The sequence below is a fragment of the Aulostomus chinensis genome, chromosome 8, assembly GCF_037954235.1.
Source record: "Aulostomus chinensis isolate RoL2024-O1b breed Wild chromosome 8, RoL_Achi_v1.0, whole genome shotgun sequence".
In the NCBI taxonomy this organism is placed as follows: Eukaryota; Metazoa; Chordata; class Actinopteri; order Syngnathiformes; family Aulostomidae; genus Aulostomus; species Aulostomus chinensis.
In genome coordinates this window covers 1,750,022-1,854,885 of record NC_141327.1, presented here as the reverse complement: position 1 = coordinate 1,854,885, position 104,864 = coordinate 1,750,022, and the positions used below count along the sequence as shown (strand labels likewise).

Here is a 104,864-nt window from a genome sequence, read left to right as displayed (position 1 = left end):
CTCCGGTATAATCCACGTCGTCTTCATCCGGCCGTATGATCGTGATGATTTGAGATAAGAACGGATTAGATCCTTTCCAGCTCAGTGCTACAAGGAACCACAAGATAGGGTCGTGAAAAGGGAGGGATACATTACTTCTCATCACTCCTGTTGTGTCTACAACTGGACACCCGATGAACCCCCCAACCTGGAGGACCAAGAGGCGAGCATCACCAGCCTGGTGACAGAATCCAACGCTCTCCATCCCAGGAGCTGAGCTCTGCAGCTGCACCTGGAGCACCTACGACACTCAAGAAGGTAATCAGAGCTGGTTTTCTGCCTCCCAACACGAATGTAGCTCCTGCTCTTCCCCCCAACCGGTCAAAGCAGAAGGCCGTCCCCACTGATCCTGGGTCTGCTCGATGTTCCTGCCTGTTAAAAGGAAGGTTTTCATCACTGCTGCTGCAGGATGTGCTTGCTCATGGAGAATTGTTGGGTGTAAATTCATTGAAGGAGTGTGGTTCTAGACCTGCTCTACCTGTAAAGTGTCATGAGAGAACTTTTGTTGTGATTTGGCACCATACAAAAAAAATTGACTTGACGTGACTTGACTTGGTTGATGATGCCGCTGTCAAAATAGAGGATTAGAAAAAGCCTTTTCTGAAAGCATCAAGTGGTAACGTTAGTAGAATAAACTCGGCTGTAAGTGTAGATAATGCAAAAATAAACTAAATGACGGTAAGTTATGGTGGTTCTAGGTAGAAGGGGTCCAGATGTGCTCTCATAGACAGAGACAAGATGACAAAAATGCTTTGTGACATATTCAGCAAAGAAGCAGGAGAAGACAGAGAGCTGTAAGTAGATTAAAAGTAAATTCAATTAAATAAAAAATGCATTTGATATAAATCAGAAAATATGCTTGGTTCTTATTGAGGGTTTCCGCTCACAGTCTTGGGTTTGGGTCAGCAAATTGCACTGAAATGCAGAGAAACTTTGACTGAGTTAAAATGAAACCTAAATCTAGTTGTATTATGTCATTTATTCTCAACGGTGCATTTGTATCTGTTCTCTTTCTCAGCCAGGGCGGAGCACAACACAACACACGATACACCAATCTAATCTCACTTGTTTCCCTATGGAATCAAATACGTGCGGTTCACGTGTGTGGAGGGTTGTGTACTGGGGGTCCTGGATCAACATCCCCATTCCAAATAGGCCAAGAAGAGGCATGTCAATTTTGGAAACGAAGCGTGCGCAAGACCGTCAGGCTGAAGAATGACAAGAATGTTTCGGGCGTGACTGTCATATTACTGAAGTCAGACGGTTAGGAAAAAATTGTCAGCAGCAACTTCAGAAAACTACGGAGGAGTCAGCAAGGATTGAGTTTGAAGCCTGCTGGGCCAACAGTGAAGGCCTTCTTTTCTCTCAACAAACTCCACAACCTACACGACTATGACCTCGGTGATCAACTCAGTGTGTTAATTGCGCAGTTGTAAAACTCATGTCCTTGCAGTTGCAGGGTGTCAGTTCAACGATCAGCGCTGTCTTTGACCATGACATACGAGCCACAGTATGCTAACATCAAACCATTACATCATTTATCAGCTTCTTGCTGCATGCCAATTCGCCTATCTTGATATCTAGGTCACTCAGCCCCAGTTTAAGGAAGCAGATCTATATTTTATCACGGACGTCAGGCTGCTCTGAGATCTGTGAGCTGTACTTCAAGAGCATAACATGCTGTCAGAGTTGAAGTGCTCCGACTGTAGCCGGCCAGCAGTGGACTTGGCTCCGCAGCTGGGGAGGATTAAAGTCAGCCCCGGCTCCCTTCGTCTATGACTGCTTGGCAGGCAGCACTGATTTGTAATTTGACCAACAATTCAGCACAGCCTGGTAGTTTTTATTGGATTGTGCTCCCAAAGCAGGCACAGACTCCACTAAAGAGACCCAGAGATAATTAAGGAGGCACAATTTGCATCAATGTGAACAACAAGACCATTGGCCAATGGCAGTCCAGCTACTGTAATTATATGGCACAGCAGCTGAAGCTCTGGTGCACTGGACTACTTTCACAAACCCAACCATTTCTGAGAAGACTGGGAATACGTGCTAAATGCCTGGCTTCAGCAGACGACAGCAGATCACACGCTGAACCACTGGGCCAGATCAGGCATTGCAGACGACGTGACTTGTCTTCAGCTGAAGCCAATTGAACACACCAGCCACCACACGCTCATGAAACTCTGTCAAGACTGAGAGTCACCAGAGAAACAAACAAGAGAGCTAGGAGCTGTTTTTAAATGTCTGTACAATCTGCACCAAAATAGTAAGAAAAGAAAAACATGCATTTAGCTGGAAGTGTAGACGTTTCTTTGTTTTTTTGTTTGTTTTAGTGTGTGTGTGTGTGTGTGTGGTTACTGGTGTGGACAAGGAAGAACTAAGACAGACTCGGCTGAATAAAATCCTGTAAGGAAATCATCCTGTGAATTTCCAGCTTAATCCAGTTGATGAGCAAAAAAGACACTGATGATTTGGCTGTGAAAAGTTTAAAAAAAAGGAATCGATGTATTTCAAGGAGACAAACTACGCTGATCAGCCTTTGAAAAACAGGAAACGTGTCTGGTCAGTCTTGTGTATCAAATCCCATGATTGCATGGATGAGTCACTGTTTGAATTCTATTCGCCTCATCTCTCAGTAGTTTTCCACTTCACCTCACCTGTCTGCCTGCCACTCCTTCCTCATCAACGACTCCACTCTATATATCGCTATATATCCCTAACCACGAGCTTCATTCTAGCGTTCCTGGTTCCTCTTTGCCTTTCCTCTGGGCTCCTTGATGCACTCCTGCAATGGTGTGGTTCCGTAGGTTTAGCCCTCGTCTCTTTGGCGACTCATCCTCAATCTCCGTACACACCATTGTGTGTTTCCCGTTTCCTGCTGGCTTCCCGACGTCTTGCTTATCTTCGACCTCACACCTGCCTGCTCCCGCTTGGTTTGTCTCCTTCAGTCTTTGGCTCTTCTGGTTCTGGACTCAAGCTCCATTTGACTACATCTCTGCTTAGATTCTTAACAATCTAAGACTTAAGACTCGCTGCATGGAGCTCTTGGTGAACTGTTTCCTTTGTCGCCTCTTGGTTCTGTGTTCTTATCATCAGTAAAAGTCATTACCAAGTACATCTGCCTGGTGCTGAGCTGCATTTGGGTATTCTCACCGACTGCTACAGTGGAATCATGCCAAAGACTGACCCAGCATGCCCAATCTTGCCTGAAGGACTGAGCAGATGCTCTGACAACATGAGGCTCTGCTCATAGTTTGTAAAGCTGAGGTTCGTCGGGCTGTGACTAAGCAGGAACAAGCTTTGGCTGCACTGGTCACCCAGGTTCTGCATTTGGTCATCACTCTAGCTCAACTTCCAACTGCTGTCCCACTCCAAGCTTTGGCACCTCCAATCTGGTGAACCTAAAGGTTGTTCTGTTGCTCTCTTTGCTCTGCAGCCCTACACCCTCGCCTAAGAGGATGCAAAAGTGGGGTTCACCATTAATCATCTGACAGGAAGAGCTCATCTATGGGGAATGACTCAATGGGAACAACGCCCCCTGCTCCTCCTTACAAGCCTTCAAGCTGGAGCTCTGTAAGGTGTTTGGGAAAGCTTCCCAAGGTCCTGATTCTGCTGATGGACTGCTGGGGCTGAGTCAGGGAGTGAGAACCATCACCGACTACGCTATCGACTTCTGCATTCAGGCATGAGTGGAATTTGGTGGCTCAGTGTGATCCCTTTGTGATCTGCTGGGTCTGAGGGACAACACTAAGGATGGGTTGGTGTGCTATGGTCTCTTCTTTCTATGCTGGATGCTCTCAGTGAACTAGCCTCCTAGCTAGATCGATGCACGCAAGCTAGATGAAGAGAGTGAAAGTGGGGACAACTGGAATGACACTCGGCGCCTGCAGCCAGTCAACAGACCCATGCAGATTGGGCGAACCAGGCACACTGCAGGAATGCTGCCAGGGGAACCTCTGCCTTTACTGGGGCCAGGCTGGCCACTTTGCCTCTTTGCCTATGTCCTGTAAAAGGCTGGACTCACCAGTAGAAGGGGCAGTGCTGGTGAGTTCCGCATACCACATCCCTTTCTACACACATACTTTGAGCCAGCCCACCTGCTCCTGCCCCAGGACTCACACACTCTCAGCATTCTAATTGACTCTGGTATCAATGCCAGTCTCAATAATGAGGAGGTGGCTCTCTAGCTTGGTTCTGCTAACCGTTCAGTTTTGTGCCAGTGCCCTCAACGGACAATTCCCGGGGGGGGTGTTACTCACCAGACCAGTAAAAGCAGAAGGCCATCCCTACTGATCCTGGATCTGCTCCACCTTCCTGCCTGGTAAAGGAAAGTTTTCGTCGCCGCTGTTGCAGGATGTGCTTGCTGATGGGGAATTAGATTCATTGAAGGTGTGAGGTGCTGGACCTGCTCTACTTGGAAAGTATCAGGAGAGAACTTTTGTTGTGTTTTTGCGCCACACAAATAAAAGTGACTTGACTTGACTTGACCAGACATAACCAGTCAAGATGCTCCTGTCTGGTTGCCATCCTGAAATGACCCAGTTTCACATCCTAAGGTGTCCTCATCCTGGGCTAGCCCTAGCTCTGCCACCACAAGCCCAACATTGACTGGACAACAGGGTTCATCCAGGGGGTGGGGTCCTCCTTGTCACCAAGTTTGTTTGAAGCAAACATCTGCTTCTCAGCCACCCACCATTACCAGCTCAGCGCCAGATTACAGGGGATATAATCAAGTGCCATGATTTCAGGAAGGTCTTCAGCAATGCCATAGCCACCTCTCTGCCACCTCACCACGCTTCTGATTGTACTATTGTCCTCCTGCCCCCAAAAGACAGGCTACGGACACTTTCATTGATGACTCTCTGGCAGCAGGCATCATCCGGCTCTCTTCTTCTCCTGCAGCGTTTTTTCTTTGTGGAGAAGAAAGACAATATCCCTCCATTGATTACCAGGGCATGAACGACATCATGATCAAAAAGTGCTACCCTCTTCCTCTCATCTCTTCAGCCTTCAAGATTCTTGATGGGGGTCATCATCGTCAGCAGGTTGAATCTGAGTGATGCTTATAATCGGGTACATGAAGGAGATGAATGGAAGACGGCAATCAACACACCAACTGGACATTACGAATACCTTGCGGTGTCAATTATCAATGATCAATGATGTGCACAAAGACATGTTTAATTAATACGTTTTGTCTAAGTGGATGACATTCTGATCTTTTCCAAAGACAAGAAAGAGCATGACCATCATGATCAGGCGGTCTTTCAACGGCCCTTTTTTTTAAAGTTGAGTAATGTGAGTTCCACTCACCTTCCGTCTTCTTCCTGGGGTACGTCGTAGGGAGGGGCCAGATGAATCCTGCCACAGTATCTGCTGTCACTGCTTGGCCTGTCCCTGATTCCCACAAGGAGCCCCAATGTTTCCTTGGGTTTGCCAGTTCTTACCAGAAGTTCATTCGAGGTTATCCCATCGCTGCAATGCCTCTCGCTGCCCTACCGTTCTTCAAGGTTCTTTTTTGGTGGTCACTGCTCTCTGATGCAGCTTTCCAGTCTTTTAAGACAGGTTCATGTTCGCCACATCCTCTAGCTTTCCTTAGTCCACAACTCTTCACTCACCTGTCACCCTGGGGTGCAACATGCCAAGGAGGTGGTCCAGTGAAGATTCTGGTGAGCTACAGAGGAAGAAGACATCCTTTAGTTGGTGGAGGCTCATTCTACAGCCCCTACCGCTGCATACTCGCCACTGGTCCCACATCTCTCTAGACTTTGTTACCAGTCTGTCACTGTCCAACGGTCACAAGACCATCCTGATGATGGTAGAAATGTTAAGTAAACTGACTCACTTCATGCCCTTGCCCAAGCTCCTCTCAGCCAAGGAAACAGCAGAACTGTGTTTGTGACATGTCTTATGGCTACGTGGTTTCCCCATTCATGTAGTTTTGGTGCAGGGCCCCCAGTTCTCCTCCTCCTTCTAAGAGAGTTCTGCACCCTGGTCCTACCACAGTTAGCCTGTCATCCAGGTTCCATTCTCAGGCCAATGGCCAGACAGAGAGGAAGAACCAGGAGATGGCAGTAAATCTGCTCTGCATGGTCTCAAGCAACTCCTATGAGTGGAATACATTGACAACACCTTGACCAGTTTTGCCATCCCACTTCTGGTATTCCTACAGGTATGTTCAGGCCTTCATCCACTGTTGCCACAGGCCCTGGTCACAAGCCAGACCCACCTTCCTCAGGAATGCCGATTGTTACTCTGCTGCTGCAACCAGGCCCCCCCCCCCCCACACCAAGTGGTTCAGATGGTGTGTCTCTCCAACTGAGATGTACGTCTGTGGGTGGAATCCAGGACATTGGCACCCAGTTTCCTCAGCCCCTCCAAGATACAGAAAGTCATCAACCCTGTGGCTGTCAGGTGAAAAGGTCCGTGCTATTCCACCCTACCCTCCATGTGTCAAAGATGAAGCTAGTCCAGGAGGTCCCTGCAGCTCCGCCACCACCAGTGTCATGTATGCTTGATGAGGGTCTGACCTACACTGTGCACCGCATCTTCATTATCATTGTCATGAGAGGGGGCTCCAATGCCTGGTGGACTTGGAGGGATAGAGTCCTGAAGAGAGGTCTTGGGTCTCTGCATGGCATATTCTTGACATCACCCTTACCAACTGTCCCAGCGGTCCATGTCCACCAGAGGCCCCAGAAAGAGAGATCCCTCTCCTCAGCCACCCAGACCACCTGATGTTAATAACTATGACAACAGTGATGACTCCCCCTCCAACGAAGAAGAAATGTCTGAAGACACTTGGATAGAAGCTGAAGGGGTCATCTCAGATTGTTCTTAGATGAGACTGCAGCGCTCTTAGTACTGATCTCCTGGTTACGACTCATACCACACACACACACACACACACACACACACACACACACTCACTCTCTGTCTCAATTTATGTTGTATATATTTTCTGTTATATAAACATATAATCAGGACTTGTGACACCAAACCAGCAGTCAGGGTCAGGATTTGCTGCTTTTTACAAATCCTTCAGCATCAAGTCAGCGGCAGCAGAAGCTCAATCTCAGTCTGGCCTGTAAATAGTTAATTTAGTCTTCTCATCAGAAAAAATCTGAGGCTTCTAAAAATAGTATTCAAATGAATGATAATTGTAGCAACTTCTGAACAATCCCTAATCATTTCCTGAAACCCACTCGACCAATAACACACTTCCCTGTGAAGCGGCACCAACTCCTGGTTTGAGTCCTGCCCATTTCTAGGCCAAGCCTTGCCCCCTCCAAGTATGGCAGGGGATAGAGATAACTTTGGTGGTTTTACAGTTACAGATAATGGTACGCTTGCTCATACCTACTCTTGTTTTGCTGCGTGCAGCTCTCAGTCAACTATTTCCTGTGTTGCATCTGCTGTGCTCATCATCTACATATTAAAAGGCTTTACCAACTACTGTATATCTGCCTGGCACAGAGCTGCTCTTGGGTCTTCGCACCACCCGTTATAAGTTGAAAACAATTCATTGTAATCTTTATATAAGCTGCCTATAGATAAGTGCCCAACTAGATTGGCTGCAGAGTCCATGTCATAATGCCAAGAGATCATCTGACAGTGTCATTTATCTGGATTACTTGTGTGGATTCACTGCAGTCTGCCTCAGTGAGCTTTGAAAGTTCAGCAGTTAACAGGGTTTAAGGTCAAGCTTCAGGAAGGTGTTAAATCCAAGCTGAGCACACATGTAGGGCTGCGTGGAGTCACGTCTCCTTTCTGAGGGAAACATTGGCTCAAGCCGGCCCAGAGTAAATCTCTCAGTGACTGTTTACTGTGAATGTTTGGTCTTGGTTATATTCACATGGTGACACTGGTGGTTTAGCTCATTGAATGAGCACATGACATTATTAGCTCATGCTGTGTATTTCTGTCACTGAATCCCCCCCCCCCCCCCCCCAGGAACTTGAACGGATAAGAGATATAGAAAATGATGGATGGATTGATGGATGTCCTTGATTGATTGGGGATGAATTTAAGATTCACGTTGGCTCACTTGCAAAATCTAGTTTCGTGCTTCTCTTCCAATTACCTTGAGACAATCTTCTGCGACCTGCTCGTGGTTTCTTGATTGACTCTGTCAAGAAAGTCTCTTCACTTAACAAATTCTTAGAAAGGAGAATTGTAAGAAGTACATATGCTTCCATTCCTCCCAACAACAAAGTTGAGTCAAATCAGCAAACAAACAGGACTATAACAGATCCAGTCAAATCCAGACAGATGTTGTCACACCCGAGACAAGCTCAGGCAGATATTAATTACTATTCTTCACAGAATTTGACTCGAGGATCATTTTTGCTGGAACAGGATACCATATTTGGTCCAACTCATGCTGCACATCACTTGACTCAAGTGTAAATGTCTAAATATCTGATCCAGCTCGTCAGTGGACGGTATGAAATGAGGGGATGACGCCAGCGTTATCTCACTCTTCGCTTTTGGAGGCCTCAAGCTCAGCGGTTTGTATGTGGCCAACTGGATTTTTTTGCAACCACAATCATAAGATGACAGTCAGTATGGGTGATGGGAAGTACAGGACTGCATGGGTCCAAAGATTCCATGCCTGCAACCAAAGACACCTGCCCAAAACCAAACTGCACCATTTATGACTGGAAAACTGAGACCCCGGTGACACAGACCTGAGCAGCAGCAAAATCAAACGTGGCTCCTATTATTAACTTTACAAGCTGTCTAAGCTGATGTAGAAGCCTGCTCCTCCTGGTGCTGCCTGACGGCGCGCTGACTCATATAATCCACCAATGATGCGATTCCTTGCCAAGAAAATTGTTAATAAAAATAAGCCACCCCCTTGTTATTTCAGCATTAATCCCCTTGTCACAGACAACAGTCACTCAAGAAGTGAAACGTCTCATTTCCTGCAGCTCACTTTACCTCTCGTTGTATGAGGCGTAGCAAAGATTAACAGGTAACTTCCACCGTTTGTCAGTTTGAACATTTTTAAATTCTACTCATACTCTAATTTATTGTTTATTTTACTGGAAGTTGGACAATAATTAACAAAATCGTAGAGTTGTCCATCAGAGCAGTCGGCCAACACTCATCGAGCTGACATCACCATCTTCCGCTGACAGCGTTCAGATCCTTGACAATCACCGACCAGATCATCTGATGACCCGCTTCCCAAAAACCAGCACTGACCGATCAGGACAATGACACCAGCTGTATGTTGGCCCTGATACTGGTTCGAACTGAAGTAAAGTCACTCTGCAGGGGTGGGATGGCAACACCATGGCAACATGTTAGAGGTAAGAAAAAATACTGTCTTCAACACCAGATGGAGGCTGAAAATCATGCAAAGGAGCACCAGAAAGCATAACTGAAGCGACAAACCCTGTGAAACAAATCATCTGCCCACACTCAGACACTTATTTTGAAATTGCCCTATCCTGTCCTGTCCCCAAGACCTGAAACCTGGAAAATCTCAGGAAAAACCTGTAGCTGTTCTGGTCCGACGGACAGTGAGGACGAGGGGTTCCCACAGACAGGCGACCCTACTGGCTGGAGCTGTTCCCCGTGTTCTGGGGTTTTCTGGGTGCCTTGGTGGCCTGGTCCTGACCTGCCTGCTATCCTGGACCGGGGGCATGTTGTCCTGGTCCCCCACAGCAGCTACAGTCAGCTACCCACAGCATCCAAGACAAACCGTAGGACACACATACACACACATATACACACATACACACACGCGGTGCACAACTGATACATAATCACACACTCAGACACTTATTTTGAAATTGCCCTATCCTGTCCCTCTCTTCCTGTCCTCAGTCCAATGAACCAATACCATTCCATCGTCATCTTCCGCTTATTCCTACACATTAAGGGTCACGGGGGGGGGTGGAGCCTATCCCAGTGTCAACGGGCGAGAGGCGGGGTTCACCCTGGACAGGTCACCAGTCCATCGCAGGGCCAACACACAGAGACGAACAACCATTCACACTCACATTCACACCTACGGTCAATTTAGAGTATCAATCAGCCTTGTCCCCAATTGCATGTTTTTGGACTGTGGAGGAAGCTGGAGTACCAGAGAGAACCCACACAGGAACACGGAGAACATGGAGACTCACACAGAAAGATCCCGTGCCCGAGCCGGGACTCGAACCCGGAACCTTCTAGCTGTGAGGCCACAGTACTAACCACTGCACCACCATGCAGCCCCAACACCATTCCTAATAAAGTAAAACACAAATGGCCACAGGAGGAGTTTATCAGGTTCCTCCTTTGCAGAGTAAAACTGCTTCAGTACAACGAGGCACCAGGAACATGGATGCTGCTGCTGAATGGGACAGGGGGAAAGAAAAAAGAAAAAAAAGAAACTGAAACAAAACACACCGGTTGGAATTTGCTTCTTTAAATTCCAGGATTGAGAGTTTGGTTTTGGTCCACTAAACAGGACCGCGCCACAGAGACGTGAGCGTGACACCATGAGACGAGTGTTTGTTGAAAACTGAACTTTACAAATAGCGTGATGGTGTTCCTCCACAATGGAAGAGTTTACATGGTTCCATCACCAGAAGAAGAGGAGGACTTCCGTCCTACTGAAGCCGGAGGGTCTGACGTGAGTCGAGCAGCAAATCCCCAGGTTCTGGCTTCATTACAGGGACTAAACTACATGAACTGAATACCTGGAAACCTTTTTTTCCTCCTGAGTTTCTTTCAATTTGTTTTTTTTTTTTTTTTGGATACCTCTTTAGCCTCTCTCCTTTATTTCTTTACAAGGCCAATATCAGTGCACATAAAAACTACCACTGAGCATGAAATGCCTCATGAGCTAAAACTCACTTGACGAGAGTGGAGCGGTTGAAGGGAGAGTCCAGCTCGTTCTAGCATGTCCACATTACAAATTATACCTTTGCATAATTTGATTTTCTTGGAGTATTATTGAGTTGCACTTCAATTACACTAAAATATGTCTTTAACATGTCTGCACATGTTTTTGCATGTGCTGCTGCAGCCTCACAGTAATCTAATAGTATTCAATTCAGAGCGTCACCTTGCTGGTTGATTTATGGGATCATTACTTGATCTAACCTCATAACGCTGCTCTGCCCTCAGAGTCGGGCTTGAATGAATCGGCCCTGTGAGAGGAGTTAAACAGCTGGACAACAATGATATAAAGCAGGCAAAACAAGTTATAAAACTCCTGTTGTTGTTTGGGGAACAATGTCCTGTTGTGTACCACATTTTATGGGATGCAGGGTGTTTGTTTAGTAGGCGTCTGACTTGGGTTTACATGACACACCTCTGCAGCTCAACGTTGCTTCATTCAACACTGCTGCTTTCAGGCATTCGTAGCCTGAGAATTCCAATGCAACAAGTAAAAGGGGAATACACACAGGTGGCTGCCATTTGTACGCTGATACACCCTCAGTTACTATCGCTTGAAACCATCCTCGTCTCTGTGTGCAGGTCAATTACAGTCCTGCTGTAACAGGAAGTGTTACTTATCTTCAGTAATGTGATGAGTTACAGACACAGGAAGTGAGTCTGAAGGCAGCTACACCAGTAACACCAGTGACACAAAGGTGGTGGTGGTGGTGGTGGGGCAGTATGTGTACTCTTCACACTGACAAATGCTGATGAGATTAAGAGGTGCTGATAAGCCGATGGCGTCGGAACGCCGAGTGTAAACACTCCCGGGGTGTGATGTCAGTGGAGGTGGTGGTTCTGGCCGATGCAGCAGGAGACAGCGCTCAACCGCCAGCAAAACCCGAAACAAACACCACCACTTTCTCATTTACAACCAGTTGACAATACAACAGCGACCATGAACGCTTTCCAATTCTTTCCAGGACCATAAGCTCTGCCTCTGCCAAAGAGGTCACATGATCAGTGGGGTGCGTCTGTGTATTTTTTGTATTTTGCAGAATATCTTTAAAAAACGATGGATTTAAATGAGATATGCTAAAAAGACAGGTGTCGTTAAGGCCAACATGTTTCTAACTTTTGGAGGCGATGAGGATCAAACCGATGATTTTGATACAATCTTCACTCTTAGAGCAACGCAGGGTTGGGTCCTAAAACCTGTAAACACATTCTCATTTTTAAACATCTGGTTCCCTGGACTCCAGTCCACCAGTAAACACCAGACCGGTGGATGGTGGAGGTTCAGTTCTACATCAGATCCACCAGTAAACACCAGACCGGTGGATGGTGGAGGTTCAGTTCTACATCAGATCCACCAGTAAACACCAGACCGGTGGATGGTGGAGGTTCAGTTCTACATCAGATCCACCAGTAAACACCAGACCGGTGGATGGTGGAGGTTCAGGTCTACATCAGATCCACCAGTAAACACCAGACCGGTGGATGGTGGAGGTTCAGTTCTACATCAGATCCACCAGTAAACACCAGACTGGTGGATGGTGGAGGTTCAGTTCTACATCAGATCCACCAGTAAACACCAGACCAGTGGATGGTGGAGGTTCAGTTCTACATCAGATCCACCAGTAAACACCAGACTGGTGGATGTTGGAGTGGTGGAATCTTAAAAACCTGGGTTGCTAAAAAGAGTCTAAAGGAGCCTACAGAGGTCATGGAGGTCATTAAAGGTCATCTGGGGAAACACAATAAGCCTAAAGCTCAGTGGTGGTGACCTTGAAGTCATGTGACCCTGGAGCAGTTCCTCCATAGGCTAACATTAGCTTAGCACTGCTACTCGTTGCATTCAGGCTTCCAGCACCTTCAGAGTGGAATTCATTAATTGATAAGAGTCAAGATTACAAAGAAAACATGTTGTTAGACCCGGAGCTGATGTCCAGAGGAACAGCCTTACTGGCCTTTTGTCAGGGGAAGCCACGGAGATGCCCACTCCCAGGTTCATCACCCATGGCCTGTATGGTGGACTTATTGGCTCTGGGGGCTCTCTCGTGTTTTTCAAAACAAATAGTTGCGGTCATAAGGTCCAGGAAAGACCCTGGTTGAGGGTGAAGTACACACTCTTGTCCCAGCAGCAGTTGCTCTGAGTGTCTCAAAGTGACCTGAGAGGCTTTACAGTCAATTGGAGTTAATTGACAGCCTGCTGCTTCTCATGGTGTTGTGAAAGGGCAACTGACACGACTCAGTTGGCTGTGACTCCCTGTTTAACAACCTGGAACACATTCCATGATTAGTTTATCCTGTTACAGGTAGATATGAATCTCTGGATAAACAGAAGTGTGAGCAAAAGATGTGTATTCTCATCAAAGAATGAAGTACAGAGCGTCTGCCTGCAGGTCTGCAGTCAGTATCCCAGCACAAGCTGTGTCAAAACAATTCACGGGTTCGTCAGACTTCCAGGTATCTTGATGACAGCAAAGAAGCTCCCTGTTCCAGTTCAGCCCCACTCAAGTAATCAACAACAGGTTTGAGATTGCTTCTCATGAATGACTGTGATGAATGATTTGTTGAGTCACACTGCATAAAATGTATTATTTCTTTGTTGGTGATGTTTCCCAGAGGGTTACTCACAAGATGCTGCAGGCGAACGAGATGCTCTGTGACAGCGGCCTGAAAGCTACAAATTATGTACTTGAAAATAAGACATCAGAATGAGTCACAGAGGCCACAGCAACCTTCTCCTGACAGCAGCGCCATCTCTGTCAGTGGTGCACACACACAGAACCACCTGTTTCACTCTGCCAAAGCCACGAGAGAGAGAGAGAGAGAGGGAGAGAGGGAGGGAGAGAGAGAGAGAGCGAGCGAGCTCAATGCCGAGTGTTTTTCCATGACGTCTCTGGTATGAGAGCGCGTCGCATGTGTATTTCCTCTTGGACATCAGAGAGAGTTTGTGCTTGCTGCATGATACCAACATCAGGAAGTCAGAGAGAGACAATTACTGATGCAAAGATCTAATAGTTTGGAGGGGAAGCACAACGTCTCAACTCTTACCAGAGGAAGAGAGGCCAATGTGTCTAACAACCCAGAGAAAAAGTCGCAGTTGCTGCAACCTCAACCCAAACTAAGCAGAACTGACGGTGAACCTCACGAAGAGCAGCTTCGCCCGTGGCATCAACTGTGTCTGCGTGCCGTGACAACGTGGACTTTTGCAACACGAAATGCTCCTGTGACATGAACATACGTGCAAAGGGTGGCGATAAAGAGGAAACACGTAACTTGATGCCACGCAATGTCGCACTTTGGCCCAGTTTCACACACAATGTGGCTTTCTGAGTAAAGTGACCAGTGTTTATTGCAATTTCCAAGATTGTTTCTTCAAAAAGTCAATGAATTTGCAAAAAAACCCAAACTTTCATCGACTACTTATTTGAATTAATAATAATAATAAAAATCCATAATTAGAACAATTAAACCATTTGAATATGACTATTATTTTGATGACAGGTTCAGCAAACCCCAACATGACCAGGTCAGGTGGGTAATGACAGCTTTGGTCTGACGCGGAGCCAAACGCCGCTGGTCCATCGGAGTCATGGACGTGTTGAAGGACGATTTTGTCCGTAACGACTGAGGCCTCGTCTGACATTCGTTTGATTTTCTCAGTGAGTTTCTACGATGTCCAGCTGAAACCTTCGGCTGACGGAACTCAAGATTCCTGCAGTGCCAAAGACAAAGTCATTTTTTTACTACGATTAAAAACAGATACAGTGGTTAAAATCAAGCGCGAACAGTTGAAACTCGCAGACTTTTGACATTCAACTGAACAGTTTAACACCCAAGACTAATTTCTCCCTCTGATTTCACTGAGAACAGAACGAGGACAAAGAAGTTCAAGCAAACAAGCCCTGCAACAGGCTGGTGAGCAGCCTTGGTCTCTGGAGGCCCCGCTGTCTGGGCTCTGCTCGGTGACGTCTGTCTTTTCTGTTTTGGAGGCCGTTCTTGTCATCGTATTTATCAAAGTCAGACTCATTCTTGAATCGTGTAATTATGATCATGGCGGGTTCCTTCAGGTCAGGAGGTCCAGGAGGGAATCCAGAACTCTACGACTCATTAAAGTGGTCACGGAACAAGCAGCTGACATAGGAAAGACCGGTGCCAGCACACAGAGGTAAGAGTCAACGGCTGTTTTCAAAGACAGCAGCTGTCAAGGAGGCGGCCGGTCAGAACAGATTGACGCACATCAGAGAAGACGGGCAGAATGTTGGCAACGGGTCCAGCGTTTAGGGGCCGACCCGGTCGGACCAGGAATAAAAAGTAGAGCAGAGCTGATGGATGCTGAGTGGTACGGAGCATCTGCTGAAATAACAGCAGCAAACAATGAAAACTGAGGAAGAGGAAGATGTTCCACGACAGAAACAGGAAGCAGGTTTGCTCTGGTAGGAAACAGGTTCTGACTCAGGCCCCGGATGAAAAACGGTTCAGCAGTTCAGGAACAAAGGATGTCCGATGAATACTGCGATGCTGCGAGCAGGAAGCAGAAGAACAGCTTTTATTAAAAGAAGTAATGATGCATGCGTGGGTGGGGCTTGACAGCGTTGGCGTGACCTGTTCTAGGCAGGTGAGTTACTGGGGCGGAAGGACAAAACCAGTCAGAGGACACAGCACACTTCCTCCTCCTAAAGTTCTGGTAGCTGAAGTGTTGTACAGCCAGACTGACAGTAAACTGGACAAACAGCGCCCCACACTGGACGAGTCTAGAATAGCATGATACCTAACTGTACTCACAGAGTTCTACTGATCTGAGCCGAAACCCAGTTCCATCTGGGTTAACAAGTTCTAGAATTTCCTTTCTATCCCCGAATCATATTTTGAAGTGATAGATATTTCTGACTGGCTGCTTGTTAGCAATTATTCCCACTTAATCCTCAAAAAACCAGAAATCATCTGGACAGATATTTGTATGTTTGCATTCATCAGTCACCATCAAGTCTTGCACCCAGACGTTCCTCAGTTGCCGTGCCAAAGCACCATCCTTCACTGCCTTTGTGTGTGCAAACCGGCTTTGAAAGGAAAAACCCTCGAAATAAGTCACAGGGGCCAACACGTCAGCCGTGTAGCTTGCAGCTCCCGGCGCCGCAACCACGTGGCTGAGCAGATTCCTGCCTTCAGATCCACTTCCTTGACTTTGACGTGAGATCCAGCGTTGATCATCACAGATGTTCTCCTGCTGACTCTGCGTCTGAGTCAGTATCTCCCATGTGCTCCGAAGTCCTGCACATGACCAAACTCCACGGATCATCGTCGCCTGGGAAGGTGTCACATGGAGGTTGTAAGTCTCAGAAAACAGGCAGAAACTTGCAAAAGGCTATATTGAATTTGGAGTTATCCAGTAGAACAAGGTTTTTTTTAGGGCCTGAGCCAGAAGGTACTTCAGGCGAAGACCCTATCATGTTTGCTGGGCAGAGCAACACATTAGCAGCACTAAAAACACTAAAAACAGACACTAAACAGTGTCCCAGGCCCCCCCTAAACCCATGAGGCAGCTGGGCCAGACGGCCTGGAGCCGGTTTTCACATACACACCATTCAAAACCTGGTACTAGACTGTTCTTGTTTTGTTTTTGTTTTTACGGGTCAAATCAGGCATGATGGTGATTTTCCACTGCACATGAAATAAAGACCAAGTTCCCCCGAACCGCGAGTCAACTCAGAATGAATGAAAGTCCCAAAAGTGAGTCCCAGCAGTCCTGCTTTATGTCGAGTTTAGGGGAAATAACAGAGAAATGTCAAGCTGATTTGAGAGAAGAACTTCCCTCGGCTTAATAACAACAACAACAACAATAATGATAATAATAAATATACAGTAATTGCAATAGTTATTTTTGGTTGTTTTTTCTTTTTATCAGGTTGTAGCGTTTGTTCATTAATTGGAAAAATTGTTAAGGTTGTTCCAGCTGTCCCTGGTCTCCCCTATTATGTTGTGAAGGTGCTTTATACTGAACTCTCCTTTGGTTTGCAGCCAAGTTTCACGTTTTCTCATATTTGTATTACATAAGTCTCTATTAAAGTCCCAGTAGGAAAACACTTGAACTATTTCTGAGGGATGAACCGAAGCCCCGCTTTCATGGCTGCACTGGAATCTTGACAGACCACTCACATCACAAAGAAACATGTGTGTCAGGGTTTCATGTCTAAATTTATGACGCAGGCCTCTCAAGTCTTGCTGCTCTGAAATAGACCGACCCATATCTTAGCACAGCAGCCTTTTTAGGCCCTATACAACCTCACCCATTTGTGTCAGTGACATACGATGGCAGAAGGTCGCGTCTAGACAAATCATTATATCAGGTCAGGGAACAGATTCGGCCTCCTCAGCTGGAAGCTGATGTAAGACGCCCCGGTGAGTGAGAAAGCGCCACTATTCGTTGAGCTGGAGTGACAACGTGTTGACACTACTGCAAGTAAAAAATTGTTTTGCAGGCCCTCTTTAAAAATCCGGGCCAGCGCGAGCTCAGGACCAGCTGCTTTTAATGCTGAAGATTATCTGCCCTTCAAGGCTTGTGTTACACTCATGGAGCAAAATTAACTCCCTGCTGTGAGGACAACAACGGATCACCTGATATCAGTCGATTACCCAGGGGACAAAATGAAGACAATCTATTATTGATGTGGGAGTCGAAATGCGCAGTATTTATTCATGAAAGAAACTAATATTAGACTTCATACAGAACGTGGTGGCATAGACGAAACATTCAACGAGCTAAACGTGCTGATAATAACATGTTAATTACAAATAAACCACAATACAAACACATACAGACCCGACCCCCAACCGTACAGTTCCCCTTGTCGTCACCAGGCTGCTGAGTCTGGCGCAGCTGCAGCGTCTCCACGCTGTCCGACCTCACTGTGTCAGTTCCTTTGAGTTGGTCCATGTAAATGTGTCAGACCACTTCAGATTTTGTACTTCTCAATACTAGTTGTGCTGCATTGCTCTTGTATGCCTCCATGATGTGGGCCTGTCACACTGACCTTTGACCTTTGAACACCAAACTCTTTTCAGTTCCTCCTTCAGTGCCATTCCAGAGGTACCGGGTTAGAGAGAAGGACGGAGGGATGCTGGCCCACGCCTGTCACAGGCACTGCAGTTAAAGGGATCGTTCTACCTATCAAAGTGCTCCCTGGTGGTGGTGCAACCACCCTTGAGGGGATTGCTGACAGGTAACCAGCTGATGAGGAAGTCAGGAGGTTTTCTTCTTCTTTTCTTACAGCACTAGACAGGGAGCAGAAGACTGGATGGAGAGAGAAAGACTGGATGGGGAGAGGAAGACTGGATGGAGAGAGGAAGACTGGATGGAGAGAGGAAGACTGGATGGAGAGAAGAAGACTGGATGGGGAGAAGAAGACTGGATGGAGAGAGGAAGATTGGATGGAGAGAAGAAGACTTGATGGAGAGAGGAAGACTGGATGGAGAGAAGAAGACTGGATGGAGAGAGGAAGACTGGATGGAGAGAGGAAGACTGGATGGAGAGAAGAAGACTTGATGGAGAGAGGAAGACTGGATGGAGAGAAGAAGACTTGATGGGGAGAAGAAGATTGGATGGAGAGAGGAAGACTGGATGGAGAGAGGAAGACTGGATGGAGAGAGGAAGACTGGATGGAGAGAAGAAGACTGAATGGAGAGAAGAAGACTGGATGGAGAGAAGAAGACTGGATGGAGAGAGGAAGACTGGATGGAGAGAAGAAGACTGAATGGAGAGAAGAAGACTGGATGGAGAGAAGAAGACTGAATGGACAGAAGAAGACTGAATGGACAGAAGAAGACTGGATGGAGAGAAGAAGACGATGGAGAGAAGAGGACTGGATGGAGAGAAGAAGACTGAATGGAGAGAGGAAGACTGGATGGAGAGAGGAAGACTGGATGGAGAGAAGAAGACTGAATGGAGAGAGGAAGACTGAATGGGGAGAAGAAGACGATGGAGAGAAGAAGACTGGATGGAGAGAAGAGGACTGGATGGAGAGAGGAAGACTGGATGGAGAGAAGAAGACTGAATGGAGAGAAGAAGACGATGGAGAGAAGAAGACTGAATGGAGAGAAGAAGACTGGATGGAGAGAAGAAGACTGGATGGAGAGAGGAAGACTGGATGGAGAGAAGAAGACTGGATGCAGAGAGGAAGACTGGATGGAGAGAAGAAGACTGGATGCAGAGAGGAAGACTGGATGGAGAGAAGAAGACTGGATGCAGAGAGGAAGACTGGATGGAGAGAAGAAGACTGGATGGAGAGAGGAAGACTGGATGCAGAGAGGAAGACTGGATGGAGAGAAGAAGACTGGATGCAGAGAGGAAGACTGGAGGGAGAGAGGAAGACTGGATGGAGAGAAGAAGACTGAATGGAGAGAAGAAGACTGGATGGAGAGAGGAAGACTGAATGGAGAGAAGAAGACTGGATGGAGAGAAGAAGACTGGATGGAGAGAGGAAGAGTGGATGGAGAGAAGAGGACTGGATGGAGAGAGGAAGACTGGATGGAGAGAAGAAGACTGAATGGAGAGAGGAAGACTGGATGGAGAGAAGAAGACTGGATGGAAAGAAGAAGACTGGATGGAGAGAGGAAGACTGGATGGAGAGAAGAAGACGATGGAGAGAAGAAGACGGAATGGAGAGAAGAAGACTGGATGGAGAGAGGAAGACTGGATGGAGAGAGGAAGACTGGATGGAGAGAGGAAGACGATGGAGAGAAGAAGACTGGATGGAGAGAGGAAGACTGGATGGAGAGAAGAAGACTGGATGGGGAGAAGAAGACTGGATGGAGAGAGGAAGACTGGATGGAGAGAAGAAGACTGGATGGAGAGAGGAAGACTGAATGGAGAGAGGAAGACTGAATGGAGAGAAGAAGACTGGATGGGGAGAAGAAGACTGGATGGGGAGAAGAAGACTGGATGGAGAGAGAGAGGAAGACTGGATGGAGAGAGGAAGACGATGGAGAGAAGAAGACTGGATGGAGAGAGGAAGACTGGATGGAGAGAAGAAGACTGAATGGAGAGAAGAAGACTGGATGGAGAGAGGAAGACTGGATGCAGAGAGGAAGACTAGATGGAGAGAAGAAGACGATGGAGAGAAGAAGACTGAATGGAGAGAAGAAGACTGGATGGAGAGAAGAAGACTGGATGGAGAGAGGAAGACTGGATGGAGAGAAGAAGACTGGATGCAGAGAGGAAGACTGGATGGAGAGAAGAAGACTGGATGCAGAGAGGAAGACTGGATGGAGAGAAGAAGACTGGATGCAGAGAGGAAGACTGGATGGAGAGAAGAAGACTGGATGGAGAGAGGAAGACTGGATGCAGAGAGGAAGACTGGATGGAGAGAAGAAGACTGGATGCAGAGAGGAAGACTGGATGCAGAGAGGAAGACTGGATGGAGAGAAGAAGACTGAATGGAGAGAAGAAGACTGGATGGAGAGAGGAAGACTGAATGGAGAGAAGAAGACTGGATGGAGAGAAGAAGACTGGATGGAGAGAGGAAGAGTGGATGGAGAGAAGAGGACTGGATGGAGAGAGGAAGACTGGATGGAGAGAAGAAGACTGAATGGAGAGAGGAAGACTGGATGGAGAGAAGAAGACTGGATGGAAAGAAGAAGACTGGATGGAGAGAGGAAGACTGGATGGAGAGAAGAAGACGATGGAGAGAAGAAGACGGAATGGAGAGAAGAAGACTGGATGGAGAGAGGAAGACTGGATGGAGAGAGGAAGACGATGGAGAGAAGAAGACTGGATGGAGAGAGGAAGACTGGATGGAGAGAAGAAGACTGGATGGGGAGAAGAAGACTGGATGGAGAGAGGAAGACTGGATGGAGAGAAGAAGACTGGATGGAGAGAGGAAGACTGAATGGAGAGAGGAAGACTGAATGGAGAGAAGAAGACTGGATGGGGAGAAGAAGACTGGATGGGGAGAAGAAGACTGGATGGAGAGAGAGAGGAAGACTGGATGGAGAGAGGAAGACGATGGAGAGAAGAAGACTGGATGGAGAGAGGAAGACTGGATGGAGAGAAGAAGACTGAATGGAGAGAAGAAGACTGGATGGGGAGAAGAAGACTGGATGGAGAGAGGAAGACTGGATGGAGAGAAGAAGACTGGATGGAGAGAGGAAGACTGAATGGAGAGAGGAAGACTGAATGGAGAGAAGAAGACTGGATGGGGAGAAGAAGACTGGATGGGGAGAAGAAGACTGGATGGAGAGAGGAAGACTGGATGGAGAGAAGAAGACTGAATGGAGAGAAGAAGACTGGATGGAGAGAGGAAGACTGGATGGAGAGAAGAAGACTGAATGGAGAGAAGAAGACTGGATGGAGAGAAGAAGACTGGATGGAGAGAAGAGGACTGGATGGAGAGAAGAAGACTGGATGCAGAGAGGAAGAGTGGATGGAGAGAGAGAGGAAGACTGGATGCAGTCGAGCAGGTGTACCTGTGAAATCAATCAACACCTTGCTGTGAATTTCACGTTTACATCCTTCTGGAAAGTACCTGATGAATCCAGGTACTCGCGTACACGCTGAGCAGGTTAACTGGGCAGACAACGCCCTCTGGTGGCCTCTCTGATATGAACCAGTAAAAAAAACCCTTGGGAAAGAGCAGACCAGGTAACAACACTTAGTTTTTGTATTTCAGATTAAAGGAATTCATGCAACGGTTTGTAATAAAGTAAGAGAGAAGCTCACACCACTTAAAATGTCTGTTCTCATAGTGGATTAGGATGAAGAACCAGAACCCTAACCCCCTACCAACCTTTACTCTATCATGTGCACTAACGAAGTGTCATCGTTGTCTCTAACTGGGTCAAACGGCAGCTGACTCACCGGGAGTAAATGCTAAAAAGGGAAGTTTTCACTTTGCACAGCCAACACGCACAAGAAGAAATGTTGATGTTTTTCTGCCACAACACTGGAAACGCTTGTATTTGTTAAGAATGATTTTTCATCAGGAGGCGGCCCGGTGGAGCAGTGGTCCTCACTGTGGCCCCCAGCAAGAGGGTTGTGGGTGGAGCAGTGGTCCTCACTGTGGCCCCCAGCAAGAGGGTTGTGGGTGGAGCAGTGGTCCTCACTGTGGCCCCCAGCAAGAGGGTTGTGGGTGGAGCAGTGGTCCTCACTGTGGCCCCAGCAAGAGGGTTGTGGGTGGAGCAGTGGTCCTCACTGTGGCCCCCAGCAAGAGGGTTGTGGGTGGAGCCCCGGCTGCAGCACGGGGTCTTTCTGTGTGAGTCTCCATGTTCTCCCTGTTCCTGCTGGGTTCTCTCTGGTACTCCAGCTTCCTCCACAGTCCAAAGACATCAAGAGGGGACCAGGTTAATCCAGACTCTAAATTGACCGTAGGCGTGGCTGGGAGAGCCAATGGTTGTCTGTCTCTATGTGTTGGCCCTGCCATGGACTGGTGACCTGTCCAGGGGGAAGGCTGCTGGGATAGGCTCCACCCCCACCACCCTCAACAGGAGAAGAGGGGGAACATGGAGGGATGGATGGATGGCGTTTTCATTCAAGTTCTGAATAACTGCACAAGCGCTAACTGAACTCTGCGTACATTCCTCCAGTCCTGTATCATAGACGTAAAACACCACATCCCAAGCAGTATTTTGTGTTCATACAAGTACTGCTGTATTAGTACACACATACACCAACCACAGCTTTGTCATTTAACTATTTATTTATATTTAGAAAATATGCAGCATTATGCATCATGCTCACATAACATCTTTGGTATTTGGCAGTCCAACAGCATATTGTGTTCCAAACGCTAACAGAGGCATTAAAATATTGAGGTGTACTCTTAAACTTCTACAAATTTAGAAAATACAAAACATCTAAAAAACAGTTTACAAAAAATAGAATTTTCTGTCTAACTCTACCTGAGCTGAGCTATTAGCAGGTTTATACACACAGCTGTTTCCTCTCACCTGGCCGAAGCGTGCTGACGTCACTCATGTTGAATCAACAAGTTTCAGCTTCTCCAACATGAAATCACAGTAAAGGTCATCGGGTTTATTATGGCGGCTGGTTTATTTACGCTGGTTTGGCCAGTAACAATCACCTGGTCTCTCTGGTTCCCACTCCTACCTGTGGCTTTCGCAGCTTCCTTCACTTGGCTGACCATCAAAGGTACAATTTGTCCCTCATAAGAACAAGCTCGGGCTTTGTATCCTACACCACTAAGGCCAACTGAGGCTAAATTCCTTAGCATGAGCCGGCATCCATTTAACACTTGAAAAAGGTGATAATCTTCGTGAGGGGACATCCAAGATGGCTGCTGCTACGGCGAAGAGCTCCAGAGGCTCCTGGTCACGCCGTGTAACTCTGGGTTTAGGATACAGCTGCAGCTCTGACCAAATACCTCTGACAGTAACTCACTATCGCCCCCTAGGGAGCAAAGAGCTATTATGTCCCAACACTGACCAGCGCTATCTTGTTCAGGTGCTTACAAATTGTCACTTTTAATGAACTTCAGCCCGGCGCCACCTCCCTGCTACAGAGTGTCACAGCTGACTCTGTGTGTGAGTGGAGCAGGTCAACGTTTCTATCAGGCACTGACATAAATCTACAAGAATAAAAGCATCACGATAAACATGAGCGTGGGAACCTCTGATGGTAAAAGACGATGCTAAAATGGTCCGAAAAATTCAAGGAATGACAGGAGACTTTGACGGGAATCAAAGTATGAACCCGCCATGTGGCCACAGGACTTTTTACGCCATGTGGTTCCTCCGAGGCGCCGCGCTGCACCTAAACCAGACTCAGGTGAGAGGGTTGGGGGTTAAAAGCTGAACACCTTCACACGACCAGGTGACGACTCAGTGTTGATAAGAGAACTTCGAACTATAAAACCGACAGCTTGCAGTTGCAGGTAAAGCACTAACGCATCAATCCAACAGTGTCATGAGGAAGTGATTAGCCAGGATTCCGGCCACCAGCACCACCACCATGGCAACCAAGGTCAGCCCACGCCGTAGAACCAGCTGGGTCACTGAGAGGACATCTCCCACTGTGGTCGTAGCAGAGGTAGCCTGATCTGGGACCTCCTGGTCCTTCTCGGCGCTCTCACAGCTGGACCCAGTAGCGGTGACCTGGTCCTGGTTATGGTTCGAGTCTAGAGATTTAAAAGCAAACATTTCCTTTAAACCTTGAGAGACGAGCAGCTGCGACCAGCGAATGTGCCAGCACGCACCTGTGTTCTCCTTCTCTTGGTCTGCTTTGGTCTGGACTCCGGCTCTCACAAGGGCCTGGACAGAGACAAGGAAGTTGTTAGTCTGAGTTGGTTCCAGCTGCGGCTGTGGGAGCAGTGCAGCTACACACCTCATCCGCAGCCTTTTTCCAGTCCAGTTTGCAGAGAAATGTGATGAAGAAAATGGACTGCATGACCACGCAAACGGTAAGTCCTGTCCAAAGTCCTGTTTGAGAGGAGAAAGACGCTTTCCTGAATCTCCCTTCACGAGCAGGACATGTGATGACGAATCTTCATGGCTGCATCTTACCAACAATGCCCATTTTGGCTGCGAACATCAAGGACACGCCGATGGGGAAGCCGATGAAGTAGTAACCCACCAGGTTGCACAGCGCACCAATCAGCTGCTTCCCTGCTCCTCTGAGCACGCCTCCAGCCACGCCCTGTCCATGTCAAACACACATGTTCTCAAACCAGCTTCCCCGCACATTCATGGGCCTAAAAACTCTTATTTCTGTCAGGAAGCTGCTGTAGAAACGGATTCTCACCGCGACGGCGTCGGCAAGGTGCACGAAGAAGAATACGACCATGACATCTGACACCCTCTGAAGAATGTCTCTGAAAGATGGAGAAGACAGAATACTGGTGAGCAACTCAACTACTACAACTAATTCATGTACTACTACTAAATGTAGCTGCTATGACGTCCACGTGTCCCGATGTGTCATGCATGACGTAGTAGAGGCTGGAACATCGCTGTCCTGTCACTGAAAATTATATTGGGAGTTTTATCACTCATTGCACAGCCCTCATGACCATGGACACATGTAACATGACGTAACACACCACAGAAACATTCTCCTCCTACAGAGATTAAAGTTTGTTTCTCAACTAATAAGTTAAGCTGTAACTGGGGAGGCTATGTGTAACCAGTAAGCCCAGTTAGCGGTGCCTGATGGGACAGACTGAGCTCAGTCAGCAGGGACACGACCACCTCCACGTGGAACTGTCTGGTTGGGCGTTGACTCACTCCTCCGAGGTGAAAATGTATCCGATGACATTCCTGGAGATGCTGAGACTCGCTCCAACGAAACACGCAGTTATGACTGCGACAGGAACAGAGAACAAGAGGTTAACAGAAATAAAACGGATGAGGTCAGTATGAGGGGGGTCATCGTATCGCTGAAGATAAACTTCACACCAAGCATGTTTACGCCTGAGAGATTCATGTCAGATGTCCACTGTGATTCTTGACTTATCAGACGCTGACATCACTTCCTCCTTCGGGACACACACACACGATGAAGTGTCCTCATGAGGTTTTAGCATTCACCGGTCTAAGAGTTCTCTTCATCATACGAATGTTTCATTCCCAAGCAACAGAATTAACCTCATCACAATGAAACCTATTGTCCTCCTGAGAGCCAGCTGTTCTTCATGAGCAGGTAAACCTGCTGCTAACGTCCATATAAGGTCAGAGGTCACTTACGGGTGAGTACAGGAGCAGAGCTACAGAGGAGGACATAGAATTACAACAGAACCATGCACCAGATGTTGTAGTCAGCTCTTACAGTCAATTAAAATGTTAGAGAATAATACAGAAAGTTAATAATAACAGTATCTATAAAATACTTGATGCTTGCAGCTCTCATTAGAGCCACTAACGTCCGGACAGTGGGGAGGTGGGGGGGTCGGAGCTCTAGCTGTGTATTTTCTGCCATGTCAGCAGAAGCAAGAGTTTGTCTGCGTTGGACGAGACCTCAGAGGACGAACGGCTCGTGTACGTGACCCAACGCGTGACCTCATCATGCAGAGAGCCTGTTTGTTCTGTGCATGTTCTGCAGTAACCTGTTCGACATCTTACAGGCAGAGATGATGGGAACTTTGCTGGACAGCTTGGCTTGCTTGATGTTTCCTGCACCGAGGGCATTCCCGACCCGGACGCTCGCAGCAGCAGAGAATCCCATCGGGAACTGTGAAGGAAAGCGGCGTCACTGGCTGCTCCGGCTGCAGCGTTTATGATGAATTCACCCTTCATCTCACCATGTAAGCTACAACCGCCAGCTCATAGGTTATCGACTGAGCTCCCAGCTCCGCCTCGCTGATGACGCCGGCAAGGAACCCTCCCACCTCAAACATCCACCACTCCAGGCACAGCATGAGCATGCTGGGGATGGCCAGCTGCACGAAGGGGCCCCACTCCTGGAGGCAGTCCAGGGACCAACCTGAAGGTCAGAGTCCAGCCGTCCAGAGAGATGGTGAAATACAGAGCGACCTTTCATTTAATCAGATGAGACACTGAATCCCTATGATGAGGCGAGGAGATCACTCAATAACCCCAATTCCTCAAAGATGAGCTCTGTAGCCTCTCCTCTCCACGCCGTTACACAGTGACACACAGTTACTCATTCAAACAAACATTACACGCCGGAGCGTCAGACCACAGTGGCGGAACGCCAACGTGCGTGCGGAGAAGATGCTGCCACTGCTGTGAGGAAACAGGTGAAAGCAGCCAATCCAATCAGAGCACAGAATCCAGCTTTTCTATCAATACTGCGTTTCAGGATGAGAGGAGAGGAGAACTGACCCCCCCACGTGGCCTTGTGCAGTCCCCTCCAGCAAATATACATGAATAAGACCACGGCCAGCACATACTGGGAGATGGCGTTGGCTGCTGCAGATCCCCTTCAAGAAGAAGAAAAGAGACATTCACTTCCTGGCAGGTAGAACCAGACGCTGTTCACACTTTGAGTCCAAACACTGGTAGAACTTTTAAAATAGCGGTGACAAAGACAGGTCTCATACAAATATCCTGTAACCGGAATAAGTTACACTGTTAAGATGCAGGAAAACTCACGCAACCCCCAATTCCAGATAGTAGAGGAAGACGTAGTTGATGACAGCGTTGAGGACATTTCCTACCGCTCCTGTTACCACCTGAGGCCAAATAATCCCCTGGAAGACAAACAGCACCATCTGGTCGTGACTTTCGCCTTCATCCCTGCCATCCCATCCTGTATCATCATGTTTGACGTCGGCGAAACTGCACCTGATTCTGAAGATACCTTCCCTGCAGCTGGTACATGAAGGCAGCCTGAGGACGGACGGAGCTGATCAGAGCTAAAGAGTAGTGACCGAGCAAAGAGTGGATACCTGACGCCAGAGTGTGGACTCACAGGGAGAGCAGGCATGAAGATCTTCACGTAGAGCTGAGAGAGGCTGCGGAGCAGGAGACCAAGGGCGAGCGTCAAAGTATGAAGGACAACTCATCAGCAGCACTCTCGCTCAAATTAAGGACATCAGGTGCATTTTCCCCACCTGCATTAAATCGTTGTGACATTTTTGGACAGCTTATCTATTGTTAGCCGTCTCTCCTAGCTTCCAGCTAAATGTACGTGGCTGGCTCTGTCTACATTCTGGAGTCACACAGAATAAATGCAGGAGGGAAAAAAGGTCTCTGGGCTCAAGGCTCCTGTTGGTGAGTCATTGAGAAACACTTGGAGGCTGAGCTTCCTGTTAAAAATCAACTTCACAATATTAACAGGGACACTCTTCTGTCCAGTACTTCATCTCCATACGCGTAACCTCAGAGTTGTCAAGTTCATGGCCACTGCAACGAACTGTGACCCACTGTGCCAGCGTCTCTTGGCTCTTGTTCAGCTCCCAAATGAAGACACATGTAACAGTAAATCATTCATCCCCTCCAGCAGCCCGTGAAACCTGGCTAATCCAGCCAGCCGGCCACCTGAGCCCTCAGCATCGTCTCCACTGGTTTGTCATCCTGTTTCTTAGTGAGACCAGAGAACCACCAGAAACACCTCCACAACACTGAAGAGCTGGACTGAGGCTGACTGAGGGAAAGGGTCATTTCCTCCACTGACGCCACAGCAGAATTCAAGCCCTCCTACTGATAATAGTGCGATAATTTAGAGACAGAGAAAGTCTGATGCCAGGTAGGAGGCTGTGATGCATCGGTGAGAATATCATGTTCCCGAATTGAATAACTCATCCCACAGGGTTGATCCTGGTGGTTTAAGGGGACCTACAATGCTCCATTCCAGATTTATTAAAGAGTCACGCTGCATTCAAAGAGAAAAATCCTCGTTTATGTTGTACTGGCCCTGCAGTCCCCCCCCCCCCCCCCCCCCACCCTCCTCTGACCTTCCTCTTCCAACTCCAGGAAGGCAGCACGCTGTGCTTGTGAGCACCACCTCATCCTCCTGGAAGCTGGTTAGAAACACACTAGCAGGCTGCTATTGTTGTGCACGGTAGTCACACACTAAGGGTGGCTTCAGCTGTGATATCTGACACAACAAGACGACCGGCCGCTGCTAATTCTCCACTCCACAAAGCCCCTGAAGCTTCTTTCAGCTCAATGTTTGGATTTCCTGGCCCTCGGCTGATGAGTCCCTCATAAATGTGTGTATCTGTGTGTCTGGATGTGACCACAAATCCACGGCGTCGCCGGTGGAGATACTGAGGGTGAGTGTTGTTTCGGGGATGGAATGGTGACTGACCTGGCGACCTCTGGGCTCTGTCTGACAGCGAGGAGGAGAGGTTCTGTGTTGATGAGGATCGCCCAGCAGGGGAAACAGGCCAGCAGCAGAATCAGAACCCCCCTCTGGAGGATCACACCTACACGCTTCAAGTTACCGCTCCCATACGTCTGCGTGAACCAGAGACACACAGCCACACCACAACCCGGTCAAAGAAAACTAACCCGATACAAAAGCCCTGTGTTGCTGCTGGGTAAGGAGATCCAGAACAACCTGGGACCCAGCTGGAGGAGGCGTGAGATGCTCTTGGTTAGAGAAACAAAGCGAGGGTTGATGACGCTACCTGAGATATGAGGGTGTCACATGTCAACGACAAGCCAGTGCCAATGGAAATACCAGTGACGTTAACCACCTGCAACCACAGACACAGATATCAGGGATTCAGCACACCAGCAGCAGCCGTCCACAGACATGAACAGTTGAACTCCACTGTAAATCACTGCTGAGGGTGGGGGTGAAATACTCCCTAAGTCTGCTGGATCCCTATGTATTGATTATTTTAGGATTTGGAGCGTTCAGAGCGCCGTCTGGTTCCACTCTGGCGCCCGTCGGCTGGGATGTCAGCGACTGAGAACGGCTCCTCACCGCGATGGACAGCGACACTCCTGCCAGCTCCGTTTTGCCGAGATGACCACAAAACACGGTGCTGACGAAACTGATCATGAACACCATCAACTGGGAAATGACCTGGAGCACAACAACAAACACATGGCTGGTGTCAGTTCTCATGCAAGCACAGGTGATTAACCCGGCTCTCATTTCAGGACCTGACGGTTCAGCCGGGAACTCACGGACGAGGTTCACAGTAAACCAGCAGCCGTGAAACATCGGCTGTTCAGAGTCCAGCAAGCACACCTTCTCACCCCCGCTGGCAGAGCGGTTAGTGATTACTGTGTGTGTGTGTGTGTGTGTGTGTGTGTGTGTGTGTGTGTGTGTGTGTGTGTGAGTGTGTGTGTGTGTGTGATCATAAATCTGAATTAAGAGCTCTACTATTCTTTGAACCAGATGCCTCAAACTGAAATCAGGACTTGGCAAAATGATCTGGAAGATGTCTTTAACCAGAGTGGCTACTGGTCTTTACTAGTCATCATTAACTAGACGCGTGTATGATCAGGTCACCTGGTAGTGACTTGTGAATCCTGAGTTGGAGCCGTGTTAACGTACCTATAAATGTTGTCATCACATTTAAAGGATCAATAAAGCACGTCAGCAAATGAAAACACAGGAATCCCAAACCAAACTCCTATCCAGGGCTCCTTGCACGCTGCTGACTGCTTCCTGCGTCCCCGTCCCAGGCGTCACATGATAAATTATAGACATCAACAATGACGGACAGTGAACCAGTGCTGAGGAGCAGGTCAACCCTCACAAGTGCGTTCAGTGTCATGAAGGATTTATTGTTCAAAGACTCCTGGGAGTCTGCGGCATTCCAGGCTGGATTCTAACACCTCTGAGAGGGAAGATTCCCGCCTCATAGTGATTCCCGGGAACGTTACTCAGAAACTCTGGGTTCATTTCAACGAGCTGCTGGATGCAGTTACTGTCACAGTACTAGTTATCATTAGTAGAGACGTGTAATATCACCACCCAGAAGTATTAGATCAAGGTACCCCAACACTGTCCACATATGTGTCCAAACTATGCAGAGTAGCTGCAGGAGAACCCAGGAGGAGACAGGTGGGACACAGGAGGAGACAGGTGGGACACAGGAGGAGACAAGTGGGACACAGGAGGAGACAGGTGGGACACAGGAGGAGACAGGTGGGACACAGGAGGAGACAAGTGGGACACAGGAGGAGACAGGTGGGACACAGGAGGAGACAGGTGGGACACAGAGGGACACAGGAGGAGACAGGTGGGACACAGGAGGAGACAGGTGGGACACAGAGGGACACAGGAGGAGACAGGTGGGACACAGGAGGAGACAAGCGGGACACAGGAGGAGACAGGTGGGACACAGAGGGACACAGGAGGAGACAGGTGGGACACAGTAGGTTCCGGTACCTAGGATGACACAGCTCCGCGCGTGCCGCGTCTCAACTTACCACCGGTCCCGCTAGCTTGAAAAGTTGGACCAGCTCTTTCCGATAGACCGGCGGGACGAAGCCCCCCAGCCGCCTCAGACAGGACCCCCGGCCCCCCGCAGAAGAAGCCGCTTCTGCTGCCTTCAAGTCCTCCTTCAGCTCCTCCAGAGCCTCCGAGGTTTTCAGCGACGTCTTAACTTCAGCGGCGTCCATGTCGAGGAGCTCTCGACCGACACTGTCTCAGCGCTACTGAGCCTTCCCTCCAGAGGTGACGACACACACACACACACACACACACACACACACACACACACACACACACACACACACACACACACACACACACACACACACACACACAGCCAATCGCCACTTGCAGCAGTTTGGGGGCGTCCCTGTCCGTGACGCAGCATTCACGTGCGCATTCAGTTACACAAATAATTCTTGTTCATAAAAGGCTGTTTACCAGAGACCGACCAGGACCAGGAACATGACCAAGACCAAGACCAGGAACAGGCCCAGGACCTAGACCAAGACCAAGACCAAGACCAAGACCAGGAACAGGAACTGGACTGGGTACAGGACCAGGATTAGGTCACAGCTAGAAGGTCGTGTTTGATTCCCTCAGAGGACGCTGTGGGCGCTGCGTGCGTGTCTTCTCCTCCTCCTTGGGGGCGTCTAAAGGGCCCTCCATGTTGTCCCTGTGTCTCCAGGGGTTTCCTGTCCAGGAACCCTCACAAAAACACACAACAATCCTGGTCACTACAGCACCTCCTGGTCCACCAGGGGAAAAGAAACGGTGGGAATAATTTGGTCCTCCCACGCGCTACGTCCTACTGGTGAAAGTCCCCCCTGTCTTGTGACAAGAAGCGGTCTGCCGTGCATAGGGGGGTGCATGAGTCCAGTTCTGGGCTCTCCCCAGCTTGGCAGAGATCGGTAGTGTCTGTAAGCCAAAGGTAGCGCCCAGGACTCCTAGCAAAGTGGCACCGGGTGTGCCGGAGAAATTGGGTTACAAAAATCAGGGATACAGTTTTTTAAAATAAAAAGACCAGGATTAGCGACAGGACTGGGACCAGTCCCAGCACCAGGGACAGGCTAAGACAGAGACCGGGGACAGGTCCAGAAATCTTACATGTTTTAAAGTCTCAATAAATCATCTGATATTTGAAATGTGAAGTTGCAAACATTTGATCCGTTATCTGTCTTTTAATTTCTGTCTGGTCCTGGTCCTTTCATGTCCTGGTCCGCACATCCTGGCCCTCTCACGTCCTGGTTCTCTCACGTCCTGGTCCGCACATCCTGGCCCTCTCATGTCCTGATCCTCTTACATCCTGGTCCTCTCACGTCCTGGTCCGCACATCCTGGTCCTCTCTCGTCCTGGTCCTCTTACATCCTGGTCCTCTTACGTCCTGGTCCTCTCACATCCTGGTCCTTTTACGTCCTGGACCTCTTACATCCTGGTCCTCTTAAATCCTGGCCCTCTCATGTCCTGATCCTCTCACATCCTGGTCCTCTTACATCCTGGTCCTCTTAAATCCTGGTCCTCACGTCCTGGTCCTCACATCCTGGTCCTCACGTCCTGGTCCTCACATCCTGGTCCTCACGTCCTGGTCCTCTCACGTCCTGGTCCGCACATCCTGGCCCTCTCATGTCCTGATCCTCTTACATCCTGGTCCTCACGTCCTGGTCCTCACATCCTGGTCCTCACGTCCTGGTCCTGGATGCTGTTTACCCGGTGCTCCTCCAGCCTGGAGGCTCAGTGGTGACTGGTTCTAATTTCCTGCTTTCAACGGGCAGCCTGGCGGCTGCAGGGTGGCTGGACGAGGCTGAGGAGACAGTTGGACGCAAGTCCAAGGCATTTTAACCACACAACCACCTTCAGATTCTACCAGGCCTTTGACGTGAACCCAAAAGTCTGTGTTCACTAAGGCGGCGCCAAAGGAACCTGAGGAACGTCATGTTCAAATAACTGGAGCTCATCAAACAACCCCAGCAGTGTGTTTGTCAGGCAGCGGGACAGCGGCGCTCCCAGGTAACGATCGATGGACGGCATTACATCCCGGGATGCTGCGATCCACAGACGCTGGCGTGTGCGTCACCTTTGACCTGCTTTTAAAGCAAAGCAGCTGATTTGGGAAGAGAAAGAAACCCCACTCATTTATCCATTCATTCCTCCACACATTCACAAAAAATGATGTGAACTGATTTATTTCAAAAGCCGTCAAAACTTAAATTGATGTAAGAGATTAGTTCGAGTTAATCAGTGACACAACAGGTACATGACCTCCAGCCGTCACCTGCTTCCACTGAAACTGGCCCCGCCCTCCTGAAGAGCCCCAGGCAGGTACCACACTTGCATCGTTCACCTACTTTAATGAATAAACCAGTATTTTGTCAAATACTGCATCTCGTACACGCCTCCTCCCGGCGCCCTGGACACTGAGGAGATCAGGGAGGAGCAGAGTTCACCTCCCACACCAGGGGAGGAACACCAGTCTGACCTAGATGACCTTTGCACCGCCCACTTGTGCAGACAGGTGAGCTCCTGCCACACAGGCTGACACTTTCACGCTGACCTCCTCAGGTATGACGTGAGCTGTCCGAAGGAGCGCGTGGCTCCTCCCACTGCAGGCAAGCAAAGGTGTGACTGATGAGAATGGCGGTCGTGTTCTATTCAGCCACTCCAGTGTGCCGATGCACATGATACCAGGCCTGTGGCCCGGCTAAAGGGAACAGTACCATCATGAAGGTCGTCACTCGCACCCGTGTCCTGCACAAGTAGACACAAAACACCTCGGGACAGCCCAGTGGCCACAAGCGGCGAGTCATCACCAAATAAACGGCCTTGACTTTGTAGTTAATTTAATTAGTGTGAGTCGTTCAAACTGCTGTCGGGTCAGCTGGTGGAGAACGCACGGTTCCGTTCAGTGCAGACCAGTCGTCCCACAGAGGAGGTGTAAATGACACCAGACCAATCCTGGCTAAGTCTCTTTGAAAGGTCTTCTCTAGGAAAACCGGCCCGGATGCTCAAAGCTGCCTGAACCAGTCAAGATTACTTCCTGTTTTATTCCAGATTTACTTCCTGCCCTCCTGCACCGCCTGTTTTTGTCATGAGCTGCTCCGCCCTGACCTCCGACAGCTGTGACAGGATCCAACACACGCTGAAGACCAGTGGGTGTCTGGACGGTCGGAGAACCTGGGGGGGCAGAGATGCTCATTGTTGTATATGTTGTTGAGCACACGTGGATGTAACCAGGTAACTAATGTAACTAGCCGAGGTAACTAGTGCAGAGGCGAATCAGAGCGACTGTTGTGTGTCCTCCACAGTGTCAGCCTCAGCAGCTGAAGTCAGAGGGACGAGTCCTGACTGAGCTCAAAGCCCTGGACACTCATCAGTACCTGGAGGGAACATCTGACCAGTCACTGAGGTGACAGAAGAACTGCAGGAGATGGGTGTGAGTGGAACTCCCCTTCAGTGACCGGCTCCTTCCCCCCACCTGTGTGAAGGAGCCGCATGGCAGGTCTTCCTCCCTGCAGCTGTCAGACGGTCCAGTCACCGCTGCTCTCAGTGACTACTGGACACCATTGTTCAAGACTGGACTGTGCAATGAAAATACTGTCATCACTGCTGCTCTTCTTGACCACACTTTGCTCATTGTTTTGGTAGATTTTCACCGTTGCTCTTTATTTGCTCTGTTTGTTATCCTGTCCACCTTTAGCTGCTGCAGCAATGTACATTTCCCCACTGCGGAACAAATTAAGGTTTTATTATTAAAGCATTTTTCCATCTTGTCAACTGACGATGACGAGACCTCAGATGTGTCTACAGGTGAGAAGGACAGGGACGGCTTAAGACCCGTCCACACGCCGAGGAAGAACCTGCCAACATACAAAGAACAAACACGCAAAATGATTTAAACGCCAAGAACTGAAGGCTCCCATGTCTCACTTGTAGTCTGGACGGGCCTCCTGGAGGAGCTCCAACAGCAGGCCCAGAGCTCCTCCAGGAGGCCCGTGCCTGCTGCTGCTCCTGTCAAACAGCTTTTAGGTGCAGATTCAACTGATCTCAGCACATTTTAACTATAAAACAGCACAAGGACATAAAAAAACGGTTTGGGAACTTTCATACTTTATAGAATATTTAGGTTATAATATTGATATGTCGGTGGAGCAGTGGTCCTCACTGTGGCCCCCAGCAAGAAGGTTGTGGGTGGAGCCCCGGCTGCAGCACGGGGTCTTTCTGGGTGAGTCTCCATGTTCTCCCTGTTCCTGCTGGGTTCTCTCTGGTACTCCAGCTTCCTCCACAGTCCAAAGACATCAAGAGGGACCAGGTTAATCCAGACTCTAAATTGACCGTAGGCGTGGCTGGGAGAGCCAATGGTTGTCTGTCTCTATGTGTTGGCCCTGCCATGGACTGGTGACCTGTCCAGGGGGAAGGCTGCTGGGATAGGCTCCACCCCCACCACCCTCAACAGGAGAAGAGGGAAAACATGGATGGATGGTGTCTTTGAACATGCGTGTTCCTGGCGGTGTGTACTGGCTCTCTCCCTCTGAGCAGCTCCTGGATGCTGAGTGCTGATGTGTTCCTCTGTCTTATACATTACGACTGCAGTGTTCCGGTCAACAGGATCTTCTAGTTTTAGACGATGTAAGCTGATTAAAGCGCACTTGATGATTTGCAGCTTGACTCACATCGTTACAAAAAATACTCAACACCTTCATCATGGACAAAAGGTTTGAGAGGCGAGACTGGCAGGCCCTGGTTTGGCCACCGCTCCCCCTCATTGGGACCCAGCGGTCCAGACCAATGCACCTCACCTGAGCTCCGGTCGTTATGAGCCGGCTGAGGGAGCATCAGGTTGACATGAACCAGCAGGTGCCAGAGGGAGCGGGAACAACGCAGGGCGGGACCGTCCAAACAGGAAGCAGTCATCTGTGTCCTCCCTCCCTCTGCACTCCCCACTCAGTGTGGGGTCTTTGATGACTTCCTAGAAATACTTCACGTGGAAAAGAGGGAGACTTTTACTTTGATCTATAATTGGTAATCTGTCTTGTGTCAGACAACAGTGGACACAAACTCACTCCCCCAACATTGTTGCTCGAGCCTCTGCTTTGTCAGACATATTCCTGACACCTTCCTCTTCCTGTTCCTCTTCCTCAGGCTCAGGCGAGGTTTTCCTTGACAGAGGCGAGTAACCACTCTCATCCTTCTCTTTATTCATCTCTGCTTCTCCTTCCTTCTCTTCGGTGAAGCCGGTGTGCCATTGACACGACCATGAAGTGCTGCAGACAGTCAAGTGTTCTGACCCACAAGTGTATGATTCTGGCACTGGGTGGGGGGATGTCATCATCTACATGTATATTCAGTTTTGATTAATGTGCTTGAGAAGTAACAATTATTCATACCTCTTCCTGTCCCTGTATGTTTCTAAATTATTCTACTACGAACTGTCCTGGGTGACGTTTATTAACCAGAGAACAATAAGCAATAGTAATTACTCAAGCAAAAAGGTCAGACATTTCCTGGAACTCCATCCATCCATCGTCATCTTCCACTTATTCCTTACTAGTAAGGGTCGCGGGGGCTGGAGCCTATCCCAGCATCTACGGGCGAGAGGCGGGGTTCACCCTGGACAGGTCACCAGTCCATCACAGGGCCAACACACAGAGACAGACAACCATTCACACTCACAATCACACCTACGGTCAATTTAGAGTATCAATCAGCCTCGTCCCCTCTTGATGTCTTTGGACTGTGGGAGGAAGCTGGAGTACCAGAGAGAACCCAGCAGGAACAGGGAGAACATGGAGACTCACACAGGAAGATCCCACGCCCGAGCCGGGACTCCAACCCGGACCCTTCTTGCTGTGAGGCCACAGTGCTGACCCCTGCTCCACTGTGCAGCCATTTCCTGTACCTATGTTTTCCAAATTCCAAACCGTTGTGTTGAGGACTGTTGCTCGGGTGAAATTTCAAAAAAGAAGGGAATGGATGCACAATACTGTTTTTTTGTGTGTGCCAGTGTCAGATATCTTACAGCTGATTTAGCTGATGGGTGAAAATTACCCATGTTAATATAATCTGTATGAAAACAAGTTCATATGATTGTTGCATTTTGGGAATACGTAAACATATGTAGTTTTGTTCTTTATTTACAAAACATTTGAAAAAGCAAATATTATCACTGAGGGTTCTGATGGTGTTTGGTTTCATCTTTACTGGGACGATTATCCTGCATCTGTACAGAGGAGGATTCAATCTGTAAATCAAGGCAGTTGCAGAACCGAGAGAATTACAGGCATATTCATCAACACTTAGAACTTGAGCACCCATTATGAAGCCACTGTTGTAATTATTTTATGTTTTGCTGTTTACATTTAATTCATGAAAACTGATTATGATTATAATTTGGATGTAAGAAGTGATTTTTTTTTGCCTTAAATATGACATAATGTTTATTTTTGTCTTGATTGGTGAATAAATAACATTTAAGTGAAATAAAAAGGAAATACTCAAATATCATAGAAGCCCCTCGACTTTTTCTACGGTAGTCGACAGTACCGGTCTGTGGACTTCCGGTGAAAACTCCAAAATAAAAAGCAATCGCTCACTTCTGCCTCCGCAGTAGCGCATCTGCGACCACACGGGGGCAGTGTCGGCTCACTGCCGGTCAGACTCCACCGCAATCGTTGAAGAATATCTTCAAAAGTAAAGTTTTAATAAAAATAGATTTAAACCTGTTGTTTTCCTCTGTAGCAGATGGAGGTGTATGGAAACTAAGATAAAACGCTAACGCAAACAGTATTAAACATTTATCAGTCACTTACGGATTTTTTTAATCAACCATATAAATCACAGCCATCGCGGTTCAATCTGTTAATCCAGCAAAAATTTATATCTATAAGTACTGATAAATTGCTGATTATGTGACCGTGATATTGGTGCTTGTGTGCCCACCTGAGCCCCCGTGTGCTGGTGCCCCCCCGTACAGGAAGAGCAGAGACAAGTGAACAACAAGCCGTGGGAGACGCGGACAGGAGACCGCAGAGGTGGGTGTTTTCCTCGTCTTCCCCCCGAATTCTCGTCCTGCCGTGGACGGTCGACAGGTACCGGCTCCGTGTGGTTGTTGGACCACCTTGCGGTGGGTTTACTGCCTCTGATCAGCTCTGTTGTTCTTATTCTCGGCATTTGGACCGTCTCGGTGCAGCGGCAGTCGGCTCGGCTCGGCTAGGCTAGGCTAGGCCTGAGGCCACCCTGCTAACACGGACGGACTGTGAAAAACAAGCTCAGCAGCTCCCGGACTCGGCCGTGGCTTGTCTCTCGCCATCGTGAGCCCGGTTTGATTAACTGGATTTGGCTTTCAGCAGAGGGGAACACGAACGAGGGGTTGTGAGTTGGATTTCCTCGAAACGCCACGCTAGCTCGGTAGCTACAGCAGCACAGGGTCTGTAGCCAGCTTCTCTCCTGTCTGCTGGTTTCCGTGCTGAGTGGCTCATGTTGTGTGACAGACCGTGTATGAGCGGTGGAAAGTGACTGAAATCACGACAGTTTGGCCGTCAGGTCGCCCTGCTCCCCCGCTAGTGGGTCTGCAGCAGCGGGATGTTCAGCTGCGGTCGTCTGGGACGCACAATTTCAACGCGACAGCATTAAAACCCCGAAGGCTGCGGCTGCTCCTGCTGGGTGCCTCACGCCTCGAAACAGCTACGTTCAACCAGTTTCTATCGCCAGATTTCCCCGAGCTGGGCGTTGAGGACAGGTGAGGGAACACGGAAGTGCGCGGTCAAACCTTAGAAGTCAAAGTCCAGCATCGGTTTACTTATCATCAGGAATATAGTATAACACCCCCCCCCCCGCGCGCGTGTGTGTGTGTGCGCGCGCGCGTCGATGTGGTCCGCCAGGTAGAGGCTTCAAGAATGGGAGGCAGAGCCGGAGACGAGAACCTGTTGAGTGGGTCTGGAGGTGCGGGTGTGGTAAACGCGCTTCTTCTTACATTATTCAGTCTGTGGTGGAGAAGCTTGAAACACAGGCAGCCTCTCGGCTTACAGCTCCTGACCGGGAAGCTCACACTCCCGGATCCCCCTGCAGGTCAGAAGCAGGGCAGAGTTGAACCTGATAAATCAGCTGATGAGTCGGTTTCACTGAAATACGACATGCCGGGCATTCTCCTCCAAACTCCCCCGGGCATGTCTGAATGTACCTGCTGGGACAGAGATGAAGGAGATTACGGACAAGTTGGGACAAGCAGTTTTCTCAGAAATGTCCCCTCTGCTAGACGTGTAACTGAAGGGGGAAACATGCAAAGTTTCTTCTGCTGCCTCGAATCTGTTCGTGGCCTGCAGTCTGCCAGGCCTGAAGTCTTGCTGCTGAGCCAGTCGTTTTAACCAGGGCTATCATTTGTGAACTTCTGTAATGAAGGGCTTTCAGAAACCATGGGTGTGGCCCTCTGACACACAGAAGCCTGGGTATTCTGATATTTGCTCCTCCCCCCTCCATTTATTCCTCCTCTCTCTGCGTCTCAACGGTTACACCTGCAGTCTGTGTTTATATTTGAACGGCGAGCGCTCGGCTGCTCTCTGTGTCAGGCCTGCCGTCAGGATGAGGTGTGGACTCAGTTCTTAGTTTTGTTGCCGCCACAGCAGCATTTCATTCAAGTGGTGGTTGGACTTTACTGCAGATGATCGACCTTTAGTAAGTACTAGTACTACAGCTACTACTGCTGTCCCAGTGTGGCTGCGGGGACACTGATGTCCAGCGGGGACGCGTGATGGCCGATTCTCTCTTACATCTGATATTTTACAACTCATTTGCCAAATGCTGACATTCAGTGTTGTTGATCTTATCTGTTAAAAACAAGTGTATTGGGAAATCCAAGCGGGGTGGAGCCTATCCATTATTTATTTTATTTGAATTCATCGTTACAGAAAAAACTTGAGTGATCAGTCTCTGGCGTGTCTCTACGCCCGTGTAGCTCACGCGATGGAGCACTGAAACCTCGCCTGTCAGAGGTCACAGGTTCTCCTGGCGGCACGCTGGCTGAGATAATGATGGTTCATGTCTGAAGGTCAAATCAGCGCCGACTCTCATCAAAAAGCTGTGACGTTGTCTTTGAATATGAAGCCTGAACCAACCGTGGCGCTGGGACTGGGGTCTGCGTGGTAGCCCACTTCTGATCGATTCCCTTTTAGATTTCTGATCTTTTTGGTGTGGAAAAGAATCTCAGGTTCCGGCTGAGCTAAGAAATGATTTGCTTTCATGTGGGATTTCTTGGCCAGTGAGAAACGTCTGCCAGGCCTCCCTGGGTGCTGCTCCTGTTACTGGACTCGCTGCTCAGCTGGGAAGGAGCAGTTGTACTGGTTCATCTTGGGCCCAGTATATGGTGCTGCTGGTGCTGAGGCTCTACTGGTCCTGCTGCATAAGAAGATGTTTGAGCACATCTTTTTCTAAGTTGGATTCTTTTGTCATTTCAACCACTGCACCCTGGCATCGGAGACGCAGGAGTTTGGGGTCATTGTGTCGTACGGTGCAACTGTCCTGAAAACAGTCTGGTTCTGATAAAAATCAGTGTATGAGCTACGGACCATGTATGGTCCCAGTGGATGGAGGTTTTGGAACAGCTCTCCATTCCCATTCCTACTCCAGTCATTTAGATCTGTGGCTTTGAGGCTCTTTATTTTTTGTTGCTCTTTATATTTGGAACTGCAATGTTCTTGATCCCTAAACAAATTCTGCTGTCTTATTTGATAAAATATTCCACCCACCAACTTGAGACAGGTTGTTCTCCATCTGTGGGATGTTGATACTGAGTGCGGTTCTGATGTTTGGGAGCGGCTCAGATTGTTCTGGTTGGTAAGTTGTGTCTCTTTGCGAGCAGAAATCGAGTTGCCTGAGCTTCCTTCCTCTCTAAGAATAGTGATTTGGCGTCCTGTAGATGAGACAGCTGGCCTTGCAGAGGTCCCTGGAAAAGTCTGTGTGGGTAGGCATGTGTGCATGAGCTGCTGCACTATAGGCCACATGGGTTGGGGGGGGGGGGGGGTTCATGGGTCCAAGTCAGGATGGCAAAGGCGGTAGTGGCTGGATATGAGCCAAGGCTAACGCGCAAAACGCACTGAGGCCAAATCTCTGTGTGACAATTCAGATGAGGCTGAGTCAGCGGAGCACTTGGCCAAGCCACAACAGCATTTTACCATAGCTTCACCTCAGCTGTGTGTGTGTGTGTGTGTGTGTGTGTGTGTGGGGGTGGACTGGAATAGAATGCATGTCAGATTTCCACAACCACCAGTGGTAACGTTGCTGGAATGGCAATGATAGCATACGATAGTCAGGGACGACTGCAGTCAGAGTCCTCAGTGAGCACCAGCGGATTCAACTGAACCGACATTTACAAGTTTGTGTTTTCAAAAGTTTCCAGTGCAGACATCAACGCTGTGTGCACATCTCAGGTTGTGTGTTGGCTGAGTGGTAAGAGGCTTAGCAGTGTAATTCCAGGACTATCCCATTAGCAGATGTGAATGAGTCCTGCCGCTGATGGCCTCCCTCTAATGGAGTGACTAATGCCCAGACATTAAGTGGCTAAAGCCACTTAAAGCTCTCACAAGCAACTTCTCATGGCCACAGAAATGTTAGCGGAGCAGCTTGTGTGGTTTTGTCCTCCTCCTCATCACCAAGTTGAACTCTTGGTGCCTCCAACCATCATGCAAGTGTAGCGATGTGCAGGTCGACTCCCGAGGCCCCTGAATCTGCAGGTAGCGGTCCTCACCTGAAGGAAGGTACAGTCTTGGCGTTCGAACCGTGCATCGGCTTTGTAGTCATGCTGAGCAGCTCGTGAGAGTTGAGGTGTGCTGTTGACAGCAGGAGTGTGTCAGAGTTGACCGGTGACACTGGTGATGGCCATTAATTGGTGTGTGTTTGAACGATTTTCTCACCTTGTTATATTTGTAAAGACTTTAACGTGTGTGTGTGTGTGTGTGTGTGTGTGTGTGTGTGTGTGTGTGTGTGTGTGTGTGTGTGTGTGTGATGAATGACTGTTAGGCATGTGCTTGCTTGTCAATAGAGTTTCCTCAGATTGACCCTTGAGGGAGAATTAAAGACAGCAGCTTGATATTAACATACCCACCAAGAAAGTTGATCTCCTTTCAGTTTGTGAACGTTTTCATCTGGACTTCCTCCCTTTGCTCTGTATGTTTGTTTCCCTTGATGGGTCAGAGAGGAGAGGGAGCTCAGTTTGTCTTTTCATGAGAGGAGTGTTTGGTGAGAACAAAACTGGTAATGTGAGTGAGGCACAATGGAAGAGTAAAGGGCTCCCTTATTAGGCTCGCTTCCAACAGCTGAGGCAGGATATGACACGCTAAATCTCACTCTGGAATGTACGACAATGGTGGATGTGTGTTTTTGTGCATCTCATGTGGTTCTGTCCACAGATGTGTGGGTTTTTGTTTTTCTTTCTTCACACTTCTTGAAAGTAAGAGTGCTGCAGTATTTCCAGAACTGGAGTACCAGTCACCTTTCGTATCTGTCGCTCCAGCACAGTCACTCACACTCATGCTGATATTCGCGCACACCCAAACTTAATACACTACTCTTTGTTCAGCCAGCCTGGTGTGTGTGTGTGTGTGTGTGTGTGTGTGTGCGCGTGCGTGTGTGTGTGTGTGTGTGTGCAGATTTACTCTACATGACTCAGTGGACTTTGAAGTTGAAAATGGTTTTTGCCCTGGTTTGGAGATGAGCCATGCTTGTGTCACCCCGGTACGAGACAGAGTGCTGAAGTAATCTTCTCCTCACTCCTCCCTCCCCAGTGTCCCTGCTGAGGAAGCTGTCACTCTCATTTCTGAGGAGCTGACCGTCGCCATGTCTCACTAATGTGTGTTAAGGCTTCACTTTGCTGTCTAGAGGCTGGTTTGACCGTTCAAATAAACCTGTGTTGTTTTGATTTTGCGCTTTTGTGTTTCAAATTCTTTGATTGCCATGAAGAGACACGGACAAACGGATGTTGCCTGGTTGTAAATCAAACTAACCTTATAAGTAAGCCATTACTCTGTCGCTGAGTGAAGAGACAGTTGGTCTCGTGACCGTACTTCAGTCTAGACCTCCATATTGGCAGAACTGCCCTCATCCCCCTGCGTCAAGTGGAAAGCTGCTGGTTGTCATGCGTCCGATCAGTGCGTCATTCGCTCTGAGGTGGTAATCAAAAGTCCCATCTGCTATCCAGAGGTCCCAGTTTATAGTTGACTGCCTTCTGAATTTGTTTTAAAACTCGTACTTTTTGTTGATCTTAGGTGCCACAATAATTCAAAGTTTGAAGCTCCTGTAATGGTTGAAGTAACACTCCAACACAAAAGAATGCCATCACCTCCACCGTCACTAACACTCTGAACTCAAACGCCTCTGGCTTTTCAAACCCTGTGCCATGATGGTCTAACACTGAGTTACTCTCACTCTTGTGCTCTCCTCCCTCTTCCCTTCTCACGTTCTCTGCATCTTTAGGAGAGAAGTGCTAACAAGCTTCACATGCTGCGTCTAAAAACACTGTAATCATGCATCTCACTCACTATTTTTAACGCTGCGGAGCAGAAGGTGAAGAAGACACACCGAAGAAGTGTCTGGTTCTTCTCCATCTCTTTGCAGCTGGTGCTCATCCCACCTTGAGTCTGAGCTCCATCACTTCTGTAAATTAATTCTCCAGCTCTCTCTGCACCTCCTGTTTCTGCTCTCCACTTCTGTGCTCCAGCTCTACTCGCATCTACGTCCCAGTTTCACCTCTACAGGGGGTCCTCATTTCCTTGTGCCACCACCACTCACCTCTGTCACCTGCCTTTCTACCTGTACACTTGGGTGATTCAGCCTTGTTGTGTCTTGGTTCTTTGATTCAGTCCTGCTGGTGGTGGGATCTCTGGTGCTGACCCTGTCCTGTCCTGTGCTCTGCTCTCAGTGTGTGAATGGAGCAGTGTGCGAGTACAGCCTCCCTGCTGGCCTCGGTGCGGGAGCAGGAGAGGCAGTTTGAGATGCTGAGCCGAGCTCTGGAGGAGGAGCGGAGGTCATGCGCCGGCACCTTGCCCCGCCCCCTCCCCAACATGCAGGTAACACGAAGCAAGCCTTGCCCCTCTTTCCACCGTCCTGCACGTTTTCCATCAAAAATCCCCTCGGACTCGCCTCGATCCGAGTAAAGATCCATCATCACCCTCATGGTCACCCACCTTCTGTTTGTGTGGCCTGGCTTCATGGCAGCAGAACCTGGATGAAATCTGGGAGAAAAATACCTCCTCGTGGGTTTTAATCAGGCAGGGCTCTTGATTTGTGTTTTGACGGCCAAAGGTGAGGCCTCTATAAACGAGTTCAGCGCTGAGTCCAACTGAATGAAGTTCTTCTAGAGTAGCCGTCCTGAGGAGGTAATTTACACCCTCTGTTGCATCTTGCAACTTTTCACGCATTCTTTCCATCCTCCAGTGGTTCATCAGTTACCGTCCATTCATAATGAAACCCCTCTCATCATCACGTCCCTTCCCCAGTCCAGCCTAACAGTGTCACCCATCGTGTTTGTCTGTTGGTGTTTGCATGTCCAGTTTGACATTTCACATCCACACATGATGAGACACCCTGTGGATCACGCTTAAGTCAGTTACTGCTTCAGACTGAAGATCTCCCTCAGACACACACACACACACACACACACACACACACACACACACACACATTCCTTGCCTTGGGGACAAACTTTGAAACAGACAACAACCAGGCTCTTTCGCTTTCTCTGTTTCATTTGTTCCTGTTGTGTATTAATTCGAAGAACATTGTACAGTCCCATGTAACTCTAGTGGCTGATAAGAATAAAGGTAGCCCGTGTGTGTGAGGGTGAGAGCAGGACAGAAATGTAGCCTTTGCTGGTTCTTATCTCAGCTGTGTGTGTTTACATAGCCCAAGGCTCCGGCATGCCTCTGCCACTCTTCCAGGCAGCACAGCACAACCCCAGTCTTAACTGACAGGTTCCCACACGCTAGTCTGCCCAGCACTTTCTACTATTCTCTCTGCTTCTTCTTTACCAAAGAGGCCTCGTCAGGCTCCACGTACGTCTCGTCTTTCTCATCAGTTGCACCTCAGAACGTTGTCCATGAGCTTCTTACAAACCCTGTTTCCAGCTTTCAGCAGTTTTTGACATTCAGAATTGAACTTTCCCTCCATCTCAGTGAGACAACTAGCTCTCATCTCTGAATCAGCAGTAAACACTTCCAGCCCAACTGTGTCCCTCTTACCTCTGTGGTTGTGGAGGTGAAGCTGAGCAGGCTGTACTAGAAATACTGGAGCTCCCCCTCTGGCTGGCCCGGGAAGTGCACCACACCCATCACCTGCCTGTAGGCAATGCTGGTGGTGTCCACTCATGAGAGGAGCTTCTTTCTGTTTGAATGTTTCCGTGGGTCATTTCATCACTCACTAATTGCCTTGATCCATGCTTTTCTTCATCAAAGCTTGTTTATTAATTGGATTGTGCTCCATTCAGCCACCATGTCTGTGTGTTGGTTGACGTAATTTGATCTGAGTTCATGTGATGTCATTGTCAGTGTTCCTTAGGGTTGTCACGGTTCTACAGATGCAAAATTTGATCTTTACTTTTGATTTTTAAGGGAAAGACTCGATTTAAACAGGGACAACTATACCCTGTTTGATGGCAAGAACTGATTTGTAAAAAGTCTGTTTTATTCCTTTTTTATATACATAAAAGTTATAAATATGATCCACATGCCTTCAAATAATGTATGTTGTTTTTTGACTTAAAAAAAAAAGCTTTTTTATTTACTTAAATTTTGAACTAGTTACGTTTTAGATCAGTTTTAGAATGTGCTTTTCTGGGCACCCAGGAAGTGTAGCAGGCTATGGTGTTGCCTACCAACACAGGGGCTGCTGGGGGGTGGGGTTGCTTTAGCTAGTTGTTGTCAACAAACATGAACACCAAAAGTTTTAGAATCAGCACAAAATATCTGCTAACCTGAATGTGGATGCTAGAACCTCTGCTGCCACTGATTGGGAAGCCATTCCTGACCTGAAGCCTGGCAGCTCTCCTGCTGGGAAAACTACACCCGCCCCGCCTTTGACAAGCGCTGGAGCGGTAACGTGGCTCCATCTCGGCTTTTAATAGCAGCCATGGCGTCGTGTTAATAAGTGCATTAATTGGAAGCAATATCTTTAAAGCCTCAGATTCACAACCATGTGCTGTAGTCACATGAAGGTGTTCATCACACGCGCATTGGGTTTGATTCTTTTAGAACTTGTACGCTTCTCTTATTTGCTGTTGATCCTCTTTGGCTTTTTCCATCAGCATAAAGCAAAAGGACAGAACAAGGATCATGTTTTTTGATAAATGAGTATTTAGACCAGGTGTTGATACAAATATGAAATACTCACATGTTAACTGACACTAAACCCCCTGAATTATACTTAAAAACATTTTTTTTTTTACAAAATAAAAGGGATTTTTTACATTGCAAATTTTTGATACAACTTTCCAGCTCTGACATTTTCGCACACCCACAGCCGTGATTTAATTTGTCCTTAGATTTGTTTTAGCACTTTGGCGTTGTTCCACTTAGAGCAGTTTTAGAAGATAAAACATGACATAACTCTGAGGTATTGAATGACAAAGGGTTTTGTGGCGATTTGGTCAATGCCATTCAAGTATGGGAGCTAAATAACAAAGCTGAAGCGGCTGCATTTATGGTCTAAACTGTGCTGCTTCTCAGAATCAAAGTGAACTGGCTGCTGCTTTCTGTGCATGGTAAGACGTAAAACTTTGCACTCATTGGCCATAACTGCGCACTGGTAGTTCCTTATTGCGGATGGCTGCCAAGTCAGGGGTGTGTCTCGGTGTGTGGATTCAATACCCATTCTCCTTGTATACCAAGCTGTCTGCGAGTGTAGAACCCCCTTAGTGAATTTCTGTCTTCTTGCAGAACGGCCGCATTCCTTGTGATGCAGACATAGAGAGGCTGACACTGAACGAGGGTTACATCAACGGGACGCATCACGTAAGCGCCTTCCCCTCTCGAGTCCTGCTGTTTAGTATTGAACTGTGCTAGCTTCGGGGCGCTACTGTGGGACGATGGCGATGTGAGTTCTACACTGAACTTTGCTGATACATCTGTGTAGTTCATGATGGAGCCTGGTCAGATGGTGCAGGAAACGTACACAGTGGAAGAAGAACCACAGGAGTCCCCACCTGTTGTCTCTGTGGAGACCAATGATGATGGCACCACACGCCGCACCGAAACCACGGTAACATGAGAATGTTGTACACAAGCGCTGCACAGCGCCGTGATGGCGGCAATGAGATATCTTGCTGCCTCAGACCCTTGGAGCACTTTTAAAGCTTTGCAAAGTGACCTGCAGCATAAGCAGTGAGTGTTTATAGCTTGTCTGCTGTCTTATTTTGCACTTTCAGGTAAAAAAATTAGTGAAGACCACTACCACTCGCACAGTCATCCCCTCAGTATCAGACACACTTTCCTTGGATGGAGGCGGTTCTGTTACTGGTATGGGTGCCTACATTCCACCCATGGACCGGGTCTACAGGCAAGGACCTGGAGTAGGCGTACCCATGGACTACCCCACTCACACTGTGCCCCGCAACTACCACTATGGACCTCCTGGGGGCTACGACGACTACCGCACAGGACCCCCATCTGAGACCTACACAAGCCTCAACAGGGGCGCTCGCATGGATGATCGCTACAGGTAAATCACAACAGAGCGTGCCAAATGGAGCACTGAGTTCACAACTTCATCAAATCATCTTTGGTCTTAATTTTCTGTCTGTCTGTTGTCTGTCCAGACCAGCGCATCCAGATGGTTACAGAACCCTGGATCCGAGCTATAGAGCCCCCAGCAGGAACCAGCTCGACCCCTATGCTGCTCAGCCGCAGGTAGGTTCAAGAAGGGTTCCCCTCCTTGCTACAGAACTCTTAAGTTTCTGTGGTCCAGTGGCTTTTAGGCTGCATCTGTTGAATATTGTAAATTAAACAATCTCTGTCATGGGTTTGGGCTGTAAGTGTTGTCTTTGTCTTTTCTGACTGTAATCCTCTGTCCTGGTGTAGGTTGGGCGGATGGGAAGCGCTATGGAGCTCTCCTCCATCCCAAGGTTTGTCCCAGAGCCATATGGTCTGGAGGATGATCAGCGTAGCATGGGCTATGATGAGCCTGACTATGGCATGGGACATCCAATGCACTACAGCACTGTGCCCCGCAACCACCATGGCTTCCCCCATGGGCCCCCGCGCAGGACTGGGTACGCTTTCTGTTTTTTCCTTGTCGTGGTTTTAGAAGTCTGTGGACGCATGGTTGTTCAAGCTCTTGCATCACAATGGTCCCCCCCAGGAGTTACGAGGGTACTCTGGATGGGGATATGAGCGGACCAGGTGACATGTACTATTGGGGGGGCGGAGCACCACTGGCGCAGGGTGAAAGAGGAAGCATGGCTTCATTGGACAGCACTCTAAGAAAAGGTCCGGGCCCTGGTGGCTGGCGTCAACCAGAACTGCCAGAAGTCATCGCCATGCTCAACTACAGGTTGGATCCTGTCAGGAGCAACGCAGCGGCCTACCTGCAGCATCTCACCTATAAGAATGACAAAGTAAGGGATTATGGTGTTAAAGCTGCACTTGATCTGAGTTGTTTACTTCAGTTAGCATTTTAAATGAAGTGACAGTAACGCTGATTGCTGGGCTGTGTCCTCACCCCGACAGGACTTGTCCTTGTCTACGTCATTGCTCATGTCAAGCCTTTTTATTTTCCAGGTGAAGTCTGAGGTTCGTCGTCTGAAAGGGATCCCAGCTCTGGTCTCTATGCTTGACAACCCAAACAAAGAGGTTGGTTTGCTGTTCCTCCCCATGGTCTGTGGTCCTCTGTGCCCTTGAGTTGTGTTTAGGATTGGACGGGATGGGATAAAGACTGAGATTTAAGGGATATAGTGTAGTTCTTACGTAACACTAAGTCAGTTTATTGGTGGGGGGGGGGGTACTGTAAAAAATGGGGTAAACTTAAGACCAAAGACTATTCCTGACCCCCTTTCATTCAGTATTAAACAGCACATGCAGTATTTGACTGCTCTTGGTCAAATCCTGTAGGTCAACATTTGCTCCAAATATAGTGACGGCAGAAACATTCTGTGGTTTCTCCATGATTCCCTTTCATTTAGTACAAGCTGTGGCAAACTTTTGCTGATGTTTGTATGAGCATTACCAGACAAAACACGTCCTGCATTCCACTGCCGAGGCAAAGAAGCATCTTAATTTCATGTTCACGGTCAGCGAAGTTGAAAGTCTGGTGTGTATCCGATGATTTGCTGACTGGAGAGCTGGGCGAGGAAATGACTGCATCCTCCTCAACACTCAAACTCCCCCCAGTTCCCTTCGTCCTTGTGCGTATTATAGGGAGGGGTTCAATTAATATATGAACGATAATTGTGGGCGGGGCAAAATGTATCCTTGGTTGGTCATTGTTATTTCACTGTGTTGGAGCAGTGACAGAAACCAAACATACTCTGCTCCTTACCAGCCACTGCTGCTGACGCAGCTGGTGTGGGACCCTCTCCAATGGGGAAAAGGCAAACTTCATTGTAACACAGCAAATCTGTAATAAGTACAACACAACAACCAGCTGATTAGCACCGGTCTGTGGCCAACGTTGATCCGTGCTCCTTGTCTCAACCTAGCGCCACCTCAGTGTTATCACGGAGGATCTGTGACGCTAAACAAGCAACCATTTTCTTGCTGCCTTCTATTTCTCTGTTTGTAATTATTGCATTGCAACAAACAAACAGTCATTAGCTGGGTTGGTGCGCAGCAGCCACCGGTGGCCTGAGCCTCACCCCCAGCATGACAAACGACCTGTAACATGACGGTTATTCATCAAGGAGACAGCAGGATCGCTAAACATGAGACACACCAAGCAGGAGAAGAAGACGGGGAGAGGAAGAAGATCGCCGCTAAGCTAAAGTATGAAGCAGGTCTGAAATGTATGTAAAGAACTGTGGCTCTTTCTGCACAAGTGTGTGGTTACGAGCACCGCAGGTTCTTTATCTGCTGTAATGAAGAATATAGTAAGAAGAACGAGAGCAGGGAGAACATCAGTCGCTCGCTGGTGATGAGGCATTCAGGCAACATGGGTAAATTATAATGTGTATGAGGCCTTTAGGGGGCATCTGTAATTTGTGACGTTGTCCTAAAATCACTTTACTCCTGGCCTGCTGTTGTAAGTTGTGTGGGAGGGTGGAGCTGTTGCTTGTAGAGAGGAAACAATGCAGTAAATCTAGGATTTATGGACGAACCTTCCAGTTGGCACGTCACTTCAACTTGCTGGACTAATAAAAGATAACGAGCCAAGAGATTCTCAGCCTTAAAAGATGCATCAAACCTCCTTTTTATTATTGAAGCGGGGCCACCTGCCTGAAGATTCACGTCCCTAAAGGTTTTTTGAGGTCTGGTGAATTTAATTGAACCAGCATGCCGTGTTCCGTCATGATGACTCATCAAAACTCTCGATAGACAAGTTTGCCACAGCTGACAAAGTTGCGCTAGCCTCAAGACTGCTGGACCGCTTTAATCACTGAGAGCTTCCTCACATCACCTGCCAGTACAGTAACAATTAAACTGGTAATTGATCATTAATTTTCCAGATAATCAATAACCTTTCAATGATGTGATCTAGATAAGGGTTTTTTTTCCATCTCATTTTGTTATAAACCCGTACTTCCTGTAACAAAATAGGTTGGAATGTGGCCAGGTCATTTATTGGCTGATGCGTGTGTGAGCGGCTGTGCCAACACCGGTTGAATGTCTGTCGCTCCTGACTCGTGCTGTCCTTCTAGGCTCGATCCATGTCGCGAGCTAGAGCCGTGATTGTGTGTCATTGATGTCACAGTCGGCCGTTACTGTGCGTGTTGTAGGTCCACTACGCCGCCTGTGGGGCACTGAAGAACATCTCGTATGGCAAAGATGCAGACAACAAGATCGCCATCAAGAACTGTGACGGAGTGCCTGCTCTCATTAGGCTCCTGAGGAAGACCCACGACCAAGACCTCACGGACACCATCACAGGTGAGACGCACACGCCGGCTCCGAAGTGACGAGAGTACTGGACCAAGTACTGAATGGCTGATGGAATGTTGTAGCGCGTTTAGAAATCAAGGTTTTTGTTGATTGAGGATTTTGATCGATTGACAATTAACATGATTGATTGCATAAATAAACCAAATAACAAAAAGGAGAAAAATGGTTGAATATAACGACTCTGTGTGTACGACTGCCAACCCCATCTTTCTTTCCACCATCTGCACTCATTTTAACACCGATGAAATTGTCATTGTCACATGGTGGCGACATCAAACGTCATACCTGTAATGGCACATTCTGGGTTGGCCGTGCGAGTGATGACGATCCGTGTGTGTCACCTTCCAGCTCTACTGCCACCTGCACCTGCCAACTGTAAACCGAAGTTGTGTGATTTATAATTCATCCTGATTGCGCATTTAAACATCTGCGATGTTCCAGGGACACTGTGGAATCTGTCCTCCCATGACTCTGTAAAAATGGAGATCGTGGATCACGCGCTGCACGCCCTCTCTGACGAAGTGATGGTGCCTCGTTCAGGCTGGGAGCGAGGGAGCAACGGAGGAACAGGAGGGGAGGAGAACTGCAAGCCCAGACACCTGGAGTGGGAGACGGCCCTCACCAACACAGCAGGCTGCCTGAGGTACAGAACGGGAGGGAGGGTGTTGGCGGCAACTAGAGAGCGTATCAGAAGTGTGAGTCTCCTCATGATCACACATGGGAGGCATCTGAAATTCATAACCGGATGATGAACCTTCAGTGTTTAGACGGGCATTGATGAGTGAACCATTAAAAACACCAGCTGCTCTTCATAGGAGGGGTCGGACCAGAACGGTTAATCAAGCTGAAATTAAAATGGCCGTATGAGACGATGTTCTTAGCCAATCGCAGAGGCTGCTGTTAATCTGTGTGGGCGACGTGTCTGCCTGAGGGTCTTTAATGTGTGACACACATTGTTAACCAATCAAAAGTGAACAAGGCCGTCGCATACAAACCCGAGAACCGTTTGTGAAACGCTGCGAACAACAGAAGGCGACCACGCGACACCATGGAAACCAAAGTGGCAGCTTGTCATTTCCTCTCTTCATTAAACCATCACTTTAATAAAGCGAGGAATCTGTCTCTCCCTCTGATTTTTCAGGAAGGGTTCTGGTATATTGTTGAGCCAAGGTCACCTGAAGTGACCGAAGCCCAACAAACATGTAGTTACCTGCAGTAAACGGAGCAAATACTTGTACTAATACTTGAGACTGCGGCGACTGTGAAGCTCACATCTGAAAGGAAGAGCCTGACACGAGCGATCCAGGCCATGACCAAGTGAAGCTGATCCCCATCCCTGTCTAAGTCGGGGGGTACTTTTATCTGCCAATGCAAAGAAAAACTGTCCGGCTCTGCCTGGATTGCTTGTGCAGGGAAATATTAAGAAAAAGTCACCAGGGTAAGAATCTTATTAGCCTGAGAGGTTGAAGTGAAGACTGTTGTCCCAAAGGTCAGCTTCAATCTGACGTTCAGATTTTCTTCCAAACCACTTCTAGCTGTTCTGAAACGCCATCTCAGTGTCGGCTTGAGGGAAGAACCAGGAGTTCTGTTTCATCAGGAAGACGTTGCATATTTGATTGAGTTCCTTCTCACTGCACCACATCTGAGGTACAATGGCAGTCTGGACAAACATGGGAGCAGAAGCATAGGGACGCGTCGACAGGCCTGGCAGTGTTGCGGTACCTGTAGTCCAAGTTGATCAGAACAGGTTCAGCAGGCTTTTGTGCCCAGTGGAAGGATCCGGAACACAGTGGCTGAGTGGCAACCTTGCAAACCCTCTGCATACTGATACTTCAAAGTTGATTTGGATCCACGGTTCCAGTTGTAGACTGGTTCTGGCAACAATTGGTAAACCCGTCCCAGAGGATCTGAGGGGTGTGGTTGTCTCAGACAGGTATTTCTGCTCAAGTCAATCCACTGAAGCTGTGAGGACCGGTGTCCTGTGCCCTACTTCCTTGGTGCTGGTGAGGACCGGTGTCGTGTGCCCTACTTCCTTGGTGCTGGTGAGGACCGGTGTCCTGTGCCCTACTTCCTTGGTGCTGGTGAGGACCGGTGTCCTGTGCCCTACTTCCTTGGTGCTGGTGAGGACCGGTGTCCTGTGCCCTACTTCCTTGGTGCTGGTGAGGACCGGTGTCCTGTGCCCTACTTCCTTGGTGCTGGTGAGGACCGGTGTCCTGTGCCCTACTTCCTTGGTGCTGGTGAGGACCGGTGTCCTGTGCCCTACTTCCTTGGTGCTGGTGAGGACCGGTGTCCTGTGCCCTACTTCCTTGGTGCTGGTGAGGACTGGTGTCCTGTGCCCTACTTCCTTGGTGCTGGTGAGGACTGGTGTCCTGTGCCCTACTTCCTTGGTGCTGGTGAGGACTGGTGTCCTGTGCCCTACTTCCTTGGTGCTGGTGAGGACTGGTGTCCTGTGCCCTACTTCCTTGGTGCTGGTGAGGACCGGTGTCCTGTGCCCTACTTCTTTGGTGCTGGTGAGGACCGGTGTCCTGTGCCCTACTTCCTTGGTGCTGGTGAGGACCGGTGTCCTGTGCCCTACTTCCTTGGTGCTGGTGAGGACCGGTGTCCTGTGCCCTACTTCCTTGGTGCTGGTGAGGACTGGTGTCCTGTGCCCTACTTCCTTGGTGCTGGTGAGGACTGGTGTCCTGTGCCCTACTTCCTTGGTGCTGGTGAGGACTGGTGTCCTGTGCCCTACTTCCTTGGTGCTGGTGAGGACTGGTGTCCTGTGCCCTACTTCCTTGGTGCTGGTGAGGACCGGTGTCCTGTGCCCTACTTCTTTGGTGCTGGTGAGGACCGGTGTCCTGTGCCCTACTTCCTTGGTGCTGGTGAGGACCGGTGTCCTGTGCCCTACTTCCTTGGTGCTGGTGAGGACTGGTGTCGTGTGCCCTACTTCCTTGGTGCTGGTGAGGACCGGTGTCCTGTGCCCTACTTCCTTGGTGCTGGTGAGGACCGGTGTCCTGTGCCCTATTTCCTTGGTGCTGGTGAGGACTGGTGTCCTGTGCCCTACTTCCTTGGTGCTGGTGAGGACCGGTGTCCTGTGCCCTACTTCCTTGGTGCTGGTGAGGACCGGTGTCCTGTGCCCTACTTCCTTGGTGCTGGTGAGGACCGGTGTCCTGTGCTCGACTTCCTTGGTGCTGGTGAGGACTGGTGTCCTGTGCCCTACTTCCTTGGTGCTGGTGAGGACTCTGGCTGCAGCGTTCTGGATGAGCTGCAGCTGTCTCACTGATTTATTTTTTTAAAGCCAGACCTGTGAAAGCAACGTAACTATAATCTAGTCTGCCAAAAATAAAAGCACCAACAAGCCGAGGAGGAATAATTGGCTGGGATATCTACAAGCTGGAGCGCAAACCCTGATTTGCTGGCTTCTACTGCCAGAGGCTTGTTATATCAGGGGATCTGAGATTGACAATTCAGTAACTGCAGTTAAAACATACTTGAAATAATTCCCCTTCTTTTGCAGAAATAATAACCCAGTAAAAGCTTGAGGCATTCTCTCCGATCACTGGCACGTGCAGGCCCACCATCTCATTTTACTGAGAAAAGTGTTCAGTTCAAGATTTCAGGGTGAAAGCAAAGGATGAGAAGGTGAATGAGGGAGGGACAGTGGGGCATTGACTTGTGCTGTGTAAACGGCGTCTGCTCGCCTGTGACTGCGTTATCTATGCATTCCCCGCGTCCACACGGTTCATCACAGTTCGTTTGTGGGTCGACTAAAGTATGTGTGAATAACTGTGGGCTTGAGAATATCTGAAGTTGGGCTTTGGCAGGCGCAGTCTTGACAGTGCGAAGTTGAAGATGGAGTGTCAGTTTTACAGAGACTGATGGAAGAAGCCTGTTTAGAAAGTGGGAATGAAGGAGTTTAGATTCCAGTAAGCTTCCTGAAAGGTTCAAATTTGACTGGAGCTTCTCAGGAATGTCGTGACACCTGGTACTTTATTCCCACCAAAGTGCTGATGAGTACTCGGCTGGGTGCTTCAGCTCACGCGTCGCTCCGGGTGGGTTTGCTTCCGACTGTCGTACAACTTCCAAAGTTCACTCAGACCCCCCACTTTTTTAGAACACCATGTGCTTTTAATGTCAGGCATCATCAACATGGGAAGCCACTGCTGGGCTGCTCTCTCTCTCTCTCACTCGCTAAAAGGCCACGCAGCTCGACCACCAGCTGATACAATCTCTCTGTCCGTCTGCGTCTGATCACTCCAGCTCATCCTAAACAAGACGGTGTTTCCTTCATGGTTGGAATCGAAGTTTGTAAATTAATGGATGTTAATTGACACGGTGAACACCAGTTTTCATCGATGCATCGTTTGTGCGACCTGCTTGTGCTTGTCACTCACAATAAATACAATATGGTGGGTGTTTATCTGTATTTCCAACATTTACATTTTACTTTGTGAGCAAATTTCCAGTGATTAAACTCAGTCAGTTTCCATGACTCCTTGCTGTTCCTGCTGTGACGCAGTTCAAATGCTCCTGCATTGCTTTGTGGTGCAGCACGCAGCACGATATTTTAGTCCAGACGTCAAATCAGTGTTGCTTTCTGTCATCGTCGTCACAGGCGCGTCACGTCGGGCGTTCCGTCCTCCCTCTCAGGACCAGCCTACTCTGAAACCATCCTGGCCTCAGAGCAGAGCTGGAGCGCACCTACAAGCACGGTCAAGACGCAGCGCTCTTCAGCACGAGACAGAGGAATCGTTTGATTTCAATTATCTGATTTTTGTGATTGAGGCTGTAAACCTGTGGAGAGGCAACGCCGTGAACTCCTGTACTGTAGTATTCTGACGTACTTAAGCCACTGATTCCGCCCTTGTTGTTGGAAGTAGGAGTTTCTCTTTCACTGGCTCAGCTGAGCGTCATTATTGATGGGATCTGGTTTGGAGCCTCTTGCCGGCGCTCACTTCCCACTAGCTGCCTCCTTTTTCTCTGCTGTAGCCAGCTTCATTGTCACTGCCGGCCTCGGTGGGACACTGTGACATAGTTGTGGTCCCTCTGCACTGCTCGCCTTTGGGAGCAGAGCAGAAGCAGTTTGTCTCCCTGACGTGCTGATTTAGTCGTTTTCTTTAGTGATTTTATGGCTTCAATCATGAATAAAAAGGCCTTGAAGTTAAATATTTGTATTCCCTTTTTATCCGCTGTGATTATTTTCTGGTCTGTAGCCTACAGATAAAGTGAAGTTAAATGGTTGCCTTGTGTTCCTCCACATCAAAGATCATATGATTGAGTTTGGCAAGGTGTTTTAGTTTGAAAATCGTTTGTCGGACTTCCTGCCAGTTCCACCTGCTCGGTGAGCACCACAAATAGAGAGTGAAAGATTTGAGCAGCATAGAGGAAAGACGCTGCAGTGCTTTTGATGGCGTGAGATCATTGCTGTGCTGCCGCAGGCGGGATCGTGCTGCTCCTATGTCACCGCCGGCTGGGCTGCTCCTGTCAATGGGACCACCTGTGAGTGTGGAGCCCTTTAATGGGAATGTTGATGGCCTGCAGCTTGAATGAACGACTGTAGCATGAAGACAGCACTGTTTTTATTACTCAGTCCAGAGCTCAGACCTCCTTAGAAATGTGAGTAGTTGATCATCTTCTCTTCAAACAAGGTCGTAAACCTGCTGTGGAGGATCCGTGTCTGGATCAAATCCCTCTCCTCTACCTGGTCGAACAGGTGCTTGGATGAACTTTTTATAAAGCTGTAGGTGCAGGTATTCTGGAGAGCACTTGAGCACAACCTTCACCTGACTCCTGTGTGAGGGAGAAGATGGACCTCTCACAGGTGGGTGAAGCGTCACCAGTGACCCCCAGCAGAGCCTGCAGAGCTGCTGTTTATTTATGGCCGTTTGTTTTTGGTATTCAGTGAGGAAAAGTGGTTTATCCACCGATGAATCCTTTTCCCATCCATACTGGAGTGTGCAGTGAAGCAGCTAGCACAGGTCAGGCTAACACCTCTCAGACTGCGCTTGCTGCATGTAAATCAACTTCCTGCATTGCTGCACTCCCGACATTAAAGCCGAGTCCCCTGCTGTGGATCAGATTGTGTCCTGGTATTGTGTGAGGAGGCGTGTTTCTCACTGGGAAAACACGCCTCCTTCATGTTCCTTTCCTTTCACCCCTTGGAGAAATGAGTTCAGATTTGTAACTCAATCGTTCCATTTGTGAAGCCGTGCATTAAACGCAAGTTTCTTTCAAATCGCTCTTTGAGGGGGGGTTCAAGCATCGTGTGCTGGAATCCTTTTGTTGTCAGTCAAATTGGACTCTTTCAATCCCCTCTTCTCACCTCTTTTCTGCCTCATCAATTTCTCCAGCCATTGACTCAGTTTAACCTGTTTTGGTTTGTTCTTGTTTCTCCTTCTCTCCAACTTTCCTTTCCTCTAAAGAAACGTGAGTTCAGAGCGAAGTGAAGCCAGAAGGAAGCTGAGGGAGTGCACAGGATTGGTGGATTCGCTCATGTACATCGTCCAGTCTCAGATTGACTGTAAAGATGTTGATAATAAGGTATGTAGAACTCAGGTCAACCAGACCTGTTTCGTGTGTGTGTGTGTGTGTGTGTGTGTGTGTGTGTGTGTGTGTGTGTGTGTGTGTGCGTGTGTGTGCGTGCGTGCGTGCGTGCGTGCGTGCGTGCGTGCGTGCGTGCGTGCGTGCGTGCGTGCGTGAGAACCAAATCCTGAGCATGTGAATAACTCTCTCTTCTCCTCCTGTTTCCCTTTATTTCCACGGTTGTAGTTGATAGAGAACAGTGTGTGTCTGCTGAGAAACCTCTCCTATCACGTGCATCGCGAAATCCCGGGCTGTGAACGCTACCAAGAGGCTATGCCCGTCAACCATGGCCCTGCCCCGTCAAGCCAGAAGGGCGGCTGCTTCAGCTCCCGCAAGAGCAAAGGTCTGTGAGGGGGAGGGGGGGAGATGTACTGTATTTGCTCAGTAAGCGGGTCATTGGCAGTGATGTCATTGTCTCCCAGCCAATGGATACTAACGCGCACGCACGCACACCCACACACACACACACTTGCACAAACAAAACCACTTGCTTGCACAAGAATGTGAACGATTTCCCCGCTGAGAGGAGCCCGTCTCTCTCCAGCTGCTCTGTTTGTGTTTCACTGAGACTATTGATTTGTTTTGTGCAAATTACTCATCCCTGTCTACTGTTGAGCAGCTGCACCTTTATTTTTGTCTAATTTTCCTACAAACATTGTTCAATTTGAATGTCAGGTGCATTTTTTTCGTTTCAGAGCCAGTGGGTTTTTCAACAATGGCAGAATTAAATTAGCTGATACAACGAACAAAATATCGCCTCTAAACAATGAGACGTAGTCCCAGCTGCTGCTGCTGATGTCACACTGAATATCTGCTTGGTAGCAGAAGACCACCGTGAGCTGCATTTGCAGTTCTCGCTCTTTTTGTTGTTCAAGAATGTATTAATTCATCACAGCATCAGTTACCTAGCTAAGACCGTAGTACCCACTTACCAGGGTTCATATAATCTTGGAAAACCTGAAGTCATACAGCTGCAAAATTCACAGGCCTGGAAAAGTTTTTGAAAGGAAAAGTCCTTGAAATTTGCTTCATAAAAGCTACAGATGAGATTCATTCAAGCTCAGTGGAGAAGAATCTCTTGTGGTTAACATGTATTGACATGTTTATATCCTATCAAACCACGTAGCATGTCAGCATAGCTAAATGTTTTTGGGTTATTATTCATGTGTAAACTGACGTTTCAGAGACAGCGGAGTCATGAGAAAAGTTTATTGGTCAAAATGTGTATGAAGCCTAAAAGGGGGGTGTGTGTGTGTGTGTGTGTGTGTGTGTGTGTGTGTGTGTGTGTGTGTGTGTGTGTGTGTGTGTGTGTGGTCTCTGATTGGCTTCATTAAGCCTTCATCGTACCTGGCATGTCATGTTGCCGATTGTGTGTGGGGGCAGCAGCCTAAGCGAGGGTTAACGGGGTGCCTCAGTTAAATCTGCTTTCCTCTCACATAAATGCTTTCTCTACCTCCTTTTCCTGACGTCTCTCCTCCCTCCTCACCCCTCCTTCCTCTGGTCTCCTCCTCTTCTCTTCCCCTTATGGCTGGCGGTGCTACAGATGAGTGGTTTTCCAAAGGTAAGAGCTTTACCTCTGTATGACTGCACTTGGCTTTCTCTGCTTGTTGTTGTTGTCGTCATAGCGGTAGTAATGATAGCGTAGCTGAGCTAACAGGTTGGAGGACTGTCCTAACACGCACGTCTTCTCAGAGTGGAAACTGGTTTGGTGTCTCGCTAACCTTTACTGGATTCACTAACTGCAGATGTAGCTCGCTAAGGTCGGTCTACAGCCAAACTGCTGTTCATGTGTTTTCTTATGTGTGATGTTGATGTTTGGTTGCAGGCAGGAAAGATGAGGATGCGGCTGCAGATGTAATAGACATTCCAAAGAGGACCACTCCTGCTAAAGGTATCAGCCCAACAAGATGTCGCACTGAACGGCCATGTGCGTTTGTCCTGCTGTGGTCACAGACTTCTCCTCCACCCTTCCCTCCTGCAGGCTATGAGCTCCTGTACCAGCCGGAGGTGGTCCGCGTCTACACTTCGCTGCTAAAGGAGTCCAAGAACCCCACTGTGCTGGAAGCCTCAGCTGGAGCCGTTCAGAACCTGTGTGCTGGTCGCTGGACTGTAAGGAACCCACACTCACACGACTTAATTTTACTGCACCAACTGGAAGCTGACAAGCGTCACTCTCACAATGTGGCAATCTGATAAAAGTCAAACAGACACCGTTAAAGTGTGTTGGAGGCCTTGTCAAATATTCATCAAGTCTAGTAAAGATGTACTGAAGTATTTCTGCTCCATGAGAGAACGCAGCGTTCAGGTATCCTGGGATTTCAGCCTCTTTGACTTTGTTCTCTCGTGAAAATGCTTGAACCTGAAGGGAAAGACCAACGGCAGCATGTGTGTTGCATTTTTACATGTATCAAAGATGATATTCAAACTCTCTAGATAACAAAAAGGTGTGTGTTTGTGGATGTGTGTTCAGTATGGCCGATACATCCGTGCCTTGCTGCGCCAGGAGAAGGGTCTACCTATGATGACGGAGCTGCTGGCACATGGCAATGACCGCGTGGTCCGAGCCATGTCCGGAGCCCTCCGCAACCTGGCCATTGATGCACGCAACCGAGATCTACTAGGTGAGACTTGCAGCTCTGGGTGTCAGAAACACAGCACACAGAACTGAAGTGGGTTTCCATGTTGAACTGCTCTTCTTGTGTTTTCTCAGGTAAACACGCGGTGCCTCACCTGGTGGCCAACCTGCCTGGTGGCGGTCAGAGTCAGCCGGTGCGAGCGCTGTCGGAGGAGACGGTGGTGTCGGTATTGAGCACACTCCAAGAGGTGCTGGGCTCCAGTCTGGAGGCAGCTAAGACACTCAGGGCGTCGCAGGGAATCGAGAGACTGGTGGTTATCAACAAGGACGGGTAAGGGGCTGGCAGCGGGGAGGGGACGTGGGTGTGCCATCGCGAAGAGTTCTTGACCTTTGTGTGTCTCCCCTTGCCCTCTGGGACCACCAGCAATCGCTCTGAGAGGGAGGTGCGCGGGGCAGGCCTGGTGCTGCAGACAGTCTGGGGCTACAAGGAGCTTCGGCGCACTTTGGAGAAGGACGGCTGGAAGAAGACAGACTTCATGGTCAATCTAAACCCCCCCAGCAACAACACCCGGGCCAACGGAGGCTATGAGGACAGCACTCTGCCTCTCATCGACAAAGGTCAGGGAGCACAAAGAAACTTCTAAAACATCTCACAATCTATGAACGTACGCGCCACATAACTGACATCAGCTCCGTGGTTGTGCAGCGTTAAAGTTGTTTTATGTGACAGGAAATATATGATAGACTGGAGAACGTCAGAGAACCCTGATGAGGAACGAGTGAATCCGACGGTCTTCATCGCCAGCACGAGCTGGCTTGAATCAGACGTGTTGTTTTAAAACCACAGCTGATGCTCCTGCTGTAGCCAAATCCAAGGAGACTCAAATTCCCTTGTTCCAGAGAAATAATGGGGTGTGTGCGTGTGTGTGTGTGTGTGTGTGTGTGTGTGTGTGTGTGTGTGTGTGTGTGTGTGTGTGTGTGTGTGTGTGTGTGTGCGCGCACGTGCATGCAGGGGGCAAAGCTGAACGGGAAATGATTCCGATGAACGACTTGGGACCAGGCAAGTGTGAACGCAGGAAACACATTCACACAATCAGGCGGGGTCACACTTGGCGGGGTCGTGGGGGTTTAGCGTGTGTGTCAGATGTTTTCTTTACCGACACACTCGTAGTGCTGATCTAAAGAACCGTTGTCCTCTTCAGACGCCTACTCCACACTGGACCAGAGAGGGAGAAGGAATACTCTGGACAACACACTCGAGCCTGCTGACAAAGATGCAGTACAGGTGAACACACACACACACACACACACACAGACCCCTTTGATATTTAGCAGATTAAGAGAGTACTGACATGGTCGTTTATCTGCATGCTCTGCACTGTGGCGTGCTGTTGCTTTCGCGGCAGCATTCCCTCATGCCTGAAACACACTGGAGGCGCCAGCTGTGGAACGTCAGCGCTGTGTTGTGGGGTCTTGAGCAGCCTCACTGGCTCCATTTGTTCCGCGCACCCTGCAGCACATGCCAGACCTTTTCCATGGAGATTGTGTCCTTTCAAACCAGTGTCCTTCTAAATACACCTGCTGCTAAAGAGATGCAGTGGGGGGCGCATCCTGTGTGGTGAGCACGGTCAGTGTAGCTGCGTCGGAGGGTTTCAGCGACCAGGTGTGTTTCAGGTGTGACGTTGACTGCAGTCAAACTGCCTAACAGCGCATGGTCCAGTAGCTTCCAAGGAGGTGTTCAACTCTTTGTTCACCCCAGGAAGGATGAGGAACGCTGACATGTAGCATGTTAGCAGTGAGTTCAGCTCATTTCTGGAGGGATGTTACGATTCAGGGACGTAATGTGGGCCTTCAGCAAGCTAGCATGTACTCAGCGAACGGCTCATCCAGTCACCTCAAGCATGATGCAGAATCACGTCAGACGAATGTGGTCCTGGTCAGTTTTAGCTGAACTGAAAGTTCAACGAGAGTCAGCAGGCAGTTCCAGGTGACACCGTCCAGAGCTGCAAACACTCGATGAATCAGCTCGTTTCTTTGGCTGTTAGATAGCAGAAACATTTGAATGCATCACACCAGGCTTGTGGAAATCTTGATGGACATTTTGCTTTGATTTCTAATGTTTTTCCAGCCCCCCCCCAAAAAAGAAAAAAGTTTTTAACTATAATGAAATCCCAAAATTGATAGAAAAGCTTTTGATGAACAAATACTTCAACGAATCCTTGCTGCTTCATTCGAGCGTCACGTCTGAAATAGTTCCGCTTTAAGTCCTGTGGATCGTTGGTGACGGCTCTGGAGTCGGGTAGTAAGCGTTGCTCAACATTCACGTCCAGCGTGGTAGAGCGCGAAGACTCCCAGCTGTAAACGTTACCGCGTGAACGACTGGCTCTCACACCCACAGACGGCATGTCGCCGCACGTCTAGTCAGAAACAGTCGTGCACACAATTTCACACCAGTGTTTTCTTTTCCCTGCCTGACGACGTAACACTGAACTAACCTCTAATAACCTCTCGTCTGTCTTCCCACAAAGTCTTTATTCTGCCTTGTTGTCTCCAACTTTTGGAGGTTCACACCTCACCCTCTTCCTATCTGAATGTCTCTCTCTCTCTCTCACACTCTCTCTCTCTCTCTCTCTCAGGGAGGGATGTTTGGGGAGAGGCAGGCCTCTTTGCCTCTGTTGGATTCTTATGATGGTTAGGCCACACCCACTGTCACACTGCATGTCAGCGCATGGTATGTGTGTCCCACAGGCTGCTCCTCTCAGTTCACTGCATGGCCTTGAATTCTAGAAGCAAAGCTTCCATTACCTGGAGTCCCTCCCACTCCTCAGGTGTCTGTGGAGATGTCACCTCTGTTGATTTCTCTCTGTATACTTTGTTGTGTTGATTATCTGTTGTGACTCTTTTGCCCGCAGCCACTTATGAATGTTTTTATTTGTAAATCTTCCGTTTTAAATGTGCGAGTCTTTCTGTCCAGCGTCCAATGAGCGAATCCTGCACCTCCTCTCTTGCAGAAAAACTGATTGTGTGCATCACCCGACGACAGCCTCCTCCCACCTACTGCCCTTGCTGAACTGACAGCGAGGGACCACCACAACACCACGGATGGCACCAAACTCCATCCTCTCTCTCTTTGGTCCCTCCTCACTCCTCTGCAGCTCTCTCTCTCTCTTTCTCATCCCTCGCTCTCCTCCTTTCTGCTACATTCCTGCTCTGCAGCTGACAAACGAAATGAAACCGCACAGAAAAGCGGCGTGGCTCTTTGCTCCCTGTGGACAACTGGATGTGCCACTGTGACCACTTTGTGCTCTGCTGCGAGTCCCTGAACTGCCAAACCACTCGATCTGATGCTGCAGCCAGAAGCTTTTCCCTCAAACACTGCGTCCCTGCACAACACTGACGGACTGTGGCACGATGGGTCATTCTTTCGGGTCGGAGCTCAGCCTGACAAAACGAGCTGTCGGGAGCAGAACTTTGGAATTTTACGTCGTCAGTTTTGAAGAAATTGAGGGTTTGACATCCTTTGTTTCCAATATTTAGATACTACCAAGATGTTCCATGTTCATGGATCTCCTCTGACAAGCGTACCTTTTGTCTTGTTTTGCGCTGTACCACCGTGATGTACATGTGCCAAATGACAACACCACTGCTGCAACTGCCAATGCTGAATGCAAGAACTCTGTTCAGAAAGACTTTTACAGCTTCTACTCTGAGAAACTCTCATCTAATTGGTTCGTCAGTCTCTGTAAAACTCCATCGCCAAGATGCTTGGGGGCGGCTCTTAGATTGTGACGTGTAGGTGTACAGGGGTGGCGGGTGGAGCGTGGATGAGCCCTCAGCTTAGACAGAAATGGACGGTTCTTCACCAGCGGGGGGGGGGGGGGGGGGCTTTATGTCAGGCTGTTTGTTTGATTCTTCAGAGGGTTTCAACGGGTGCATTTTCTTCTTTATCAAGTCTCAACTTTATGAATGTGTACGTACAGGACTGTCTCTTCACAGTGTGTGGGTGAACTGGAGTGCCTCCTTTATTCGGGACATGTATACGTGTGTCCAACCCATCTAAGTGTCTTTCTCTCAGCAGTTGGGGAATAATGTAAATACAAGTCAGCAGTTGTCGTCTTCTGCTGGATAACCGACTACGGGATGACTTCTCATCGGGATTAACAAAACAAACCCTCTCGACTTCTGTATCGGTAACTGGATCCCAAACCTGCAGCCTAGCTGGCTTTAAGACTACAGAACAGCAGACGGGAGAAGACGGGCTGTCTGTTTTTGGCCTGGTGTCTTCAGTACAGTGCCTGCTCTGTAGATGACTGCGTACTCTTAGTGCCGAGTGAGATGTAGATACTTGATTAAAAGAAGCACTAGGGGGTATAATGTGGTTTTTGTGTGTGTTTTTCCTTTTGCTTTCCACGCCGTTTCCATGACCCGATGCTTCACGTAGAAGTTGCCTTCGAGAGTGGACGAGCTGAAAGAGGACAGCAAGGGTTTGTTTAGAAGATCTGTAGGGAGGCATAGACCAGAATTTTGCTAATAGATAAAAGCCGAGAAAAAAATAAAAGCACATTTAAACTATATACAAGAGAATATTTGTTAATTTTAATGGTTATGTATTTTTTATACTGATTTGGGTTTAATTGTTTTGGGTGCTGCGGGTGAATGCATATGCAATCAGTCTTTATGTTTGATTGGAAACATTCAGTTTGTCTTGATTAAATAGGAAACAAGTTAGCTTCAAAATCCTCCCAGCACATCCAGCTGATACTCCTAACACTAACGGACGGATCTGATTCTCCACAACACTTCAGTCTCTTTGCCTTGGCTCTTAAAAAGTTGCACATTCTCATTTATGAATGAATTATGTAACTAGCAATACTGTTTTTAATAAAATGAAAATGATTTTCAGCCCTGGTCTCCTTGCCTCGTGTATTAAAACTCGTCTCCGGGGAGGAATCCCTCAAGCAAGCCGCAGCGCTGTTTGACCCTGCGGCCGCTAGATGGCGCCATCAGTCTGCAGGATCTCGTATTGCGAAGCGACGTTAGCAACCGGTTGCTAGACTACTTGAGGGCTCAGTTTTTCGAAATAAATAATTTAAACAGACCTTAGGGAAAAAAAACAGCAACGAACGCGGGTAAGTGCATCTCTCAGGTTCGCTGCGGCGCGACGGGACAGTTGGCTAACAAGCGACGTGGCTTGAAAGCAGTTGCTTGTTGGTTCAGATTTGCTATTTAATCAAACGGATATCCGATCAAAAGATGTTTTCTATTTTTCCCAGAGTGCAGTTTTTGTTTTTATGACGTCTGAGTGACTCTGGACCGAGTTTGGTTCCCAGTCCCCCAGGGAGCCGTTGATGCTAGCAGCGCGGCTAGCAGTTAGCCAGTCACCGGAAACACATCTCGTTCGGACCGTTTTTACTCCCAAAACTCACGGAGAAAACGTGCGCTGGTCGCACCGAAGCGGGTGGCTCACAGGTGCGAAATCAAACTAGAACTGAAGTTCGTGTTTAAATTTCTTTGGAAAGTTTTCAAATCTGGCGGCCACAGAGATGTGGTAACTTAGCGCCATCGTGCACGTGCTGCTGCTCTGCGGATCTGAGACAGAAAAAACAGAGCGATCGGTGCCGAACGGTTCCACCTGGTGCCCCGCACTGTAACTCCACTCTTCCAGGACCCGCCTCCGCCAGCCCAGCGCCCATGAGACCATGCCGCGGTTCCGGCTTCACCGTTATGAGATGCAGCTCGTGGCGGAGCTGCAGCGGCAGCAGAACTGCGCCCAGTTCTGTGACACCCTGCTGCAAACTGATGGTGAGACCCAGGACCTGGAACACTCGGCTGAAGTCTTGGTTTGGATTGAAGGCAAATCTGTTTTCCTTCGTCTTGTCAAGGTATCTCAGTGCCCACCCACAGCTGCGTCCTGGCGGCTCTCAGTCCCTACCTGTTCCAGCAGCTGTCAGGCAGCCCGTTCCCTCCATGCGGGCAGAAGCGCCACCTCCAGCTCCAGGCAGTGAAGGCCCAGACCCTCCTAAAACTGGTGGGTCTGCTCTACTCTGGGCAGCTGGAGGTGGAGGAAAGCGTAGAGCAGGAGGAGGTGTTGGCGGCAGCTCGCCAGTTTGGCATGACGGACCTGGTAATGGAGCGAGCTGCTTCCAGAATAACCCAGGATGCCCAAGTTCAGGTGGAGATGGGTGGATGGGGGGGTGCCAGCTCTCCTGTGGAGACCAGGCGTTGTTTATCAACAGGGACACAGACGGTCAGAGCAGCTGAGGACAGTGGGACTTTCATTGTCTCCAGCCACACTAAACCACCAACCCCTGAGCCGCCGCCCTCTGCCTCGTCAAAACCCCCAAACATCTCAGCTGATGACATGTGCTCCAACTGGGCGGGGTCCACACCACACCAACCTGCTAGCGCTTCAAACCCCACGTCCAGGGTCCCCCAGGTCCCTCACCCTGAGTCGGTGGACAGCATACAGGGGTCTGCTCTTGGTAGGACGGGTTTGGAGGGTGGACAAACCAACGGCAAGACGTCTGAGGACGGGGGCAAGGGAGAGGAGATGGCGGGAGAGGAAAGGGAGAAATCCTCCGAGAGCCGGCATGCAAATATGAAAATAGGGATGAAGAACATGGCTAAGATGAAGAACATGATGGAGACACAGATTTCTGTCAAGGTCAGTGGTCCTTAGCCTACCTTCCCCCTCATCCGCTCCATGTAAGGCTGCCGGAGCGCCTGCTGTCCGCACACCGGTCCCCTCTGTCGTGTGCCTTCAGCATTTCTCACTGTTTTATCCAGTCTGCATCACAGTAGCTAGCAGAAGACAGTGCAGTGGAGTAAGTCGACACTCGTGGAACCTGGCAACACAGTAGTGAGTTGGTTCGTGTAGGTCTGAGCGGGGGGTCTGCTGCCTGACTGCTGTCTGAGTCTTGTTATGACGTATATTTAGCTTGTAGCAAACAGAAACTGACGGCTAACAACAACTCAACTGTCCAGATGTGTCTGTTTACAAACTCTGCAGGTGGTCTGGTAGAATCCAGGTCTCCTTAATCCAGAGGTGTCATCACGCACCTACAGACTGACTGGAGATAGAGAGAAGCAGCAGCTCTGCCAGTTTGGTGCTCGTTCAGCAAGTTTTTGAGATGAGACGATGGCTTCAGCAGGTTTTAGACATTTATTTGGACAGTTTAGCTCTCGTTAGCCGTCAACCTCTGTTAGCATCATGCTAAGTATACATGGCTGGCTCTTTCTGCATTCTGGAGCCACAGAGAAGTAGTGAAGGAGGGCGAAACATCTGTGGGAGCTCAAGATGTCTATTAGTGAGTACTTGAAGGGCATCATCTGGTATAATCCAGGTCTTCTTCATCCGGCTGTATGAGATCCACAAAGACTTTGATTGGCGATAAAACAAGCTAATGCTTCCAGTTCACTGCTCATTCAAGGAGACCCGGCACCAGAAACCTACTACTGTTTTGGATTGAACTGGATGTTGAGCCAGAGTTTGTAAACTGATGTTCCGGGTTAGTTTAGCTGTTAGCCATCAGTGTCAGCTAGCCTCACGCTAAATATACGTGGCTGGCTCATCCTGCGTACTGGGGTCACTGAGAAGTGATGCAGGAGGGGAAAACGTTTGTAAGCGCAAGCCTCCTTTTAGTGAGCACCTGAAAGGCAAAATACACTTTTTTTGGGTAAAGGACTGTTTCAGGGTGGACGTACCAATGAAAAGATGTCCGCTCACGCCACCTGCTGGTTACTGTGGTAACTAGTCTCAGGTATAGACTGCACTGTTTGGCATTACATCAATTTGAGTGGGCGATGATGGACTTGACGCCAAAGGGGGCCCCGAGGCGGACCAGTTGCGATCCACTGGTGACGCTCCTGTTCCAGATCGAACACCTCCAGAGCACCAAAACACGGGCAGCACGATGCAGTCGGAATCTGATCTGATTAATAACAATCCACTTGTTTTCATTATATTCACCACACCTACTTGTAGTACTTCTAGTACATTTTGAAAGTACTTTTAAAGAAGAAATTCTCTACGTTAGTGCAGCATCAAACAGGGACGTGTTTGTTTTGTGAACAGTCCTGCACCATTATTGCAGATATAACTCTTTGTGTATTTATAAGTATGTATAAGTTTTGTATTTTCCTGATGAAGTAACTCCAATCGATGTTGCTCTTTGTTTACTGTAGTACAAATACTGCTCTCAGCGGTTGACAGAGGTGGTGCAGACCCTTAAACTTGAGAAGCAGATTCATTCTATGAGACTCTCAAGGTAACGCTGAGAAAGTCTGGGAACCAGTTGTGGACGCTGTTAAAGCAGAATGTCTCCAGTGTGTCTACAGCCGCTGTTTGAATGTGACGGGATGATAAAGTGAAAAAATTACATACACATTTTAAAAAAACCTCCTTTGGCACAAGGGCGAAAAACCAAAAGTGTTTGTGATGAATCTGCTACCAGGTGTGTGGGAGGCTCACTCCTCTTTGATGCTCACCCCTCGGCAGGTGAAGCTGAGGAGGAGGACGAAGGGGGAGGTGTGGGAGGTGGTGAGCGTACAAGACGCTGGTGAGACCCTGTCGGTGCTCACGTCCCTGACACAGGTAGATAACCCTGACACACACACACACTTATTTAGAAATAAAACAGTTACAATATGAATCATGTTACCTGCTGAATTCCAGTGTTCTGTGAATAAAAGAGGGAAAACTGAGTTTAAAAAAATGTAAAAACTAGAATAACTTTATATGAATGTGATTTTTTTTCCCCAAAGGATGGCTCCAACCACAAAAGGTCGCAGAGAGAATTCCAAAACATCCAGCTTTTGCCCTCCATGGCCCCCCCAGCCTCAGCTCAGAGAGTAAAAACCCAGATTCATCAACCTGCCACCACCACCTCCCCTAAACCACCAGCTCCCCCCAACACCACTTGTTACCCCCAGCCCCCCTCTGGTGACTTCGGCCTCCCAGACCAGAATGGAGAGCTCATGTCGGCCCCAGTCCCCCAGCCTCAGGGCCACATGGAGGAAAGTGATGAGCAGATAGAGAAGCTGCTGGAGGACATCATGATGGGCCTGAACATCCTGCCCAGCTTGGACAGGGATTGTAAGACGGTTCCACACCTGCACCCTAACAGAGCCACGTGCCAGGAGCCTGAGGCAGGACAGAGTCGGATACAGGCAGTGGACACGAACCCAAACTGTGCGTGGTACCAGGATTTTGGGACGCACAGTAACCAGTCAACAGATGCAGGTATGTAGTTGCATGTTATCGTCTTTGTTAGCAGAGAAAACTGAACCCTTCAGTGCAGCTGGTCAGGTTGAGTTGTCCATCAGTTCATATCCAAGTTCACATTGCGTACTGAGAAGGCTACCGTGGTAACGCTACCTCAGTGAATCAGATCATGAGGCCTTTAATTTCATACTTCTGGGAGGCTTTACACTGTTTCTTCACACACGCGTCTTTACACACGCGTCTTTACACTGTTTCTTCACACACGCGTCTTTACACACGCGTCTTTACACACGCGTCTTTACACTGTTTCTTCACACACGCGTCTTTACACACGCGTCTTTACACTGTTTCTTCACACACGCGTCTTTACACACGCGTCTTTACACTGTTTCTTCACACACGCGTCTTTACACACGCGTCTTTACACTGTTTCTTCACACACGCGTCTTTACACACGCGTCTTTACACTGTTTCTTCACACACGCGTCTTTACACACACGTCTTTACACTGTTTCTTCACACACGCGTCTTTACACACGCGTCTTTACACTGTTTCTTCACACACGCGTCTTTACACACGCGTCTTTACACTGTTTCTTCACACACGCGTCTTTACACACACGTCTTTACACTGTTTCTTCACACACGCGTCTTTACACACGCGTGTTTACACTGTTTCTTCACACACGCGTCTTTACACTGTTTCTTCACACACGCGTCTTTACACTGTTTCTTCACACACGCGTCTTTACACTGTTTCTTCACACACGCGTCTTTGCACTGTTTCTTCACACACGCGTCTTTACACACGCGTCTTTACACACGCGTCTTTACACTGTTTCTTCACACACGCGTCTTTACACACGCGTCTTTACACTGTTTCTTCACACACGCGTCTTTACACACGCGTCTTTACACTGTTTCTTCACACACGCGTCTTTACACACGCGTCTTTACACTGTTTCTTCACACACGCGCCTTTACACACGCTTCATTACACTGTTTCTTCACACGTGTACATGTTACCCAACACAACATTGAGCAGCAGCACGGTTTCAATGAAACAGTCTACTTTTCTAACGATGCAGTCGTCTGACTGCATGTTAAAGCCCATCTTTTCTGTTGATGTCAGTCTGAAGGCCATAATCTCCCCGTTTTACAGGCGTTCATTGTTTTACAGCTGAGAACCAGCCAGAGTGCACAGGCCGATCAGCCATGCAGCTGAACACGTTGCTAATCCAGCCGCAGCAGAGACCCCCTCAGTATCACCTGTCCGTGAGATCCGTGGGGCAAACACATGGGCGGAGCCACCAGCATTCCTCTCTGCCCAAAAGCCAAAACACTGTATCTTCAGAACCACCTCCAACAGGACCAGGCATAGTCTCCCCTTTCTACTCCGGTGAACAGAAACCGCATTACCCAGCATTCCCGGGAACATCCTCACAAGAGGGGCAGAATGTCTCTGAGTGTTTACGGCCGCCAAACGGAAGTGACATTCAGTGCTTGTCCCCATTTTCCCTATCTTGCATGGATGAACTGCGGCTTCCCAGGTGTCTGTCCCCAATAGAGACATTTAACCAAGCAGCAGTAGATCAAGTCGTCCTCAGCAGCGCTGAGCATCAGCAGCCGTCACTCCAAGAGCAGCTCTGGCTCTCAGAGCACCCCGGATCCCTGCGGTTTCCCCTGAGCACCCTCGCTCACGGAGAGAGTAATTTGGCATCCTCTCACCTGGATGATCTGGAGTTAAACCCTCAACATGGCAGACCTTGTGCCAACGCTTGCACTGACAACGGGGAGGGAGCAAACGCAACAGAACTAAAATCCCAAAAGATGAAAGGCACATTATTGTGCGACAGTCAAGTTGACGCTGTAGCATCTAAGAGGAAGAGAAGGAAACGCCCTGGTCAGCAGGCAGAGGGAGGTGCTTCCTCCTTGCCATGCAAAAACCTGAGAGTCTCTGATGAAACAAAGAATCAAATGAACTTGAGCCTTTGTTCAGTTAGCCTGTCCAGGAACAATGTGTTGGCCAAGGAGAGAGAAATGTCAACCAGCTCCTCAAGCACGCCATCCCAGTTTGTATGGAAACCAAAGCAGTCAACCAAAACTGAACATCTGAAAGAGAGACCCCGACGCTCTGGAAGCCGTACAGCATTGGTGGTTTCTGGCCAAACCCCGATCAGGACAAGGGGGTTTCTGAGAAAAACTCAAGAGATAACAGTCAACCCAAGCACAGAGAGGGCTTCAGTTCCAGAGCCTGGGGCGCACGGAGCTTCTGTAGGGACAACCAGAGAGTCTCCCTGCAGGCATAAACGTGGAAGACCTCAGAAAATTAAACTGGAAGCGTTTACGTCCTCACGCAGCCCTGCACCCATCACCTCAGACAAGAGCTACCATCAGGAGAGTCGGGGGCAAAATGAAGATTTTGAAAAAAGGGTTGAAACAAAGAAATGGTGCAAAAAGAGGAAGAGAAAGGGAAGAGCAGAGGCGGAAACGGGGACTCCCCTAAAGAAGACAGCAAATCCTGAGAGTCCTGCAGAGGCAGGGGGTATCAGTGACGCTACCCCACCGGTAAGAAAGACACCCAAGCGGAGGGTCACTCTGAAGGAGATTCAGAAGCTCATCAAATGCCAACATACAAAAACAAGGAAATCGAGAGAAAGTCAGGAATCGAATGAAACTTTAAGAATCCCAAAAGATGAAGCTGAGGAGGACAAAGACGCTGGCCAGCTTCAGGACAGAGGTGCAATTCCAGAATCTCCTGTAACCTTCAATGTCACAGTTGATGAAATTCACAATCCGATTTTCAGCACAGCTCCAGCTGAGAGACACAGTTCACGCCAAGACGACTCCAAGGGCTGTTGTGGGAGGGAGGCGAGTCTGAGTGGGGATGAGAAGAGTTCTGTGTTTTCTGTGCAGGTCCTGAAAGAGGATCCAAACGAAGGTACGACTGACTAATGGCTCCGTCTCATGTTGTTTCTGTGGTTGTAGTACAGAACAGTTTTGTGGGAGGTCCTTGAACTGCGCTGTAGAGCTGCAACAACTAAAGCTGGGCATACGCCCTACAGTATTGTTGAATTTAATTGAAACTGTAGATCATAAAGCCAAAGTACAGTACAGCTGTGGGAGCCGGTGGAATAATCTGGAATGAAAACGTCTCATGGTTCTGTTTCCACCATGTGAGACCACGAGGAGGGCAGAGTAAAATATTGGAAGTGCCCGAAATTCCTCTGGACATAGGACAGGGGGTCGGGAGCAGTCCATTGCGCTGGGATGGGCCCTTGTGCCGCCGGCACACTGCACGGGGATGAACCCTGGTGAAGCAGAAATTCAAGAAAACTTTAACGAGAGTCTCGCCAACAAACTCAGGCCAGATGAGGTCACACCAGCAGTTGGTGCCTACATCAGTCTGTTATTTGATTGGAAAAAATCTGACTCTGATAATGAGTGGAGCTAAAACTTCAAACACTTCACATCAATGTATTCATTTGAGGAGCACAGCGCTCCACCTTGGCGCCATCTGGTGGGAGTCTTTAGAATGCCAGTTTGAATTTTGTTGGCTCCTTCCAGCTTCAGGGGCAAGCTGCTCCCTTTTCAAAACAAGACTTGGGTGCTTTTCACACCCACCTGGCTCTGGGTTTGGGTCTGAACTAGAGTGACAGGTGTGACTCCTTCCCTGGACCAGGACCTGGACCAAATATGTGAACCACAGTCCTCCTGAAAAGTTGTTTCCAAGTGAACCAGAGTGGGATTTGTGTCTGGTGGCAGTGTAATTGCATTGTTGGTAGAAAACAGCCTTGGGAGCTGTGGGGAGGAGGAAGGCACTGCCGTCAGTCAGGCGAGGGCCTGGTTCCTGTCCCTGTCCTTGTTGCCCTCGTGTCTTGGACAATGCGATTGTGAGTGCGCGGTGATGTCTCCTCGTAGTTGTGAGCACATGAACCAGATGGTGGGAAGAATAACTGGGTCCACTGGTTCAGACCAAAGTGAACAGACTCGTGTGAATTGTCAGTAGCTTTGCTAAATGCTTACAGCGGCGTGCTAGCGTGCCTAACAGTCACCCATGCTAACACGCTGCTCAACCAGTTAGCACTTTATGCTAACTACAACAGAAACCGATGCTAGTTTTGCAGTGATTTAGTTGTAATTAGAATTACTGAAGAAAATGGACGCCGGTGTCTTTGGGCCATGACTGGCTGGTGTGGTAACGATCCGGCAAAGTTACTTCAGACTGGATGAATTTAATCCGGCTGCAGTGAATCTCAGTGTTGTGGCGCTGGCAAACCAAAAGAAGACCGTTGCGTCCCACATGGTGTGAAGACGAGCGGATGTCTTCATCTCTGTAACCACTCTGACGCCTGCTAGTCCTGCTGACAACCTTCTGTCTTCTGCAGGATTGTCGTGTACCACATGGACTTGTGATAGAACACAGACCGCCACCAAAGACACAGAGTCCCATCACCATGACAGACAGCAGTCTCAAGAACGTAAAATGCCTTCGGACCCCGACCTGAGGCCTCAGGACCCTGAGAGTGCTGCCGCGACCCTGCGGGACGCCGGTGGGTCCAGCAAGAGCTCAGACTGCCACTGCGCGGAAGAGGAAGAGGAGGTGGACGTCCTGTGTTGCTCTCCAGAGAAAGCGCCTCAGGCCAGAGGACGTGAGGATGGGCTCCACCACACCGATTCCCCTCCTCATGAAGAGGAGGAGGAGGAAGACGCCAATGAGATCGATGTGACAGGAGACGAGACAGAGTAGCCTTTGCTGCGTCGCTTTTATTGTCTTGTTGGACCAGTTCAGCCCTTGTGTCAGTCCCAAAGTTCTGGTGTTGGTTCTGTTCACAGCGATGCCGGATGAAGTCCATTTTGGTTTTGAGCTTTGTATAAATAGATTTTTTATCTCTGTTCCCTCTGGTGGTCGGAGGCTGTGAACGTGCGCCAATCGCAGGCTGGTTTATTTGGTTCCACAAACAAGGTTCAGTGAGTTAGTTTTATTTCTATTGATATGTTAAAGCTTTGCTAAGAGAAAGTACAAAGTTATCGCTGTTGATTATTTTATAAATTTCACTTTTTCAGTCAAATTTGAATTTGCATTGTCAGACTTCTAGGAAGAGCACCTGCGCCTCCTGTTGTAACAAAGTTCTTATTTGGACCACAGCACAATGATTATGTGTTTCATGTACATTCTTATGGTTTATTAAAAAAAGTCAGCAACTGTTTTGGGGCGGCAGACGAAGGTTTGGGCTCCGTCATGTCCTCACTTGGGTTCACATCCTGTGCATTTTGAACCTCAGACATCAACACCAGCATGTGTGAAGCTGGACGTGGACTAATACGTCACTATGAACCAACTCGTTTCCTCAACACTATGACGTCACGCCGGTTCTGTAATGCGCCCGGGGCGCAGCAGGGGGGGCGCGCGCGCGCTCTGTTCCACTTAAATGAAACTTTATTGACACCGGAAGTGTCTGGACGATTCAGTACGCACGTGTGCTTTGCCGGATTTGAAGGTTACGGGAGAAATTGCGGGGAGGTTGGTGGTCTGGAGAGGCTCGCCGGAGCGGCTGTGAGCAGCACTGATCGACGGACATGGATCCCATGAAGGCGCAGCAGCTGGCGGCGGAGCTGGAGGTGGAGATGATGGCGGACATGTACAACCGGTAACGACTAACCTGCTAGCCGGCTAGCTAGTTAGCTGACGTTAGTTATCCTTGTCACCCGCAGCGCCGCTCGGGCCCCTTGAATCTCCGAACGTTAATGAAGCAGTGAATGTGAACGTCACGTGTGTGGGTCGCTGGGACGAAGCTAGCTGCTGCTAACGGTAGTTCACCTTTGGCAGCGTGAAAGCCTCCGAAGCTAACGTGCATTAGCCCCGATATTGGTGATGGATGCAAGCCCGATGAGTAAATAACCGAACACGGATGGAGGAGCCGCGTCGGAGGTCTGAACGTGTCGTCAGCGTCGGAGACCAAAGCCTCTCTCACTCCAGTCTTCTCGTCGACCAGCACAAGAACGATGGTTCTCTCCATCAAAACTCACTTACAGATCAGAACTCGTAGTAGAATTGCCTAAAACCAATTGGACACGTCCATTTATGGTTATTCAGGTGATTACAACAGTAATCAGCCCCGCCCCCCAGGTAAGAAGGCGTCCTTTCCACTCCTACGTGACCACGTTGCGATGCTGGTTCGGTGTCACTGCCAGACACGTTTCGCTGTCACTCATCGTCATGAGGAGGGAGAGTGGCAGGTAAAATAGAAACAGTGTGTGTGTGTGTGTGTGTGTGTGTGTGTGTGTGTGTGTGTGTGTGTGTGTATCTGCTGATCAGATGATGGCGGGTTAGTTAACTCATGTTGAGCTGAACTGACGGTGTGACTGTGGATCTGGGGATGATGCAGTCATCGCTGCAGCCCATCATCATCATCATCATCATCATCATCCTCCTCATCAGAAAATCTGGATGGAGCGAGCAGTGACCCACACATACGAGCAAATACATCACATGCTAACAGGCTTGTGGACATTCAGTCCTCTTGGACGATTTCAGCACCGTGACGCGTCCAGGCTGGACATGATGACCTGTGCCGGCGGTGACCTCTGTCGGCGGTGACCTCTGTCGGCGGTCCCATTTGTGCAGGGGCACGTGGCACGTGGCAGTTACCATCTGTGCGTTTGTTTCATCGCTCGCTCGACGTGTGACATAAATGTCACGTCCCGCCTGGAGAGCTGGCGGATGATGATGATGTTCAGCTGCGATCAATAACTTAATCAACGTTGGCGCTTGTGCAGCCATTTTGTTCTCTGAGTGAGTGAGTGAGTGAATGAATGAATGACCGGTGTGTGTATTCTTGCAGAATGACCAACGCCTGTCACAGGAAGTGTGTGCCACCACATTACAAGGAGGCGGAGCTGACGAAGGGCGAGTCGGTGTGTCTGGACCGCTGCGTGGCCAAATACCTGGACCTCCACGAGAGGCTGGGACGCAAGCTGACAGAGCTGTCGGTCCAGGATGAGGAGATGATGAGGAAGGCAGCTGTGGGGAGCGGCTAGAGACGCTGAATGGGGGCGGGGTTATGGGACGGGGTCATGGGACGGGGTCAGACCTTTGTTTTTTATGGGGGGGGGTGTGTCAATAAATGTGATGAGTGTTCATGAACCAAACTGCCTCCTCCACTAAGTCGAGGCCGGGAGACACATGAGGACGTCCTCTCTGGACCTGGCTGGTCGCTCGAGAGTCACCTGGACCTGGGACGTTATTATTGCAGTATTATTACACTCACTACTGTGTTTCCAGCTGCCTGTACTGCTCCAGGAGGCTCTGTGGGACCGGCCGTCTGGTTTCTGCAGCCAAACCAAGAAAAGACGTCATGTAGTTTCCTGGTGCGCAGCGCCCTCGTGTGTCACAATGCACCAGAATGAGAGCCGCGCTGGGCTGCGTTCATGAGATGGTCTTGAAGACAAATCTGTTCTGTGGCATCTCTGCCCTCAATGTGGTCTTCCAGGCAGGACTCAAAGCCTGATGGCTCAGTAACTGCCGCCATTGACTGTGTAGGTCTTGTCAGTGTGTAAACCAATGAGGGGAACAGAGCCGATACATCAAGGAGTTTGAAAAGAGCCAACCAGTGCTGAGCTGGAGTACAGCGCACTCTGCTGGACAAACGATGCAAAGACGAGGTCAACCTAATACCTCGTGGTGTTGCGGTGCTCGTGAGCTATGGGCGGATTCATGCCTATGCAAGCTGAATATTCCTGAATGTTAAACTGATGCCAGTTTGTCTGAGACACTGCCATCCAGTGCTGATTAGCTCGAGCTTGGAGCCACAAGTAGCCATCAGGCTCAGCGTCCTGCCTGTGAGACTCAAATGTGGGCTTAAGCTTTATCATCGTTAAAAGTAAATTTGTGGAAGAAACACTTCATATTTGGAGCCTGTACAGTAACAATAGATGGGTGGGACCCCCCTCTCCATGTCATTGTCGGGCCCACAGGTGTAACCAGGAACAGGAAAGAAATACTTCACCTGAAAAGTGTATTTTGTCTTTCAGGTACTCAATAATCGGAGTCTTGAGCTGACAAAGATGTCGTTTCCGCTCCTGCATCACTGTGTCTCCAGAAGGCAGGAAGAGTCAGCCACGTACGCTTAAGGCCCGTTGATGCCCAGCGTGAAACAGTACAGGGACGCAGGCTTTTGTCCGTACTCGGCGTCCGTATTTGTGCACATTTCCATGAAGCTTAGTGACCAAGCAGAGCACTACCACCGGTAACCGTGGGGACAGCCTTGGCGTCACCACCCGGTGCGTGGCTCCAGTGAGACGCAAAGAGGAAAAGCAATGGCGGAACTTTTTAAGGAGAGATTGTCTCAGTTTGTTTGTCATGCAAGCTATACTTTATCAAGCCCTCCTCCACAGTCGCCATGTTTGTTTTTGAGTTTGTTGTCATGAACCTTTAACTGTGGGCTGCCCCCTGGTGGAAGTATCGGTGAACGTCCATGTCAGTGTACAGGACGCATGGAAGTACGTGAGCAGTGACGGTAATGTCATTCGAAACGGACGCACACATTTCGTACGTGGAGCATAAATGGGCCTTTAGTCTGAAGCTAATGGAGACAGACGGCTGGGAGAATCGACGAGTGTGCGATCAATAATCCATGATCACTTTGATCAATCTGTTGGAGGCGAAAACAAACAGCAGCTCTTCCAGTTTGGCGCTTGTTCAACGTAGCGCCGAACTGGAACGTTTGTTAATGGGTGTGTTGGGACCAGTTTAGCTGTTGCTAGCCGTCAGTCTCCACGAGCGCCTACAGGTGGCTGGCGCCTCCCGCCTTCTGGGGGGGGGGGGGGGGGGGGGGGGCATCCGAGTGAGCAGGAGGTGCCTGCAGGTGTTGGTACCTTTCAGGTGCAGCCTCGGGCCTGCTAGCTGCATGCTAGCACACTGGACCACAATGAAAGAGATCATGTACACGCGTGTTGGTCCTGCTATGACATGTTGCTGCTGTGAACGTGGCGTGTTGGGGGTGTCCACCTGGATTCGTGGTGTTTGTGTGTAGACTGTTTCCTGTATGTCAGTGGACCAGGTTCCTACCCTCCGTCTGTCCTCCCTGTAAATGAGTCCAATAAACCAGATGTCCTCCGTTCTTCAGTGGTGTAGAGTAACTTTCTACTCAGGTACAGTACTTGAGTATTAATACGTAAGTTCAGTACTTGAGTATTAATACTTATGGGGATGACTTTTTTTTTTTTTTTTACCTCTAATCCTCTCCTGAGTCCATCTGTCTCTAATTCCTTTGAAGAAAAAGACAAATCTGGACAGCTCCATGATCTGTCTCACTCTCTCTCTCTCTCACACACACACACACACACACACACACACACACACCACATTAACAAGACCTGTAGAAGTCAAAGGTTAGAGGGTCCAATGCTCCCAAGTACTAGAATATACAGATATCATGAAGAACGTGTGCTTTTACTCCCAGCAAGTATTCATGCCGGGGTAGACGGCTGAGTAGTGGCCTGACGTCACCAGAGCGCCGTCCCACTTCAACCTCGGTGCAGGAACGGAGTTTTTCTCCCATCACTGGTGTGTGTTTGAACGCGCGTGCGCCGTTCGCGCACTCTCGGGAAGGAAGTGAAGAAAACCGAGTATCGCTTCCCTCGTGAAACTGATGTATTTATACTTTAAGCGTGTACTCTGGAAAGAGGAACCAAGGTAGAGAGAGAAGCAGAGGGACGGGGACTGTGTGTGTGCGCGCGCGCGCTCCCGGTACTCAGACCTGTCCCTGGAGAGACGAGGTAAGAGATCTTTGTGCTCGTTGTGACATCAATAATTTAAGAGTTTGGTGGACAAACCGCGGCCCAGATAGAATCTCACCGCCACGTTAGAGGAGTATTGCAGTACAAGTGGTAGTATTAACAGAGGAGTTGCAGTACTCTGACAGCTTCATTTGGCACATTTAACTTTCCCACGTCATCGTCAGGGGGTATTTGGCTGATGTACGCCGTCACGGATTTGTGGCAGCCAGGGTCGATCCGGATGCTGTGATCCGGGTCCGGATCTGGCTGCTGTTTGATCAGGTCCGTTCGTCCTTCCCTCAGCCGCGTCATTCACGCCCATGTGATATTAAAGTGCTGGCCAGATGTTGGCGGTAATGCAGTAATATGTAATAATTCATTCAAGTATTATTATGTAGTAACATGTGGACATTCTGGGCGTGAAGTACTTCTTATTAATTGTTCTTAATTTCTATTCGTGTATTAAGAATATCAGCAGATATTTATTAACCAGCCTTGATCTGCGCCGCTGGAGTGAGAGAACTACAAAGTACTATAGAGTACTGCAGACAATACCACACACAACTCTGGTAGTAGTGACTGAGATGATGTGGGGCAGGTGTGGATCAACTGGACCTGGACTCTGGTGTTCTGATTTGTGGTTTGTGGAAATCAGGAAGTTTTCAGGTACCCGACCGGAAGTGTGTCGGTGTCTGCAGTCACACATTCGGCCAGCAGATGGAGGCAACGGACATCGACGAGGACCTGGCGGGGGATGCCGGCGGGGACGTAGTGCCCCCAAATGGCGGCGTGAATGAACTGCATAACGTGGGGGAAGAAGACAACATGCAGGGCCAGGTGAGCTCGCTGACCTGAGGTCAGAGGTCACACACTGAACCGTATCAGTGACATCATCATCTTGCTCCTAGATGGAGGAGTTCCTGGGCCCCCAGGCAGAGTACAACGAGGAGGAGGAGGAGAGGAAGTACTACCGCAGGAAGAGGCTCGGCGTCATCAAGAATGTGGTAGCAGCCAGCGTCGGAGCCATGATTGTGTACTCTGTGTACATGGGTGAGTATTTCGGAGTCAGGACACATTCACACACACACACACACACACACTGGTACCCCCTGGAGTCAGGTTTGAATGAATGGAGGGTTGATGTTGTGGATGCGGGAGGGGGACAGAGGGAGGGAGGGGTGGAGAGAGGAGATGACACAGAGGCGGCGAGAGAGGGAGAACAAAAATAGAGAGAGGGTTCCTACTTAGTTTAGTTTAGTTTATTTGTTTAGCACAGTTCAGTCCATGACAAAAACTGTGCATGGTGGGAACGAAGCCTCTTATCCCAGGGGAGGGCAATCAGGTGCCATGGAGGGCAACCATGTGCCATGGAGGGCAACCAGGTGCCATGGAGGGCAACCATGTGCCATGGAGGGCAATCAGGTGCCATGGAGGGCAACCATGTGCCATGGAGGGCAATCAGGTGCCATGGAGGGCAACCATGTGCCATGGAGGGCAATCATGTGCCATGGAGGGCAATCAGGTGCCATGGAGGGCAATCAGGTGCCATGGAAGGCAACCAGGTGCCATGGAGGGCAATCAGGTGCCATGGAGGGCAACCATGTGCCATGGAGGGCGATCATGTGCCATGGAGGGCAACCAGGTGCCATGGAGGGCAATCAGGTGCCATGGAGGGCAACCAGGTGCCATGGAGGGCAATCAGGTGCCATGGAGGGCAATCAGGTGCCATGGAGGGCAACCATGTGCCATGGAGGGCAATCAGGTGCCATGGAGGGCAACCATGTGCCATGGAGGGCAATCAGGTGCCATGGAGGGCAACCATGTGCCATGGAGGGCAATCATGTGCCATGGAGGGCAATCAGGTGCCATGGAGGGCAATCAGGTGCCATGGAAGGCAACCAGGTGCCATGGAGGGCAATCAGGTGCCATGGAGGGCAACCATGTGCCATGGAGGGCAACCATGTGCCATGGAGGGCAACCAGGTGCCATGGAGGGCAACCATGTGCCATGGAGGGCAATCAGGTGCCATGGAGGGCAACCATGTGCCATGGAGGGCAATCAGGTGCCATGGAGGGCAACCATGTGCCATGGAGGGCAATCAGGTGCCATGGAGGGCAATCAGGTGCCATGGAGGGCAATCAGGTGCCATGGAAGGCAACCAGGTGCCATGGAGGGCAATCAGGTGCCATGGAGGGCAACCATGTGCCATGGAGGGCAATCATGTGCCATGGAGGGTAACCAGGTGCCATGGAGTGCAATCAGGTGCCATGGAGGGCAACCAGGTGCCATGGAGGGCAATCAGGTGCCATGGAGGGCAATCAGGTGCCATGGAGGGCAACCATGTGCCATGGAGGGCAATCAGGTGCCATGGAGGGCAACCATGTGCCATGGAGGGCAATCAGGTGCCATGGAGGGCAACCATGTGCCATGGAGGGCAATCATGTGCCATGGAGGGCAATCAGGTGCCATGGAGGGCAATCAGGTGCCATGGAAGGCAACCAGGTGCCATGGAGGGCAATCAGGTGCCATGGAGGGCAACCATGTGCCATGGAGGGCAATCATGTGCCATGGAGGGCAATCAGGTGCCATGGAGGGCAATCAGGTGCCATGGAGGGCAACCAGGTGCCATGGAGGGCAATCAGGTGCCATGGAGGGCAATCAGGTGCCATGGAGGGCAACCAGGTGCCATGGAGGGCAATCAGGTGCCATGGAGGGCCGTGTGTATGCAGGTTGTCCCTCCAACCCAACACTTGAACAGGTGATTCCACTGATTAACACTCCTCTGTGGCTGAAGGTGTTTTAATCAGTGGAATCACCTGTTCAAGTGTTGGGTTGGAGGGACAACCTGCATACACACGGCCCTCCATGGCACATGGTTGCCCTCCATGGCACATGGTTGCCCTCCCCTGCTCTAGAGGCTTGTACAAAGCTCCACGCCGGCCCATATCAATCACGTGACATGCAGGCTAAACACTCAGCAATCAGCAAAAAACAAAACAAAACAGAAAACAACAAACAACAACAAGATACTACTTGCTGAATCCAAGAAAGAGGAAAGGGTTGACACATTTGTCATAGAAGGATGAGGACATGAAATCAGGACTCAGGAGGACAGTCGGAGTTTCTTCAGGTACTTTTTGAAAGCAGAATATGAGGACATTGATTGCACTGGTAGGCTTGAGTCACTCCAGAGTTTGGGACCTCGATGTGTGATGTTGAATCGGTGTTTTGGAGTGTGCGAGGGAAGAGTAGCTTATTGTTCCTGTGTCTAGTTTGGTACGTGTGAGGTGGGGATGACTCGATTGTGAAGGCTGTCTGAAGGTCTTGTCTCCTATATATAAACTGATGTAGGAGTAAGCATGTTTGATAAGTATTTAATTTGTCGATTGGAAGTTTTTTATATATCTTAAAATGGGGTGCGGAGGGCGCATACCTGCTTGAGTGGGATATGAATATTATTATAGATGCAGTCTCCACAGCCGGTGTGTAGCTCCTCTTGACTCTGAAGAACTTTTCGTGATCACTAAAATGGTCCGACAGCTAAAAATAAGAACGTACTGTATTCCCTCTGGTCTGACTGCCAGGAGAGGAGACATTATTTCACCCTCTCTCTCCTCTTCTCCTTCCTCGCCCTCGCTCCTCCACTTCCATCTCTGTGCCCACCCTCAACCTCCCTCTCTCCTCCAATCCCTCTCTTCCTCACCCTCGCTGGATTTCACTTGGGGGACACGGTGTAGCAGCCGTGGGGGTGCCACTGCATGTCCCGGATACGCCTGATGGACTGCATCTGGGGGCAGCGGGCACCAAACTCATTGAAATGCCTGAAGTCGCTCTTCTCCAGCAGGTATTGGCTGCCACGGTAGCCTGGGAACTGGTAACCCACCCAGCTGGAGAAAAAAAAAACGGGGGAGGGTTAATCACAACGTTGCAGATGTAATCCCAGCAGAGAGAGTGGTTGAAATGAAGAGAGACGCAGAGTCTGAGTCTCACACACACACACACACACACACACACACACACACACACACACACACACACACACACACACACACACACACACATCCCTCCCCTGCTCTAAAAACACAGACCCTGTCCTCAACGGTCTTGATGCAGCACAACATAATTTCGGAGGTCCTGGGAATGTCCTTATAAGGACAGCTGTGCAAACGTGTGTGTGTGTGTGTGTGTGTGTGTGTATGTGTGTGTATGTGTGTGTGCGTGCGCTCAGGCCTACTGCAGATGCAGCTGATCCTACACTATGATATGACCTACCGTGAGGTGAAGTACAGCAACCTCGGTCTGGAGGACATCGATCGTAAGATGTTGATGGGCATCAATGTCACACCCATCGTAGGCCTGCTGTACACGCCCATACTCATCAGGTAGACACACACACACACACACACACACACACACACACACACACACACACACACACAGTTGTTACAGCTTGCATCTGCTGCATCTCCAGCATTAACACCTTCTACTTGTCACTGCCAGGTTCCTTGGCACCAAGTGGATGATGTTCCTGGCTTCAGGGATTTATGCCTTCTTCGTCTCGACCAACTACTGGGAGCGCTACTACACTTTGGTTCCATCCGCCGTTGCTATTGGTGTGGCCATCGTGCCGTTGTGGGCCTCCTTAGGAAATTACATCACTAGGTAAGAAACAGGAAGTTAACACACACACACACACACACTTTATGTATGTATATATAAGGTTTATGGGAGAGTTGGAGGGGAGACGCTCCACAGCAGTCTGAGCTGGTTCTCAGCTCATCTCACCAAACCTCTTTCAGCCGCCATGATGTTGTGATGAAGGGTTGCACCTCTGAGTGTTTTCACCTCCTCATCCTCGTTTATTCCCCCATCAGGATCTCTCAATTCCCAGTATCAGTACCAACAACAGCCACACACATCAGGCAGCGGTCAGCTGACTGAGCGCTGAGCGTACATTTGATCATTCCCGATGAGAAGACGTTAGGATTGAATGTGTGTGTGTGTGTGTGTGTGTGTGTGTGTGTGTGTTGTGCTGTACACACACAGGATGGCGCAGCAGTACTATGAGTATGTCAACTACAAGGAGGAGCATGTGCAGGAGCAGAGGAAGCTTCCTAAGGGGGCGTGTCATAAATACATCATCCTCTTCCAGTCTGTTTTTCACATCATCTTCTACGTGAGCCGTCGCCTCTGCCGCCATCCCTCATTCACCAATGCCTCCACTTCCTGTTCTGTGCTCTGAAACAAAACCCTCCATCTGTGTCTCGGTGTCCTCCTCAGCTGAGTTTGGTCTTCGCTGAGCTCCCCATGGGCCTGGTCATCAATGGCTGCCTCCATGACAACAGTCACATCCTCAACAATGTCCGTTCTTGTGGTAATTACAACGTCGCCGCTCCTCCTCTGATCAAAGACAACGTCTGTGGAGGCGTCAGCAACCACGACCAGCTGCACCTCTGCCGCTCTGTCCAGACCTCTGTCCAGACCTCTGTCCAGACCTCTGTCCAGACCTCTGCCCCTCTTCCCAGACCTCTACCGCTCTGTCCAGACCTCTGCCCCTCTGTCCAGATCTCTGCCCCTCTGTCCAGACCTCTGCCCCTCTGTCCAGACCTCTGCCCAGACCTCTACCACTCTGTCCAGACCTCTACCGCTCTGTCCAGACCTCTACCGCTCTGTCCAGACCTCTACCGCTCTGTCCAGACCTCTGCCCCTCTGCCCAGACCTCTGCCCCTCTGCCCAGACCCCTGCCGCTCTGTCCAGACCTCTGCTGCTCTGTCCAGATCTCTGCCGCTCTGTCCAGATCTCTGCCGCTCTGTCCAGACCTCTGCCGCTCTGTCCAGATCTCTGCCCCTCTGTCCAGATCTCTGCCGCTCTGTCCAGACCTCTGCCCCTCTGTCCAGACCTCTGCCCCTCTTCCCAGACCTCTACCGCTCTGTCCAGACCTCTGCCCCTCTGTCCAGACCTCTGCCGCTCTGTCCAGACCTCTGCCGCTCTGCCCAGACCTCTGCCGCTCTGTCCAGATCTCTGCCGCTCTGTCCAGATCTCTGCCGCTCTGTCCAGACCTCTGCCGCTCTGTCCAGATCTCTGCCCCTCTGTCCAGATCTCTGCCGCTCTGTCCAGACCTCTGCCCCTCTGTCCAGACCTCTGCCCCTCTTCCCAGACCTCTACCGCTCTGTCCAGACCTCTGCCCCTTTGCCCAGACCTCTGCCCCTCTGTCCAGACCTCTGCCCCTCTGTCCAGCGGGGTGTTTCAGCATCACTCTGCTCTGATTCACACCTTTCACACTTCGTGCAGCTTCTTTTCAGCAAGTAATCATGATGTTGTACTTTGAGGGGGAAATGAAACAAAAAGAATAAATGCATCAAGACTTTTTAAACGATTTCTGAGAAACAAGAGTGAGGGGTTGTGATGGTGGTCTGGTGCTGCCTCGTGGTTTAGTTACACAACTGTGGACATGTTTGTAGTTCATCTTGCAGGTCAGACATGTTTGTAGTTCATCTCTCTGGCTGGATTATTAAGTCCAGCTCAGGTTACAAGGTGGGTCAAACAGTCATGTGATTAACATGCTATAAATTACAAGCAATGTCAATGTTGCCAGTGCTCATTCGAACTGGACTCTGCATGGTTGGACCAGGGATGAGGGTCCCGGCCTGAAGACCTGCAGGAGCTGAGCTGAAGTCATAGCGCCACCCAGTGGTTACCAGTTTGTTACCAGTTTTTTCAGGGTTTGGTACAATTCTTGGGTGGATCTGCTGGATGTCCCTGACTCCTCCTCTCTCTCTCCTCCTCTGTTGTTATTTCAGCTTCATGATGTAAATTGAGACACTTTGATATGTTTTCTTCTTTTCTAAATTGCAGCAATACAGGCACATGTTCCACTCATCCTGTGGGACAGAAACATGTATGTTGACCCCTGACCTCTCTCTCTGCCAGGTGCAAACATCAGCGGCGTGATCCCTGGCTTCAACACCACCGTGCTGTACAAACTGCCTCGTTCCATGCTGCTCATCCAGGTGGAGAGCATCCTCATGGCCTTCGCCTTCCTCTCCATGATCATTGTAAGACCCCCCCCCCATCAGGGCAGAACCAGAACCGCTCAGAGACAGAACCGCTCAGACACAGAACCGATCAGACACAGAACCACTCAGAGACAGAACCGCTCAGACACAGAACCGCTCAGACACAGGACCACTCAGACACAGAACCGCTCAGAGACAGATCCGCTCGGACACAGAACCGCTCAGAGACAGAACCGCTCAGAGACAGATCCGCTCGGACACAGAACCGCTCGGACACAGGACCACTCAGACACAGAACCGCTCAGAGACAGATCCGCTCGGACACAGAACCGCTCAGACACAGAACCGCTCAGAGACAGAACCGCTCAGAGACAGATCCGCTCGGACACAGAACCACTTGGACATAGGACCACTCAGATCTGCAGTGGAAAGTGGATCATAGATGGTTATAGATTGTAATCCAGTCTGTGAGCCAGCACATGTGTTGTAGTGTCCAGTCCCGTTGTCCGGTTCAGGGAAGGTTCTGTCAGGATTCATAATCACCTGTATGGACATAGTGACCACATCAACTACTCTAACAGTTCCTGGTGCTGTGTGGCCCCGCCTACCGGCCGACGGAGGAGATCGACCTCCGCAGCATCGGCTGGGGAAACATCTTCCAGCTGCCCTTCAAGCACCTGAGGGACTACCGCCTGCGCCTGCTCTGCCCCTTCTTCATCTACAGTGGGTTTGAAGGGCTGTTCGCCATCACTGGATTCTCTCTGGTACTGTCCTGTCACTGCAGCTCAACAGAGTCCTGGACATGGGAGCAGTAAGAAAGTGTGTCATGTGTGTGTTGCGTCTCCACAGTCCTACGGTGTGTGTGTGTTGGGCCTGAAGAGCTTGTGGCTCCTGATCGTCGTCTACGGTCTGTCCTGCTCTGTCTTCTCCTCCCTCTCCCTCTGCCTCCTCCGCCTCCCTCGATGGCTGACTCTGGTTGGAGGCGCCATCGTGCATCTGGTGCTGCTGCTGACTCTCCTGGCCTTCTCACCATCCCCCAACACACCTTCGTACCAGGGCCCCCTGCTGGCCATCTCAGTGCTGTGGGGACTCGGGTCCGCTCTGAACAAGACAGGCGTCAGTAGTGAGTAGCAGCTCTCTGGGTCTGGGTCTACTCTGACATGATGGGTGAGATGTAGCCTCTGTGTGTGTGTGTGTGTGTGTGTGTGTGTGTGTGTGTGTGTGTGTGTGTGTGTGTGTGTGTCAGCCCTGCTTGGCATTCTGTACGCTGAGGAGAAGGAGCGTCTGGACTTTGTCTACACCATCTCCCACTGGTGGCAGGCCATTGCCATCTTCATCGTCTACCTGTGGTCCAACCTCCCAATGAGAGTAGGTGTTGTTGCATGAAGATGAGGAAGACCTGTTTGTTCCATTCTCCACTCAGCTTTGCCTCCTCCTCTTCCTCCTGCCCCCCTCCACCCCAGGCCAAACTCTCCATCCTGCTGGCCACTCTACTGCTTGCCTGCTACTGCTACTGGGTGATGGAGCGCCGCCTGGCCAGGAATGTTCCTCACAGGCTGCCACGCATCCCCCGACCAAGGCACAAGGTAACCAAACCCCCTGGGACCCCCTCCCCAGATAGTCCTCCTCACATATGGACGTAGTCTTCCTCACTTGTAGACGTTAGTCTTCCTCACGTATGGACGTAGTCTTCCTCACTTGTAGACGTAGTCTTCCTCACGTATGGACGTAGTCTTCCTCACTTGTAGACGTTAGTCTTCCTCACGTATAGACGGTAGTCTTCCTCACGTATCGACGTAGACTTCCTCACGTATAGACGTAGTCTTCCTCACGTATGGACGTAGTCTTCCTCACGTATGGACGTAGTCCTCCTCACGTATGGACGTAGTCTTCCTCACGTATGGACGTAGTCTTCCTCACGTATAGACGGTAGTCTTCCTCACGTATGGACGGTAGTCTTCCTCACGTATGGACGTAGTCTTCCTCACGTATAGACGGTAGTCTTCCTCACGTATGGACGTAGTCCTCCTCACGTATGGACGTAGTCTTCCTCACTTATGGACGTAGTCTTCCTCACTTATGGACGTAGTCTTCCTCACGTATGGACGGTAGTCTTCCTCACTTATAGACGGTAGTCTTCCTCACGTATGGACGTAGTCCTCCTCACGTATGGACGTAGTCTTCCTCACTTATAGACGGTAGTCTTCCTCACGTATGGACGGTAGTCTTCCTCACGTATGGACGGTAGTCTTCCTCAGTACTCAGATGAGAGCTGTCCACCTGCAGCTTCTGGCGTCCAGGTTCAGACCTGCTGTTTCCAGGTTTGATGTCCCTGCACCGGCAGCTCTTGTCATCCTGAATGATGGTGACTAGTTTATCTTGGCCGTAGGACGGTAGTCTTCCTCACTTATAGACGGTAGTCTTCCTCACGTATGGACGTAGTCCTCCTCACGTATGGACGTAGTCTTCCTCACTTATAGACGGTAGTCTTTCTCACGTATGGACGTAGTCTTCCTCACTTATAGACGGTAGTCTTCCTCACTTATGGACGTAGTCTTCCTCACTTATGGACGGTAGTCTTCCTTACGTATGGACGGTAGTCCTCCTCACGTATAGACGGTAGTCTTCCTCACGTATGGACGTAGTCCTCCTCACGTATGGACGTAGTCTTCCTCACGTATGGACGTAGTCTTCCTCACTTATGGACGTAGTCTTCCTCACTTATAGACGGTAGTCTTCCTCACGTATGGACGTAGTCTTCCTCACGTATGGACGGTAGTCTTCCTCACGTATGGACGGTAGTCTTCCTCAGTACTCAGATGAGAGCTGTCCACCTGCAGCTTCTGGCGTCCAGGTTCAGACCTGCTGTTTCCAGGTTTGATGTCCCTGCACCGGCAGCTCTTGTCATCCTGAATGATGGTGACTAGTTTATCTTGGCCCCCTTCCCACCGTTGCTGGTTAGGCTCAACAGCCGGATACTGTGATGTCATTTGCGCCCACAGGTCAAAGGTTATCGCTACCTAGAGGAAGACAACTCTGATGAATCTGACTCTGAGAAAAGCGGGGAGGAAGACAGAGGGGATGTGGAGGAGATGGAGGAGGAGAGGAATGTGGTAGAGGAGGTTGGAGAAGAGGAAGCGGAAGAAGGGGGCCAAGGTGCAGGGGCCCAGGGCGCTGACTCCCCCAGGGCCTGGAGGGGAGGGGGGGAGGGCCCCCGCTACAGGCCCAGGGACGGCCATGGAAGGAACGGAGTAAATGGAGAACAGAAGACGGAGCAACAGGAGGAGGAGACAGTCACTGGGTAGTTCACACAAGATACACAAGTCTTCAACACAGAGTACTGCAGGGTACTGCAGAGTACTGCAAAGTACACATATCTGTGCTGATCGTAGTACAGCACTTGTATTGGCAGCAGATGGATGTAAAACAGGAGACTGATATTTTCAGGTGGAATCTTTCACATGTGCACCGTCATCTTTAACTCATTCACCTGTATGCTTTGTGTTTTTGCTACTTATCAAATATTGGCGGTCTGAGGTACTGAAGGCATGAGAGGTTGTCCTGATGAATGTGTGAGCCAAGCCAAGGTTTGCTGGCGCTCACCTGGCACCTGCAGCCTGGACAGAGAGAAGCAGTGAGAGTCCAGTCCAGAGACTCAAAGAAGAACCAGCAGAAACGTCTTCCAGAGGATTCTGCTGCTCCTCCAGGAGTCAAGACACATCAGCACCTCCAGCAGCCGCGCTCCCAGACTCCACCCATCAGCAGGCATCGTGATCCCGGTCACAAATCACGACCGGGATCACGATGTATTGACTGCACTGTTATTAATATTAACATGCTGGATTTCTCTATCTGATATTTCCTGAGAAATAAATGACAATGGAAAAAAACCAACCAACCAAAAAAGAAAAAGCCCCAATTTACAGCATTTAAAGATAAACATTGTAATAAGAATTCATTCATGACTCTTCTTTTCTCTCTCAAATGCGCATTTGATAATAACTGAGAAAGGAATTGGGCGGTCCAGAAACGTCCCGTCCTGCCAGCTCGCAGGCGGTGAGGGCAGGTTCGTCTCAGGCGTTTCTGTGGAATGAGTTAAACCCTCAAACTGAGACTTGCTGGTTGTTCAAGTCGTTGGAAACGTTTCAAACTTAAACTGACATTTGTGATGTTGAACCTGTGGAGTCGTGCATCAGCTGCCTGTCTGTCAGAGACCTTCAACCTTTTGTACAGTTCATGTTATTTCGTCTCAAAAATTAGATTCACTGCGCTGTGAAGACTCACGGTAGCAGGAGCATTTCACTGATTCCTTTGGTTTGTGATGAGATGATGTCATCAGCCAAAGGGACGCCATGTTGTCGATGTTTATTTTGTTTGGAGCTGCCTGAAGCAGTCATTCCTGCCTCAGACGCTTCTCGTTGGCTGCTCGGTATGCAAATATACTTCTAAGATCTTGAGTTTTTTAGCTTGGTGTCAGATGTTTGAAGCAGGTTTCAACTCTGGACGTGTGTTCGCACCTGTGCTGCTGACGTCCTCCTGCCAGCTTGTCTTGTCATGTGATGCTCCTGGAACTGTTTGTCCCAGTTCTTTTCTCTTGAATAAATCTGCATATTGAACTCATCATTGTGTTTTTCTCGGTTGTTAAACTCACTGACTTCATCTAAAATCTGCTGTGGAGGATTTTAAGGTCTGACCAGTTACTTTTCACAGCTCCTTTTCCCACGTGTCCGCTACATTTGAATGGAAACGTATTTATTCATGGACTTCTCCTCGAGCACCCCAGGTGTCTGAGGCTCTCAGCAGCTGCAGGACAGCGACAGCCACCAACTTTTTTCCCTGCAGAAGTGAAACTGCAGCCGCAGAGTGAACCTTCGTCCTGACTGATGCACCGATGAATGCATGGACCGTTCAAAGAGGGACCTTTCAAACATTTACTCCGGTGCAGAAACCAGGTGAGGGGGGCCGACCTGGTCCTTCTGGATGCCTGGTGAGGCACTGACACAGCAAGAGGTGGAGCGGGAGATGTGTCCCTCTAGTGGTCACAGGAAAAACTGCACCTGAGCTGAATGTTCCACAGCTTGTGAGATATGATTTGTTGTCCAACAGGCATGTTGTTGAAGCAGCATGTACAATACCAGGACCAGGTCTCAACCACACGGAACTGGGCCATAATGTTACTGTGGACACCAGACTTAAAGCACCAGTCTCTGCTTCAGGTGGACTTTTTACAATCTGCAAATAAGAGTTGGCGTTTTGGGGATTTTTGAGGAAACATTCTGACCGTGTCATCGGACCAACAGTCCAGATCCCACAGACGTTACAAGTCTGTCAGATCAAGAGAAGCATCAGATTGCATCTCTGGGGATATGAGAGGGTGGAGCTTGGCCTCCAACTGATCTGCAGTCAGCGAGGGTCTCCAGACTCAACTGACAGGTTTTGTATCTGACTAAGACCTTGACTGGAGTCTGCAAAGCTGCTCAGAATAAAGTTGCAGGCTAAATGCATCGAGGCAGCGGGTGAACTCCTGGAGGTCTGGAGAGATTTACTCACAGACACAAGAGATCTGGACAGGAATCAGAAAGACTCGTCCCATCACTCAGATGAGACTCTTCTGGACACCACCTCCTCACTCGGTGCCTGTCTCACCAGCATACACTTACATAAACACACACTCACACACACAGTCAGTCAGGTTTCCACAGAGACTTGCAGGCGTTCAGGCTGTGTGAGTCATGCTTCGCTCTCCGCTCAGAGGAAGCGGATGTTCAAGCACTCGGAGGTGAACCAAGTGCCCTGGAAATGCTCCTGCTCACACGCAGTCACCTGCAACGAGAGAACTACGAGTCACCGTCTCAACAGGACCAGGACGAGCTCCAGCGCCGGCCCACAGTCACCACAGGTGTACGGCTGATTACTGACAAGTCAGTGACGAGCTTGATCCTCACTTCTTCATGATTTCTGAGGCAAGTCTTTCTCTCCTGTCAGAAAGCACTGGTGTAAACAACAACATTCAAGATGGCCCCGCTCCCACACTGCAGCCATCTTTGTTAGCTCTCATCCCACCTGCTCACCAGGTGCTCCAGCATCACCACCTGATCACCTGACGTCACCTTGAGCTCTGACATCATCCTCACTCGTCCTACATTTCAAGAATTTGATGAACAAACCTATGTGATGCTTTATTTTGCTTCAAATGCTATAATTGTTGGGCTTTTCTACTGGATGAGTGCAGCTGACACACACACACACACACACACACACACATGCGCCCTCTATCTCTCTCTATCTTTGTACGTCCCGGCGGCCTGTCTGTCGACTCAGCAGATCATATACGGCGCAGCCACAGAGGTGAATGCAGCTGTTGTGTTGCGCCTCTATTCGTATATGTCAGCAGTGTCGTCGTATAGAGCAACAATGGCCGGGGGCTATAGGCAGAGAATGAGGAGGATTTGATGAGACATCCGGGAGGCGCTGGTGCCAGAAGATAGAGTGGAACAATTAATCTTCCTGATTAATAATTCCCAGTAAAACAAGGGACAACATCGACGGAACTGGGATTGATTTAGAAGAACACACGCACACACACACACGCATGCACACACACACACACACACACTCATCCTTGTACTTATATCTTTGTGAGGACTTTCATTGATGTAATACCTTCCCTAGCCCCTCCCCTTAAACCTAACCATCTCAACTGACTGCCTGACCTCTGACCTTGACCCTAAACCTAACCAGAACCTGATTCTAGCCTCGACCCTAAAACCGAGTCTTGACCTTCAAACGGCCCTTTGAAGATGAGAGGACCGGCTAAAATGTCCTCACTTTCCAAAAATGTCCTCACTGTTGGTTAAATCCGTATTCTAGTCCTCACTATGTAGTAAGTACAAGAACACGCACGCACACACACACACGCACGCACGCACACACACACACACACACACACAAACACACACACGCACAAGTTTGTGGTGATAATTAGCAGGGTCTTACTTCCTCACTGCTCCTCAATCATCGTTAGCACAGGTGAATGTGGTTTTTGTCAGCTGTGTCATGAGAACTCTTCATTCTCTCACCAAAGTACAGACCTTCAGCCGTGGCTGCCGAAGTCACGACCGCGGTGATTTTCTCAGCTCTGCCGCCACTCAGCCTTTGTGGGTATATAATAACACGAGCATCATTATGTGCTCGGGGACTTTCAGGACGCTCCAAATAGCATTTGGCGATGTTGGGTCTCTGCTAGCTGCACATCCATTAATCAACTTGTCAGGTGTGTGTGGGTCTGAAATGAGATCGTCTCTCCAGTGTGACGTACGGGAGGACGCCACTCTGACAGGTGTGGTGTGTTTCCGGGCTATAAACAGGTGATTTGTGGAAGGATGGAGGGACGAATGGTTCAGCCATGGAAGTGGTTGGTGTAAAAGCTTCGGTGATGCAGGTGAACAGGAAGTGATGCGACTCAGATTATCACCTTTACTGAGTCAGTCCTTCCTCACAGCTGAACACTCACTTCTGTGTCCGTCAGCACCTCGCAGTTGGGACACGCCGCTACACACGCCGCTAGACACGCCGCTACACACGCCGCTACACACGCCGCTGTGGGGGGGGGTTACAAACTGACAGTTAGTCCAGTCTGCGTTTCACTGCCCCTCCAGCTTTCCTCTATTCATTGGCGCCAAACTGACTTCCTGTGCACTGTGACTCGCTACAGACTGTAGATGCTGGTGAGATCCACACACGTGTTGATCGGAGATGATTAACCAACCAACAGACCAATGAGACTCACGCTCTGAGGTCAGTCGCCAACTCACCCGCACCTGTCCAGGGTAGCAGCAGCTAATCCACAGAAGAGTTTGGGGATTACTGGACATACGGCTGGATTAAGAGAATGTGGATTAGGCCACAGGTCTGCTAAAGTACTGCAGGAGGGGAAAAGCACCTTCGTGGGCTCAAGAGTCCTATGAGTGAGTTAGTGAGGGTACAAATACACCTTCTGGGTGAAGTATCAGCGTAACTGTGGCTCTGTCTGATGCTTCTACATTCGCTGTCGGCTTCCTTCTGATCGCTTCTCTGTTCATTTGATAGCCGTTTTTTTATTCTCTAATTTCTTCCGTCATGTTATTTTTGTCTTCCAATCCCAAATGTGAGATTGTCGAATGAGGAAATAAAGATGGATGAAGTCCCTTATTCAACAGACAGAAATAAATGTTGATTGTCATATCCAGCTCGAACGTTATCTCTGTTTCTACTCGCGGTTCCCAACTCAGTCGACCTCCGTCAGGTGATCCACTTCCTGCCCCCACTCTCGGTGTTAGGTTGGCCCCCGCTTATTGGACCTTGCTGTCTGCGCCTGCTCTGCCTTCACGGCCTGAACGCGGGACTCACCTCCTATCATCACTGAAAGGAAAGCTCTGGAACAGCTTGAGATTATGTGAATTTACCACACACACCCACCAGCCTGGGGGAGGAACAGAACTCAGTGAGTCGCAGTCACCACAGATTAATGAAACAAAAGAATATCATCTTAGCTGATATGATTTTGCGGTCTGGTGTCTGTCCTCTCAGGTTCTGGCCTCTTGTGATTAGCATTTTTAGTTCTGATGCACCTTGGTGCTGAAGACTGGACTGAACGGAACCTCAGTTACGAGTAGACAGAGAACCAGGGACGAGGAGACCAGCGTTCCCAGTGGATGCTCCAGCCATCCGGCAGCTCACTCCCACCATGACACTTCACCCTCCCCCACAACGGCCGAGAGTTTTAATTTAATAGCTTCCTCCACCGCGAGGAGGAGGAAGGCTCTGATAGGTGTCTGCTCTCGACTGCAGCATCTCGGCTCGCCCAGAGGTGGAGCAGGCAGGTTATTGCTTCTTGTAGCTTATTGCTTCTGTTGTTATTGTTTGTCTCAGCGCTGCTTGATTACATCGCTGCTTCGTTGGATGAAGCAAGAGGGAACAATTCTCTGACTGGAGGAGAAATTAGAGCTCAGGAAACCGTGCTCGCTCTCAGTGCTTGTGACTGTCTGCCATCATGGTGAGCTCACCATCATCACCACCACGCTGGAACCCAGCTTCCCTCTCTTCGTTCAACCTATGTGGTGACATGTCTGCGTGTTGGTCTGCCCCAGCCTCTCTGCCTCTCTTTGATGATGGGGGTATTTCTATTCTGTGGGGGCTGTGAGCTCAGCGAGTTTGTAATCCCCTCTCTCTGGGCGCCAGCATATAAAAGAGGCGAGGGGCCCGGCGCCCTCTCACACAGACCACCAGTCTCACACACTACCACAGGTAAGACAGTGGACAAACATCAAACAGAGGCCTGAAGAGAGACGGGCAGGTAGACGGGAAAAAAGCCAGCAGTGTAGGAATTCAAGTAGAGTTGAAGCTGACCAAGTCAACCCTTACTGGTCCAGGGGGATCTACTCCACACTGCAGCCTGTTTATATTCAGAATGAATGCTTGAACGTTGATAGGTGGAATCTAAAATATCCTGTAACTCTACCGCCAAATGGGTTCCACAGACCCAGCAACTCGAGCCGTGCAAGCTCTTTTTATCGTTTCAGCTTGGGGAGATCTCGGCTATCAGCCCTAACAAGTGCTTTATCTTGTATCTTGTAAACTAAACGCCTATGAAAAAGTGCAGATAGAAGGTGAGAGGAATGTGTGGCATTTACAACGCTGTATCTTGTAGCTAACCAAAGACTAACGTTCATTCTTCTTCCTCTTCTATGAATTAGCGTCCCGGGGAGGTGGCTGTGCGCCGACGTCTCTGTTTATTCTGACGTGTTTCTCTGAGGGTTGAGCAGACAGGAGGAGTTGAGGAAGCAAGTCAATGACGGTGTGAGCCAGTGGTTGGTGCCGCTGAGTGCAGCGTCAGTGGTTGGTGTTTTTCAGGCTGTTCAGAGTTGGAAGGAGGGAGGTGTTTCAGAGGGGAGTTTTTCCATTTTTTAGTTGTAGATGTTCATTTTTTATGTGACACTGTTCTACTGCTGTGGAAGTGCAGTAACGGTGTTGCTGTTTTGTCTGGACTTTGGCGCCCCCTCTGGCCAGAAGCAGCACTGTTGACTGGGTTTCCTCTGCTGTAAAGGTGTTGACCTCCTGACTCTGGGGGCCGGGAGCGTACGCGTTCATTTTGTTACGTGTCTTATTTGTTATGATGTAAGGTGAATAACTAATAATGCGAATGTAGGACGTTGGAGCCAGCAGGTGCTGTTTTAGAACCAGTGACAGTTAGAATACGCCCATCACGACCACAGGGCGACGCGCGGGTGGAGTAGAGCTGCCACTCCTGCTCAAGATGCAGAGGCAAAACCTCAAGTGCGGAATTTCCCAGTCAAGAGAAAACTGTCCAGTCTGGTGACGTCAAAACAGGCAGCAAATGAAACGACATGAGTGGAAGTGGATGCTTCACAATACATATCAGGCTTGGTGGAGGGACTAGACAAGTGAGAGTTCTTCATGGTACTTTGAGGGTATTACTATAGTACTAACAGTACGACTACTACCACTAATTACAATAACAATAATGACAATCCTTCCTGTGTCGTCAGTCAGCCTTCGCCTGGGTTCCTTGATCATGGACTCCTGATGCAGACGTTCCCTCTCCACCTGCGTTCAGCCTTTAACTGGTGTTTGTGAAATATGGTTTTATTTGCAATGACACTCATTTTAACGGAACCGGGCAAATTCAGCTCCACGTCTGAATACCGGCTCATGTAAAACATCAAGATGAATTATTTGGCATGGAGGATTCTTGAGGATGTTGAAGTGCTACCTGAAACAAGTCTACATCCTCAGGGGGGGCGTGCCTCAGGCTGGCACTCGTGACCGTACTGATCGATGAGCTATGATAATCGGCTTCACTGCTCTACAACCGGGAGCTCATTTGAACCTCTTTTCAACTCTGTGCAGTTTCTATCTTATATGTCTGAAGGACTTCATCCTGGTGCTCGTAGCCTCTCTGGTCAGTGTCGATCCCAAGGCTGGAAGACTTTGAGCATCTGTTGTTGCTCGTTATCGTTTGGTAATGTCTGATTGCGCAGGTAAATGACCTGAACACAGGCTTGTGGATGTATAGAAGTGGGGATTTACTGGCTGATGGTTCCATTTGTCTTCTCACGCTTGGTGGCCAAACTGATCCAAGAGAGTCTGGCTTGAATTTTTGTGCAGTTCCTCACTGATCTGCTCTCTTCATCTCAGCCACCATGTCTGCTGGAGGAGAGAAATCCAAGTCTGCTTCCCAGACTGATGGGAAGGCGGCTCAGAACAAGATGTCTGACATGATGTCTTACAAGGTACAACACAAAGGACTCAAAATACCACATTGTACTACCTGACTTTATTACCACCAAAACCTTTTCACTTCATGCTGAATCCCACTGGGTGTTTCTGGCAGATGAGGAGAAATTCTCTGGAGGCGTTCAAAGATGTGGTGTTTATGTGAGGTAACAGTGACCTTTGACCACTGAAATCTTTTCAGCTCATCTTTGAGTCCCACTTTGGGAAGATGAGCTGAAAACCATCGTGCCTCGGTTGGCACTGAGGAAAACACGACCACACCTTGAAGGCGGTAGAATCCAGCCGTGAGTCTGTCAGTTTGCCGTGTCGGCTGATGTCAGTAATCATGGCGGGCTCCGTCAGCTGGCGACTGACAGACAAACACCCAGTCGCTGTGACTCAAGCAGCCACAACAACACCACTAAGTTGACTTCACCTCTTATTTCCCTCTCTTGCCTGTGCCACACTCTCTCTCCACTCCTCAGGCGCTGCCCTTGGCGTCAACACCCCCGGTAGCCTCCTCGCTCTCTCTCGCTCTCGCTCTCTCTCTCTCTCTCACACAGTGATTTTCTTTGTGTTTCTGCTCCTCTCAACTGTCCAGATGTGTGCGTACGACCAGGAGAACTTCCAGGGCCGCTGTGTCGAGATCAACGCCGAGTGTCTGAACGTGTGTGATATGGGAATGGACAAAGTTCGCTCCCTGCGTGTGGACTGTGGACCGTAAGTCCGCACACAGACACACACACACACACAGACACACACACACACACACGGAGTGAACTGCTACTGTGACCCACACATGTAAGCAAAGCCTTGTTGTCCAGTGGTACGTGCGGTCCCTCAGTGATGAGCCTCACACGGCTGCGATGACCGTCCATCTCTTCTTTCCTCCCCAGCTTTGTGGGCTTCGAGCAGATGAACTTGGGTGGGGAGATGTTCATCCTGGAGAAGGGTGAGTACCCCCGCTGGGACTCGTGGAGCAACAGCCAGAAGAACGACTACCTGCTGTCCTTCAGGCCTGTCCGCATGGTAAAACCTTCCCTCCATCCGATGGAACAAAAACAGAACGCTCACTTTCTTGCAGTTTGAGATTAATGGACACTCGAGAGTAGTTTGGCCAACATTCTCTCTCTCTTTCTGTATCTTCTTTTTCTCTCCTCGTTCCTCCATCATTATTCAGGATCCCGACAAGCATAAGATCTGTCTGTATGAGGTCGGTGAGTTCAAGGGTCGTAAGATGGAGATCACGGACGACGATGTGCCCAGCCTGTTCGCCTACGGCTTCACTGACCGAGTGGGCAGCATCCTGGTCAGCTGTGGAACGTGAGTACTGACGGTGTGGCAGCGCACCGCTGAGGGGGCGCCACCCGGTGGGCGCTTGCTCCTAAGAAGCAGTTCAGAGTTTGATCCATTTGATCCGACCCCCCTCTGAGAATATGGCCAACATGGACGTGGTTGCCTCAGTAACTCAGCAGATCTTTGTACACCTGGTGGCTGTGAGTCAAAGTGACCTCATGAAAACGTACGTACACACAACACATCCTCAGTGTGCTGCTTTTACTCATTTGTATTCTTCAGACCACATAAATCAGACGCACACTCTACTAGTTTGAGGTGGATTTGTTATTTGACTCACTCAACAATCCAAACACAGGAATGATATCGATCTCCCATCTCATTCACTGCAAGAGAGCTTTTGATTTTTCCAGTATTTTTCACACCTAACAAGTTTTTTTGATGCTGGACCACAGAGATGAAAAAAGCTCCAGACCCTCAGACCCCCGTGAAGCTGCTGCCCCTCAACTCAGCCTGTCTGAATGTTTAACTTGTTCCCACAGTTTAGGGTTTAACCCCCAAACTCAACATGTTCAAAAGTAAAGAATAACTCATGTGAGGGGAGGGCTACATATCAAAAGGCCTCAAAATAACCAAATTGGAGGAAAATGTTGAATTTCGAGGGCTCAAAATGTTTGTCTCCTTCTTTGACCCTGCTTCTACGTCGCCTGCGTCTGCTCACGTCCTCCTGCTCACAGTGGGAGAAACAACAGCAGAATCACAACATGCTCTGTGGAAGCGTTTTGGGGTTCGTCATCAGCAGCTCCTAGGTGACGGTGTTGCGCACATCAGCAGCTCGGCGTCTCTGAGCTGTTGGAGGGGTTTCTTTGCTGCGCTGATTGCTTCATTTGTGGTTCTCGGAGAAGCAAACAACTCAGAGGCACATCGCCTTTTGATTTACTCCCCGGCAAACAGATCGATGATCAGTTAGACTGTTGGTTAGGATGCTTGTCCTCAGACTCTGCGTCTCTCTTCATTTCAACCACTCTCTCTGCTGGGATTACATCTGCAACGTTGTGATTAACCCTCCCCCCTTTTTTTTTTCTCCAGCTGGGTGGGTTACCAGTTCCCAGGCTACCGTGGCAGCCAATACCTGCTGGAGAAGAGCGACTTCAGGCATTTCAATGAGTTTGGTGCCCGCTGCCCCCAGATGCAGTCCATCAGGCGTATCCGGGACATGCAGTGGCACCCCCACGGCTGCTACACCGTGTCCCCCAAGTGAAATCCAGCGAGGGTGAGGAAGAGAGGGATTGGAGGAGAGAGGGAGGTTGAGGGTGGGCACAGAGATGGAAGTGGAGGAGCGAGGGCGAGGAAGGAGAAGAGGAGAGAGAGGGTGAAATAATGTCTCCTCTCCTGGCAGTCAGACCAGAGGGAATACAGTACGTTCTTATTTTTAGCTGTCGGACCATTTTAGTGATCACGAAAAGTTCTTCAGAGTCAAGAGGAGCTACACACCGGCTGTGGAGACTGCATCTATAATAAGGAACCCTCTCTCTATTTTTGTTCTCCCTCTCTCGCCGCCTCTGTGTCATCTCCTCTCTCCACCCCTCCCTCCCTCTCTCCCCCTCCCGCTTCCACAACACCAACCCTCCATTCATTCAAACCTGACTCCAGGGGGTACCAGTGTGTGTGTGTGTGTGTGTGCGTGCTTGTGTGTGTGTGTGTGTGTGCGTGCTTGTGTGTGTGTGTGGAGGGGATCTGAGATAGAGGCTGGGCCCTGAAGCCACATGAACTGTCAACTCAAATAAAGCATCTCAAATCCTGTCCCCTTGAATCTGTCTAATTTACCTCTGCAGCTGATGATCAGTTGACCTCTGTTTATCGTGCGAGTGTCACCAAACCTAAGCTAACGTAAGCTAAATGCTAACGTCAACATGCTCGTGTTCTCCTTTACCCAGTGTTCACGTGACCGTATTTGGCATTGTAAGTGTTGAGTTTAGCTTCTTAGGTTGCTAACATCTGCTGATTAGCGCAGCTGAGGCTGAAGGTGATGATCCAGAGTTTCCTGTTTTCTCTGTGCATTTTGGGACAAATGATTGTTTGACCTGATGATGGCAACAAAAAAAACGTTAGCTAAAAGTCATACAAATTTGTTTGGAGGGGACATTTATGGATGTCGCACATTGCACCAAAATCCATCCTTTTTACAAACGTCTGTCGTCACTGGATCCTCCACCCATGTCCCGCCCCTGGCCAGCTCCTCGCACGCCCCCTGAGCTTTGTGCAGTGGGAAGAGAGGGAGTACATCAGGGATTTTCAACACCAGTGCATTAAATATGTGGAAAAAGTAACTAAATAGTTACTTCAATTGCAAAAGTAATGTGTTCCATCACTAGTTAGAAAAAAAAAGTAATTGGAAGACTCTGAATGCTGCACAAGTGTGATACTACCAGGACATGTACAAATAAACCTGTTACAGACCACATGGAACCGGCTGAGATCAACTGACACGTGTCACGTTCAGATGTACGATGCATTGTTTGGGACATTGTTGGAGGGGTGTGTGTGTGTGTGTGTGTGTGTGTGTGTGTGTGTGTGTGTGTGTGTGTGTGTGTGTGTGTGGCAAGAACAAAAAGAAATGAAGCCTGAAGCGTCGGTGCTGTCAGGGAGGAGGGGCCGACAGCAACCCCGGGCCCCTGCAGCCGGCCAGGGCCCAGGAGATCCAGTTCAGGCGGGAAACCATCATCATCCCTTCCTGGTAATGGAGAAGACACATGATCGCTCCAGTTTATTTTCAGGATAAAAATGTTCCGTTGTTTGCCAGCTAATTGGACCTGTTGGAGGTGGAATGCATCCTGAGGTAATCTGCGCTTTCTATCTGCAGGCTGGTTGCAGCAGGATCCCTGGAGATCGAGCAGAAATACAGCCTTGAAGATTTGAACCAGCTCATCTGTGAGGGAGCGCTAATAGCTCATTACACTGTGAAACCTTCTGAAGAGGCAACTGATGGAAAATCTGCTCCGCCAACATCAGCACCAAAATAGATTTGACCACATTTCAGCTTTCACTCTCGTCAGAGATCAATTATTCAAAGCTCTTGTCTTCTTCTTCTTCCCCCAAGGCCTGGAACGATAACAAACTACGTCATTCATAATGCAATGTTACTGATGCTTTATGCATGGCGGGTGTGACATCAGCAGTGATAAGACATTTATAGATTTTTAATAAGCCGGGGTGCTCCAAATCATGAAGTTTCATTGTTCGTCCCAAAATGAGGCGACGGTGATGAACATCAGCGCGTTCGCTCCTTTGTGTTTGCAGGCTGCACTCTGCTCTCTGTGTAAATAGAAAAAAGATCAGCGAGGTCACACCGCAGCAGCACAACAGCGCACTCATTTACTGGGCTGCTAAATGAAGACCTCTCTGCAAGGGCGGGACTGGAACACGGTCTCTGCTGTGGCCTGTGCTGATGTTGAGGCGCCGCTGAATGAAGCGGAGATGAAGGGTTCCCTCTGGTTGCAGCCTCTCCGTCTCAGCTGGAGCGCAACTGCAGATGTTAGAGCTGCTACAGTCAACGGTGAATACCCTGGGTATCCTGCTGCCATAGTAACAGAGAAGCTCAGCAAACAAGGGGCTGCACTAATTTTCTGAACAAATGACATGAATGGAGACCAATTTTCAAATATAAAAGATTCCAGTAAAACAAACAAACAAAAATCCTCCACTCTGCTCTTCTGCCGTAATCCTGGTGATGAGGTCACTCGTTACGTGGCTGAGCTGCCATGAACTTTAAAGGGGAAAAACATCAACAATCTGATTTAAGGCCCGATGGAACAAATATTGTTTGTTTTACATCACATTTACACTGTTATGTCTTCATGTCTATGGAAAGTGTGTCTTCTCTAGTGCCACCTGGTGGACTAGTGGACTATTATCAGGTTTCCCTCTGAGGGGTGTGGAGGTGTGAGCTCTCTCCACTCTGTATCTTCATTTTTCACCTCAGAAAACATTACAAACTAGTTGTACTCCTCTGACGAACGAAACTCAGATGAAGTGCAATAGAACTGCTTATTCTTGGTGGAACCGGTGTAAACGCACTGATTCTGATTCCGGTTCTTTTCGACCTGCTTGTGAACGGTCGCTCACTCCCGCATCCCTGGGCGAGCGCCTTCAGGGTGGCGGGGCTCTGCAACTGTTTCATCAATGCGGTTGTAATTGTTACCATGACGACTTCTCACGGTCTCAAATTTCTCCTGGATAGCAGGCGACCGTGATGAGAGCATCCCTCCATTCGGCTCCTAACTGAAATCGACCGAAGAGCCTTGTGATGATGCGTAGTTCCAGTTCTTTCCTAGCTATTGTTTCATTCCTCTTCAAGTGAGTTCCTGTCTGCGTTCTCTCCACCTGTAGCCCGTTCATGCCTGCTACTCAGCCTGCTCTCTCCTATCGTCTCCATCCTCCTGCTCGACACCCACAGCTGCCCCTGCAAAGCCCTGGTCTCTGGAAACCCAGTCGTCAAGAATCGGATCCAGACCTGCTCTCTAAGGAAAGCGTCCCGCGCTAAGTCTAGCCGTGATCTACAGTGGACTTTTCCTAAAATGTCTCCACCTATGAGTCTGCAGTTTAAATCCAGATCTATCAGAAACCCCCCTCTAAAAACTCACTTCAGGTCCAGGTGGAGGAGCCAAGGGCCCCTCTCACCTGTCACACCATCACCCAGCTTGGATCTGTTTGCCAGTGCACTGAAATAAGACAACTACAAGGTGCTATGAGCCATACAGCTAAAAATGGCACGGAGGAGTATTGACGTCAGCCTGACACACACACGCACACGCACACACGCGCACACACACACACACACACACGTGAAATAACAAACACATATGGCTGTTCAGACACGAGAGCACAAGCAGGCACACACGTCTTATTTCTAGCCTCCCTCTCTGATGTCAGTGTGAATTGGGACCGTCTCAGCAGCAGGGCATCATGGGATAGTTTGTAAGAGCTTAACTTAGTAAATAATGCCCCCCCCCCCCACACACACACACACAGGAGCAGGTCGATCTGTACTTCCAGATCCTTTGCTACAGTTCTCAGTCCATCTGCTGATTTACTCTTCTCCCAGCGGAGGTGGGGGGTGGGGGTGGGGGAGTCCAGATGGAGGGAGTTCGGCCAACTCAGGGTTCGAACGTTCAGAACCATTCTGTCATGTGATTGGTTCAGAGGCGGTCACGTGTTTTATGGGTGCCGTGTTCGCTACCATGAACCAATATTTACCCAGTGATGCACGTAGCACAGTGAATATCAGAGATCAGTTTTCAACTGGAATAAATTATCAACAATCAACTTCCACAAAGAATCAAAAATGCCAAACTGCGCTGCTCATGGCTGCCCAGCAGGAACGGGGCAGAAACAAACGCTTCGTTTTTCCCGTGACACCAAACGGAGGAGGTCATGGGGATGAAGGCTGGAGAAACGCTGGACACGGGCTGGTTTCTCCCTGTTAGGGGAGGTTCATGTCAGTTTCTCTCTTTGACTTTGTGAAGAATTCACACTGGAAGAGTGAAGTCATGTCAGTTTATTCAAAACTCCTGACACCGCTTTAGAAATGAATGATGAAGTTTATCAAGACTTAAACTGGCCTTAAGCTAGACTTAAGCCTAGCCATAAGCTAGCCTTAAGCGAGTGAGCTAGTTATGTAGACTAGATGCTGAGAGAACTAGGAGCTACCGTCATGACTTGAAGGTAACTTGTCTTACCTCAGTTGCCAACTGTAGCTTGGACGCTCCAAGCTGTGAAAACCTCGTGTGAATGTTGGCAATCTCAACCTGCACTGCCTAGGATTCATACATTCGAATGCGTTATCATTGGTACAACTGGGTGGTTTCCTTGGGAGGGGTTGGCCTACGTAGCTGTTTAATCTCGTATCGTCTTGGGAAGGGTTTATGTGAGTTAAAAGTGAGACTAATGATGAGGCTAACAATCAGTAACAGTAGGACGAAGACCAGGTCAGTTTTAACTGCATCTGAGTCATTAGAAGTTTTCAAATGATTTCAACCTTTTCTTGGTGATGTCTCGGGAGACTAAGGAGAGGCTAAACAGCTCCATGATTAATTGAGCGATTGGACTACGACTCATTTTACAGGCTCAGTTAAGATGTTTCGGCAAACTACACACTGGGTTGTTGAAGTGAGGCCTTTTACATCATGACGGACGCTGACAGTGACATTTATAGGGTTATTAATGGTGAAGAGTAGCGATTTATATCAACATGGCATATCTGCCCCTTTAGTTACATTGTAGAATCTCCTGGCCTTGGCAGCAAACATGGCGCCCGTGATCTGAGTGGGCGAACGCTCTC

General features: G+C 49.3%; 6 protein-coding genes across 19 annotated transcripts; 5 read left to right on the top strand and 1 right to left on the bottom strand.

The window, feature by feature from the left end:
- Positions 1-22,600: 22,600 nt before the first annotated feature.
- Positions 22,601-31,325, bottom strand: LOC147256801 (multidrug and toxin extrusion protein 1-like). Of its 4 annotated transcripts, XM_086210401.1 has the most exons (17): positions 31,178-31,325; positions 30,733-30,971; positions 29,273-29,374; positions 28,971-29,039; positions 28,649-28,797; positions 27,308-27,350; positions 27,181-27,225; positions 26,989-27,086; positions 26,719-26,816; positions 26,175-26,356; positions 25,996-26,104; positions 25,162-25,237; positions 24,680-24,749; positions 24,442-24,574; positions 24,263-24,357; positions 24,135-24,189; positions 22,601-24,056 (listed from the first exon to the last, which is right to left on the bottom strand). In XM_086210401.1, the coding sequence occupies exons 2-17, from the start codon at positions 30,922-30,924 to the stop codon at positions 23,830-23,832; spliced, it is 1,743 nt and encodes a 580-aa protein (XP_086066527.1). In that variant the 5' UTR covers positions 30,925-30,971; positions 31,178-31,325; the 3' UTR covers positions 22,601-23,829. The 4 variants fall into 4 exon arrangements, 2 of the variants coding, with proteins under 2 accessions (XP_086066527.1, XP_086066526.1); XM_086210400.1 differs by lacking the exon at positions 31,178-31,325 and having other exon boundaries at positions 30,733-31,117; XR_015117511.1 differs by lacking the exon at positions 31,178-31,325 and having other exon boundaries at positions 23,968-24,056; positions 25,126-25,237; positions 25,980-26,104; positions 30,733-31,124.
- A 6,179-nt stretch (positions 31,326-37,504) lies between these two features.
- Positions 37,505-63,818, top strand: ctnnd1 (catenin (cadherin-associated protein), delta 1). 6 transcript variants are annotated; one of them, XM_086210394.1, is made up of 23 exons: positions 37,505-37,761; positions 43,638-43,785; positions 46,648-46,722; positions 46,844-46,969; positions 47,136-47,428; positions 47,526-47,616; positions 47,788-47,978; positions 48,068-48,323; positions 48,487-48,558; positions 50,637-50,787; positions 51,241-51,442; positions 57,201-57,318; positions 57,547-57,703; positions 58,904-58,921; positions 59,186-59,251; positions 59,342-59,469; positions 59,831-59,981; positions 60,071-60,266; positions 60,360-60,553; positions 60,948-60,995; positions 61,138-61,220; positions 62,572-62,626; positions 62,947-63,818. In XM_086210394.1, exons 2-23 carry the CDS (start codon positions 43,645-43,647, stop codon positions 63,003-63,005), a joined length of 2,871 nt encoding a protein of 956 aa, XP_086066520.1. In that variant the 5' UTR covers positions 37,505-37,761; positions 43,638-43,644; the 3' UTR covers positions 63,006-63,818. The 6 variants fall into 6 exon arrangements, with proteins under 6 accessions (XP_086066520.1, XP_086066524.1, XP_086066521.1 ...); XM_086210398.1 differs by lacking the exon at positions 43,638-43,785 and having other exon boundaries at positions 37,511-37,761; XM_086210395.1 differs by lacking the exon at positions 58,904-58,921 and having other exon boundaries at positions 37,691-37,761.
- A 1,077-nt stretch (positions 63,819-64,895) lies between these two features.
- On the top strand, positions 64,896-74,409 carry LOC147256799 (uncharacterized). Of its 5 annotated transcripts, XM_086210392.1 has the most exons (8): positions 64,896-65,064; positions 65,601-65,737; positions 65,818-66,599; positions 68,433-68,528; positions 68,699-69,176; positions 70,321-71,898; positions 71,971-72,099; positions 73,547-74,409. In XM_086210392.1, exons 2-8 carry the CDS (start codon positions 65,635-65,637, stop codon positions 73,906-73,908), a joined length of 3,528 nt encoding a protein of 1,175 aa, XP_086066518.1. In that variant the 5' UTR covers positions 64,896-65,064; positions 65,601-65,634; the 3' UTR covers positions 73,909-74,409. The 5 variants fall into 5 exon arrangements, with proteins under 5 accessions (XP_086066518.1, XP_086066519.1, XP_086066517.1 ...); XM_086210391.1 differs by having other exon boundaries at positions 64,897-65,064; positions 70,339-72,099; XM_086210389.1 differs by having other exon boundaries at positions 64,897-65,064; positions 70,321-72,099.
- Positions 74,410-74,602: 193 nt separating this feature from the next.
- On the top strand, positions 74,603-76,226 carry timm10 (translocase of inner mitochondrial membrane 10 homolog (yeast)). 2 transcript variants are annotated; one of them, XM_086210028.1, is made up of 3 exons: positions 74,863-75,167; positions 75,256-75,398; positions 76,004-76,226. In XM_086210028.1, the coding sequence occupies exons 1-3, from the start codon at positions 75,165-75,167 to the stop codon at positions 76,197-76,199; spliced, it is 342 nt and encodes a 113-aa protein (XP_086066154.1). In that variant the 5' UTR covers positions 74,863-75,164; the 3' UTR covers positions 76,200-76,226. The 2 variants fall into 2 exon arrangements, with proteins under 2 accessions (XP_086066155.1, XP_086066154.1); XM_086210029.1 differs by lacking the exons at positions 74,863-75,167; positions 75,256-75,398 and adding an exon at positions 74,603-74,809.
- A 2,503-nt stretch (positions 76,227-78,729) lies between these two features.
- Positions 78,730-90,574, top strand: unc93b1 (unc-93 homolog B1, TLR signaling regulator). Its single transcript, XM_086210388.1, has 13 exons — positions 78,730-78,938; positions 79,594-79,775; positions 79,847-79,988; positions 83,167-83,320; positions 83,439-83,600; positions 83,985-84,114; positions 84,219-84,312; positions 85,869-85,993; positions 86,536-86,718; positions 86,804-87,077; positions 87,201-87,322; positions 87,418-87,540; positions 88,957-90,574. The coding sequence occupies exons 2-13, from the start codon at positions 79,656-79,658 to the stop codon at positions 89,257-89,259; spliced, it is 1,932 nt and encodes a 643-aa protein (XP_086066514.1). The 5' UTR covers positions 78,730-78,938; positions 79,594-79,655; the 3' UTR covers positions 89,260-90,574.
- A 3,187-nt stretch (positions 90,575-93,761) lies between these two features.
- Positions 93,762-100,321, top strand: LOC147256796 (beta-crystallin B1-like). Its single transcript, XM_086210027.1, has 6 exons — positions 93,762-93,921; positions 97,151-97,245; positions 97,830-97,948; positions 98,125-98,257; positions 98,409-98,551; positions 99,614-100,321. The coding sequence occupies exons 1-6, from the start codon at positions 93,918-93,920 to the stop codon at positions 99,783-99,785; spliced, it is 666 nt and encodes a 221-aa protein (XP_086066153.1). The 5' UTR covers positions 93,762-93,917; the 3' UTR covers positions 99,786-100,321.
- The last annotated feature ends 4,543 nt before the right edge of the window (positions 100,322-104,864 follow it).

Coding starts and splice junctions, on each gene's coding strand:
- LOC147256801 (XM_086210401.1), bottom strand. CDS start 30,924: ATGGACGCCGCTGAAGTTAAGACGTCGCTGAAAACCTCGGAGGCTCTG. Junction 27,087..27,180: donor GAAGGTATCTTCAGAATCAG/GTGCAGTTTCGC, acceptor TTTGTCTTCCAG/GGGATTATTTGGCCTCAGGT. Junction 24,750..25,161: donor TACATTTTCACCTCGGAGGA/GTGAGTCAACGC, acceptor TCCATCTTTCAG/AGACATTCTTCAGAGGGTGT.
- LOC147256799 (XM_086210389.1), top strand. CDS start 65,635: ATGCCGCGGTTCCGGCTTCACCGTTATGAGATGCAGCTCGTGGCGGAG. Junction 66,600..68,432: donor AGACACAGATTTCTGTCAAG/GTCAGTGGTCCT, acceptor ACCCCTCGGCAG/GTGAAGCTGAGGAGGAGGAC. Junction 69,177..70,320: donor TAACCAGTCAACAGATGCAG/GTATGTAGTTGC, acceptor CCCGTTTTACAG/GCGTTCATTGTTTTACAGCT.
- ctnnd1 (XM_086210394.1), top strand. CDS start 43,645: ATGGAGCAGTGTGCGAGTACAGCCTCCCTGCTGGCCTCGGTGCGGGAG. Junction 46,970..47,135: donor CACGCCGCACCGAAACCACG/GTAACATGAGAA, acceptor TTGCACTTTCAG/GTAAAAAAATTAGTGAAGAC. Junction 47,617..47,787: donor CCTATGCTGCTCAGCCGCAG/GTAGGTTCAAGA, acceptor GTCCTGGTGTAG/GTTGGGCGGATGGGAAGCGC.
- unc93b1 (XM_086210388.1), top strand. CDS start 79,656: ATGGAGGCAACGGACATCGACGAGGACCTGGCGGGGGATGCCGGCGGG. Junction 79,989..83,166: donor TGTGTACTCTGTGTACATGG/GTGAGTATTTCG, acceptor GCGTGCGCTCAG/GCCTACTGCAGATGCAGCTG. Junction 85,994..86,535: donor CCTTCCTCTCCATGATCATT/GTAAGACCCCCC, acceptor CTACTCTAACAG/TTCCTGGTGCTGTGTGGCCC.
- timm10 (XM_086210028.1), top strand. Junction 75,399..76,003: donor ATGAGGAGGGAGAGTGGCAG/GTAAAATAGAAA, acceptor GTATTCTTGCAG/AATGACCAACGCCTGTCACA.
- LOC147256796 (XM_086210027.1), top strand. Junction 97,949..98,124: donor CTGCGTGTGGACTGTGGACC/GTAAGTCCGCAC, acceptor TTTCCTCCCCAG/CTTTGTGGGCTTCGAGCAGA. Junction 98,552..99,613: donor ATCCTGGTCAGCTGTGGAAC/GTGAGTACTGAC, acceptor TTTTTTCTCCAG/CTGGGTGGGTTACCAGTTCC.